General features: G+C 27.8%; 5 protein-coding genes, 2 non-coding genes and 1 pseudogene across 7 annotated transcripts; 7 read left to right on the top strand and 1 right to left on the bottom strand.

The window, feature by feature from the left end:
- Nucleotides 1-4,253: 4,253 nt before the first annotated feature.
- On the top strand, nt 4,254-21,063 carry LOC135931366 (N-fatty-acyl-amino acid synthase/hydrolase PM20D1-like; the record flags this gene model as incomplete). The annotated part of the gene is made up of 11 exons (XM_065468430.1): nt 4,254-4,307; nt 4,349-4,463; nt 7,808-7,930; nt 12,307-12,423; nt 13,285-13,440; nt 13,677-13,880; nt 14,606-14,741; nt 14,935-15,321; nt 18,752-18,902; nt 19,105-19,288; nt 20,711-21,063. Coding segments are annotated over 11 exons (1,833 nt in total), but the record flags the coding sequence as incomplete, so codon positions are not given.
- A 6,417-nt stretch (nt 21,064-27,480) lies between these two features.
- LOC135931372 (uncharacterized) lies at nt 27,481-63,987 on the top strand. The gene is made up of 39 exons (XM_065468435.1): nt 27,481-27,552; nt 27,596-27,623; nt 27,667-27,715; nt 27,758-27,829; nt 29,144-29,191; nt 30,219-30,262; nt 30,826-31,040; nt 31,100-31,227; nt 31,273-31,329; nt 31,388-31,488; nt 35,092-35,438; nt 39,401-39,652; nt 41,311-41,495; nt 41,705-41,771; nt 42,160-42,285; nt 43,090-43,205; nt 43,353-43,455; nt 44,038-44,306; nt 44,454-44,618; nt 45,333-45,462; nt 45,749-46,315; nt 46,841-47,289; nt 47,441-47,637; nt 48,663-49,068; nt 49,252-49,430; nt 50,391-50,625; nt 50,832-51,091; nt 52,203-52,243; nt 52,563-53,054; nt 53,180-53,525; nt 55,953-56,130; nt 56,471-57,490; nt 57,691-57,865; nt 58,034-58,212; nt 58,580-58,781; nt 58,969-59,468; nt 60,507-60,907; nt 62,724-62,975; nt 63,433-63,987. The coding sequence occupies exons 1-39, from the start codon at nt 27,481-27,483 to the stop codon at nt 63,693-63,695; spliced, it is 8,916 nt and encodes a 2,971-aa protein (XP_065324507.1). The 3' UTR covers nt 63,696-63,987.
- A 6,419-nt stretch (nt 63,988-70,406) lies between these two features.
- On the top strand, nt 70,407-71,378 carry LOC135931605 (DNA-directed RNA polymerases I, II, and III subunit RPABC3-like). The gene is made up of 2 exons (XM_065468840.1): nt 70,407-70,652; nt 71,058-71,378. The coding sequence occupies exons 1-2, from the start codon at nt 70,412-70,414 to the stop codon at nt 71,291-71,293; spliced, it is 477 nt and encodes a 158-aa protein (XP_065324912.1). The 5' UTR covers nt 70,407-70,411; the 3' UTR covers nt 71,294-71,378.
- Nucleotides 71,379-80,200: 8,822 nt separating this feature from the next.
- Nucleotides 80,201-80,396, top strand: LOC135923060 (U2 spliceosomal RNA). Its single transcript, XR_010571119.1, has one exon. It is a non-coding gene; the product is annotated as a U2 spliceosomal RNA (small nuclear RNA).
- Nucleotides 80,397-86,370: 5,974 nt separating this feature from the next.
- Nucleotides 86,371-86,576, top strand: LOC135923054 (U2 spliceosomal RNA; annotated as a pseudogene).
- A 24,827-nt stretch (nt 86,577-111,403) lies between these two features.
- On the top strand, nt 111,404-115,458 carry LOC135931806 (methionine-R-sulfoxide reductase B1-A-like). The gene is made up of 3 exons (XM_065469104.1): nt 111,404-111,568; nt 114,286-114,428; nt 115,151-115,458. Exons 1-3 carry the CDS (start codon nt 111,514-111,516, stop codon nt 115,283-115,285), a joined length of 333 nt encoding a protein of 110 aa, XP_065325176.1. The 5' UTR covers nt 111,404-111,513; the 3' UTR covers nt 115,286-115,458.
- On the top strand, nt 111,700-111,771 carry Trnat-cgu (transfer RNA threonine (anticodon CGU)). The gene has a single exon. It is a non-coding gene; the product is annotated as a tRNA-Thr (tRNA).
- Nucleotides 115,459-133,977: 18,519 nt separating the features above from the next.
- Nucleotides 133,978-143,276, bottom strand: LOC135922329 (histone-binding protein RBBP4). The gene is made up of 12 exons (XM_065456713.1): nt 143,222-143,276; nt 143,022-143,166; nt 142,931-142,981; nt 142,790-142,884; nt 142,548-142,721; nt 142,325-142,440; nt 140,354-140,532; nt 139,617-139,743; nt 138,485-138,562; nt 138,110-138,244; nt 134,626-134,736; nt 133,978-134,358 (listed from the first exon to the last, which is right to left on the bottom strand). Exons 1-12 carry the CDS (start codon nt 143,235-143,237, stop codon nt 134,167-134,169), a joined length of 1,419 nt encoding a protein of 472 aa, XP_065312785.1. The 5' UTR covers nt 143,238-143,276; the 3' UTR covers nt 133,978-134,166.
- Between the last annotated feature and the right edge of the window lie 903 nt (nt 143,277-144,179).

Raw genomic sequence — 144,179 nt, forward strand, 5'->3', positions numbered from 1 at the left:
GAAATTTTTTTAAAAAAGTTTTGCCGGCCCGGCCCGAACCCCAAATTTTTTTAAAAAATTTACCGGCCGGGCTCGGCCCGAATTTATTTAAATATAGAAATTAATTTTTATAATTACTCAAAATAAAGGACATATGTTATATGTCGTTTAGTTTTAATAAATAAAATCAAATATTTTTATTTTATATCAAAAATTCAATATAAAATTGAGAAATTTATATATATTTAAAAAAAAATTCCAAAGTCCGACCCGGCCCAAATTTTTTTAAAAAATACTAGGCCCGGCCCGAAGCGGGCCGGGTACGGGTCGGACCTAACTTTGCAGTTCTCTAATCTAATACACCATACTTCTCACCAATTCTTCAGTTTTTAATATTTTATATATAATATTTAATGTATAGTTTCTATTATTTAATACATGATTTTTAATATTTAATGTTTGATTTTCAATATTTAATGTGCACATTATTAATTGAACCCAATTAATAAAATATTGTCAAATACGAAATAAAAGCGAATTTAATTTTAAAATATCGATGGGTTAGGGTTTGTTAGGGAATTCATCAAATTCTGTCTCTTTGAATATGTGAATTTCACTCACCCTAGAAACTTTTTATAATAATAGATATTATTAAAGATAAATTAAATAAAATTTTTTTATTTGATATAATTTTCTTATATCCATCAATGTTTAAGGTTTAAAAAATATGTACTTTAAATTTTCGGGAATAAAATAAGAATAAATATTTAAATTTTGTGTTAAACTATAAAAAATAATATAATCAATAAGAAATTGAATGCTTTTCATTTCAATTATGAAAACCTTTATTATTTTAAAAATATTTGTAGCTTTTCAGAATAAAATCACTTTTGTTATAATTTAACTTACCAATTTATTTAAAAAAAACTTATGATGCAATAGATAACAAGGTGAGTACCAATGATATATATATAACTATATCAATGGTGAGTATATAATTAAATGTTTAGATGTGAACATAAAAAACCCAATAATTATTTGAAATACAAACAAAAATTTAATTATGATAACTCTAATTTATTCTAAAATATCCACAAACTTCTTCTACCTAAAAATTTTACCAGTTATAATATTATATATTGACCATGTAATTATAAAAAAATGAAAGCTAATAATTTATAGGTCAGTCACTAAAAATACAAAGTTTAAAGGTATGAATAATTTGACATTACTTTAAAGTTATTTTATCTATGATGTTTGATACGAATTGAAACAACTCAGAACTCGAGTTCCAATTGTAAAAAACGGCTCAGACTCAACCCGCTCATTAAACCGTATGATACAAGTAGTCGACTCATTTAGTCGGCCTGAATAGCCGGCTCATTTAATTTCGTCCTGATACGTTTTTCAAATAAATTTTTAAGTTGTCTGTTTTATAAATTTTATTTAATATACATTTTAAATTTTAATGTTATTATTTTTAATAAATTTCATTTGAGTTATTTTTTCTTAACCTTTTGTTTTGCATGATTTTTAAAGGTGGTTTTTTCTGAATCTCTGATTTTTTTTTGTTAAATTTTCCTAGGTAATATTTCTTGTAGATTAATTTTTCTTGTAGAAGAAATAATCAGAATATATAAAGTATTTAATGTTGTAAATGAACATTGAATTATATTTTAATTTAGGCTTGCTATTAACAAACGAAGAACTGAAAATAGCTATCGGTTTTCGTTTAGGATGTGAAATCATATCGCCGACATCATATGTCCTCTGTGATACTCATATCGATAGCCTGGGCCACCACCCTTTACACTTTCATTTTTCAAAAGGCAGATTCCCTAGGCCGCCAAGAATTTGATTATCAATAGAATCTTGAAATCCACAAATATTACCTCTAAGTTGGAAATATCTAACCTCAGCCCGCAAAAAACATATGATAGAATGACGTTACACCCCTGGAATTAAGATATATCCCTCGCTTGAAATTATACATGTGTAGATAGTTTTTTGTCAAATCTACTTTTATTAACTCCGTTAGCAGAAAACATAAAGACAAATAAATATAGACCCCCTTAACAATCTTCCGGTAATTTTAGACACTTGTGGATCATTTGAGCCCTAAGCCATATTATTAATAGGGCAAAGGTTACATTTAATCACAGGTGATCAAAAAGAACGAAATTAGCCGATACATATTTAACCCCCTAGGACTTAACCTAAACATATTTATTTTTTCCCTTTATCAAACATATTTTTTCCCTTTATCAAACATTTTATCTTTATTTTAAATATTTATATATTATATTTTAATACTATTTATAATAAAAACTTATCTTATTGTAATCTTTTTTTAATTTTTAATTCTAAAATTTTATATTTGCATTAAAACTTTTAGATATAATTTCAAATTTTATCGTTAATGATTTATTCTAGTAATCGGCCAAGCAAACCAACAGAAATTTTTTTTTAGTTTAAATATTATTTATTTAAAAAACACATTATAAAAGAAATTACCCCCCCCCCCCCCCGGACAAATATTTGATTTTGTACCTTATCATGGTTATGGTCAAAGGAAAAGTTATTTTACAATATTTTACAATATTATTCAATATATTATATTTCAATTTCTTTTTATTCATAAAAATTCAATTTTTCCTTGATTTAGTTTCATGCAATTATCTAGTTTTGCTAAAAAGCGATTCGGGTCGATTTTTAAAAACGGCCCGATTAAGATTATATTTAAAATAATATTGTGTGAGCCTGGTAATTTTGTTCATTGATGGCAGAAAGGCTTGGTCTTCTACTTAATAAATCTTAAGGCTAACACAATATTATTTGACTAAAATCTTAATCGGGTCGTTTTTAAAAATCTATCAAATCGTGCTTTTGCAAAACTACTTTTATGTAGAATCTACAAATAATTCCATATATCTATACAGCATTTTTATATTATAGTTATGTGATACTTGATTTCAGCCCTAAGTCTCAAGTGTTAACGAGCAATAGAGCGTTTTCCTCAAATTGATCAAATTTTATATAGAAGGAAAAAATGAGTTCTTTCCCTGTTTGTGTGCAAACAGCACGTTTATGTAGGTGTAATAGTCTCAGAACTATTATATAAAGGTCTGGGTGAATAAAAAGGGGTTGGGAAAAGAACATAGCTAACAGGCATAAATTACACATATCTTTAATTACTTTATAAGGCAAGAGAAGGGACGATTTTAATTTTAAATTACAATATATCTATGTAAAATGAATAAATTCTGCAGCATAAAAATATTGAACAAATAACTTTATATCTTGTTAATATTAGTAGTATAAATGAATCGAATGTAATGTATGTACAAGGTATCTAAAAAATACATATAACTATAAAATTAAAAAACCTTGTTATCGGTTAATGGTCTATATTTGTTTTACCGGAAGAACCTTACCTCTTAACTGTGCCGAATACAGACCTATATTATAACTAAAAGCAGTGACGAAGATCAAGTATACTATTAGGGAAGCAATTGGAAAACATTTTTTACTTTAATTAGTTAAACCATACAAAAAGTAAGATTTATAAATAGATACCAAATGATTTTAATTAAATCATTGACTGCAAACTAACGGTTGATTCTTCATGCCGTTAAACTGCTTTCAAAAAATTATTCATACCCAAAAATTTTTTATGACATTCCAAAATATTTTTCCTTCGAGAATAATAGGCATGGCCAACAATATAGAGAATTAAAAAATTCCAATCCGATACGTCCGATACTCATATTTTTCATATTTATCAAGAGAAAAATTACGAATTCAAGTTTTGATTTCTTTTTCCAAGTTTTGTAAAATTGGTTTTGGTCTTCATTTTCAATAATAACTTTCTTTATATTAATTTTTTGAGTTAAATGATATTTTAATAATACAATTGCAATTATTAGACATTTAAATTAATAAATAATTTTATATAAGAAGTAATTATATTTTCTTAAAAAAAAGTATTTCCGATTCCCCAACGCTGTATTTTTAAATGTAAAATTTCACAATGCATTCGCTTTATTATCTCTTTATTTATTAAAAATATAAGCAATTTTATATTTGCTTTTTCTATATTAATATTTTTTAACGTAATAAAAAAATTACGCCATAAATATATTGTATTAGCTGATTTGTTTTTAAAAATAAGAAATATTAGTTTGCTTCTCTCCATCAGTTTTATAACATAGTATAAAGATTATATTCATTTTATTTAAAAATTTACATTAAAAGTTAACACTTTTTGATAAACATATGATTTAGGATATTTGCCTCTTATCCTTTTTTTTATAAAAAAATATTTTTCAGTAAATTTTATTTTAAATATTATAAAATAACTATGTTAAAGATAATTTGGACTTTTTTAATCGGTTTTATAACCGCCGCAATATATATTATATTTAGAACTATATACCGTTTGAATTTAATTATAAAAGAAGATAATCAACCAGTGCCATTACTAAGTAAAACTTTGAATTTTAAACATTATATAATTTCGATTTTTTATATAATTTATAATATGGGAGTTTAAATGTTTTAGTATCTATTATATTTAAATAATATTTTGTATTTAGTATTGTTTCAATATGAAAGATATCACAATAAAATAATTATTTTTTATAAAATTCATTGCATATTAATTAAATTATAGAATATTTTATGCATATTATATGCCATTTCAATTAAATTATAAAATAATTGAATTATAACAAATTTAGAAAGTATCAAGGATTAAAATAATATAATATGGAGTATTATATATTTAATATATGATTTATTTAATCTCTAAGGACAACCTAAATTTAATGTTTAATATATTGGGTATTCATTTGATAATATTTATTAATTTAAAACAAAATTTTATATTAAATTGTATCACAAACAGGCGCGTACGCAGGAATTTGGTCTGGGGGGGGGGATAATAAATTTTTTTAAGAAATAATATTTTTAATTAAAAATACTAAGCATAAATTTATTAGGTTTAATAACTTTTCTAATACACAATTTTAAACTAGTGTGAATTAAAAAAATTATATATATAAACCGGCATTTAAATGTGAATCATAAAATATAAAGTGAATATAACCCACGATATGAATCACTTAAATGACCCAAAATTGAAATTTGAATTTTTTGAGCTTTTAAAATATATAAAGTATAAAAAATTTAAAAGTTGTAAATATAAATTAATACAAAGTTTCTTAGGAATAATTGTATTTTGTATGTTTTGAGCTAATTTTCCAATTATCAATCCTTGCTTGGCGTTAAATGTCTATGAATATTCAAAAGATCCAAATCATTCAATCTACTTTCAGATGTTGTATTTCATAGGTATGTTTTTCACAGACTTGCAGGCCCGGCCCCCGAGCCGGACCGTATTTTAATTTTTTTAAATATACCCGGGTAATTTTTTTTTTTTAAAACACCCGGGCTGGACCTGAAAATTTTTTAAGAAAAAATATCCGAGCCGAGTTGTATATTTTAAAACCAAATATTTGAAATCGCCATTATTAGCTATAAATATCAAAAATAAATATAATTTATTTTAAAAAATTCGGGCTGGGCTAGCCAGGCCGGGCCTGAAAAATTTTTTTAAAAAAAACCTGGGCCGGAAAAAATTTTTAAAAAAAAATCTGGGCCTGGTCCTGCAAATGGTACCTCTGCAAGGCTCTGTTATTCTTCTTAAAAAAGTGAATGTTCTCTCATTAGTTTACTAAAGAGCTGCTAATATATATATAACCATTTTAATAATTGGGAGTATAATCTAAAATGTGTTTGAAATAAAAAGCATCCATAGCATTTTTTGGGACTGTATCAACCATAGTTAATCTTTTAATCATAGTTATTCAGCTAATAAGGCATCATAAGATATTTTAACATCTTCATGATAAAAATATAACAAATATTTATATTTTTTTTCTATCACCATATGAAAAAGGTTGGGAGAGGGGACATTTGTTTTATAATACTCTTCTACTGATCCTATATTAATGTTTTGATGATGAGCTTGCTTGGCAAGTCGAGGGGGACAAATATTTAACATGTATAGCTCTGCTTTTGACTCAACAATAACATATAAAATATGAAATTCTTCAACAACACTAGCTCTATTTCCTTGAGTTCTAATAAAATGCTCTCCGCTATTCTCATCTTCTTAATCAAGTCAATGTTATGTTTTTGAAAAGTATTACATAAAATAGTTGTATAATTAAATAATACATTCTAATGAGAAAAAAAATTTGGAATAAGTATTGAATCCAATAATTTTCTTGCTTCTGAGGAAATATTTCTTTCAAGCCATTGTGATATTTCAGTAATAGCATTAATAATCAGCTCTTCTAACTCCAAAATAGCTGTTACTGTGGCGGAGACTCGATCTCGTTGGACAAGCTTGCAATTTTTTTCTCCCTGTTGGACAAGGAGTTTCAGAGATAATTATTATTTTATTAGAAATTTAGATAAATATTACGCCACTAAAATTTGAAAATAATAGGTAAATTACGCCAAGGAAAACTTGAAATCGAAATTGATTGATAAAATAACTTAGTAGATGAATGTGATAAATAAATGTAATTAAATATATATATATATATATATATATGTATATATGAGATAAGAATAAATATTAACAAATATAAATTAATATTAACAATAATATTTTTGAAAAATATAATCCGGCATCTGCATTTTTTGGCTTTGGGGGGGATTTGTCCCCCTCTCCCCCCCCCCCCGCTGCGTACGCGCCTGATCACAAATTAGATGATTTAACTAATAATCATTTTGATACATATATTTTTGGCAAAATTATTGAAAAAATATTGAGTTAATTGTAATAAAACCTTATGAGACATACATGGTTAACAAAATTTAGTTAACAATAGTGACGAGTTAAAAAAAGTTAACTACAAGCAAATAATTTACTTTTAGGTTAGATTATTTCTGGTCAGAGCATTTGTAGAGTAGTGATGTTAAATTGCTCAATTTGAGTCGATTTTTAAAAACAACTAACTCAATATTTTAGCCAGAAAAATATTTTCTAAGTCTCGAGATTTTGCTAATAGATGTCCATATCTATGTACCACATACAAGTAAAATCTTCAGGTCATAATATTTTCTTAGAAAGAATATTGAGTTAGTTGTTTTTAAAAATCGACAATTATACCTACTCAATAAATTTCAGACAATTTTTGCAATAAACTTTTTTGCATTTTATTATTTTTTTAATTTAGAAAAATCTATTAAAACTTTAATATAAAATTAAGAGTAATTCAGAAGTTAACTATTATTGTTTGAAAAGTATTCTATACATGCTTATATTTCCTATAAAATTAAAATTTTCAAAATTTAGAAATGAATTTCAGAAAATGATTAAAAATTATGAAATTTTGAATCTCCTTGATTCAATATTCCTGACTAAATATATAATCTTTTTTAGAAAATTTCTCTATTTTTGTGACAATTTTTTTTCAAATGCAAATATCTGAATCAATCTACAGACTTGTGCCAATTAATTGCCTTTGAGTTTGAATGATCAAACAGAGGCTGCTTTTACTTTTTATTATTAATATGAACACACTGTAAATATTTTCATAAATTTATAGATTAATCACAATTTAAATTTAAATTTTTTTTGTACATAACTAAATTTGCATAATGTCATTAACAAAATAGCTATTAATTATAATGATATATTATCAAAATAATTTGTTTTTGAAAATATTAACATAAAATAAATATGTGTTTCTATCAAATAATATATTTACAATTTTATGATAAATGTTATATATTTTTTTCTCACATAAATTAGACTTTAATTTAGAATCTGCCCTTGGCAGGCTGAGTAAAGCCATCCAATTCAAAACAATGTCTTATGATCCTGGAAAATACGAACGTAAAGAATTGGAGGATTTTGTCAAATATTTAATAAAAGGTATTTTTTTTAAAAACTAAATGAAATGAAAAGATCAAGATAGTGTCCTCTATATACTTAAAACTTCTTAAGCAAAAACTTAATTTATTTTTATTTTGTATCCTTTTAACATTATTCCAATCATCTTTCTAAATAGTATTGATAAATGTCTCGGTTTGAGCCGGTTTTCAAAAACGGCTATCTCAATATTTTAGCCAGAAAAATATTGCCGCCTTGAGATTTCTGTAATAGATGTTCAAATCTTTGTGCCATCTAAAAATCTCTAGACTTGCGTTATATTTTTCTGGATAAATTATTGAATTGGCCGTTTTTAAAAATCGGCTTAAATCAAGCTGTTTTACTTAACTACTTCTAAAAATTATAAGTTCGCAGATGAATGGTGAATAGGATCTGGTTTCCGTTTTCCTAAATTTTTGCCAGATTCCGGTTCAGAGCATCTTAATATAATCTTAAAGGTTTAATTTTTTTAAAAAATCAAAAGTTTTTTTCAAGTGATGAGAGATATGAAGGGATTGAGGGCAATTCGTTGTTTTAGTCAACGTATTTTTGCCAAATGCATAGTTAAAAAATATATGTTTTTTATACTTGAATAGCAGCCATTTTATTATCTAAGCCCTTAAGCTAGGTAAGGATTTGGTTGCCGTCATGCCACGGGGTAGTGGAATACTATAATTTTTTTGGTTTTATTAATGACCACTAAAGAATTACAGATACATAATAGGTATAGATATATTATACTGTCTCATAATATCGAGCCAAAATTAAATGGTATTCATAATAACCAAATTTGCCCAAAAGGAACCATAATTGTATGAAACTCGAGGTTCATTCGAGTACTCTTATATTTTGGAATCCAATATTTAAAAAATAATTAATTAATTTTCATTAATATGCTAAGATTAGTAGGTTGATGTCAATATCGCAGGGAACGAGTAGTAGATTTTTTCAGGGTATATAAAATAGTTATTAGCCCATCGAGTATTGGACTAGCTTATAAAAATAAATTCGTTGGTGCTAAGTGGTTAGGAATATGGCATGGACGGCAATTTGACCGGTGGATTAAGCGATTAATTACTGCGTAACTCATGTGACTGGTAAGTTGTATTTTACACAGATATCAGGTTATGCCATTCACATCCGAGGTAATGGCACCGTGGATTGATATACTATGTGACATACATATTTCGATTGATCATTGACGTAGGCAAAAACCCTCCTAAATATCTCCTGAAAATAATCGTATTTTTTGGCAGAGTGCTTTGAAGAAATCCTGGGTTCTGATTCAAAAGCACCGATTGTGTCAGGAACAATGGGGATTAAAGTGATATTAGGCTTGTTAATATATTTAGCTTAGTTATGCATTGTCGGCGGACTGCACAAGAATGGGCAACCAGATAATTTTTTCTCTAATAAACACTTAGTTTATCTTGGCTTATTTATACCTATCCCCTCCATGTCAATATCCTATTTAAAATATTATATCATTGATATGCGACCACTAATATATTTTTTTTAAAGCTTATTTAAATTTCTAATTTAAAAAAAAATGATCATGAACTGAACACTCAAAAATTTTTTTTATACTTTTATTATAAAATGGCAATAATATGTAATGGATAAAAAATTAATATATTTACATTATTAATTATTAGAATATATGAGTTAAAATATGTAACAATTCAAAATTATCGTCCTTCGCACGGCTATATTAAAATTGTTTTAAATCTTCCTTTGTTTTAATAACTGCAGCTATTGTGGCATTGATTAATAATGGTTCCGGCACATATTCTGGGAGATCGATTTTCATATATAAACTAATTTATTTATAAAAGAAACCTTTGTTCTAAGTCGCGCTCTCCTTTGAGTAAACCCCATATGTTTTTAATAGGAAGTGTAACAGATGGATATTATCATCCTTACAATTTTTTTTTTAGATTGGCAAGGAGCAAGATGTAATTTGCTTCAAGTCCATAATTCAACGTGTTCTGTGTTTAGTATTTATTGATATTTAACATTATTTATATCCTATTATTTATAAGTAAATAATAGGACTTTTGCATTTATGTAATCCCATACCTTTATTTATATTATCTGAAAGCTTAATGATTCTTAAGCAATTCAAAGTTTTCTGATTGGAGTCTTATAACCCTATTTAGTACAGATCAAAACTTATATCAAATTTTGATTCATCGCTGAATATTGTGTTCTCCCATTGCTCTTTTGTCCAATATAATTATTTAAAATATTGATGAAGCGGCTTGATTTTTAAAAAAGTACCTCTACCAAGGTTGTCAACCCCTCCTATCCCATCAGTGGGAGACTCCCGCAATTTTATGTCGACATGCAGGAATCTTTCTCCCGCAAAACTTCATTTTAAGATTTCCTACGCATTCAATTTTTTTAAAATTTATAAATAATAATTTTTTGAGAAACAGTTTATAAAATAAAGATGTTATTTTATAAATTGTCTCGTTTATCAGATCAAAATATTTACTTTTATATAATAAAGCATAAAAAACTCCAATTAAAGTAACTCCAATACAAAGAAGTAGAATATAAAAACTTAAAAACAAAATTATTAATTTGAATAAAATATTATATAATCAAACTAACTTTAAGTAAGATAAAGTAAAAATTATAGGAATAAATATGTGAGGCCAAATGGAATGCCCGGCCCGCAAATTTTCTCTCATAACTTTTAAATTTCTCCCGCAACTTTGACCTCTGCCCATTTGAATAGAATGAAACTTAAAAAGGTAATAAACTGATTAAATTATGATATAATTTTAAAAAATAAGCAGACGATAGTTAATTCTTAAAAGATAAATTAACATAGTAGTTAGTGGGCAGATATTTTTTGCATAGGGTGACAATTTTTTAATAATATTTAACTCATAATTTAAAAAAATTAAATAAATGATATTTATATTTAATAAAATTTTAATTCTTTTTATAAAGAGATCAATAATTATTTATGAATTTAAAAATTATTGTTAAATTAAAAATTAAGGGGTGGTCGTATATCAATGAGATGATGTAATATATCATTGTTCATTATTCTATTATGATCAAAAAAAATTTTTTTTAAAAAAGATTATCAAAAATATTTCGCTTTAAAAAATATTAACATATCAGCTATTGTATGATAATTTGGACAAGCTATTAATTATTCATAAATTTTGTCCTTGTCAATATTAGAAAATATTTGTCAAATATTATTATAATATAATAATTAATTATTTATTTGATTCAATTTATTATTTTTTATCTCTAACTCACTCTTCAATTGAGGATTTTTATAACTAACGTAGTAATGGTAAAAAACTACCTTTTAAAGCATCGACAAGAATTAATTTTTTAAAATGTCAGCTGATTAAAAAAATGCGATCAAATTTCGAAACATTTCTACATCTAAAGGAGTAAAAAGCTGCAAAAAGGGATGGCCTTTAAATTCGTCAAATCCGATACTAATTTAAATGTCTCGTTATAAAAAGAAATATTAAGTATGGTTTATATAATATTTTTTTTATAATAGGTGGCCATTTTAACTTGTACTTTTTGGGAGGCATAAAAATAAAAAATTACTAATCTTAATTTAATTTTTAAAATAAAAGAAAGGAAGCTTGAGAAATTAGATTGACAGATCTCTAGAGAGATAAGCTGAGGTTAATAACCGTGTTGCTTTTTTATTGTTCAAAATTTTTCACAAATTTGGGATACAAAATTCCACGAAAACATTTACTAGTAAAATTTTTTTGTTAGCAGCTGTCTCATTCTCTTTCACATCTATCTCTGTTGGCGGCATTATATATTACTTGACAAATTAGATTTAAGAAATTTAAATTTCAAAATTAGATATAAAGAATATAATTTTTTAAAATTAATTTTTAATTTTTTTTATAGTATATTTACAATAAAAAATTGTAAAGTAGTGAAGTTGCTAAAAAAATTGGGTTATTGCTATGACTATATTTAAAAAAAATTAACGTTTTATTAGCTGTCGTTACAAATAAAATAGCGCGATTTTAACAAATCTGTTCTTCATTGGCTTAATGATTCGTTTTTACCTTCGCCAAATGCTCTCTCTAGAAATATAACGCCTTTTGCTTGAGCATTCTTTTCCTAAGTTGAAAAAAAATATCTAATGATTTAGATTATTCGCTTCTTATATTTTTAATTTCTCCTTAAAACCATTCACTAAATATTATACAAACAAATTTATTATTTAGAATGATCAAATTTTTTTTAAAACACCGAATTAAACCGGAAATTGGGTATCTCTAGGACTGTTTTATTCTATAACGAACCTGATTTTAAAAATATAATCAATCTTAAAAAAATTTTCTGCTCTTAAATTTGTTCAATATTAATTCAAGCTTACCCATTGGTCCATTCGACTCATTGGATCAAGAGAGAGGTGATCAACGATTACAGCTTATTGTATCATTGCGTCAGCATAGCAGAATCTAAAGGACTCTTGAATTCAGATGAAAGTTAATTGATAATATTTTGAGTATTAAGAAACTTAGTTAAAATTAAAGGACACGGTACCAAATTGAAATTTTTTAATAATAATAGTGTCACGTGTCTTTTCATCAGTTTTTTTCCACATTAAAAGAGAAACCTATATTTTTTAATTTGAAGTTTGAAATATTTTCAATTTTTTAAAGAAGAAGTAAGCATTTTTTTGATTAAATAGGAGGTTAAGTTGACTATTTTATTTTGATTAATTAATGACTTGTTTTACACATATTCAATTGATAAAAAAAAGAAATTTGTCAATTAATAAGGATGTGTCAGCCGATAAGAGAAGTACTGTATATTTATGAAAGATCTCTCATTCTAAACATTTGATTAACATTAAAATCAAAAATATTTCTGAAATTTTTAGGTCTTGGCTAATATTTACAATGAATATCAAATATCTATAATTAATTAGCTACTAAAAAGTTTATACATGGACTTTTTTTTAGATATTTATGGTCAAGTTATATTAATCAGAAGATTAGAATTTTATAATATCTTCTCTCTTGTTAAAATGTATAATCGCATTAGGTTTTTTTTCCTTTCCCGCAGTGAAGAATTTCTAATGATTTCTGAAATACTCTTATTCCATAATTGACATTTTAATTTACTTATATATTATTTTTTATTAGAATACATAACCCAACTATCGCCATATTATCCAGTTTTTTAGGTCCAATAATTATTCAATTTATTCGCCCTAAATATTTTTTTATTTTCCTTGAAAAATAGAAAGAAAGAAGAAGAAAAAAAATTACTAAATAAATAACACATGAAAAAATGACATAATAAATATTTATAAATTTTACATAAAAAAATACATGATTTAGATCAAGACACATCCCCTTGGATGCTTATAGCTCACTCGGACGTTGTTCCTGTGTCGGATAATGATTCTTTATTATGGAAATCCCCGGCTTTCGAGGGCCAAATTGTTAACGAAGCCAAACCCCCCAATTTTAAAGGGACTAGTGACGATAAAGGAGGTAAAGCATATATTTAGAATTAGATAGTTTTATATGTCAATAAATATTCTGTGTCTAGCTATTTAATATAATGATTTTTTGGAACATAAAAAAATATTTTTTTTTTATCCACGTCTTTCATGATTAATTTCTTCTGTTCCGCTTATAACTATTCAAATTACACGATTAATTTTAAAAATTTTAATAAAAATTTTAACCTTATTTCTAAATTTTAAATTAACTTAAATTCTACGAAGAAATACCCTATTTGTATGGCCGCGGATCGCTAGATGCCAAGCACATTTTATGCGCCAACCTAGAGTGTTTGGAATTGATGATCAAATCGGGATTGAGACCGAAAAATCGTTCCCTTTACCTCGGATTCGGCCACGACGAAGAGGTGGGAGGCAGCGATGGAGCCTCTCATGTGGCCAAACATTTGGCCAAAAAGCTCGAAAAAAGTTTTCACTTATCAAAAATTAATTTAAAAAAAATATATATGTACATTAAAATATTTTTTTAAAAAAAAGCTGAACATAACTTGGACAAACATATCTGTTAAGCAAAGTTACAAAAATAAATTTATCAAAAAACAACTAAAATTGGCATATGCTCTAAGAGAATGCTCAGAAAACTAACTGGGGAGGGGGGCTATAATTTGTGATGTAACATAATGTTTTGAGGTTGTATTTAAGAAAAATACATCCTGTAGGAATTCAGAAATATCACGTGTATATGATGACGGCTTTTCTAAAAATATTTCTTTTTTATTGAGAAATAAATATCACAGTGATACCTTCACAGGGTTACCACTCTTTCGTTACCTTTCTAGAACAATTTTGATAACAAAATAGCTTGGCTGGAGACTGAGCTAAAGTGATCAAAATATGTAATTGATCACTTTTTGAGGTTTCGCCGTCCGTATTCTTACTATAATTACATATTTTTTAAGTTCAACTGTTAAAAATTTACTTTCCTGTTACTAACAACTGTTACATAAACTCTTTAAATGGTTATACGAGTTAAAAACCTGTTATTTCAATATTATATATGGAAAAGAAAGAAAGAAATTTTTTAATAAAATATATATTAAAACCAAATTTATTGAGAATATGTATATATGTATATTTATATCTAAATATCTACATTTTATATTTTGAATTAATATACTATATATTATCTCTAGATTCACCATCTAATGCCTTACCAAGTACCCCTACTAGTAAACATTTTTCGAATGATTACCAACCACCCTTGGCTTTTATCCTCGACGAAGGAACTAACATTTTCTACGACATTTTGGACCATAAAAATTTGGCCCTGTAAAAATGATATTTTATAATATTTTAAAATAAGATACATGGCAATGCCTCTAAAAGATGACCCAATTTAATATTTTTATAAGCATTTGAAAAGAAATAAGATGCAGGAAAGATCCGTGGGGTCGGGATAAAAAGGCGGTCACCTTTTGAGGCTTCATAAATTTATATCTTTTCATTCAAATCTTTAAATTAGGATAGGAATCTCTGAAAAGGTGACTTGCATCCTCAAACTGACTGTTAAAACCTCCAGCGGTCATTCTAGCGTTCCCATAGCCGGCTCTAATGCAATAGCTATCTTGAGCAGCGCAGTTTCCAAGCTCAACGATTATCGATTCACTTTTGCCAGCTCCCACAGCATCCTCGCTAAGCGGGTCGAAAGCGAATTATTCACTAAAGTTTCCCCGTATTTATTGACCAAATCTAAGCTCAATTCCAAATGCGACGAAACATCTGAAAGTTTACCTTGCAAAGGAGGGTGCGTCGTAATGGCAAAAGGATGCGAATTGATGGAGGAAGCGAAGCGGTTAATTGGCAGAGTCTTTTTAATTAACCACGATCTGTGGGCTCCCTTGGTTGTTAGGTAAACCAAAATAAAAAAATTTAAACTTTTTTTAAGATGATCTAAATTTTGAAACCATAAATTTTATAAGCAATTCATGATTTGGTTTAACCCTTTTATTTATAAAAAAGAAAGTCGAATCATATTTTACCCGAACTGGCTACATTGTTGGTATCATCCGTCCTTCTAAGAACGTCTTTTCAAAGATAGCTGGAATTGCAAGATGATCTCTGGCCCATTTCGATAATATTGAATATCTTTTTTGATTTAATTTTCACTAGTCTAGTAGATTTGTACCATTAGAAATTGTGACTTCATCCATATTACTTGCTTATTTCTATGCTATTAGTATTATGACTATGTTTAAGTTGATACTTCCGCTAAATATTCAAGGAGGGTGTCTATACTATTGTCTTAGCTTGATATTTTAAAGCCGGGATCAATCAACATTGTCGATATTATATATATGTGTTTGAAATTATAATATTTATCAAGTTAACTATGGCAGCTAAAGAAACCAGTTGTAAAATGGTATTAAGACTATTATTTAATTCAAATAATGGGTTCAAATTATTTTGTCATGTTATACATTTGGCTATTATGGCTCTTGAAGCCCTTTAAATAAGACTTTTAAAAAATAAAAATTTTTAAATCTCTATATCCAAGTTTAATAAATTTGAAAAAATTATTTCTTGGAAGAAAAAAAATTCAACCTTAAAATTTAAAACCAATGAATAAAATTATATTAATGCTATAGCCTCGAATAATATATAAATTTATCGATAATTTTTGGAACCATTTAATTTCGCTACAGAGATGGGCATGTACAAATATTTTATCAGTTTCAGCCATTATTCCTTAATATTCAAGCATTTTTGAACATGTCATGAGTTACAATAATAGTACTATTTTGAAGGTAGCTTCTTAGCTGATTTAGCTAAACTTGATAAATACTAAAATATCAATAAACACCTGTATAATATCGACAATGATTGACCCAAGTTTTAAAATATCAAGTCATTTATTAAAGGATAATAGTATAGACATCCTTGAAAAATATATTATATAAAATAAATAATAATTTCAATTCAGCTGAATAGGTAAATGAAACATAAAATAAATCCAAGAGATTGTCTTTAAATGATAAAATATATCAAGTTAAACAATAATAATAGCGTAGAAATGAGCAAATAAATAGATGAAGCCACAATTTCTAATGATATAAATCCACTAGACTGATGGAAATTAAATCAAAAAAAAATATCCAATATTATAAAAAATTGCCAGAGATTATCTTGCAATTTCAGCTATCTCTGAAAGGGCGTTTTCAAAAGGACTGTATGTTATAACGGACCAACGTTGTTCACTAGCTGAACATACTATCCAAGCTTACCTGTGCTTAAGGCTGGATTATCATGCAGGATCCTTCTTAAATGCTTATAATTATTTTCCTTGTATTTTATATAAATAGACAATTATATTATGTTTAAGCTTAGTCATTTTTTGTGTCAAAGGAAGAGTTTCAAACTCAATGCGTTTATTTTTTACATTTGATTTACAAAATTTATGATTAAATCATAATTTTTTATAAAAATTTCTAGTTTAAAAAAAATTTGAATTCAGATTCTAGATCCAATGCATACAATAATTTCGTTAATCTTGGGTTTTTAATATTGGTTCCCAACCCTACTCCTAACTCTAGGTGCGAATTTAAAAAGTTTAGATCCCTTAAATTTATGAATATATCAGTTGGGCTTGTTTGAAGTAAGTTTCATTATAATATATTGGGTGGGGGGGGGTGATTATTTTGGACGCTATTATATATTGATTGAATCCTGAAGAAATTTATTTTAGTTATTATGAGGGAAATGTGTGGGGGGGGGGGGGTCATAAGTCTAAATAGGGTTCTCTTCGACTTTAATTTAGATATTCTATATCCTAAAATAATTTATTTGTAGCTTTCATATTATATTAAATAAACTCTAACAGAGTCACATTGAATGTCATTTTAAAATTTTATGACAGCTTTTGCCAAGAGAGTCAAAAAAGTGACAAATTATTTTTAAATGTCACAATATGATATAAAAAAATATATAAATAAAATTGATAATGTAGAATGTTTATCTAAGGATTATATATTAATATAATATAATTTTTAATTAATAAAAAAGTGTTTATTTATACTTATTTATCAGTGTTAAAACAGATGAAAAAAGTTTCACGGATGGGCTCTATGCAGACTCCAAGCTCCAAAAAACCATTAAAATTAATTTACTAAAAGATCGACAAAAATATATAAAAAGACTCCAAGCTCCAGAAAACCATTAAAATTCAATTTACTAAAAGATCCAGACAGAATATATATAAAAAATTTGAGAACGTTTTTTAAATGACTAGGGTCACCTATGCTAGGGTTAAAAATCATTCTATTAATTATTTCACTCACTAATCCATAATGGGTATGAAATTATATAAATATTGGTAAAGCACGAAAAGGCCTAGATTAACCTCTTTATCATCGGAATAAAAATTTCAATTATCATAAAAAGTACCTAAAAATCTCAATATTACCAGCGATATCCTAAAAACATGTATTTGTCAATTTTGCCCTAATAATTTAGTTTACATATCTATATTTTATCTAAATAAAATGCACAAAAGAGATCTTATATTAAAATTTTTATTGAGCAATCGCATAAAAAATTACTTCACAAATATGCATAATTACAAAATACACATATGAATGGTTTACACTATCAACTAAACTGTATAATTTAGAAAATTTTAATTGTATTTTATATTACATGCTAAAATTTTATTTATCTGCCCAATTTAAAGAAGTAGCAATATTGTTTGCAATGGAAATTGAGGAAAGGCAAAAAGCCAATCCTGAATTCTGCAGGATCATATGTAAGGATTTTGATTAATTTAAGCTTTGAATCGTTATGATCACTCAAGCGACGGTAATCAAAATTATTGGCAAAATTCTTAGGACTATTTATGTATTTGGAAGGGTTTCAGCTAGCCTATTAGCACGGATAACACTTAAAATTAATATAAGAATATGTCTGGAAAATAAATTTATCATAGTTTTTTCTTCAGTTCGATCATTATTCAAGTTATATTTTCTATCTAGACTTATTTATTAATATTAATACTAATTAGTGTAATATAATATTGAAGTTATTTGAAAGGAAAAATTTTTTTTAAATCTTTTTTGCGATCTTAGTTGAATCAAAATTTGTCGGGCCCTAAAATTTCAAAAAACTGGCTAAACACTGCCCTGATAGTAATAATATTAAAATTAAATTTCTTACCCTTTAGATGATTATAATTGTTGTTGTTTTCTTTAATCAAAATATTTATCATTTTATTCACTCTCATCATCTCTCTAAATAAATTATATATTCACATTGTATTCATTCATTGAATAATTTTTTCATCATGACAGAATGATGTCCCAAAATAGTTTGATGACTCCTCTCTTTAAGTCGGTATCGTGTGTGACCAAGTTTCATGGCGGAATTAAGGATAATGTCGTGCCTAGCGAGGCGCAAGCCATAGTATGTCAAAGAGTTCATCCTGTTCAAACCATTTCGCAGGTATTATAAATGAACTTTTTCCCTGACTTTATTATTAATTAAATTAGAAAAATTTTTCTATTTAAAAATATTTGAATAGAAAAAAAAATTATAATTGGTCCATGAAATTTTTTTTTTAAAAAATATTATTTATATATATAAATTAGATCTTGTGGAATTTTTTTAAACGCAATATAGTAATCATTTTTTTTAAAAAAATTAGATCATGGAAATAAATCGCCGAGTTATAAATGATCCCAGGATTCACATGGAGGCTCACTCCGAAGTGCCTAACATTCCTATATCGAGTTTCGAGGAAAAATCACCCATCACAAATTATTTCACGGGCTATCATTTCATCAAAAAGACCATATCTCAACTTTTTACCGATACCGTAGTGGCTCCAAGTTTTAAAACTAAACATTTTATTGATATTCGATTGATGATTTACAATACTTATTAATTATGTAAGCTTTTCTTTTGAACGTTCATTATTATTAAAATATAGTTAAGCCTCAAAATATGTATCTACTCTTCTTGGTGACCAATTTTTTTTATCTTAATTCCGGTCAAACTATATTATGAATATTAAAATTGTATGTTAAATTCCTCTCTATATGTTGACTTAAATGGAAAAATCGCCCTTTAGTTGTTTCTTCCTAAAAGTTTAATTGTAGTCCAAAAGATTTGGGAAAAAATTACACTAAAGAAAGAAAGATCCAAATTAGAATTATCATGAAATATTTTTTTGAAAAACTTAATTTACATTTCTTAATTTTTAAATGATTCTGTCGTTTAATTACAATGAAATTCTCCAAAGGCGTATCCTTATCTTATTCTCTCTCTCTTATTATTTTTAAAAATGCTTATTAAAATTAGCTTTTGGAGCTCGATCGCCAATTTTAAATTATAATTTTAGCCAAAATAATATCAGAAAATCATCGAGATTTCGTTAATACATGTCCATACCTTTCTGCCATATATGAGCACAATCTCCAGCTTGCGTAATTTTTTTTTGGCTAAAATATTTGGTTAGTCGTTTTTAAAAATCGAACCTTAAAGCTAATTAAAATATTCGGATAATTGATACATCTTGACGACCTCAAACTTATTGACCATTTTCGGTTTCATAAAATACGTTTTCTATAAAAAAAAAGTATGATAATCTCAGTATTGCCTTACCCTACTATTTGTAAGATTTATATTTTCATAAGATTGTTTAAGATGCAAATATCCAAAGTTTTTTTTTATTGGACAATTGTATCTATGACTCTTATTTAATTGCTCATAAAAAAAACTGAAACTTTCAGGAAGAATATCCCTAAAAGCTCAAAATAATTACTTAACGTTTAGAAAAAATACTGAATTCTTAGAATTATTTCTTAATGCTCAGATAAAAATCTTAATTGCCTAGAAAAAAATACTAATTGCTTAAATAACATTATTTATAATAAATAAAATTAATGGACAAATTATAAAAAACGAGAATATTAATATCTCAACTATTGATAATTATGACTTAAAATTTTCTAAAGAGTGTATTATAGCTGATCTTATTTAGAATAGATCACAATATTTTTTAAATACTACACTTTCCATAGCTAAGGTCGATTTACTTCTTAATAATATCTCAGATGATGTTTACTCAAATCTTAAATCTTTATGTTCAGAAGTAGAATAATATATTTAACCTTATATTTGATATTTATAATTAAAAATTGATTTATGTATAAAAGTTATGGAAAATCTAATTCTCGACGATATGCTTAATTGCATGTTTTTTATAAATTTTACAAAACTTCAAATTCTTTTAAAAAAAATTAAATAAGTAATCATGCCGGGTGGTACGGATTCGAAACATTTTGTGGGCCTAGCTAAGAATATTTACAGATTTTCGCCCGTTTACATGTCCACCACAGATTTAAGGGGAGTTCACGGGGTTAACGAAAAGATTGCGGTTGAAAGTTACGAAAAATTTCTCAATTTCTATTATCGACTCATAGAAAATGTGAGCGGCTTGGAGGCTTCCGTGTAAATATCTTCATTTTTTTTCTCGCGAAATTTCGATGTATTTAATTTAACTGTTTAAAAAAATAATCTTTGCAAAAATTTTATAAAATATAATAAAATTACACGGTACAAAAATATAATATTTATTTCAATGTTATTTAAAAAAAAAATATCTATATCTAGATCATCATTTGCATTATTGCCGGTATTTCAGGGATTCCTTTCGATCCTTGGATGGCAAATGAATTTGATATGGGTACTTTATAAAATTGTAAATTCATGTATTATCTTTAAAAAATTATTTCTAGTCTTTTTTTAAAAAAATCATATGTGAAAATCTTAAGTTATTTAATATTCCGAACTGAAGATTATTAAATTTAAATTATCATATTCAATATGCCCATTCAATGCTTACAAACTTTATGTAATTTTTTTAAAAATAGATAACATACTTGATGAATTTTTTAATTTTTTATAAGTAATAATATCGAATTTTTTGGTCTATTTCTATTATAAAATTATTTTATAGTTTTACTAAACCAAAATATTTCCCATTTTTTATTTGAAAACTTAATAAGTATTCATTTTTTTAAAAAATTTAGTTTATAATGTTATATTGTGCAATTTTATTTTCATTATTTATTCAAAAAATTGTGATCGTGTTCGTGTTTACAAAAAATTAAACCAAATTTTATAAATTCATATTTAGTTTTATTAATATTAATATTTGATGTTATTTAAAGATTATATATATTAGCAGCATTATTTTTTCAACTTTAAAAAGAATTTTTGAACGCGTTTTTTTAAATGTGATAATTTGATTTTACCAGAAATGTGTACCATCATGTTTGAAATACCTACCCTATGAATTTCAGCGAATTTTGCTATGAACTTTTGAAATGAAAATAATTTATATTCGTTTTTCACTACACTTTTTAATAAATTATAAATGACTAGAAGGTTTACGGCAAAATTGTCTACATTTCATAAGATAGGTAGTCTAAACATGCTGGAATACATTTCCTGTAAAATCAGATTTTTAAATTTAAAAAATCGCACTCGAAAAATGATTCAAAGTTGAAAAATAACACATTGCCGCTAACATTTATAAAAATTTGATCAGATCCTTTTTCATAATTAAGATGCTAGAATTTTCATTAAAAAAAATTATGGATCTTAGGTTAATGTTTAAATATAATATATGACTAAGGTTTAGATCAATTTAAATCATATGATAACAAATACTTAGTTATCTTAGTATATTGTCAAAATAAACTAAATAATAACTTTACCTCTTAAAGAATAAATTAAACCTTCTAGTCTCTTTTATAATACAAAATAACAAACATTTTGTCATTTTTCTAATATAATTTTATATTTTAAAATTTACAATCACATTTTTTAAAATACAAATTTCACACAATCAAAGTCATAAATTAAAATAGAAACCTAGGTACTTGAAGCCATTATATTATAATATAGCAGTAACGTAGCTAGGAATTTTCCTTAGAGGGGGTCCATACATATAAAATCCTGGGTTGGCCCTTTTGCCCGGCCTTCGGCCGGGTTTATCTTAAAAATCATAACCACATCTTCGACAATATATATAAATATTTTTAAATGCATGAATAATGTTATTATAATTTAGTAAATTATTCTCAATGACTTTATAATAATACTACTCAGAATAAATTCAATAGTAATATAATATCCTTTCACAAACATCAAAACCAGAAAAATATAAATATTAATGGTATTTATTTGATACAAAGTCACTTTTAAGTCTTTTGAACGTATAACCTAAAAAAATTTGCTCTGGGAGGGGTCCAAACCCGAAAACCACCCCCGTAGCTACGCCACTGTAATATAGTTACATATATCTTAACATTAATTTGATTAGATAATATATAATGTCAACAACATTAAAGATTCCGATTCAATATTTTCACTCTGACTTGAACATCATAGGTCTTTAATTAAAAAACTCGGTCAGCGAGACCACTGGTTATTGGTTATTTATTTTGATATATATTTGAAAATAACTTACAAAATGATGACGATATTTTGAAATACTAGGCATAATAAAAAATAATATTTACTCTATCTATTCACCGTAGTATGTTTTAAGAGCGGGTCCGTCCATTGTTATATTTAACAGTACCCGACTATTTTAATAAATGTCTAGCCTATTACTTTGTTTTATCAATAAGGTGTGCGACATTAAATTGTTAAGAAATATTCCTAGACCTGTACTAGAATTAATATTATAAAATAATTATTTTTAATCCTCTGGCCAAATGTAGCTGTTAAAGATACACTTTTATTTGTATATTTTATCCAATCCTGTTTTTTTAAATATCTATTTTTTGTTAGTTTTAATCTATTTTTGATGCAACAAATTTTTTTAACCATATGAATATATCATTTTATTTACAAATTTTATATCACCGATATAATATATATAATGTTTTATAGGTAGATATAAATTAATTTTTCCTTCATAAATCATCTTTTTTTTAGGCCAGATATTTTCCTTTTCAATATCTTTCCTATGTTTTTGTGTGTGAATCAAGAAAACAGTTTGCTACCGAAGTTCTGCTAATATTTACGGACATTTTATGTTGTTTATTTTTTAACTCGCTCGACTATCACATTTATAAAGTTGGAAACTCCTAATTAGCAGTACTGCAAAATAAATTATTCACACATCTGAGGAATTTTATTTATAATTGTCGGTAGTGATGCAAAGTCGCTCCAGAGCCCATTTTTAAAAACAGCTAACTAAATTTATTAACCAGAAAAATATTACGCAAGCTTGAATATTTTGCTCATAGTTGGCATAAAGGTTTGTTCATCTATTAGCGAAATCTCGAGGCTAAGGCAATATTTTTCTGGTTAAAATATAGAATTGGTTATTTTTAAAAATCTGCTCTGCAATATTTGCTGGGAGGAATATCCTCGTCAATATATCTCCTATCCAGCAATTATTTTGTATTAGTTTAATTATGAATATATGACAAATTCTTTAAAATTTGATTTTCACCAAATCGCATATTTATGTTTATCATTCAATTTTCTTTCTGGATAAACTAAATATTTTAAAAAAAATTTCCAAAACAAAAATGATTTTGTTAAATTTTATTCTAGTTATAGAGCCATGTACAAAGTAATTTATTCGCGGCCCGAACGCGACCGAAAATTTTGCTGTATGACATTTAAATTTTGGCATACCACTCTGTCGTTTATTCGAGCACAATTTTTTTTAGCCCCACCAGATACCGAAGATCTACTCTTAGAAGAACTAAGAGTATCACTAACCCTAAAGGGTGGGAGATATATCCTAATATTAGGGTTTATTTTAGAATTTGAGTTTAAATATAATATATAAGAAAAAGGTAAAAAGATTATGTTTATTTATTCACATATTGCTACCTTAAATTACCACAATAAATTGCCTATTTTCAATTGTCAAATAAAGTTGCGACCGAGTATAACATTTTATTTTATTTATATATGTTCATGTCAAATGTGTTTTTTCCGGTAATGTGTTATTTTTTCAACTTTAAATAATATTGTGAACCCGTTTTTTACTATTTTAATATCTGATTTAACTGGAAATATATTCAATTTATTTTGAATATCTACCCTTTAAATTTAGACTATTTTCGACATAAAAAATTGAGCTTTAACTAATTTATATTGGTATTTTCATTGATTTTCTGTGTAAATAATTTTTAGGTTAACTGCTAAATTATATACAATCAATAAGATAGGTATTCTAAACATGCCGGGATACATATCCGGTAAAATCAGGTTTTTAAATTTAAAAAGGCGCTCAAAAATTGATTTTGAAAAAATAACACATTACCGCTAACACATAGATATATATATTTAATAATAATAAAAATAATGAAGATGTTCAATAGATATAATATCAATATAATCATAATATAAATAATTATGATTTATTTTAAACTTGTCAAAAAATGAAAATTACATAAATGAATGAATGACATGTTTAAAATTAAAGATAACATGTGATTCTGATTGACATTTTGCTGAAACATTGATTAATGAGTATGTTTCTAATATTTAATCTTTGGGTTGGGCTACCTTGCACCCCAGTCCAAGGAAAAAAGTCTCCAATGTCCTAGGTTGTGCAGGCCTTTAGCCATAGCACCCTCGTTCTCAGTAGTATTCCCTAGTCGGGTATGCATTATATTTTCCAGAGAAGTTATAAATATATCCAATCTTACTTTTTTTAGATTTTTTAAAGGTTATATTTTTGAATGTAAATTATTTTCTAAATAAAGTAACATATGTAAATATTATAAAAAATCAAAACATTGCATAACCTTAAAGAACTGAGAAGCGAATAGTTGCAATATCTTTTGATAACCCTATTGGCCTGTAGATGATATTATATTTGTATGAAAAATATGCATAAAAACTATTCGTTCGATAGGGAAGGTCACTACTCGGTTTTATATCGGGTAAAAAGTTGTGAATTGAAACAATAAAGAAACCAAGGTAGCTTAAAATGAATTGTACCAATTTTTATTACTCCGTGAGGGAAAAAATTGAAACTTTTAGATAAACTCTTTGTTGATTAAAAATTTTACTTTTTCCCTTATGGGGTAATAAAAGTTGGCACGATTCATTTTAAACGAATCCCAAAGATTTTGTAATACTCATCTAGTGAATAAAACTTTTTATCTGGTTCAAACGCGTCATTTAAAAAATTTTATTTTCTCTCTTGTAGTAAAGTAATTATAACTATAAATTTTAAGCTGCTCCCAACGTTTTTGCAACATTGTATTACTACCCAAAATTTTTTGCATAGTCAAAAGCAAAGTTTTTATAATATTTTACTTTTTTTCCATGTGGAGTAAAGAAGATTATCATTATAAATTTTAAAGAATTTAAAATATGTTTATAATATTGTTCTACTATCAAAAAATTTTTATCATAAATTGAGTTTTTTTAAATTATTTTAAATCTTTTCTACCGCCATCTTACGTTAAAATTTTATTGCAAAATAATATATATAAATTATTTGACATTTTATTTTTTGATTTTTATCTAAAGGTATGTTAATTAAATTTATATACATAATTTTTAGATAAAGTTGATATAAATTACTATATAATATTATCACTTTCTAAAAATTACTTTTAAAATACTTATTTAAAAACCATTCCTTTAATAAAATATTTTTTCTACAAATATCGAATAGATTTCAATATTAATTTCCTGACATTCATAATAAGCCCATTTAGAATTGGGTAAATTTGTATTTATATTTACATACATGACTGCGCCAATATAATATTTGGTATAATTCATACAATTTTTATTCATAAAACCATAACAATATATATCAGAGATCTGCATTTAAATTTTCATATATACCCGGGTCGGGCGAGGTCTGAAATTTTTTTTAAAAAAAAATACACAGGTCGGGCCGCGTATTAAAGTCATGTAATTGAAATCGCCATTAATCGCTATAAAAATCAAAAATAAATATACCATATTTTAAAAAATACGGGCCTGGCCTGAAAATATTATTTTTTTAAAAAAGTCGGGCCAGAAAATATAAAACCTGGACCGGGCCAAAAAAAATCCGGGCCAGACCCTGCAAATTGTATCTCTGTGGGTCTTCTACATATATAGATCCGGATATCACATTATAATAGATGTTCTGGGTGTTAGGTAATTAACTTTCTTATATTATAATAATCGTATTATATATATTTAATCATTATAAAATATATCTAATTAACGAATATACTAATTCATAATATACAAATAATATAATATTATATTTTCATACATGTATTTCCATAATATCAACAATAACTTTATATGTATACATTCCACATTCCTACATTCCCCCTTCATTAATAGAAAGGACATCTCCCTAGGGATATCCGCAAATTATTCTTCTAAAAAAGTCTTTTTTATTGTTCTCCATTTGCCTTTACCGTGGAGTTTTACCTTTTTTAACGCCCACACTCTTTCTCCCAATTAAAATCTTGATCTCTCAAAGAGCATCAATATTAGTTGCCTTGATACGGATCTCTCCTAGAGTATCAATATCGTTTCATTTGTTGATTGATCTCCTACTAAAATCCCCATCGATTTTATTGTATGCTTAATCTCTCACCGGAGTACCGTTATCGAGCCATTGTTCACTTCATCTCACACTGGAGTAATATTATTGAGGCTTTGTAGATTGGTCTACATTGTACTTGAATGGCCCACGAAGTCACCGTTATCCTAAAGTCAGAGAGATTGCTATTATTTTTAGATGGCCCATGAGGTAATTCTCATCCCTACATGGCATAAAAAGTCATCATTAGTCTTTTAACCCAAATATGGCTACATCAGGCTCACGGAACCCCCATTAGTTTTTGTATAGATTTCATGATTTGAGCCCAAAGTACTTATATCTTTATGTCTAAATTAATCAGGTTTCTTTATCAGTATCTACTTTCCCAATGTCCTTATTATATATAATTATAAAACAGCTGATGACTATTTTAGAAAATACACCACCTAAATGAATCATTCATTCACTTGAAAACATATGATGGAATTATCCCACGAATTAGATTTATACCAAGTTAACGCAATTAAAGAGTGGAAAACGATTGAAATAGTGAATTAATTATTTAGATATGTAAATTTTAATGTTATTTTAGGTTTCAACATATAAGAGTTACGAAGATAGTAATTTTTAAAATAACTAATTCTATAATTTAATGAATCTTAGGTATAATAATTAAATTATGGCAGTTATTTACTACTTGGAGATTGTTAAAGTTTGTTATTATGATTTTCACATTATAATTTTATAACCTTAGAAGAAATATTATAAAGTATCATTTGTATGATTGCTTAAATAATACGTGTAACTGGAAGATACTCCATGATGTGTAAAATTATTACTCAAATATATGATATAATCAAATACCATATGTATTACATATAAATTATGATGTAGCTATTACCACAATATCTCTATCTTGATTAATATTATTTATTATGAATAATTAACACCTATATAAATTATTGGGTTATATTTGTGAATTTCATATTGAACTAATTAAAATTTTTGCAATTCATAAGATAAGAGTTAGATAAGATTTTATAACTACTTTTTCTTGTAAATTATTATATAAATATATAAGAAACATACACTCAAAAAGCGTCAGCACCTTGTTGCAAAGTATGATTGATATAAAAATCATATTAAAGATAAAAATGTTTGACTACAAAAATATAAAATCTTATAATTACCTTTAAAAAGGAGAAATTAGAGGAAAACCAATTCAACATTCTGATTAAACTAATTTTCTAATTCTAACCTTACCAAACTATTAGGGGCAACTCCAAATACCCATCATATAAGTGAGTTCTCATATGTCTGTCTAATTTTAATATTTTGATGCTCCTCATCTTTCACTTCATTTCATAGATTATTAGTTGATAACTTTGATACTTTTTTTTGATATCTTCCCATTGATTCCTTGGATTTTTGCCAAATAATTTTTACTAATAAGAATAAATTTTGAAATAAATAATAAAAATAAATTGTTGATATTTTTTTAGCTTAGGTCTAACCATAATATAATCCCACCCATATGTGATTTCTGATATATAAAATCATTATCATTTTAGGTTATATGACCATCAGAGATTTGCAAAGCCAAGCCTATTCTGGCTGTTATTGTTTTTTGCATAAGTTGCTTGGCCTATCTCATTTAACTGTTTGCCCAGCCTACTTAGGCCAACCCTAGGGTTGTTAAAAGGCCCAGTTCGGGTCTATTTTTAAAAATTACCCGATTAAGAATATAGCCAATATATTGTTCTGTAAACCTGGAGATTTTACTGATGGCACAGAATGGTTTGGATATTTATATGCTAAATCCCGAGGTTTACATAATATTTTTGTGGCCAAAATCTTATTCGGTTTTTAAAAATCGACACAAATCGGGCTTTTACCTTAGCCCCTCCCTATTATTTTTTTTAATTGGAATGAATTATGAGACTTCGTTAAAAATTTATTTTATCGATTTTACAGAACGAGTTTATGTACCAATTTATAATGTTATATTTATTATATTATTTATCCTCAATATTTTTACCTTTTTAAACTAAACTCCCCTCTACCCAAATTAAATGGTGGCCATAGGATTTAATCTATTATTATAAATTAATTTTATAATATATATTTAATGTTTATATAGAAATTCCCGAGTCCTGCTCATATTGCAAGATTCTAAAATTGAAATAAGGTAATTTTGATTTTTTTATAATATTTTATCAAATAAAATATAAACTCAAATAAAAATAATATAAAAAAAATTAATAAAATATTTAATATAATTTTTAACGCACAAATTGAGCGTTTGCGTTTTGCCGTATTTTTTTTATTAATAAAAACGTAACGCATCTCTTGTTAAAATCGAGGTTGCCTTTTTTTAAATATCGTCGATATTCAAAATTTTAACTAAGATTTTATATTCAAACAGCGCGGTAATTAACAATCATAATTTTTGCAATATACGTCGCACGATATGTTTTCAAATGTTATTATAGCCTTTCCATTGTTTCGCTCCATATTTATAAATTATAGCAATTTGTCTGATTTTTTAAAATAACGCAGCGTTAAATATCGCACTGAATTTTTGGTTAAAGCCTTATGCTAAAGCGACGCTATCGAAATCACAGCTTATATTGAGTTAATAATTTTTAAAATATATGTCGCAACATATGTTTTTAAAATTTATATCAACCCTGCATTCTCAGTTAGCGTGAATTCGCAGCGAAATATACAAAATATGATATAAATGTAATAATTTTACACTAATTTTTGTTTACTCTGTCGCGAATTCGCGTTAACTGTGAAGTAACGCCTAATATTTATAAATTATACCTATTTATTGGCTTGATTTTGTAAATAACGCACCGTTTGAACTTAACGCGTTTATCATAAATTCGGCATAAGTTATAAAAAATAATTTATTTTTGTGAATTAAATTATCGTCTGCCTTTTTATTTCATTAATTTCGAAATATTTCATTTAAAAAAATAAGTAAGTTATTGTTATTTTTTTTTACATTTTATATAATATTGCAAAATGAATAACAATAAATATCAACCTGTTTCTATTTTTTTTTAAAATGATTTCTAACGCCATGCGATAATTTGATCATTTTTAAACATTAATATTTGAAATGCATTATTTACGTTTGCAACACAGCGTTTGAAACGCTCAAATGACGCTTAACTTTACTCAAATTTATACTTATATTCTAAAAGATCGGGAAAAGATTCATTTGCCAATGTGGACATCAACATCGATAGTAAAAATTATTCATATCTTTCAATAAATAGATATTTTATGTGTGATTGATTAAAGGGGTTACATTTTTTTTAGTGTATTTACTTTGGTGACTTTAATAAAATAAGAGGCGGGACAGAATATCATCGTCCTCACTACAAGATCTCGTAAGTCAAAAAAAAAAATTATTTCTGCAGAAAGGAATATATATTTTTATAGGTCATCTATCATCAGCTAAAAACTCATATCTTACTAATTATTAGACATGATTTTTATCTCATTGGGGGTTCATTGGCCCGTCTTCGAAAAACTCAAAAGATGATCATACGAAACTTTATAATAATCATTAGAAACATGTATATCATATTATTATCAAATTTTTTAAAAATTAAAATTGGATTAACATTTAAAAAAACTACTATCTAGGTCTTGCAGTAGGGACTATGCATTCCCCGGCGCGATTTAAAAAAATATATTTAAGGCCAAGGTTTTTTTATAGGTCTCTATATTGAAATTTTTTGGAATGGAGGATTTTATAAAGAGTTTTTTATATTTATTAATGTGCATATAATAAACAACCTAAAGTTAGCCATACCCTGTCAGAGGTATCGAAAGCTGGATGGAATATTAAAAGATACTTTAGAGCTTTAGCAATATCCGATAGTCATTCATCAGATCAATCCCTCGAAGAAGAGAACGTTGGCAAACATCAAATTTTTTCTTTTGCCACGTCTCTCGTGGAATACGTGCATCTGTTTTCTCTGGCCGATGGCAAATATTTGATTTCATTCAATCCTAATGTTAGTATTAAATATTATTATTTTTTAAAAAAATTTTAATAAAACATAATTATGAACAGAGTGAACGAACTCAATTAGATGATAGCGAAAAATTGGACCAACATTCAAATTTAATATCTTATATGGTTTTTGTGGAGCCATTGGTCGTGGGCAACAATAGTTTCTCAAAAATAAATCAAAATGACGAGTTATTTAAAATAAAATAAATGCATTTTATGTTAAAATTTTGTAGGCTCTTTGAATTATGGATAATTTCGTTTCAAGGAACCTTATTAAGCTTCATTATAAAGTGAGTTTATTTAATTTTTTTAAAGATAAAAATAATTTGTATTGAAAAAAAAATAAAGTTTGACGAATCAATCCTATTTTATGAATTTTGAGTTCGATTTTGTAAGACCGGTTTATTCCGCGCAATACGATTCCATCCATCAATTATTAATCACAGCGGGTAATTTTTTTTTACGAAATCTCATATTTTTTTTATATATGATGTTCTAAAGTTGTTGGTTGGTATATACTATCCAAGTTTTTTAAAAAAAATTTCACTCATAGGCAAATGACTTTACTATTGTTCTCAAATAATAGATATGAGATAATAAGCGTATTCGTTTTTTTCTCTACTAACCCATTTACTCACTTTGGACGTATTTCTTGATTATTTGTATATCACCTGCTGTTATTAGGTTTGAACTATCTGTTATTATAGAACTTATATTGAGTGGTTTTTTTAACGTATGTTGTCGGCCAGTAGAGGGGCACCTTATCTGCGTTTCCATGGCTATTTTTATACCCAGCACTTGTTATTCGTAGTAAAAATTTACGGATAATAGGTAACCATCTAAATAAGCTGGACATGCCATTTAATTTTTTTATGAGGGTCATATAAGTATATTAAAACTTAATTGTAAAGTAGCTCCCCTAAATATTGTCAAAATTGAATTAGGCGTGAAAGTTATGGGTAGGTTTTTTTAATATCTGAATTACTGAAAGATCAATCATTATTATAAAATCAATATTATTGGAATATTATATAGACCAATTTTTTATTTTTAAATATATGTTATTTGAATATTATTTTAATGAATTTAATTTATATTATGTTTCAATTGTAAACTCGCGTTATCATTTGAATAAACTTTTTTATCAATTTTTGTTTTTTAAATTGTGTAGAGATAAAAGGATCTAAAAATTACAATAAAAAAAATTAATTTAATTACAATGACTTTTGAATTCTATTTTAAGTTCAAATTCTTTTAAATTTGAAGAGAGCTTCAGTTAAGGTCTGGTAGGGGGTTCGACTTGTTGGGATCTCGTAAGTGTCATTTAAGTTATTATAAATAAATAATTCGTAAACTTTACTTTAAATTTTTTTAATCTTAATCAAATATAAAAAGTTTTATATAAACATTTAAATTTATTCTTCAAAATTTTTTACCAAAAGAAAGTTTATCATAATTTATTTACCAAAAAAAGAAGTATATCTTTATTCAAAAATTATATTTTAAACTAAAATAAAAAGCGTATCTCTAAGTATAAAAATTATTCCCTTTTTAGGGAAAATAAAACGCGCAATTATAAATTAAAATAAAATTGGCGCAAAGTGAATAAAAAGAACATTTTTAAAAAGGAGTTGGGTTAGTTTTATCTTGCATAATTAGAAATAAAACCTACCCCCTTATACTTTCCGGAACTCTGATTATACCTCTGATGCAAGGCGATCTCCCGGACCTAAATATCTAACTTATATTTAACACCCTAATAAGGACTCCAAAGGGAAAAAAACTCCTAAGTAAAAGAAAATACAAAAACCATATGTTTCACTTTAAATGTACTTAACTCAAAACAAAAGAAAAACTTTATATAATTTTTATGTATTGAAGGCAAAACAAAAGAAGGGTAAAAAAGAAAACTATTTTTAATTGAAGTTTATTTAAAGCTAAAGGATAGCAAACTAGATTAAATTAAAATAACATATTTAACAAAATTTAATTTCAGTTTAAATTAATTACTAATTCAGTTAAAGTCGTATTATAACATGCTTCTCGTGACAGTGAGGCAGTCCTAGAAAAATCTTATGATTTTTTTTAGTCTGAACTTTTTTTTATACGCTATAAAATAGCTCAAATTAAATCGGTGAATACGGGGGCTTCTAAAATTATTTATTAATTATGAAATATTTGATAATGATTTATAAATACCGATAAAGGCTTGTAATTCCTTAATAAAAAATTTAAATCTTATCTATAAAAAATTAAAATTATTGTAACGTTTATCAATTTTTATCCGTAATCATCAAGGCATACTGCCACTCCAGGCTAGTAATGCCTTTAATAATAAAACCATAGCCTTTAGAAAATTGATGAATCCGCTACCCTGAAGTGTAATCTGTAGTAACGATAAATTTCACAAGGGATATTTATTACTTGATAATTTTTTGGCCTCCTCATCAAGATTTTATTGCGGGGAAGATCCATTATAAGAATTTAAAAGTTAATTTACCTTTCCACCAATCCTTATATAGGTGTTTGCAGAGTTGTTAAAGTAGCGCGCATACTTTTTTTAGTGTGTCAGGTTTAGCATGCCACTTACTAACAAAAATAGCGATAGCTTACTAATTTGGAAAATAGCGAAGTAACGCAATATAATAAATAAACATAAAAGTTGTTAAAATATATTTATAATTAATACTAATAATTTTTTTATTTAATTTAATTTTTAAATTGAAATTTATATTTTAAAATCTGCATTATAAATCAAGTTTTCTAAATAATTTAATGTCCGATATCAGGCGATAATTTTGGTACAGATCATCGAAAAAATTTCCCTGAAAAATAATGATAATATGGAATTGTGTTTCCTGAATTTGCAAAATATTTTAATTTCGATAAAAAAAAATTTACCTCAGAGTATAAATTTTATTGTAAGATGTGCCGGGAGATCTTATCATCAAACAAGACTAGTGACTTTAACGAGACATTTAAAAGTAATAAATCCAACAAATTTAATATCAATGTGTAGCCCAAACCTTAATCATATAAAACTTGAATCAAAGCTGTGCCTTTAATAGTTTTTGAGCTAGATGAGTTTATGTGAATGATTTTCTGGCCCAGATCTAATATGGTATGTAGCAACTGGCCATAAGATATTATTCAAGAATTATTATATAAATAAAAAACTTACAATATTTAATTAATATTTTATTTTATTATCAGAATCATCTATTTATTGATAATATTTTATAATTTGTTATCCGGATGTAAAACATGCGCAAAATTAACCACTCATCTATTTATATATATGTAAATTTTATCAAAACATGCTAAAAAACTTAGCTTATTCTCTACATAATTTTTATTTTAGCAATTTATTTTTTTGAAATAAATAATACTATTGAAAATCCTTTTGACACATTTTTTAAATCTAAAAATACTCAAATGAATATTTTTGATTTTTCTTATATAATTAATTAAATTTAATATTGCATAGCCTGCTAGTGTTGAACAATTATTTAGTAATAACTTATATTTTCTTATTATCGCTCTTGACTTGGGGAAGTATGGAAATATTATATAAAAAAAAATTATATATATTTGAAATTTTAGTCATATTTTTATTTGTGGAAAAAGAAATATATAAAAAAGTATTTTAAAAAAGATTCTAAAGCAGCCAATAAGAGTGCTACTTTTTTTGTAAAATAGCTGTAGCGATATAACGTTATTTTTAAAAGTAGTTTTTAACAACACTAGATGTTTGAATAATATATGTTATTGGAAGATATGAAAGAATTATAATTTTCAAGAACGTAGGTTAGTTAATAAGTGAGAAAATAACTAAGTAATGAAGGAAGGAAAGGAAGAAAGAAATTTAGATTCAAAGCAATTTATATATTTTTATTTGCAATATTAACATTGATAGTTACAAATTCTATATATATATTTTCTATTTATTTTACTTTATACCATTCGTTAACATTATTATTTTTTGGCATAATACGAGTTATAGCATTTGTTTTATGATTTAAAATAAAACGTATATATATATACAATTTTAGGACCGATTAAAACGAAGGAGAGTTGTTCCTCACAATCCCTTAATCCCAAATCTTCTGGCTTCCTACAAGGTTGGAGACGGATAGATTCTATAACCGGACTTAAAGCGCTAGATTTTAGCCTTTTTTCAACTTTTCTTCCTTATACCTTCGACGAGGAAACTCTGGGAAATGTCTTATTACGCATTTCGCCCAATCAAGATAAGCTTGCAATTTTAGTTGTCACTAAGTGTGATTCAAAAACGCAGAATAATTCTCGAAGTTTGTTGATCGTATCTGGTTTGCCGGGGTTTGGCATTTTGTCAAAAGTCGTTTTAAGCGATGGTAAGATTGTGCCCGAAAAACAAGAAGTAAATACTAAAAGATTGTTTTGTATAATAAATATAAAAGTAAATTTGGTTCTGTTGTGTTTAATAGTACTATTAAAGAAATATGTGTCTTTTTTGTTTTGTCCCCACTCAAAACAGTATTATATTTTATTTTGTCTTATCCTAATCTTAATTTAGACAAAGCCTGTTTTTATATTTTATTCACTTAAAACTGGTCCTAGCCAGTTTCGAGATTGGCCATTACATGGAAAAAAATATTATAACAATAAGTCGATAGATTTTTTTTTATTGTTGTTTTGTTGGAAAATATATAGTATATAAGGGCCATCTAAAAAGAATTATAGATCATTAAATAATTACGACTTTTTTTTCACTATTTTTGTTTTATTATTTTAGTTAACTTAAAGATATTGTAATAGTTTTCTTTTGGAATACGGTTACCATTTTAGTTTAAATAAATACACGGATTTTCGGCTTAAAATCCTTTTAAATACGATGACAAAAATGCCCGCTAAGTCCGATCCCCCAGTCCCAATTTCCGACAATCCCGGACCCTCAAATTCCGTCGATCCCTCGCCCTCCCCTATGTTTGGACTCGACTGTCAAACTATCTCACTAGCTCCCAACGTTCGAACGTTTTATGCTCCTCCACCGAAATCAGACGGACGAAAATCTATATGGCCTTCCAAAATCCATGGCTGAACTATCAAAGCAGGATATAAAGTTGAATTTCAATATAGTTGGACAGTCGAGTCCAGGTATTTGGGTATAGGCTTCTTTTAGATCTATCACGGAAAAAATGCCCCCCCCCCTCTTTTAGTGTTCCAAAATTATCTTCAATTCGGGGGATCGGGTAAAATTCGGGAGTGACCCTAGGATTTAGGGTAATTTTATAGTCTATGCATAGGTCAAAGGTATTGTCAGCTTTTTGAATAGGCACACTTGGCGATCCCCATTTACTAATAATCCCTTCGTTTTCCCAGTCTTTTAGTAATAGTTCGATTTGTGACTTTAGTGCATAGGGTACAGTTCGGGGTTTGATGAATTGGGGTTGGGCGTTGGGAAGAAGTCTTATATCTATTTTGTTTAGAAAATTACCAAGGGTATCAATATTCGTGGAAAATTCTGTTGCTGCTTTATTTCATGATTTTTGGATGTGATTGGTATTTTATTAGTATATCTTTTCCCATTATGGATGTGTGGTTGTCATTTGTCACAAGTATTTTACCTGAGTCTGTGTTGTCATGGTATTTTATTATCGCGGGGAAGTGTCCTATTGGTTGTATGGCGTGTCCCGAAAATGATCCAGTGTCTATTTACATTTCCAGTGGTATATTATTTATCTTTATGATTACAAGAAATGGGTGGTTCTTGATGTTGTCTGATTCATCTTTCATCATTTATGCGTTTGTACTCTTTATTTCCTTCCATTTTTTGCTCGGGTGGTACTAGGTTAGATGATTGGTAGGATTTTGCCGGGAAACTGTTGTATGTTTGTCTAAATGGATAATCGATTTGGTAAAGTCCGCGGTTACCACACTTGTAACAGGTGGGACTATCACTATGCTGCACGCCTCGTATTTCGGATGATTGGATTCCGGCTCCGAATTGAGATGAAAGGAACAGATCCCAGCTGGGGCCTAGATTGCATTGTGTAGCTAATGCAATTAAAGCATTTGCATATTCGGTATTTCACCATCCTGTTGTATACGATGGCGAAGTATATCAATTGACAGCCCTTGGTTACTATTAATATTGCCTAGAATCCTTTATATCCTGCATTGATAGTTCAGCCATAGATTTTGGAGCAAAGGCCATTTTTATCTTTGTATATAACATGTGACCACAAGATTTAAGAATAATGATAATAGTTTTTCGTCCGTCTGATTTCGGTAGAGGAGCATAAAACGTTCGAGATATCGATTGCCTCATCTTGATCATAGATTATCGAATGCACGTTGGGCGTTAGTGAAATAGTTGGACAGTGGAGTCCAACCACCTGGGAGGGAAAGAAATCGACGGAGTTCGAGGGTCCGGGATTGTCGGAGAATGGGACTGGGGAATTGGACTTACCAGGTATTTTTTTCTCATCGTATTAAACTGGATTTTAAACCGAAAATTCGTGCATTCATTTAAACTAACATGGTAACCGTATTCCAAAAAAAAAACTATTACAATATCTTTAAGTTAACTAAAATAATAAAACAAAAATACTGCAAAAAAAGTCATAATTATTTAATGATCTATAATTCTTTTTAGGGGGTCCTTATATACTATTCATTTTTCAACAAAACAACAATAAAAAAAATCTAACCACTTATCGAATGGATTTTATTGCGATACTTTCGCGAATCCAAATTAGCGAATACTATTCTGCGAATACAATATAGCGAAAACTATTTCGTGAAGATAAACGAGGTCAATATCGCGATATTTGCTAATAGTGACTATTTTATTTTGAGACATTTATTTTTATCATTATTAATGGAATAATATTTAAAAAAAATATGTACAAGTTTGATTCGATGGAGTTTTTAATTTTCTTTTAACCTAATGATCTTAGATTTGGTTTATGAAATTTATTATTGATAATAAATTTTTGCTATCCTGTAATATACTTTTCCTCGAAGTCTTATTAAGAATTACGACAAGGAAGCGCCAATATTTATTATCTAATATAAATTTATCAATCTGTTTTACTAGTCACTAACCAAAAACAGTTATAAGCTAAATAAAAACTATAACATTACTCATTAGACTATCTTTATCGGATTTTGAATGGCGATTCCAAACAATTACATCTAAATTATAAGGGATTTTCATAATTTCAGAATATTTTTGAAGCTTATGATTTTACGATCCTTATAGATATTTTTTTTAATCTTTTCTGTCTATTTAGATATAAAATATTAGTTACATTTTCAAAAAATTTTATAGGAATCTGAATCTAATATTTAGAAGTAGCCTTAAGCGCGAAGTTTGCCACATTGACGAGCACTAATTATGAAGCCTAAGCCAATATATAATGCTTAATTACAATACAGGTAGGATAGTACTTTGACATATATTTGTTTGTTTAATTACTCAGAATTAAAGCTACTTAAATAATTTTTACTGAATTCCTAAAAGTTGCCAAGTAAAAATTTTAATTTTCTCAAAATTGAATTTCTTAAATAATATAATATATTTCTCAGTAATTTTTATTTATAAGTTCATAAGAATGATTTTTTGAGTTTTCAAATTAATCATTACTCTATACCTTCTGGTGGTTTATGTCGTGACGTATGGGTAAACATTTCCAAAAAAAATATCTAGACAAATGTAACAAATATCTTCATCACTACAAATCATAAGGATGTTGAAATTTTTGAAATCTTTTTTTAAAAAAGGGAAGCTTTTATGACATGTGTTTGTGAGTTAAGGACTTTTGTGGGTAAATTAATATTAAATATTTTTTTATCTTTTAAATAAATGCATTCGCAATATATTATTTTTTCGTAGTAATGCGCTCCCGATAATGACTTCGCGCTATACATTCGTGGTAGAAAATTTGCTATAAAAATTTCGCTATAAAATTTCGCTATAACGGGTTCGTGATAAAAGTTTCTCTAAAATATATTCTCTCTAAAGTATTCGCGGTTAAGGTTTCTCTGAAATAAATTCGCGGTAATCGGTTCGTGATATTGTCGCTAAAAATGTTTCGCGGAAAAAATTAGCGGAATTGGTTTCGCGATGTTGCCTTCGCTATAAACGACATTCACTATAAAAGTTTGGCATAAAAGTGTTTCGCGATAAAAGTTTCGCTAAATTGACCGGATACGGTAAATTATGTTATGCATGTTTTCTCAATAAATAATTATTTATAAACATGAACAATTAACAAAAGAAAGAAAGAAGAAATTTTTTTTAACGCTAAAAAGTTTTTAAACGCTTCGTTCAGACCTTTAAGATTTAAAAATACTAAACATTTATTTTTAAAACAGATAACTTTTGTTTGCGGCATGGAATGGTATTCCGGACCCAAAGGACAAATAGCCTTCTTGTGGAACGATGGCATAATGTGTATTGAAAACGTGATACCCGAAAAGGAGAACAAAGAATTTACGATTGTTAATCAAAAGCGTGGCGATATTCGCTTCGTTGCAAGGGGACTGAATAATGCCATAAAATTTTCGAAACACGATAATAAAAGCTGCTTGGTTCGCGTGAACGACGGAAAACTAATGTTACTCGAGGTATAAAATGAAAGCTGGACATAACTAGAAATAAAAATTAATTAAGATAGTTTTGATAAATAAAAAAGTAGAAAGTAGATATATATAAATAAGTATGTTCTATACTGATATTTTACAATTGATTAATATGCACATATATTATTATGCGTAAAATGTGATAATCTCTACTAACTGATTTTAATATTAAATTGTTATTCACACACGACTAATTATGTTAAATCAATGGGTTTTATCCATAAATAATATTATGCAAATTAGAAATTAGCTATCCCCATGCAGGCCGATACGATTTTATTTTGCTATCCATACGGCCCTTAAAACTCCCATCAATTTTTTATTGCCTATAAATATCCCACTGATTTGTTTAGTGTAAAAGATTATGGGTATCCTAGGCTTTTCTCATCTGTTTATATGGATTTCTAAGAGTGTTTTAGCCTATGAAAAACCACTTCAATATTAATAATAATCATACTTATTAAAGTATTGATTGTCCCATGTTGACTGTTTTTTGCTTTTCCGAATATACAATGAAATGGATGACAACTGTTGGAATAAATGGGATTATTTGGGATCATAGCCATAATTCAAAAAGTTATAACCAATTCCTCGGTATTAACCTGTTGTTGCATATTCCTTCCCTGAAAGACCTCATGCCATTCTACTAATTTTTAAGATATCAAAGTGATCATCACTCTTCAGTCTCGTCTGTAAATTCTTTATAGGGAAAGCAACGAAACGAAATATTTGTACATTTATACATTTTGAGTCTCACTGAACTGAACCACTTGAGACTTTCAACTTCATCTGAAGATACTGAAGATATGCTAATTGGAATGATGGTAATAAGTTGATTGATCTGATCATGTGAAGAGAAAATGATGAATGCAATCTTTTTCGAAAAACTAATTGTTACCCAAACTGCTTGGAGTATTTTTTTTTAAAAAAAAAATAAGGTTTCAAGTTTGTAAATTACTTATGGTGACGAACTGTTTATTTCCATTGGATTTAGAGGGTAGCGATATCCAAATCTCAAGATGATTCCATCAATTATTCTTCTTCTCCATTATAAATTAAGCAAAGGCATAAACAACTTTTGATCTGTATATTTAAATAGTAAGATTCTCAATAAAACTGATTCTTTAGAACCTTTAGGGTTCTCAACATGGCAGATTATATGGCATCACGCCTTATGATATTCATCCGGCCGAGGAATAGGGATTACACAATTACCGTTATTCTTGCTGCTAGTAACTCGCTAACGCACAGAAATCCTTTAAAAAATAGTTATTTTCTCTTTTTTTGTAATAAACTACTTAAGCTAAAACTAGGCATATGAACCCTAATAAATGTTTTTAAAAAAAAAAAAATCTCCAACAAATCTTCCTCGCATTTAATTCAGATTTCTTCTCAATTCTATTGGCTCATAACTAACTAATCATTAATAAATATTTTTTTAAAAAATTCGACTTATTCAAAAATTCCCTATTTCTATTAAATCCCTCTGATCCCTGTTATTCCTATTGTTTCCGTGAATACCTATTAGGCATAATCTATATTTTTGAAAATATGAATCAATTAGAAATTAACCGTTTGTTTTTTAAAGGGTAAGATGTATATGATTCTCATAAGTATCCTAATAAAAAAAATAAAATAAAAAGTATAAGTACGAAACGAATAAAAGCCGTTCTAACGCTAATCACAACGGAGCTCACGTCGTACCTATGTATGGAGGCGAAAATGTAATCGTTAAATATATCACGGATTATTTGAACCAAAATATTTATCTAAATAAATATTTGGACTTGTGCGCTATAAAACTGGGCTTAAAACCAACCACTGAAAGGTAGAAGTGAATAAATAAGACTAATTATTTTTGATGTTTTTAAATATATTATATATTATAAAGTAAGTTTTTGAGCTAGATATGAGGGATTCATGAAGAAATAACGGCATAATTAAATCAATATTTTTTTTAATATTAAGAATTAAGATTGACAATTATTGTGAGTATTTTAATTTCTATTTAATTTTTTTTTTTGAAAATATAAAAAGCTTATTGAGCAGACACAAACTTTACCTTGTAGAATCCACGACTCCACAGGATTTATTTGAGCGCAAAGTTATTAATAATTTTTGAGATGCTTTCCTTTCCCTCTAATTATATTTTAAAATAAACAAGCCAAAATGCCTAAATTAAGTGTCCGATATGAGCAACATGTTTACCCAAAATCATTTATTATGAATCAGATTTTATTTACATGGTGAAGAATATAATTGTCATATTTGAACATTAAATGTGCCCACTAGTTAGTTTAAACTATCTTAGGGCATATTTTGACAACTTCAGTCATTGTGGTAAGGTGAATTAGGACTGATAAAAAAAAAGAGCGAAGAGCTCAGTGAAGAGAGGTTGAAAGATCTGGTTGCCAGTACCAGATATTTTTAGTTATAAATTTTTTTTTTTAAATGAACACTTAAATGTCAATACCCTTGATTATTATAAATAGATAGACAAAAAGGAGTTTGCGGAAGCGTTAGCACTAGCCAACGAATACGGGTTGGATAAAGATAGGGTTTATCAGAGTCAGTGGCTTTCATCACGAAAGGCTAAACAAGATGTTGACAAATATTTGGTAAATTTATATAATTGCAAATAAGTAAGCGGTGCATTACTTTTTAAGATAATTTTTTATTCATTCAATTACCACGCCAGTAATTACATAAAATGCATTTTCATCATCCCCGAAGAAGTTGAAACGTTCTATACCATTTTGACAAATATATAGTTCCCATATATTTTAAATATAATACTTAAAAATATATATTTTTTATAGGAAATGAATATTTAACCGCTTAAGAAATAGGGTATAATTTTGCATAAATTATTAAATGTAGCAAAATTACGATATTTGATTTATGAATCATTACACTAAAAATGTTAAGACCATGTCTTGATATTTATTTTGCTAAACAACTTTTGAACTAAAGACACCCTATTTGGTTTGTTTTAAGTGTTTAGTGGCATTTTTATTTTTCGTATTTTATTTCACGTTATTTTTTGTTTTGTTTGCCCTCTTATTTTCCTCTAACAGTTTAGTGATAAGTCCTTTTTTTTAAAAAAAAAAAATTATTTCAAAATCTATGTAATGAAGCGGGATATGGAATCTATAGGAACTTAGAATTTTAAATTATTTACTGATGGTGTTGTCTAAATTTTTTAAAATCTGATTTGACCTGCAAATGTATTCTAGCATGTACAGAAAACATGTACTCTTTTATTTCAAAGAATTTTGCCGAGAACTTTAAATTTACTCTTAATTTATATTAATTATTTTATAAATTTTATTGCAATATGATATTTTTTTTTAGAAAAAAATAAACAAAAATTTATTATATAATATAGAAGACCTAATCAAAATATGTTCTATATAATTTAGGACAAAATATCCGATAAGTCATGGGTTATAGACCAAACCTTAATTTGCCTGCCTTTCACGTTACAAGATACGGAAGATTTATTGTTGTACGGGCTAGGGAAATTGAAGATACTAAAGTTAATTATTTTAATTTATATATTAAAAAAAAATATGCAAACAGGAAGGGAAAATTAGGGTTTTTTTTAAAATATGTATTTTTTTTATTCTTCTATGAACTTCTTGAAATATCAATCTTTTATTTTTTTTCAAAAAACTTATGTTAGGTTGGATCGTGATGAAGGCAAAAGGACAAAACTAATAAATATACAAATTGACCATTTGAATGCTAGATTTTTCCGATATTTGTTTCGTTTGCAAATATACAAAGTTTTTATTTTCCTTCATGAATAATCTTTATTAGTTTATATTTAAATTTGTTTGTTTTTATTTTTCAAAAAAGAAACTATTTTAAAATTTTACCCCTTAAATAATCTATTGTTTCTTTTTGTTTGATTAATATATTAATTTACCTAATTTGTTTAATAAGTGTATATAATAATTTAAATTTACCTAACCTCTCATTCATAGTTTGCGCAAGTTCGCGGTGAATTCTGCAAAATAGTACTTTTGTGTATTTTTATATCATGCAAATTCGCGTTAACTGTGAATACAGGGTAATTTGTATTAGAATTTACCTAGAGCATTCATTTACAAAATTAAATATCTTCTTTTTCAAAAAAATATAATTTAGGAGCTTTTTTTCTTAAATCTTATATTTCTTTATTTTTATTAGAACCTTTTAAACTGAGTATAACATATTTTAACTACGTATTGAAACGTTCATTGTTAAACAACTTAAAATCTCCGAAATAGCTTTTTACAATATATAATATTTCGTAAAACATTTAATTAATTTAATAATCCCCTTCTAATTTATTATGCCTTTTTAAAAAATTAAATAAAACCTAGAAAATATTGGAAACTACCCAAAAACTGACTAACTATAACTCGGCATACTGGGGATATTTTAGGACGGCTAACATATTCGAAGCTATGGTCAATATATGCCAAACTAGCGATTCAATCCTAGCCGCTCAGACCTTAACTGTCATTTTGTCTTCCCTGAGCACTTACAAATGCGGGCACATTATAGAGCCCCATTGGTTGCTCATCATTTCCAATTTGTCGGAGAGTTTGCCCGTAGAGACGTTCGTTAAGTTATTGCCTTCTGGACATGTGTACGCGTTTTTTTTTGTTCTTGAATATTCAAATCTTTTTTTTAACCTTTTTATTTAGAAAATAAAAATGCGAGATAGGAAGGCAAGGAGAAGGGAAATAATCTTGGAAAAGTTTAATGTTTGGTTTTTGAAAAAAATAAAATATAGAGACACCGAGGGGCAGATAATATTAACAATGAACATTGACAATCATAACTATTTCGGATCCCCCTTCACTCCCGATTTTTTCCTACCTTGCATCGAATTGGAAATTGAGGACGATGCATCCATCCTTTATTCCAACTTAAATGATCAAGATTTAAATTTATTCAAGTATGAATTTATAATTTTATTTTTTAAAAAAATAACAGGGTACTTTGGATATAGTTACAGGAACATATTACCACTCTACAGGATACATATGACCACCTTCAAAAATGATTATTTGTCAATAGAAAAATATTTTTAATGAATAAGGACTAAGAGACATATACGCATAAGAACGATTGTTAAAAAAGATGTTGACATATTTTATAAGCAAGCTAAAATAGAAACTACATAAATATACTTTTAAAAATAATTATATTATTTATTTTAATTCTACGCTTTTTTTCACACTGTCTTATCTTTGCCTAATTTATAAGGTGATAATCTATAAATATTGCTTTTTTTTTTGGTAGATTTTTAGGTATATATATATATATATATATAATTAATATGTATAAATCCCTAAAAATTGATACACTTGTTCACAAATAAAGGCATAATTATTAATTTTTCTTTTTTGACATTTAAAATAAAGTTTATTAGTCACACACAACAGGAAAGTAGATAAGAAGATTACACTTAAGTCAGTGTAAAAGAAGAAAAAAAATTATATTAATTTGGGCCAAAAAATTAAAGAATCACTAATCAGCCAACCCATATATATTATTTTATTTTTATAAGTTACTTAATGTATATGCTTATACTTTTCTAAGTTACTTGATATATATATATATACTTATACCTTTATCCGCTAATTAGAAAAATATAAAATAAATAAAGAAGCTATCCCATAACACCAGCTACATTGTCAAAATTTGTCAAACACCGCGCCATTGGCATCGAAAAAATTTCTAGGCTTCCAGACATCGCCCTCAAACTCGTAGATTTTGGCATTAAAAATAATTTGGCAGTTTGTTATTTTTTATATATATCTAATTTTAATGCCTTTCTCTCAGCGGCTGGATTAGTAGCACCGAGGAAGTGAAATAAGGGTGTATAATTCGAAAGAACATAAATTAAAAATAACAATTTGTTCGCATATTTGCATACCGTAGAATTTAATTAATCAATTGATATTTTTGGGATATCCTTTACATATTATTAATCATAATTCTAGGTTTTTAGAATTAAAGAAAGAAAGATTTAATTATTAATTTATTTTTAAATTTGAGTTAATTTTATATCTTATTATTAAGGGTCTACAATCGATTAGACATCGGCTCAGAATATTGAATATTTTAGTTTACGATTGTCAATTAAACTCTAACTCAACCATCTCCAATCATAACTATAGTTCCGATTTAACACTCGAAGATTTAAATCGTATGGAACCTAGTCAAATAATTCAGATAGCCATGAGCGAAGGGGCGACATCCAAATTAGACCTTTTCCCTGATACCAACAAAAAATTAATCCCTGCCGGTTATGACAAGGGAGGCCGCCAAGATATTCAAAAAAATTACGCGCCACTTTCTGCGGAGAGCGAAAAATCTGTTAATTTTAGGCTTAAAATCAGAAAATATCTTCTACCTTTGTTGGACGAATACTACGAATTCAGCCTATACTTAGTTATTTCCACCTCTGACACGAGCAACAGAGGCGAAATTATTAATAATGACACGGCGAATAAGGATGGTGACGACTATGGATACGCGAAGAAAAATGAAGGAATGTTTAAAGACCCTTACGTCCTGAAATTGAATCTGCTGAATGATTACGTTAAGCATTTGGTTTCGAGCAAAGATTTCGATGCCATACATTTGGTTTAAATCTATCTTCATATTTTTTATTTTATTATCTCTTAAATAATACACCTAGTGTCAATGCCACTTTGAAATATATTATTTTTAAATAATTAAATTTCAAATTTTAAACGTCTTTTTCAATTATTTATTGAATCTTTGTAACCTAACCTGAACCCTTGTAAGAAATTTTAATACAGAACCCAACATGAACCATCATAAAGATGCTTGTAAGTTGTAACGTTAAGTATATCAAATGGTTTAATACTTTAATGCATATTATTTAGCATTGTAAATCTTAAATTAATTTTAAATAATGTTGTTAAAAGAGAGGCTAGAAATCTTATAATAAAACTGTGATATGATATCGTTATAAATATCCTGGGATAAATAAACGAATCTTGGAAAGAAGGAGGGAGAGAGAAGGAAGAAAAAAAAGAAGATATTTGCCTGTTAGCACGCACATTTATTCAAATTTATATTCTTTAACTCTTTCTCAAACCTAATGTTGCAATTAACAAAAAAATATATACTAACGCTAATTAGCTGGTGAATGATTTATTAAAACCATCCGACAATTTAACGAGAGACGCCAAAATTCGATTATCGTCTAATGACGGTTCTTCTCTTTTAGATGTCAAAATATTTTCTTCTCCCGATATCTCCACCATCGAGCCGCTAAAACCATCGGGGCAAGTAGCACGACACGTTTCTTATTTTTTTGAAGACTTTTGCCGGAACCTGTTACTAAATTGCATGATTCCTTACGCAGATTACAAGTACGCGATCATCTGCGGGGATATACTGGATATCTTAGAGAGGTACCTTCTTAAATTCGATATTTATCATCGACCCAAACTTTCGGCCTCGGATCCTAAAGCTATCAAAAACATTATCGGTGTTGGTTTGGAATCAACTAAACCCAAGTATTATCCTGACAAGACCACCAGGCATAAACTTTTAGACATCATTAAATGGATTCGGAATCAATTCAGGTAGATAACAAAATTACCATTAATATCTAATATGGCAAAAAAGAAAGAAAGATATTAGATGAATTTCATGTTTTTTATAAACAATTAAAATTTTTGCGTATCATTTCAATTATTTTGATAAAGAGAAAAGAGTTATTATTTTTTAATTCAGAGCCATGAAGATAATGAACAAATACGACATCAGCCTGGATGTTTCTCAATTGCAAAATATTAATCAAAAGTGTATCTCGATGGATGTCACGAGTCGGTGCATTCCATTTATAGATGAACTGGTTCACAAAATGGCCCAAAAATCATTACGCTTTCCTTTGTCCCGTACGTTTGAACATTGGGAACTGATGTATCATGGTTTAAAAAAAAATCATTATTTTATCTTAGCAATATATAAATATATACTAACTCACATAAAATGACTCTCGATTGTGGGATAATGATGTATAGAGTCGAACGTTATTATTTATATATAAATATTAGATAACGTCGTAAATTATCCTTGTATGCAAAAAATAATTGTTGTTTGAGTGGCGTGTATAGAACTTTAGAGATTTTAATTAAGGAAACACTATATTCGACCTGGGTTCGATCTCAGGTAAACCGATTTTTTTCAGAAGCTAACTTAAGATCTTGTACCAATGGCATGTATATATATAATGGCAGGTATTAAAATGGGTCTTATTACTTTTTAATAAAATTTGGGCGTGTTTAATAAATTGCTACATATTGACGTACGTCGTATATCATTACCCTCTATTGTGACCGACTAGGCCTTTAAATTTTGCAGTAAAGTATAACATCTTCAGATGTAAATTGGAAAATACTTACAAAATATTAAAATTAGATATATTTTTAATTTATTCTAATGTTACTATACAAGTTATCATATTATTTATTTTTTAAAATGTTAAATAATCCAATGTGACTTTTTTTAAAAATATATCTATGTTAAAATTTTTTTAAATCTATAAAGTTATTAATTTAGATGATTTTAAATAAGAGGGAGGTACAATCATTGCAATTTTACCATAATATAATTTTTTGTAAATTGATAAATTTCTTGATGTGGTTGGGGAGTGGCGTCACTAGGTGGCTCAAAATCTATTATTTTTAAATTCACTTAATTTTTTTTTAATATCAAGATGACCTTTAAAGGTATTTTTTTAAAAAATTCAAGTTTTTCAGAGGGCTCTGTTCCCTGTGCTCCACTCCCCTAATGCTACCGTATGACTCCACGTATTTATTTTTGAAAAATTTTAATCATATTTTATTTAAATAGATAATAATAAACTTTTTTGTTATAACAAAAAAAACATATTATTAGCAGTTATTTTTCGCACCAGAAAGTGATTTATTTTTATCCCTATTTTTTTATATAGATTTGATGCAAATAAACTCTCTAACACTGACTCCTTCAAAAAATGGAAATGGAATCCCTTTACCCGTCAGATCTCTCCTCAAATTTATGCTGAGCTCGGACGATACATTTAGCGATGAGTTTTCCAATCTTGATAATCCTAATTCTCCCACCGATTTAGATATCCAAGTCTCGACATATCACGAATCAGCTGTCACATTAGAAAATCAGCACTTTTTGGTGCCCTTAGCTAGAGATATTTACTGTCTTAATTTAGAGGAAGAGAAAGAAAATTACTCTAATCTTCAAGAAATGCAAAATTTGAGAATTTCTAAACTCAATGATATAAGAACGATATTGAGCGAAGTTGTATCAGAATATATTAATTCAGCTGTCGATTGTACCGATCGGCAGATAGAATTGGCCAAGTAAAAATTATACATAAACATTTTTTTAAAAATTCATTTTATTTTTTGAAATATTATTTATTAACCGATATAAACACGTAAGGATGCCCCGGTTAAGAAAGTGATTGCGCTTTATAAGACCGTTTTATACGAGAAATGTTATTCTAATTCTTCGTTTTATATATTTGTTTTTTTTTTCTTTAGATTTTGTCTCCGAAAATTTAAGGATATCTTAGCCAATCCCGATGGTGCTTTACTGGCTCGGTTAGAGATCGAAAAGGAATTGAAATTTTTGCGTGCCCTTGACATAATCAAACACGACATCAAGGCCGATTATTGTGTGCCTTTGCAACTCAGACTAGCGGCGCAAAAAGATATCAATGGTTTATTTATTTATTTTTTTAAAATATATTTTTTTCTATTATATTTCCAAGAAGGAAGGAAGAAAAGAAAAATAAATTAAATCATTTTACCATGAATAAACTTAAAATTTTTGAATTATGAAATAGATTTTCTTGCTTAATAAAATAGTGAAATTTTTACGAAAAAAAGTAAGCAATAATAAATTAAAATTTTTCAAATTATAATTAGAAATGGGATGTATTTATTTAAATTAAATGGGAAATATATAAATAATTTGGTAAGAATTGAAAATTTACAAAATTTTTAAAAAAAAAATTTAATGTAAGATTTTATACATGTTTTATTATAGAGTTGCGAAAGTTTTAAAATTTTGAGATTTTTTAAAATTATATTAAGGTCATTGCCTAAAAAAGATCTTTAATAAATGGCTAACGAAAACAATAAATTTTATTTTTATTGTTACATAATTAACTTTTTATGATGAAGTGTAAAAATCATCTGACTATTTTTTTATTTCAATTCTATAGTTTCAAAAAAAAAATTAAAACTTTATTTTAATGGATATCAAAATCTAGGTCTAAAACTCTAAATGTATAAAGTTCGTTACTCATTAGATCTATCCTTTCCATTTAATATATTGTTTATGGTCTAACTAAAGGATTGACAGGTTATTAATGAGAAGGATTAAATTTTATTATAACCCAATCTAAAACACGAATCCATATCTCTTAAACCTTTAAATAACCCTAACCAATATCTCTAACGTTTAATCCTACTCCTTAAAAATTTCTTTCAGTTGAACTTTGCTTGAGTTGAGTGATTATCATTATATTTTATTTACCATTGTTTACTTAGTTGTTAGATATTTTTTTTTAAAAAAAATGTATACTTTTTGGGGTTTTAATTTTTATATATTATTTTCTTTCACATTAGTTATTTTTCAATAACTTAATTTTACGCACCTCACCACCTCCTCTCAGATATGATGGGAAAATATATAATCCCAGCATATTTTTCGCGCAACTATCCATCCGTCAACGCTGATAAATTTTTCAGAACCTTAGAAAAACTGGTCGATTTGTTAGAACCTCTCGGGCCCCAGCATCCTCGCGGAAAAACATCCCTAAAATTTAAATTGTATCAAACTTTGGCCGAATATTCTTTAGTCAAATTAGAAGATATTAACCTGGCTTCTACCTATTGCCTCAAAATTAGGTACAATCCCTTATATTTAACAATAAGGAAGGAAGGAAGGAATGAAGCAAGGAAGGAAAGGTTTTATAATGCGGACAAATACGTTCATAATATTAAATTGAGTTGTTTAAATTATAGGACATTGTCAAAATTTCCAGAAGCCTAAAAACCTGGCCAATATTTCTTGTTTGTATGAAATTAATTTTATATATCGCAATATTATATAGGTCGCTTTATTACCGTTCTCTCGATAATGATACGGTTATTAAACCGGAAACGGATACCTTCAATAAAAAGAAAATTGAAGCGAGGGAAGAATATAGCGACGTCGATTTTTGGCTAGTTTGTTATCAGACCGGGTTTAAATTGAAAGAGTCTGGAGAAGAAGATTTGGATTTGATAGCGTTCGCGTTGAGCATATGTCCAGCCATTGAAATAAGCACTATTTTGGGAGCGCGTAAAACGTTGGATATTTATAAAGATTCGGGTTTGATTTATTATTTTATAAATCAAATCTAAAAAAAATAATATGTATAAAATGAGTATGATTTATTATTTAAGCAATGATTTCATCATTGATATTATTTACTGTTAAAGGCAGAGCACTTTAAGGAAATCGTGCTTTCAAACCTGAACGAACTTTATGATGCTAAGTTTACGAAATCATAATATATTTAATCTAGTTTTGGTTTTACATATCTAATTAAAGCTCTTTATTTGGAAATTGCTACTCTTAATACTTTTCCACGAGTTAAATAAAATATCATTTCTTAAACTTATGCGGAAAAAATATAGGCAGATCAGATAATAAAAAGTAATATGTTTCTTTTAAAAAACTATACGTGATATTGTTAAATATCAATAGGGGATCTAAAATTACCACTTTATACCAAAATATTAAGTTTCTGCTTAAATTATCTACTTTAACAACATAGAAAATGGCCACGCCATCTTCGTTATCATTGTTAAAAATGACAAAGATGTTCTTTAAGTTAAAACTTGCTTAAAATGAATACTTTAAATAATGTAATAATTCTTGTTTTTTCTTCGAACCTTGGTGAAAATTTATTGCATACTTTTAGTAATTTAAATTTACATTTAAAAAATTTTAATGATTACGAATTTTTGGAATCATCGCAACTTTTTAAATTTTTAAATTTCAAAGTATATTTTTTTTAGAAAATATTTGAGAAGATAAGACCATCCCCGGTCTCTCCCCTACTTACAAAACACGAATATGTTAATATTTCCTTATAAACATTCAAGTTAAAGTCGGCACTTTTGGAACTTAGTAAGTCACTCCTAAGGTTATAAAACAGTTTTCCAATGTCCATCGTCAAATCAAAGACAAAGAATTCGAATTACCTTGTTAAAGTGATAACTTTAAGCAAGTCTCTATTTCCACAAATTATCAACAGTTAAAATTTTTTTATTATTTTATCTGCCTAAGATATTTGCGCGAGTGTTCGAAATAATTACGCTTTAAAAGTTATTAAAAATGATATAATTTTTACAAATTTTGAAATGAAATTTTACAAAGTTTAAAATGTTTTATTAAACAATGCAAATAGATATTAATTTTATTTTTTTATGTATAGGCCTTGACGATTTAGATGACCAAAAAAGCAATTCGAAGATAGTAAATAATTTAAATAAATGAAATGATTTTTTAAGGGGGGATGCATAATGGGGGAACTATTAATTGCTGAAATCTAAATTATACAATTTTCTTTAAATATTTAAAACCTACGTTTTTTTAAACTGTACTTTTCGTTGATACAATTATCCAAAAGTCAAAATATTGTTCTCCAGCTCCTAATTTTACTATTTAGCACTCTTAAATTTTTTTTGAATAAAACCCCTATAAATAGTAAGAGGCACTAGTAGCAAGTCCACTGTATTATTCAATTTATAGATATAACTCGTATAATACTTTTATACAAAAAAAAATTTTGCAGGTAGAACGCGTGAGTCAGAAAGTATCCCACGTTTTCGCCTACATCTCCGAATTATCTCCCCGTCAGTCTGTTAAGCCCTCGATTGCTGATTTTAGCGACGCAAATAATAAGTGCTCCACTGATTTCGATTTGTATCGGAATGCTTATTTCCTTTTCATCGACGATTCCGCCGATGAAAATAATTTTAACGATTTGGTGGGTGTGTTGCGCCAGATAAGCGGCCTAATTAGTTTGACGTTCTCGACCTTGCAAGATAAACACGATGATAGTTTGTTTTCAGGGGACCATTCAAAGACGAAAGATGATCTAACAAATGTGACTCGAGAAGAGCGGCTAAAATTTAGGAGAGATTATGAAATATGCTTAGGAAAGTTCTTGGAAGTTTTGTTCTTGATCATTTGGAACTTGAGCACGAGTTACCTCAATTCTGACGGAGAAACTGTATCATTGATCCTCCCATTGTGTCACGTCGCCTTGTGCTTGTCATTGCAAGTAAATAGCTAAATTTTTTCAATTTTTTTAGGAATCACTTATTCAATCATATGTAAAATAATCATATTCATTCTTATTTAACAACATAATTATTTAAATAATTTGAATTTTTCTTAATCCTACAGAATAACAAATCTATAGATATCGAAAGTATACTCGCCAAATTTACCACTCTGGATGATCTATCTCCCCTAAGAAAACTGTGTTTACTCATCGCGATTCACTCCTATGCAGTCAATAATAGCACAAGTCAAAATAACCTAATATTTTCTTCTAGCAGCCATCATATCTTAGCATACGTGTCCAAAGCCATTGCTTTAAGTTTGGAGCGTGATAAGGCATCGGCGGCTTATGCATCTTCAAAAGATAAAACTTTGAATTACTCTTCTCCTCCTGGAGAAAAACTACTCGACTGCTTGAACCGTTTATCGCAATATCACGACCTCTCCCTATTGACCTCGTTCAATAAAGGTAAAATATAGTATATTTCTTATAAATTTATTCTTCTAAAATTAATGTTTAATCATTTTAATTCACAGTCTAATTATTCTTTTTCCCCATAAATAAGAAACGAACAAAGTTAATCTCATGTTAATTATATCACTAAAAAAATTATATTTACTGTAGTGCTCTTAAACAACGTCCAGGTTTATTAAGCTTTTAAAACGTATAGAAATGATATCGACACAAATTCTAAAAATGTCTATTGGTAGCGATATAAAAACTCATTTTAAAGTGTATTTTATACAGATACATTTAAAAATCGATATGTTTTTTTAGTATTAGATTTTATTCATCCTTAACATATACATATATAGTAATATTTTCAAAATAACATCAATATATAATATTATTATTTTATTTTATAAAACGACAACACTGTTTCTTCTGTGATAAATATATATCCAGAATATGCAACATAAATTTATCATACCCAACTTTATTAAAATACAATAATATAATAAATCTCAAGAGGGCATATAACAGGGAGACCCCTTAGGACTCGCTCTCTTTTGTATTGGTATCCAAAATATTTCAGGAAATTCAATCTCGCCTTAAATTCCTTGTATCGACAGCATCGTTGCTGGCAACCATTCCACAATCATGTTTATCCCACCCATAATCAAGAAATTCTCACATATTACACATCTTTCTCTCAATCACCTTAAGAATGAAATATGTTTCCTATCCATTCTATCAAACACTACGTACCACGTCATCAATAGGGAGGAGATGACATATCTCGAAGCCCCCGTCGGCGGAGAAAAAGCTATCGAAACATTTTTAAACAAATGCATCAGCTATTTGTCTAAATTAAGTCCATTTTTTTATCTACATTCCCATGCATCAATTTTTTTTTAAATTAAAAACCATTTTAATATATCCAACATCCTTTACGCCATGAGATCTTATCCAATCTTCAAATGTAACGATTTGGTAGCGTCTCATGAGACTCAAATCAAGAATCTCCTCGAAAATATATTGAATAAAAATAATATTCATCTTGGCTATAGTTCACTCCCTAGCAATTCAGGTGGCATCGGTATTCGATCTCCATTATAATTTAACCCTCCGTTCCGTTGAATGCTGCATTTCGAACAGACCTTAGAAGAAAACCCAAATAAATAATACTAAATGCAAACTTTGGTTATGAATGATTGGAAACCATCCTCAGTTCCAATCTCTACCTCCTCATGCCTAGTGAACAAATATGATTATCCATAACTCTTCGCCTTGGTTGCAATGCAGTTGTACCCTCCATAGGCATCGATTGTGGCCAGCCCATCTAAATGAATGCCTAACACCTTGCACTGCAAATTCTCCCACGGTTATCAACCCCGCCATAAATCCATTAACAAAATTCTCCTGCTGCTCTCAAAAAGTTAATATCCCACGTATGCCTTTCAAATAATAACGCCTTACGCCTAGAGGGCACATCCCTTATTCTCTGTACGGATGATCTCCCACTTACTTGTACATGCATTGATTTTGCAGCCAAGTTTAACCTATCATTTTTTGCCATGGAAAAGGCAAAAATCGTTATAACAAATAAATACGCTGATCTAACAAGCACAGTTTTTATACTGATCATCATCACTAACACTCTAGGGATGTTCGGAAAGACAATTTTATCAAAATCAAAAAAAGGAAACTCGTTATAGGTTTTCCCAACATAGGATTCTATCTTCGTCTGCTGATTTCTCTCGAAATCTGACGATCCGATTTCTTAAGCATTCATCCCTCTCTAGGATGGCTTCAGTACATATTTTTTTTAAATATGCGATTATGTGAAAATAAAATTAATAAATAAACAAAAAAATAGTATGAATTTGCATTTTTGGTATGAAAGCTTGTTATAAAAAAATATTTATATTGTCCATTTCTCTGAATTAAATCCGATATCAAATTCTATAAATCAAACATTGAATTTCATCCAATAATATTGAGAGTTATAAGTAATTTATACTTATTTTAGACAAAATTGGGTGATCTATTTTATTTTATTCCTAAAGTAAGTGTAAAAACTATTGATTTTGTTATTGATGGAATGAAAACCCTATTTTAAGGTGTAGAAAATCACTCTTTAAAAAAAATTTACTATAATATTTTACCCAATAAAAAACAGTGTTATGCCGCTAAAACTTTTGCTCAAATATTATCACAAATATGGAGGATTTTTTTTTAAAAAAAGGAGTTAAATCCATGAGAAATTGATGTGAACAAGTTTAATATGCACCGACTGCCGATTATTGGACAGCATATCAGAAATATAAACTTAATTAATAGCACTTTAGTCTTATATTATTTTTATCCAATCAGATAGATTATTGTATAATTTATAATTTTTTCTATTAAATTGTTAATAAATTTCTTAAAATAAAATTATCACCTTACAAGGCATTAACCTGGATTATTTTGTAAACGATAGAGCCTACATGTTGGACACTCTCAACGGATTAGCACTCAGCAGCGACGAGTTACTCTTCGACAGAACACTTGATTTGGCGCGTAAACTTAAAGCTCCCCTAGTTGATATTTACATCAACCATTTGGAACACCTATTATCTTGCGATGAGTTTTTAAAAAAAATATTTACTTTGTTTTTTAATTCATAATACCTACCCCCCCCCCTCCACCTCTCAAGCTGAACGAAATTTTCGAAATGATATTTCATAACAAATGATTTAGATATAATTTTTTAGCCTATCATAAAGTTTTAAGGTAGTCGATAAACGAAATTCGCTATTTCGCATTTAACTGAAACACGCCTTTACCGTTTTCTCATAAATTTAAAATTCCCACGATCATAAAATCATATAAAGTTGCGGATGTGTAGTGGAAGTATAGATAATTTATCCTTTACAAATACTTACATTACTAAAATAATTTGTTTAAAAAATTTAAACATTATTCAGCGTAGACGTTAACCATAAAACTCACGTTGTCTACGAAAAATTACTTCCCGTAATCTTACAAAATCTTGAATACAACAAAAATCTTGTCCCAGAAAAGGACGATTTATTGTTGAATTCCGAAATTGGCGCAAATCATAACAACCCTTTGTCCTTAGCGAATAATTTATGGAAAAACGTTTTACCCCTTATGGACCGGTCTGATCTTGGGGGACTCGCTTTATTTTTCGATTCAGTCAAGAAGATTTTGATCTTCGCTGACGGGAACGATCAATCATTAGTTCCAAAACGTCTGTTGGACAGGTTGGATCGCCATATTCGTGCGCTAAAGAATTGCCAAGAATTAGAACAACTCGTTAATAATGGTAACAAAGGAGTTTACAAATTAGACTATTCGGCCGTTTGCGATCTCGAGAAAGAAGAACCTTCCACGTTGGAAACTCTTCTTTATAACGAGCCATCCCAGGAGCCTAGCATTAACACAATATGCAACGAATCAATCCATAGTCCTCCTCGAATCTCGGAATCTCCTGTTCGTGACGCAAAATTATTTACCACTTTGAAAGGCTTAACCAGGTTTTATATTCTCAACAGAACGGCAACCGAATTGTCTAGCAAAGTTAAAGAAGATCCACGGACTTTCCTTTCTAAATGCGTTTCTTTTGCTTCTTCCGATTTTGAAAACCTTCAAGGAAGTCGTCAAAATGTGCCTGGTCTCGTGTATTCGACTTGGTGCATCGAATCTTTTTGGGCGGCGGTACAAAAAAAGTATATGTCGCCAAATAACAATCGCTCCCTATTGAACGAAAAGGATTCTTTAAAATGTCTAAAACCGTGTTTTTCTTATTTGCCCTTGCTGATGCCGCGTAGAAATTTGATGTTGACTTTCGTAGATGACTGCTTTTTCGGCTCTGATCGGAAATTGGCAGGGAGGGAGGATATGATTTGCAGAGATTTCCTATCGCTTAGTGGTCGCCTCGCATGTTGCAAAACCATCTTAGACTTTGTTACCAGTTTAGGAAGGTTTTATAGGAATATTAAATTGCATTCTTTAACACATTTAAGGATAAAATATAGAAAAAATTGTTATTTTTTACTCTCTATCTCTGATATAATTTAACTACTTTCAAAATAAACTTACAATTATCGATTATCAATGGAGAAAAAAATGCTCAAATTCAGTTCTGATAGATTTTTTTTGAAAATAAATATATTTATATAAGCGACAGTGATGCCATTGAACCCGACCAAAACCTATTGATCGAGGAAATTAGCAAGAGAATTCAACATTTGGAAAGCTTGGATGACAATGTCTTGATATACCTTAAATCCAATACCGATCCTAGGATCAGGGATTATGAATTATCTTACGATTTGACTGCTGGTGATGAAAAAAGAGTAAAATTTTTATCTAATCTAGATTCATTGATATTTTTCTTCTTCGTAAAATTAGATAAAAAAAACTCTCGGATAGAACTTCACTGCTATTATTATTTTTTTTAATAATAAAAAGGTGAAAATATGCACCAATTTACTTTCTATTTTTTTAAACACAATTCTTGACAGATGAAACAAATCTTGATTAAAATGTTGATGAACAAAATGAATGACAGTTTTATATTCGCGGCCCTGGCAAATTTCATTAAAAACCGCATCGAATCTTCGACAAGTAGCAAATTCGATTCTTCCGCCTTTATTAGCCAAATCGTGTTATCAGCTCTCTCAGAAATATCTTCCTCCATAGAGTAATATTGTCGTTTTTGTTATCCATACATATTTTAGTGAGATTTTTTTAAATGTTTGATTCTGGGTTGGGTAAATAAATTTTGGCCCGCTATTCATTGAAACCTTCAAAGATTACCTCCTCCCCTCCTTCTCTTGCCTGTTACCTCTATCTGTTGACCAAATTGTAATTCAGTAATATATATATTTTTAATTGATTATCCAAACTACGACCATTTATTTCTGAAATTAAAGTTTAATTTTTTAAATGTTTAAAAAATCAAAACAATTATTAAAATGTGGAGATAATAAAATTGAGAAAGAAAGTAAGAACGATAAAGAAATAAAAATTTCAATGATTTAATAAATATATTACATAAAATTTCGAAGGGATGACATCTTTAATCTTTCCCCCCTCTACAATGGCATACCATGGAACTTGGCCTTTTTTAATGTATTGGCTTACCTAAAGGATAATGAAAACGATTCATTACCCGATATATATTTCCCTTGTTTGGAGGTCAAATTTTTCGGAAATATCAAACTTGATATAAACGAATACCGGATAAAATCGTTGGAAATTTTTAATCAAGTTAATAATAACGAAACAAAAACAGCAATTTTAATTTATATAACGTTTTTATATGTTTCATCCATTTGAAATTCTATTTTTTTAATTGTTAAATCCTGAGAAGGTAACATTGTTTTTTCAATTTCTTATATATAATTTGGAAGGCCATTGATCTTTTAGATTAAAAATTATACTTATCTCTTCTCAGGTATTTAATCGTAATCATACAGACACTCTTTTGGAACCTGACCCCAGAAAGGCTTCGAAAGTTTTCTCACTCGACCCAGATAACACTTACTCATTATATGCGTATTACAGGACTCTTTCGACCTTGATCAAAATTTCGCAAGCGTTTCCTAAATCCTCTACCAAAAACACCTTTGAATTAGTAGTAACGAAAGATGATCCATATCGCTTCGATGTCAATTATCCTACTGAATCCGTTGTTAAAAATGAGAGTTATAACGATAGCGTAGATTCTGAAAAGGAAAAATTAAACGATACCCCCGGTGAAAAGCATAATTCTACTAAGCATATATTAAAAATTGTTGTAACGCCTTTTATATTGCTAAATTTTGACTTCGCCTTGACCTTAGCCAAAAAATTGATTTCCATTTTCGATAAAAAATTTACCTCTGCGCAACAATATTTTGAATCCATATATTCTATCGGCCAATTATTTGAAGCGTGGCCCGTTATGAGACAAAAGTAATCGCTTCTTTTTCATTAATTATTGTTTTTAAAAAGTTTGGTTTTTTTTTAAAAAAAGTTGCCACTTAAATTGGGTAGATGGAGGGTTTTTGGGTTTAAATGCCTTAGTCACGCCTGATAGTTGGTTAGATCATCTACTTTAACATAATTTAAAATTAAATATAAAATTATATATTTTTTTTGATAAACTCACTATTGATTGTTAGGATAATTTCATAAATACATTCACTGCGCAGGCAAAATTATTTTATATTGATATTAAATTAAGAGAAGAGCTCTGTCATTGATGGGTACCCATCGATCCCTGTTTTAAATTTTTTAATCACTACCCATCCTTTCACGAGGCATGGAGAGTTAAACTAACCAGATGCATAGTTCTAAATAATTGAACTCAATTTTAATCGTTACCGTTTTATAACGCTTGATTTTAATGTATTTATTTTAAATCCAAGGCAGACATCATATGATTGACAATGTTTTAAAAATATGTCAGCCTTTTATTTAAATTTCTAGCTCTCGAAATACCTTATGAGGAGTCAATTATTATTCATACTAATTTTTTAAAAATTCCACTTGGATCAAACGTACACTCCGGTGTGATTGACGGCATCATAAATTAAGATTCTAAAATAAAACCAGTGAAAATATTTCGAGATTTTGAAGATTTTACCCTCCCCCCCCCCTTACTTTTTATTATTTTAAAAGAAAAACTCATGTTAAATAGGCTCAATGATTGAATATCAGATATAATTAAATCGATTACATACTAACAACTACTTCTTTTTTCTTTACAAGGGAAACAACTTTTATTCATTAAAAAAATTAATTTAAGTTTCAGTTCAGTTAAAAATCATATGTATTTATTTTTGCTATTTAAATTTCCTATTCAACGACTTTCATTTTTTTTTCCAAAACTCTTATTATTTATATTATATACCACGTTGGGGTTTAATCAGGTTGGAAATAAACCCTGGTGTGGGGGGGGGGGTATATTTATTTAAAATTTTAATTTTTATAATTCGATTCATCATAAAGGGAGGACCAAGCCGTTTTAGATTTGTGGATCAAAATTTGCAAAATCTGTTGTGATAACATATTTTGCCCACCTCCATCCCCTTCCAGCTTGAGGGAACGAAAGCTCAAACTGATTACCTTGGTACAAGGTCTCGAAAATGTGTTAGGAGATGATTATCCGCTAACTTCTCTATTAATTGCGTATTGTGTTACTTTGTCAGAATCGAAAAATGACTACCAGATGACTAGTAAAATAATCGAAGAATTTAACGATGGTGAAAACGAGGATGACTCCCGATTTTATTATCGTGATTTAAGAGACAAAAAATTTGAATACCTGAGATTGGCCATGTGGCTGGGGCTAACATCTGATTCGCCGGAATGCCAATCATTGGCTCTCGAATTAATGGAAAAATATTACGGTTATTATTTTCAAAAAAAAAAATTTTTTTTCTTTTCATTTACATAATTTTATATAATGCAATTACGATGTCAAATATAAGTAAGATACCAAATTTGTTATTTTAAATAAGACAACAATAAAACAAAATTAATGCTTCTCAAGGTGTCTGTGATATGGTAGTTTGATAAATACCACGAATAGAATTATAATGATTTGTTATATTTATTAAATATTATATGCTAAATTTAAAAGAAAAATTTTAGGTCCAAGCCTGGCCCATTAAAAAAAATTATCCCCAGAAAATTCCCGGCTATGCGCCTGTAATTTTTTTTATTTATTCATTACTTTTCTTAAATTCTCAGATTTAGGACTGGCGAAAGTGATTAAGAATTAATAAATACTACCGACATTAAAAATTAGCGCAACCAGTCATAGTGCTTCTATATTTTTACCGTTCATACACGATTTAAAAAAAAATGTATTTGATGTATGAACAATCTCACGTTTAAGACATAACTTCATTGTTTTTATTTTGCCTATATAGTTCGGGTATCGTAGGGTTAAGTCGGGTCGATATCCGATTAAGATTTTAGCAGGAATAATATTATGTATGCCTGAGATTTGGCAAATAGAAGTTCAAACCTTTCTGCCATCTATGAGCGAAATCCCCAGGCTTGCATAATATAATTTAGGCTAAAAATCTTAGTCGTTTTTAAAAATCGACCCGAATCGGGTTTTTTAACAACCCTACGTAGGGTGGATACCATCTATTCTCTGCTATATAATCAATTCATTTTATTCGTTGCAGTGCCGGTTTCGGGTGTTAGAATTGTAGGTTGTCTAAGAAGAGATAGATTCTTTTTTTCAAGGTGCGCCTCAGAATAGAATTGTAATTTTTAAAAAATTTGCATTGCCCAAATCCCCGTTTTTTTTCTTTGACCTTAGGTCGATGTCAAAAAACTTCCTTGGAAAGAATTATAATTCATGGTAAAAGGAATATTGAGATTAGCTCATATTTATTAGTATTTTCTATTATAAATGAAAGAAAATAAGCATTTTTACAGACTGGTATCCGATTCAGCAAAATGGTATAATACAATTACACTAAGAATAAAATATAATCACATCTGGGCATTATCGCGAATACTACTATCTAAGATTCTTTTCTATCTTTATACTCTTTATTTTTTTAGACATTTCTATTTAAATATTTATATGCATATCAGATACTTTATATTCAAAAGAATCGAATCTTTTAAAAATTCATATATTTTGTATATTTAAATAATCTCCATTATCGTTTTATATATTTAAATTAATCTGCATTATCGTTTTATATTTTTGTTTTACCAACTTTACTGTTAAATACAAAAAATCAATTGGAATTTTATTTATATAGTCAATTCAACAAAAATTATAAATTAAAACAACAAATCTACAAAATATTTTAAATTCTAAACCAACCACATTGAATGTTACCAAAAAAAACATACTACCAAATTTGATAAGTAGTTTATAGTTTAATTGTAGAGTCTGTTGGACTTATTTTGAGAAAACGCATATTAATATAGATAATTAGAGATGCTTTAAATCGAAATATTTTTTTAACAAAAAGAGCTGAAAATGTCTAAGTGAGTTAAACTAAACCTATTAATTTAAATAAATTGTACTTGTTCGATTAATGACCCGCCTGTTTCCAGTTCTTATCCAGAAGGATAATTATTAAGTATACCGCTCGATTTATAGATATGATAGGATTGTTAAAATATTTATGTTTTATAAGAAAGTGCAAATATTTAATTAACAAAATTTACGTAATATTTCTTTTTTAAAAGAAAAACAAATGTCAGATAATGGAGATACCTCCGCAGTTGACCTCTCCAGCCACAAAATTATTGATAGGAAACCATTGAAAGAAAAATCAGGAGGAAGTCATTGTTTATTGGACGAATTTTTGATTCAGATTTTACTGGAAAAAAATTTACTGATAGCCGCTATCAGATTATGTTCACAGGCCGATTTCCAGGTTATTCGGAAACACTTTATCGATACGTTAGATAATTGCGATGATAAGGAAGCCATATTAGGTTTAGTATTAAATATATTATGTGCAACTAAATGGGGATGGGAGAGATTAAATAAGTGTGAAGAAGAGGGTAGAATCATTTCTCAATTCCATGTCACTTGATATATAATATTTCCCTCTTTTGTAGAAATTGAGTTAAGATCTCATTTAAGCCAATTAAAAAGCTGTTTTATAAATACAATCATAACATCTTTAGAGGAGTAAAGTAATATAATTTATAGTATATTAGTGATTAGACTTCTTTTAAATTAATTATTTATAAAAAAAATGTATTTATATTTAAAATAATTATATATTTATATTATTAAAATTCCTTTAAGTAACTATTACATCACTTTATATTCAAAAGTTCCTGGGGAAAAAATTAACCAATCCTATCTCTTAGAAATAGATCATAAAATGAATTTTATTCTAAATAATACTTATGCAACCATTAATGACTACGTTTTCCTAAACAGCTAGCTCTAACATCAAATCAACGATACATCAACTCAAGGTCATAGGTCTCGAGGAACGTGCTATGTCTCTCAAAAATTTGATAACCGCTCCTTACGAAAAGGCTTATACCATTTCTGAGAGATCGAATAAAGAAAACGCCTTTCATATTGGTCATCTAGCCAAATCTACGGCCACTTCCGCCTCTCAATCCTTGCTTTCTTTAGTGGGTAAAAGGTCATCCCTCTTTTTCGGTAAGGAGGATAATAAAACGACCCAGAAATAGATTATTTTGGTTTAGAATGTTTAATTTTTTTTCCGTTCTGTTTTATATAAATTTTACCTTACGGTATTTTAGTTTTGTTTATAAAAAAAGAAAATTTAACCCAACTTTATGATTGATATGATTAGTACCGATTAACAAATATATATAGATAACAATTTTGTAATAGGACATTCATTTTTTATTATTTTTTGACTCTTCAATGATGTGAATTATTATAATGTATTATATGATGTACATTCATTGACTTCTTATATGCTGTTGTCTAAGTTATGAATAAATATATAGAAAACCACCACGTCTACCAAATTACTATCATCAATCTCACAGATTATTATCAAGATTCCCAGTTTATTATCATGGTGGCAGCGTTGGGATTGGTTATATTCATAGATGGTATATCTGATTGATCTATACATTTTCAAATTCCGCGTTCCCTTTGCGATGTACCAATTGGAAACACAAAGCACACTCATTCAGAGAATGTATTGTTTGTAGGGCTGTGCCGATATTTCGCTTTTTATCGGATCGGGCCGATACCTGTAAAAACCTGCGATCATTTTACTTTTCTTTTCTTTTGTTATTTTATGTATATTTATTTTACATTAATAATTTTTTATAAATAAATTATTTTTAAACAAATGCACAGCCCCCATTAAATTTTATTTATTTTTTTAAATAGATTTATAGTATTTGAAAAGTTTTTTTATAAAAATAGAAAGGAACACCCAAAGTTATATTTATTTTAAAACTTTTTATATCCAATTTTATTATTTATAAATAAAAGAATTTTTTTAAATATGGTATCTGAATTAAGGAAATATTTTACAAAAAAATAATTTTGCAAATCTATGGAATTCTAATTTCACGGGGAGAAATAATGAAAAATTTATTTAATACTACCAATATCCGTAAACTTTTTTTAAATATTATAGAAATAAAAAAATTAAATTATAAATGCATAATTCGATTTTTTACATAAAGAATATTGATGCATTTGGTTCAAAGAGGAGTGGTGAAAAATCAATATAAATATCGGTATCAAATCGGTTTTGAACCAATATCGGATCGGTGAAAAATATTTGGATCGGCACGGCCCTAATTGTTTGAGCATCCTTTAAATCGAAAGACATTTTATTAATACTCAGAAAAACATGCGGGAAGAATAATTTGCTCCACGATAAGATCAAAAGAGTTCCAAAAGTATTGAGTAATTTGCCTTTTTGAATGAAATATTACTAATTTTCGGGTTTAAAATTTTCGTCAATCGTTATTTTTCAAAAGGGAATCCGAGATCTGATAAACTATTCTATCGTTATTCAGGAATTGCACCTTAAGTGTGGGTTCCATTTTCTTATTGAGCACGTCTCATAGCCCTTACAAGGTTGCTATTTTAACGCGCGAATCGTAGATTTTCTCGTTACTTCCGATGGATGGGGATGAGAATGCTATGGTTTTGGAAATTAGCTTCAGCGTTTTGTCGTTGATAATTAAGTTTATGTCCAGCTAGGAGGAATAAAGGCCTATCACTTAGAAATCCGCGGCGCAAAGTTCGTCATATCCATTCGATATAAAGCAATAATTTGGTACAATACAATTTTTGAAGCATCAAGCAATCTCATTTTATCTTAAATAGCATTGTTCCTCAACATTTCCTTTTGGATAATATACAAATTTCGATCAGCAATTTTAACATTTAAAGTTTTCAAAATTCGTATATATAAATTCAGGATAAATTTAGCTGGGTAACTATTATTATAGCTTGATATATAAAGACTAAATTATATAAAAATTATCTAAAATATTTGATTGCTCTAATATATAATCATTTAGGAAGAAAGTTGTAAATAATTGAGCAAATTTGTTTAAAATGTAGAATTTTTCTGCAACATTTTTGTCCAGATTTTTATTAAACTGCATCCAATCATAAATAAACTTTTTAATAGATTCTTTTTTGCAAAAGCCAAATCAAAAAATATTTTTGATATAATGGTCTCTATTTTTAGATAGAGAAACAATGACTGATTATAATTAAAAATGGATTGAAAGCGTATATTAAGTGCATTAGAATCATTTTTTAGGCTCTCAAAATATTCCAACTCCAACATATTCATGTTATAAAAAATATGAATTACAATGTGATTTTGTGAATGTATATTTTCCAGAGTTGTTAATCGCTACTTTTAAAAGTAGCGCGCTACCGCTAGCGCTATTTGTCAAAAAATTAGCGTGACCTCTATCGCTATTTGTCAAAAAAAAAATAGCGGGCTATTAGCTATTATTTTTTAAAAGTAGCTTTAGCTACTTTTTAATCTACTTTTTATAAAAAAAATTTAGAAACAAATTTGTTTTATTCTTTGCTTATAATGTTATTGTATAGTAAATATATTATCAACATTTATAAATATTAAAATATAGTTAGTTTTGATTATAAAAAACTTTATGTAATAAAAATAAATATTTATAGTAATTTGTTGCATTTTATAAGTTTTTACCTAGTGTTATGTGCCCAACTATCTGTCGTGGTAAATGTACTATATGATATATCTGATAACTCTACTACTAAAGCATCTTTCATCACTATAAAGTTATCTGCTATTTTATTCATCAGTGTCTGGCGACATAAAATTGTTGTACCAGGAGATAGAGTTTTAATCATCATAATAAATGATGGATTATCAACCAAGGACATTGTCTGAACTGTATCAATTATAAAATCAACAATAACTTTATCAGCCAATTTCTGAGAAATATTGGCATTTGTATTATTAATTAATTTGGTTTGAATTGAATTAGTCTTTTTGGATGTAGAGTCGCCTATACCAAAATTATTTAGATGTTTCTCCATTTCCTTAAAACTATCATAAACAGTCTTATAAATTAAATACTATTATAATGTAAAAATGACAATTTACCTTTTGGTGTTTCTTGATGTTATAACTAGATTGATATGAGGAAATATTTTTGTTACATTTTAAACAAATAAATTTGAAGCGTTTTGGATTTATATTTATTTTAAAAATAATTTCAAATCTAGGGAATGGGAAATTTGTGTTATAGCTATTAAGAACATTTTCTTCCCTTGTATCTTCCATTTCATTAATATCATTGTCTGACTGAATCACTTTCAACGATTTGGATATCCATAGGCGATGATATTTTAAATTATTAACAAGTGATTTAGGTTTATAATACAAATGAAAATATAAATTATAAATTGAAAATATATTTCAATTTCAAAATTAAATAACAAATTATAATTAATTATGATATTATATTTAAATTTTTATGTTTATACTTACCTAAAAAGATAGCGCGCTATTTAATTTCTTTTGTATATATAATTTTTGAAGTTAATTGTAATCATTTGTAAATTTAATAATTATTTAAAGTTCATAAAAATTGTAATTTAAATTATCGGATGATGCGAATTTCAGATAAATAAACAATTGTATTCGTCATCACTTGTCACTTTTTTAATTTTTCTTTTAATTATTTTTTATTTTAAACTTTAATTTTATAATGTTTTACTGTATAAATTATTATGGTAAGTTATGAATAAAGGAAACTATAAATTATGTTATTGTTTTAAATTTAATATTAATTATTTTATTATCTTTTATTTAGATTACAATAATTCAATTTTGCTTTTAAACAATCACGTTTAATAATAAACGATATTATGATTAAAATGTATACTATATAACAGTGACGAAGCGTCAAGTTTACTACTAGGAAAGCAATCAAAAAAATTTTTTTAATTTTACTTCAGTCAAACTTAAACCATAAAAACATAAGATTTATAAATAAGTGGTATTCGTCTTTGTTTTTGAGTAAAATTATCAAGTACTGCATTATAAAAGTTATCGCTAGATTTTAAATTTTTTTCATAATTTTTTTTCAATCGAAATCAAAGAAAGATTCGATAATCGATTTTGGCTCATCCTGTTTCTGTAATAAGATTTGATTTTTTTTAAAGATGAAAAACTCCGTTCTGCGCTTGCTATTGTTAAAGCCAAAGTTATGATAAATTTGCATAATTTAAAAAACTCTTAAACTTTTCATCAAATCGGTGCATATTAAAAATTCAAGTATTTCATTAATATTCTTTTTCTTTCTAAATTCAACATCCCGAAACACTACCTTTAATTCGGTTTCCAGCTGTGTAAGTCAAAAAATTGAGAATAAGTGTCGTTTAAATTATCTAATAAATATTTTGGGAAATTGATTATTTGGAATTTACTAATATCTAACAATTCGACGAATTTAATATTTTTTGGTGTAAGACATATGAATTAGAATTAATCAAATCATTTTGAATGATAGTACAATAAAAACTACACTATTTCTAAATGATGTTTCAATAGTAAATTTTTTTCCGCAAGTAAATAAATTAATGCAATATAATTTCCTATATTTACTGAATTAGAAGATTCATCATCACCACGCAATACGAGCTCCTGAATTCCAAGAAAACATATAGAGTTGATCAATATTTTCAATATTTCTCTATTTGATTTGACTTTAGAATTATGCTGTTCGATTGATATTTTGCTCATCGAATCTATCATATTTTCAATACAATTTTGGCCAAATGTTTTAAATTGAATCATCGACTGCAAATGAGCGGTTGATTCTTTGCCGTTTAACTGCCTTTGAAAAATTATTCAAATCTGAAAATCCTTTATCATTCTAAGCATATTTTTCCTTTGGAAATAATAGGTATGACCAACAATATAGAGAATTAGAAAATTCCAGCGAGCCATTCATAATTTTCATATTTATCGATAGAAAAATTACGGATGCAATAAGTTTTGTAAAATTGGTTTTTCTTTTTCAATAATGAATTTTTTCGCATCAAAATTTCTTGAGCTAAGTAATAATGTTAATAAATTTTCAATAATACAATTAAAATTATTAAACATTAATTAAGGATTTTAAAAACGAAAAATTTTTTATTTTAAAAAAATAAGGAAAAAAATATTATATAAAAAAATTTATTAAAAAAATAAGCATTTTTTTATTTGCTTCCCTAATGCTTATTTTTTAATGGTAAAATTACACAATACCATGGCATGATTTTCTCTTTATTTATTAAAAAAAATTAGCAATATTAAATTTGCTTCCCTCATGTATATTTTTTTAAACGTAGTAAAAATAATTAGTAAAATTTTTAACGTAGTAAAAATAATAGTACTTTTTAACGTATAAAAATAATAATATTTCTTAATATAGTAAAAATAATATTAATTTTTTAACGTTATAAAAATTATATTAATCTTTTTAACGTTATAAAAATTATATTAATCTTTTTAACGTTATAAAAATTATATTGATTTTTTTAACGAAGCCAGTTTAGTTTATTTAGCATAGTATAAAGATTATATTAAGTTTATTTAAAAATTTTGTAAATTTCAAGGGAAGCAATGCTTCCCTTGCTTCTATAGACGCTTCTTCGCTGTTATATAATCTTAAGAGCAATATATTATCTATCGTCTATATGTATTATTAAAATTGTATTCTCTTCTATAAGTGTGATTTAGATCGGTTGGGAGGCGTCTATTTTTATATAGGGATTATTTTGAATAAAAAAATCCAATTATATTTATTAGAACATTATAAGCCACGACTTTACTCATTATCACTATTGACAATATGGAGATGATTGACTTATTTTTTGTAAATTGTAAGACAGTTTTGAGTGACAACAGGTTCTTAATTTAACATAGACAATTTATTTATTTAGGATTAACATTGTTATATAAAAAAAAGCGCCATGATATCCAACAAGTGTTGTTAGACGGCTCGATTTAAACCGATTTTTAAAAACGGCTGACTCAATATTTTAGTCAAAAAAAAATTGCCTAAACCTCGAGATTTCTTTAATAAATAACAGTTATGCCACTTATGAACAAACTCAATTTATTTATTTAGGATTAACATTGTTATATAAAAAAACGCGCCATGATATCCAACGCTAAAGGGCGATAGGTATCCGAGAGTTTTTCATAATTCTTATTTTCATTTTTTTTAAAATTTTATATTAATTTAAAAAAACAAAATGATTTTTTCTTGAACATAATTTAGTTTTTAGCCCATAAGTCCGTCCACCCAATGTTTAAAAATTTTTTAACCCTCCCGCGCAGTCCGCCTAAAAAATATGCCGATCAGCCCGCCTAATAGTTTAGAATTACTTGCTCGCTCTTTAGTCGAATTTTTTTTACCGCCTGCCAATTTTATATAGAAAAATTTTATCACAAGCCCGCCCATATAAAATTTAATTATGGCCATTTTTTCAACTTTTGCATCTAGTAAAAAAAATAATTTAAGCATTACAACACCTCTACAAAAAGTTTTATAATTTATGATTTTACCATTTTAAGAATCTTTTATATTCACAGCGGCCTCGTAATTAGAAATGAAATTGTTAATGTTAATGATACATGTTCATTTATAAATTAAATTTAGTTAAATTTTATTTCTTATTTTTAAATTTTCCATCATGGTTAATAAAATTTCTTAATGAAAAAAGCGATTAAAATACAAAGATATCAAATTTTATATATACCCCAATGGTAATCTCCATAAATGACCACTGTTCGATTAAAATTAAAAATTTATCTAATTCTTTAAGATACACAAATCCTGATTTTTTAAATGAATGATAGGTGTCAAATGTTCTGTCATACTTTTTTATATTAGTCGCATAATTTATATCTATGGCTGGAGTGTTATTTGAAGATATTTTTGATGTGAAAGACATTGATCCTGATGGTAAAAAATTTGATAGAGTATCTAGAATATTTTGTGAAAGCGAATCATTCAAAATGGATTTGATTCTAGATGTATATTCTCAAATTTATCCCGTAGAACTTGCTGATAAATTTAGATTAGTAATTGCAACTACATTAAGAGAAGATGGTCTTCTAGATGACGGTGAATATGATCCTCTTACGATAGGTATAAGCAATTCGATTTAGTTATGTAACATGCATTAGATGATATATAAATATTGCTCATCAAGCATTATGTATTAATTAAACCTTGAATCACTTTTGGTTTTATTATTCAATAAAATAAATCTCAATTTTTTAAATTGTATACATAATTATACCAATTTAAACAAAAATTTATTTAATTCATTAGGATCTTAATATAAACCATCAAATTCTTCCATACATAATTATAGTATCATCTAATTGATAAAGGACAATATCTGATTTTTAAAAAAATGACATAAGACTGATATTATTTATAATAAAATATTAATTTTGCTTCCTATTGCATATAAATTGAAATGTATAAATTCAATTGTCTATTTTGTGAAATGATGTAGATAAATTATATATATTTCCTAATTATTAGGTGAAGGCCCTGATTCAACTCATATACCAAGCAAGGCAGATGCCTTTGAATATGTTATGTATGGCATAATTTATAGGATAGATGGTGACGAGACCTCAAATGAACCTGCTAGTCATCTGTCAGCCTATGTGTCTTTTGGTGGCTTATTAATGAGACTTCAGGGAGATGCAAATAATTTACATGGGTTTGAATTGGATGATCATGTATATTTACTTATGAAAAAATTAGCCTTTTGATAGATCACACATGTTTAAATGTAAATTAATATGTTAAATATTTATTAAATATAATGTAAATAAAATTTTTTTGATTGATTGAAAATTTTGTATAATTTGTGTCCTAGAGCAATTTTATTTTTTCTAAAAAATTAATTATTTTCATTGTTTATCATTGTGGGTAATTATTCATAATTTTGTTTGTTAACTTATATTGTTTATTTATTCTATATAGACTTGCATTTTTGCATCTCATAATTTTCAAACTAGAATTCTACAAGCTCTGAATTAACTTGTTGAGATTATAAATTAAGTTTCATTGTTCTATGGGAGAAAAGAATTGTGAATAAAAAAAAAATCATTTACGCATTCTTCTATAATATTTTGCAGAGCTGCCTGGCTTAGATTTTGCAGATTGGAAAAAAAATTGTATGTGAATGGTGGAGAATTAAATTATTTTAAATTTGAAAGATTATATAATTGTTTAGGAATAATTCTGATATTTTTTAATCTCTCAAGAGGGTGGTAAATAAAATTTAATACCCAAAAAATTAATTTTTAGAGAATAATATATTTTAATTGAAATAACCCTTTAAAATCCTGCGAGCTAATTTGATATCTTCAACTTATAACTACTAAGAATGCTTAATGATTTAATTTGAATAGTAAGTTTGCATGAAAAATATTTATGCCCAGCTAAAGACAAAAATGTCAAAGAACAGGGCACTTAGCAGTGTGCTGCCATAGTAAGCCTGTATATCGGAATTTAAACCCAGTGAATTTCTCTCAAGTGATTCAATAAATAGCCTTTGGACAGATGGATTAAATAAGGGGGCAACAATTATAGCCAAAATAAATGGACTTAGTGTCACGTTCAACTATGATATAAGTGCACAAGTTTCTATTATAAGATTGAATATTTGGAGAAAAACCGTCAACTTCTCCCACAACTCCTTTATCAGCCTATTGAGATATGCCAGTGGATTTAATAGGTGAAGCCATGGCCCATCTACAAATGAGAAGGAAATTTGTAAACTATAAGTTATTGTAATAAGGTCGAATAATCTAACTGTTTGGATTGCCATAGCATTTGGGTCTGATTTACCGAGACAGGTAAACATATAACACGTTTGACGCAGAGGATGGAGGAGTTGTATTATATTTAATAAATAAAAAATTTTAATTTCGGGGAATTTATTAAAAATATTTAAATAATCTATATTTTGAAAAAAGCTTAATAGATCATCTTCACAAGGATATTCCTTCATTTCCTTATCAAATTTGTCTTTATCAGAAAATATTCTGGTATGTGTGTTGGATAAAGGAATTAAGTCTGTTCTTTCTTTATCAAGAACTTTTCTCAAACTGGAAATAAGTTCTATTTGTTGACCTCTAATTTTATCTAGGGCCAATTCAATTTAAATAGCTTATATTCATCTTTATAGATGTGTTTGAATCTATTGAAAATAAAAGATAATCAAATTTAAATGGTAATCAATATTTGAACTGTATAGTATACCTTTTATCTATGCCTTGCTGGATTGAATTAATAAGCGGCTTACATTTGAAATTATTTAAAGCCATTTTTTTAAGTTTTAATATAATAATAGTAATCGTGTGAGTATCCCAAATGCATTTTTTCTTCGCTCTCTAAAATAAAAGACCCATAGAAATCGATTCCATAACCTACAAAATCATATATATAAATATCATATTTCTTAATTAATATTCATTAAGGAGTTATAAAGAGAGTTTCATCTTATTATAATCGATTTAATATGATATCTTCCCATGTTTTCCTTAAAAGTGGCTGCACAGTTTGAAGTTTGCCCATGTTTATTCCACAATAGCCTACACTTAGAAAATATAATTTTTGAAATGGTTTTAAAATGGACATCATTACCTACCTTTTCAATGTTAACACTTGAATGTTATCTGAGAAAGATTGGTATAAAATATAATAAATCATCAAAATTGAATAAAATATTTATTAATAAATTAGAGTCTGTTGACCAGTTATTTTTGTCAATTCAAGGTGTTTATTTTTACCTTACCACTTAGCCTACACACCACCCCCATAGCTCCAAACCTTTCTCCTTCTCATGTAGACTTTTTACATTCACTCTAAAAAATTGGCATGCCTTGTCACCTCTAGAGGTTGTGCTATCAATGAAATTATAACATGTTCAGTATTTATATTCACATTTTGACCAAAATAATTTATAAAGTTCAGAGACAAAGAATATGTTGTGAATTTTTTTTAGCTTACATTAATTATTGACATATTGAAATTATGCCTAAACAACTTTAAAATAATCATTTTTATTATTCATGTTGATATGACCGATTAATAATAACCTTTAAATTGTTTTTTTTTATGTTTATATAAATTGATTTTTTTTTATATAAATTGTGTAGATTGATTATTTCATATATTAATATGAAAATTGTTATATAAGCCTGATTTTTTAGTTTGATGTAAAATTTTAAAATAAATTAAATAAAATAAAATTAACTTTGATTTATTCTAAATTAAATAAAATAAACTCGTAACATTCATATATTTTTAGAAAACTTCATGGTGGCAGTTCCGCTACATATTCGAAGAAATCGTAAATAAATATTAAACAGATTCCCAATAATAATGTTAATATAAATTTTGAATTTCCAATATACTCAGGCAATGGCGATATTTTTTCGAGTAGATTCGAAGACATCTTCAAGGACACTCAGATCTCGGACATCGAAAAAATAGGTTCCTTTACAAGAAGACTACCAGATGAGGTATATATCAAATTAGACGAACTATAAAATTGGGCTATAATGACTTACAAAATATTCTAAATCCACAGACAATATGATTTTAGCTACTGGAACATAGACAACTAGATAAAAAGTTCTGGAATGTTATATTTATATCATTCTAAAAACACGTAAAAAATGATTAATTTGAAAAAGTGAAGAATAATTAAAAAATTTTAATGATAAATCTCTAAATTATGAATAAACCTATATGGGACAATAATCATAAAGCAAAGTCCATTGACAAATTAGAAGATTATTTAAAATTTCATGATAGTAAGAATACTCTAAGCTTAAAAGGTAATTTACCAGATGTTATATTTAGTCATGAAAGCTGTGCTTCCAAGAGAGTTAAATTCAAGTTATGATGAAGCATTGTGTACATTAAAATCCTACAGAAATAAAAGAAAATCGTTTTAATAAAAATAAATCTCTTAGTAACAAAAAATTGAAAAATATTGAATTAAAACCAAATATTCAAAATGAAAGAGATTCTTATAAACTAAAAGAGATAAATTATATAATAAAATTTGAAATATTCGTGATTATAGAAAAAAAGGAAATAAACATTAAAGAGAACAATAAAACAAAGATTAAAAAAAAATAATAAAATTAAAAAAACTCTTACTAAATGCGATAAAAAAATTGAGTCTTATAAATTTGAAGACAATTATAAGTAACACTAAGAGAAGTCATATAAAACTAAACGTCTTCATTCTAGAATAATACTCAAGGATGTGATGAAGAGATCTTTTTCTAAAAATTTAAGGCTCAAAAAATCATTTTTTACTAAAAACAATCTTATGAATAATTATTATTTCAAAATACTTTTTAAATTAAAAAATAAGGGCATAAAGTTTAAATTTCTGAAGAGAGAGATGGATGTACAGACGTACATATCATCTCATCATCTTTTCAAAATAAAAAAAACGCAAGTTTGATAATAGATGTAAAATTTTAAAATAAATTAAATTAAATTTGTAACTTTGATTTATTCTAAATTAAATAAAATAAACTCGTAACATTCATATATTTTTAGAAAAATTTAATTCATATTTATTTTAAATAATTTTTTGACCTTTTTTTATAATAAAAATTTAAGTTTTCATAAAAATTATTTTAAAGATCAAAAAATATATTTTTTTATAAAAAAATGACTAATAAAAACTCAAAAAATCTTTTTAGCTTGCACAAATTTTTCTTAAAAAAATCTTATTGAATTTTAAGCAGTTTATGAAAATCAAATTTAAGTTGAAACTCATCAAATGGTGAGTTCTAAAATTAATCTAAATTTTCCCAACCAACATGGGATTAGTATTTGTATCTTATTATCAAATATTGTCCTAGTTCTAAAATTAATCTAAATTTTCTCAACCAATATGGGATTAGTATTTGTATTTCTTATTATTATTGACCTTAGATTAACCTTAACTCATATCAGACCTTTGCATGCACCATTTGAACAAAAAATATATTGATTTATATTTTTTAAAACACCAGATACTATACACTAAATTTTAAGGCTTATCATGTAGTTTTAATTAAATTACGATAAATAACTTAAATCCTTATTTATTATTGTTATAGTTATTACATTAAAATCATTATACTTTTATGTGCATATGATATAATTTTACAATATTTCATTTTTCAATTATGTATAAATATATAATAGGAAATACTAATCAAGATAAAATATTTTTCGTAAAGTCAAATTACAATTATATAATAGTGGAATTTTAATAAATATATGGTAATTAGTTTTTTCTATTTATCATGCCTCTTTTCTATAGTTTCAATGTAAAAAATTCTTACAGGCCACATACTTCCAACAATCCATGAGACATTTGATTCTAATAATTTTATAACAATATTCTTGCATTTAGGAATGTTTTCTTTAATTAATTCATAATTTAATATAAAAAATAATTTTAATATTTCTAAGCAGAAAATTTTGGTATGGCCCATTCCATTAGGTTTGGAATTTCATTTAAAAATCATGACTATTTTATGTTGTAAACGAACGCGTTCAGAACGCGTTCGTGAACGAAGTTCGTTTTTTTGAAAAAAGGTGATGAACGGCGTTCCTTTTTTTTGACGAACTTTGAACGTGAACGCGTTCCTTTTCTTTGATGAACGCGTTCAATTTTACGTTCGTTCAATTTTAAAAACATTTTTTATTTATATTTATTTGAAAAATTAATATTAATCCGCATTTTTTAACAAAAAAGTCTTATATTTTTATTTATTTGAAAAATTAATATTTAATCCAATTTTTAAACAAAAAAGTCTTATATTTTTTAATCAGCTGTTTTTACTTTTTCCTCTTTCATATTGCAATTAACGTACCATAACGTGCTACTGCTAGAGAAGATAAGATTAAAGTTTATTAATTTGAATATTTTATATTTTAATTTAATAGATTAGCATTTGCATGGATATAAATATTTCATCATCAGATTCTGAAAATCAAAATTCTATATTAGATGAATTAGAATTACCATGGCCCAAATATCAAAAATATTTCACTGTTTTAAAATCAAAAGGTAATTCAATAGTTACCAAATGTAAAATGTGTCCAAAAAGTATTATATCATTGTTAACATCTTCAAGCTCCAATTTAAAAAGACATCTGATTGTAACATTAATTATTTTGTATTATATAATATGTATAACTATATAGCCAGTTAATAATTTATTTTAATTGTTCTAAGTAAAAATAATTACATAATATATATAGAGTTAATTATAATAAGGCATTTTAATATTAGTATTAGTCCATTCTTAACATAGATATGAAAGGGAAACTAGTATTTTTATGGGAGCTAATTTTGTTTGTCAATGTATTTAAAATAGGGAAAATAAAATGTATACTGTGATATGTAAAATTTAAAAAACATAAATATTAAAAAGAATATATCTTTTGTCAAGAAAATGAAAAAGATTCTCTTCAGACTAGTTAAAAATGTCAAAAAGTACTGAGTACAAGATACAAAAGGATCTTGTATCTTAGATACAAGTATTTGTGGTACTGCCAAACACTGATTTTAGAATTATTTTATAAGTCATAACTTTGCTATTACCAATTTAATTTAATAAAATAATATTATCTGTAGCATAATTTATCAAAAATTCCTTAATTTTTACAGAGTTCTCATGATAGTATGATGCAAGAAATTAATGATCATTTAACAAATTATAGTGATACAATTTAAAAAAATAGTAAAGGCTGAGAAATTTAAACAACAGACACTCTTAAATTATAAAAAAAATGCATCAAATGTGATTCAATCACAAATTGATGATGCTATAATTAACTTCATTATAGAAGAACTAGAGCCTTTTAATATTGTTGAAAAACCTGCTTTTGTAAAAATGATAACCACATTACAACCAAATAAAAAGGTTATGTCACGCCCGACCCTTGTGTCAAAAATATCAAAAGATTATAATATCATGATAGATAAAATGTTAACTTGTTTAGGCAATCAAACAATTCTTTGCATCACAGCAGATTCATGGTCATCATACCATCGGTATTTTGTACATTAAACTTTGAATATATCAATTTGTTTATATTATTAGTTCGTTTTTAGGCATGACTGTACACTGGTTAGATGCTGTCACTTTAGAAAGAAAATCAGCATGCTTAGCTTGCCTAAGGCTAACTAGCAAACACACATGATTATTTAGCTGAAACAATTTCAAACCTTCTAAAGAAATTTAAAATACATAATAAGGTAACATTATGTGTCACTGATAATGCAAGAAACTTTTTAAAGGCCTTTAGGTATAAATAAATAGTCTATATTTTAATTTTTATATTTAAAAAAAATTATAGATTATTTGAGAAAATATCTGAAGATGAGGAAGATGAAATTGAATCATTATCATTAAATGAGGTGTTTGAAAATCAAAATAGGGAGGAAAACTTTATCTATCTCCCCAAACATCACTCTTGTGCTTGCCACAATCTTAATTTAGTGGCAAGTGTTGATCCTGAAAAAGCATTAGAAGATGTATCTTTTAAAAGAATATTAAATAGTGCATTTGATAAATGCAAAAGTTTATGGAACAAACAAAATCAGTCAACATCATTTGCTGCAGACTTAACGAGTAATTTGTCAAGATTACTTATTAGGCCTGTTATTACCCGATGGAATTCTTATTATAATTCTTTGAAATTAATAGATTCCTTAGTAAAAGAAAATTCTAGTTTGTTTGACAAAGTCTGTGATATGGGAGGATTAGCTAGACTCTCAAACAATGATAAAATTTTTTTGGAAGAGTACTGTATTGTAAGTCCTAATAAATTTTTTTAGAATAAATATTATAATGAATTTTTTTAAATATTAAAATAGATCATGGAGCCTATTGCAACAGCTCTCACTATTTTAGAAAGTGAGGAAGAGATGCATTTGGGATATTTGACCCCGACAATAACAATAGTTATTATAAAATTAAACAAACTCAGTGGTCTAAAATATGGTCAACCATTGATAGATGCTGTATTAAATGGGATTAATAAAAGGTATTAAACCTATCACTATCAAATTAATTACATATATTTTATTTTTTTTAAAGATTTCAACATATATATGAAGATCAATATCTTCTTTCAGCAATTATACATCCGATATTCAAGCTTCAATGGCCTTGGATAAAGCTTCCACAAAATGAACCTTTAAAGAATAAACTTATAGCTCTTTTGAAAAAAGGCATTGAAACCCCAAGAATTGATAATGAAAGAACTGTCAATTCCGAGATATCTTCTTTTTTTTGACGAGGAAGAAGTGGGCAGATTGGAGGATGATAACATAGCTCAATTTTTTGAAACAAATGGATAAAACATTAAATGTTTTTAATAAATTCCCCCTTTTAAAAGAATTATTTATCAAGTATAACACCGCAATCCCTTCATCTGCCCCTGTTGAGCGAGTTTTTAGTATCGCTAACGCTGTATTAACTGCCAAGCGTTCATGCCTATCAGATGAAAATTTTGAAAAGCAATTATTATTAAAAATTAATAAGAAAATTTTTTTATAAATTTATTTTTTTATCGCTCTATTATATTGTATTTATAATTATATTATCAAAATAAAACTATTATTTTTTATCATGGCTAATATATTGTGTTGAAAAATATAAGGCTATTTATTTATATTAAATTAAATTTAAAAAAAAAATTTATCATAAAATTTTGAACTAATGAACGCGTTCATGAACTTGAACGCGTTCCTTTTTTTGAATTTGAACGTGAACGCGTTCGATTTTTTTAAAAATGTTTACAGCACTACTATTTTATTTATGGTCCAGTTCAAGGAAATTATTTTTAAACACATGACCTGTCAGATACAATTTATAAAAATGACTAAAATTTATTAAAACCCTCTAAAATATATCTTCTCCCCATCCTATTCCTTTTAACCCCATAATTGACCCTAACCCATATCTTTCTAAACTTTAATCCTACCTACTTGTTTATCTTTATATAGATCTTCCAATTAAAAAATTTATTTGAGTTGCAGATTCATTGAGTTTGGTCATTATCATTTTGTTTTATCATTTAGCAGTATATATTATTATATTTCAAAATAAAAAATAATATACCAAAGACCTTTTATAAAAAGATCCAAAATCATATATAGTTGTATTATTTTTATTAACACTCAAATAACTTATATATTGTCGGAAAAATATTAAAAAATCTTTTTAAATTACCAACATGACAAATATAATTATTTTTAAATGCAAATTATAATTATAAAAAGCAATAGCTCAAAAATGATATTATCTAAAGAAATTTAATTTATTAAAAATATCTAATATTATTATATTTACAAATGTTCCTAGTTAATCAATAATATTTATCGATAAATAAATGTAAAATAGATAGTATTCGTTTTTAAAATGGTTATATTAGATTATAAAAAATAATTGTTAATAGAATAGTAACCTTTTCAGATGATATTTATAATTATAAAATATTAATTTTTAAGATTAATTTTGAATCATAAATTAGACTATCCATTGAAGTTTTCCTCTCTCATAAAAACTTCAATGCAACTAGATTCAAGGATTAATAAAAAGCGCATATATTTGAAATGGGTTTCCCGTGAATAGTTTATCGCTTCTCGGCCTCTTGGCTAAGATCAAAGTGTAGTATCTGTTCTTATCAGCTCAATGAGGCCGAGAATCCGTCGATCCCCCCAGCAATTCCTATTGACAATCTACCATCCCCTATCATTCTCTAAAAGTGCGATGCGCATCGCACCCTATCGAGTGGCAACTATTATTCTTATGCCGCAGTTGGAGTATTCTATTCCGTAGGATCTTGTTCCACAGCCCAGTTATTCTATGCCGCTGCCGACGCCGCGAGGAATGAATTCTATCTGGAGACAGGAATATTGCCACGAGGGACGAATCTCAACGCGAAGGATGAATAAAGCCATGGACACGGAGGACCTATCCCATCGCGACGAATTGGAGGCACATTATCCCAATGATGCGATTCGACGAATTGGAGGAACATTATCCCAACGATTCAAATTGGATGAACATATTTCGCGCACTTTTTTATATATTAATATCGCGTTTTTTATATGACATACCATATCTGTACAATATTTTTATATATTATTGTAAACATAGAGCGTTGTCTCAAATAAAATAATCTGTTCTCGAATCATCCGTCCAATCGACCCAACTCGGAAGGTATCGTTCCAGGAGCCAGATCTCGTCCACAAATCCATGGTCCCCCTTCGCTTGCCCAGAATCGCAGCACTAGGCTTCCCACTGGTCGTGTCGTCTTCCCGAACTATCCGTCCAATCGACCCAACTCGGATGGTATCATTCCAGGAGCCAGAACTCGTCCACAAATCCATGGTCCCTCTTCGCCTGCTCCGAATCGCAGCACTAGGCCTCCCATTGGTCGTGTCTTCTTCCCGACCCGTTCGTCCAATCGTCTCAACTCGGTCATTGGGATACCATTAGCTACGAACCAATATGAGGCGTTGAGTACCGATGATGACGTTGACGTGGTTGTATCCCAGGAGTCTACATCAACAAGGAGGGCAGCTCCATCAACAAGGAGGGGAGCTCCATCAACAAGGAGTTCCATGCTAACACCGCGGGACACCACTCCGATGCTGCCATTTGTTGAGAGAATAGAGAGGTTCCTGAATACACCTGCAGTAGAGGAAGACTGGACCTCGTTTACTGCGGTCATGGACGACTTGATCTCGACGGCCCACGAAATACTACGGATACGGCCTCGAGGTTGCAGAGTCCGGACACCTGGAAATGATAATGATAACACGGAGAATTCAGGTAATCCGGTGGACCGCAACAATATCGCTTGTGACGCGAAAGCAGTCCAAAAGCTTTACAACATTAACCGGAAAAGGGCAGTCCGCCATATTGTTGAAGGTTCCTCCCCTCGCTGTAATATAATCCGCGAGACCGTGCAAGCCCACTTCGAATCAACAATCGGGATAGCAGCGAGCTGTGATACGTCAATCTACGGCATCCCGGAGATGGCATCACTGGAGATAACCAGCTTTACAGCGGAGGAAGTATCCCTCCAGTTACAGCGTGGCAACAACTCTGCTCCGGGTCCTGATCAACTGACTTTCAACAATTGGAGGAGACTTGACCCGCAGGCTACATTGTTAACCCACATCTTCAATGTATGCCTCAAGCATGGTAGGGTTCCTGACTCTTGGAAGCAGTCTGTGTCCGTGCTCATCCACAAGAAAGGTGATCAAGCAGATATCCTCAATTGGAGACCGATATCGTTAAACAACTGTATATACAAAACGTATACTGGTCTTCTAGCCAAGCGGATATCTACTCACGTGGATGATAACGGCCTTATCTCCAGAGGGCAGAAAGGGTTCATGCCCTATGATGGGGTCTTCGAGCATAACTTCGTGCTCCAAAACAATATATTGGAGGCGAGAAGATCGAAGAAGGAGTTGTGCGTGGCTTGGCTCGATTTAGCAAGCGCATTCAATTCCATACCCCATCTGGCGATGCTATCTGGTCTCAGGAGTGTTGGGGCTAATGAGCGTGTGGTTGACATGGTGAAGGATCTATACAATGGGTCAAGAACTCGCTTCATCCTCAACAACGGGCTTACGGAGGAGATAACCTTCCACTCGGGCGTTAAGCAAGGATGTCCGCTCTCCGGCATCTTATTCAACATCGCCATAGATCCGCTACTGCGAAGGCAAGAGACTGATCCGATTGACTCTACCACTCTTGCATACGCAGACGATATTGTGTTATTGACGGGCTGCGCCGGAGATCTGCAGCGGAGACTCGATATCGTGGCTTCTGACTGCGAAAGAATTGGACTATCGCTAAATCCTGGAAAGTGCGCCGTTATGCATTTTAGTGGGCAAGCTCCAGTCGGGGTCCGCGAAAGCACCTTTAAAATCAATAGCGGTCGGCTCAGGTGCCTGAAAGAAGGTGAGTCGGAAGCCTTTCTGGGTAAACCAACAGGGTTCCTTTGTGATAAATATGATAATAATAACAGAACCTTGGAGATTACCCAGAAAATCAGCGGATCTAAGTTAGCCCCGTGGCAGAAGATAGACGCCATCAAAACGTTTGTCTTTCCCACGCTAAGCTTTCCAATGCGATGTGACCTCCTCGCGAAGACGGCCTGCGACAAGGTGGACAAGGAGATTCGTATAATACTAAAGTCCTTATTAGCTCTTCCCCTATCTGCGGCTAACAACTACCTGTACGGGTCGCGGAAGTTAGGTGCTATCGGAATCCCGCTGATGGCTGAGGATAGTGATATTTATCGGATCGACAACGCCTTCAAGCTTTTGACCTCAAAGGATCCCCTCGTCAAAGAGTTGGCCCTTGCAGAGCTTGGAGACACCGTCGCCAGTCGGACTGGAAAGCACCTGATGGATGTATCATCGGCTGACATCGCAGACTACCTATCTGGGGTAAATGATGAGCGCTTCAAAAACTCAGCAAACCCCTATAGGAATGCATGGACAAGGGCCCGTCAGGCTTCGTTGAGGCTCATAGTGAGGTGGAGGTTGGTTGATGGAGTTTTTACGTTGACAAAGGACGATTTTGTGCTGGATCCACATTGTCGTAGGTTGGTGGTAAAGCGATTGAGAGAGGCGATGAGGTCACAGAGGGACCGGGAACTTCGGGAGCTGAGGAACCAGGGCAAAGTCATGGAGTGTGTTGGTCAACACCCGGCGAGTCATTTCTTCCTCACGAGTGGACAATACACCTCATTTCGTGAATGGAGATTTATACACCGGGCTAGACTCAACGAACTACCATTAAACGCGAGACCAGGCTGTTCAAGAGACCCGCGTTGTAGGAGGTGTGGACAATCAAACGAAACCCTCCCGCACGTCTTGAATCATTGCATGAGGTACTCGCGTTGGATGGTAGAACGCCACGACGCCGTCGTCGAACGACTTAAAACGACCGTAGCTGCAGAATTCTCAATTCTTGCGGAGAATCAAGTCGTCGACGATACACTCCTGAGACCGGACCTGGTGATAGCGAAAGGCAATCAAGCCTTTATAATCGACGTCACTATTCCCTTTGATAATCGCTTAGCTTCTTTGGACGCAGCTTACAACGAGAAGATAGCTAAGTATCAAGGGATAGTGCAGTTTCTGAAGCAAACTTACTCATCGGTAGATGTCGTGCCGATAGTGGTTGGGTCCCTGGGTTCCTGGTACGCAAAAAATGATTTCTTAATAAGGCGTATCTGTGCCAAGACCTACGGGAAGATGCTTCGGAAACTAATCGTCGCTGACGTCATTAAAGGATCTTGCAATCTCTATCATCAGTTTATTTCGGGGAGGATGAATGGTAGGAGGCAGTGATTCAGACGACATCGCGTTTTTATTTATATTTATTTTTAATATCGCGCGTCTTATTGACTTCTCTACTTTTATATCGCGTTTAATTATATTCGTCTTTATAATATCGCTTACTTTGCTATTCCATTTTCGCTGGTATTCTTTTTTTATATAGAACATATATATATATATATATCGCTTATCATATTACATCGCATGTATTACATATGTTTATTATCATATATCATATCATTGAAAATGCTATTTGGAATATTTTTTTTTAACATATCTTTTTTTTAAAATAAATAATCTGTTCTTATCAGCTCAATGAGGCCGAGAATCCATCGATCCCCCCAGCAATTCCTATTGACAATCTACCATCCCCTATCATTCTCTAAAAGTGCGATGCGCATCGCACCCTATCGAGTGGCAACTATTATTCTCTTATGCCGCAGTTGGAGTATTCTATTCCGTAGGATCTTGTTCCACAGCCCAGTTATTCTATGCCGCTGCCGACGCCGCGAGGAATGAATTCTATCTGGAGACAGGAATATTGCCACGAGGGACGAATCTCAACGCGAAGGATGAATAAAGCCATGGACACGGAGGACCTATCCCAACGCGACGAATTGGAGGCACATTATCCCAACGATGCGATTTGGAGGCACATTATCCCAACGATGCGATTTGGAGGCACATTATCCCAACGATGCGATTTGGAGGCACATTATCCCAACGATGCGATTTGGAGGCACATTATCCCAACACCCGACGAATTGGAGGAACATTATCCCAACGATTCAAATTGGATGAACATATTTCGCGCACTTTTTTTATATATTAATATCGCGTTTTTTATATGACATACCATATCTGTTCTTATCAGCTCAATGAGGCCGAGAATCCATCGATCCCCCCAGCAATTCCTATTGACAATCTACCATCCCCTATCATTCTCTAAAAGTGCGATGCGCATCGCACCCTATCGAGTGGCAACTATTATTCTTATGCCGCAGTTGGAGTATTCCATTCCGTAGGATCTTGTTCCACAGCCCAGTTATTCTATGCCGCTGCCGACGCCGCGAGGAATGAATTCTATCTGGAGACAGGAATATTGCCACGAGGGACGAATCTCAACGCGAAGGATGAATAAAGCCATGGACACGGAGGACCTATACCATCGCGACGAATTGGAGGCACATTATCCCAACGATGCGATTCGACGAATTGGAGGAACATTATCCCAACGATTCAAATTGGATGAACATTATCCCAACGATTCAAATTGGATGAACATTATCCCAACGATTCAAATTGGATGAACATTATCCCAACGATTCAAATCCCAACGATTCAAATTGGATGAACATATTTCGCGCACTTTTTTATATATTTATATCGCGTTTTTTATATGACATACCATATCTGTACAATATTTTTATATATTATTGTAAACATAGAGCGTTGTCTCAAATAAAATAATCTGTTCTTATCAGCTTAATGAGGCCGAGAATCCGTCGATCCCTCCAGCAATTCCTATTGACAATCTACCATCCCCTATCATTCTCTAAAAGTGCGATGCGTATCGCACCCTATCGAGTGGCAACTATTATTCTTATGCCGCAGTTGGAGTATTCTATTCCGTAGGATCTTGTTCCACAGCCCAGTTATTCTATGCCGCTGCCGACGCCGCGAGGAATGAATTCTATCTGGAGACAGGAATATTGCCACGAGGGACGAATCTCAACGCGAAGGATGAATAAAGCCATGGACACGGAGGACCTATCCCATCGCGACGAATTGGAGGCACATTATCCCAACGATGCGATTCGACGAATTGGAGGAACATTATCCCAACGATTCAAATTGGATGAACATATTTCGCGCACTTTTTTATATATTAATATCGCGTTTTTTATATGACATACCATATCTGTACAATATTTTTATATATTATTGTAAACATAGAGCGTTGTCTCAAATAAAATAATCTGTTCTTATCAGCTCAATGAGGCCGAGAATCCATCGATCCCCCCAGCAATTCCTATTGACAATCTACCATCCCCTATCATTCTCTAAAAGTGCGATGCGCATCGCACCCTATCGAGTGGCAACTATTATTCTTATGCCGCAGTTGGAGTATTCCATTCCGTAGGATCTTGTTCCACAGCCCAGTTATTCTATGCCGCTGCCGACGCCGCGAGGAATGAATTCTATCTGGAGACAGGAATATTGCCATGAGGGACGAATCTCAACGCGAAGGATGAATAAAGCCATGGACACGGAGGACCTATACCATCGCGACGAATTGGAGGCACATTATCCCAACGATGCGATTCGACGAATTGGAGGAACATTATCCCAACGATTCAAATTGGATGAACATATTTCGCGCACTTTTTTATATATTTATATCGCGTTTTTTATATGACATACCATATCTGTACAATATTTTTATATATTATTGTAAACATAGAGCGTTGTCTCAAATAAAATAATCTGTTCTTATCAGCTTAATATCTGGTACGTCCCCTAATGGGGACCAGTATATTAAACTCATTTTTGTAGATTTTGGGGAGGTGCTCTGGGCTTGCTCATCCCTCTCCTAAGGGTCAACTTGGTATTGCAGTACCTCCAGGAGTGGCCCAAACAATAAATTAAGTAATTTAGAATAAATAAAAAAATTTAAACCCGACAAACTGACAACACAAAACCAGAGTAAATCGTCGTAGTTATATCCAGGAGTGGCCCTAACAATAAATTAATTAATTTAGAATAAAAAAAAAATTTAAACCCGACGAGCTGAAAACACAAAACCAGAGTAAATCGTCGTATTTATAAACTTTTTATATTTTAATTCCAAATTTTTTTTTTTTTAAAAAAAAGAAAACTCATCAAAAATCAATTGTGATTTTATAATAATTTTTTCTTTTTAGCTTTCACCTTTTCTGGTGGTAAGCTCCTTCAATATCTCCTCGATTTATTATTCATGCTATCTCTTTTTAAAAACATGAAAATTTTTACAGTTCCTTACCAGGATTGAACCTGGGACCTTCGGTATCCAAGCATACACCATAAGGCACTAGGCCACCCTGGCTCATTTTATAATTATCATGTATAAAAATAATTTTATTTAAATTTTTGGGGCATAATGAAGATCTTCTTGGAAAAAACTCTTTCACTTAGTGATAGTTGCAGGATTATAGTATTGTTAAATAGACTTGATAAAATGAGTAAAAATATTACGCAAGCCTGGATATTTTGCTCATAGATATAGAAAGGTGGACATCTATTAACAAAACGAGGCTTGCATAATATTTTTTTGGCTACAATATTGGGTTAATGTTTTTAAATATTGAGCAGATTTACGACACCACCGGAATATATTTTGGCGAGCATAGAAAGATTAGGAAATTCACTCTTCTTTTCTCTCCAGAAATTTAGAACATTTATATCTTGAGAATGACGTTTTTTAAGAAGAATGTGGCATTCTTATTCTAAGTCAAACGTGAATCATAATTTGTATTTGTTGAGTGTTTATTTGCCAATTTTATCAAATATTTAATAATTCCTCTTGATCCTTAATCGCTATATTTACTACCCAAATGAATATCATTATTCTCTATAAGTTTAATATGTTTTATTATAAATTCCAAAGTTGAGCAATGTACAGTCAATTTTTGAAATCTTGGATCTAGAAGGGAAGCCAATATCTAGATAATAAAAAATAAACTAAATAAGCAGATCACAAACCGGAAATTGTAAGGTAAGTTTTTTGCATATTTTCCTAAAGTGAAATGATTTTTGAACTATCACTATCATTACTATCTGTTTTAATTTCATTTCTAAAAAGTAATATCAAGTTTAATATAGGCCCTTTTTGTGCTGAAAGAAATTCGACAGTTACTTTAAATTTTGAAGGAAATACTAATAGTTCTTCTATCAGATTAGATTCATAGTTTGAAATTTGAAAAAGTGTTTCCCTCTTAACTATGCCACCTTGTTGGGACATTTAATTTTATGATTTTCATATGCGTGGAATTATTATTATAATAATTGGAATTGCCAATTTGAAAACGGGAATCAAGGTATGGATGTGTGCTATCATAATCTAAATGTTTAATGTTAGATCTGTTGTACCTAGGATGGTCTTTTATATGCCTAAAATTCAAATTAAATCTCTGAAGATACCTGAAAGCCATTATAATTTCTCTAGATGAGATTTTCAACAAAGGACACCTTTTTAATGCCATGTTTTATTATCTCTTTCTAAGTATAAAAATTAAAAAATTTCTACACTATTGATTTTTTATTTTTATTATTTACTATTATGATGCTAAATATTTATATATTTATTAAATATAGATGCATACTTTTTAAAAATATGTAAAATTATATGGTAACATTTGGAATTTTAGATTTTTGATTGATTAAATTCTAAAATGACGCCAAAATAGTTATGATTTTAAAATACCTAGAAAATAAGAATTTATCAAAATCCTGACAATTCAAAAATTACAACAACAGTGATATTGAACAATTATTAGATTAAGAATGAATAAAATATTTTTAAAAAAAATATGCGCTGGAGTGATTTTCATAAGCGGCGCCCGGCGTAACCATAAAAGTTGGCGGCCGGACAAATATAATTAATAATATATTAATGAATGATAATAAAAATTTAATATATTAATAACTTATTTGAATCTCGGGGAGATTTTATTTTGTTAAATTTAAATTATATGATTCCAAAATAAAAAGAATTAAGCACTGCAATATTTTTTCATAAAAACTTTTTTTAATTAAAATAATCTAAAGAATATCGCTGAGCTATTGGTATAATAATTTTGGTGCTATAATTTTTATATGATATTTTTTTATATAATTTATTACTTTGCTCAGAAACTGGAGGTTTATCAACAATTTTATTACATTTTCGTGATTTTGGCCAGGGACGAGAACCCGAACCTAAACCCTGAACCCTATCGAACCCTCAATATTTTGCTGAACCCTTACCATTTTTAAAATTTAGGGTTCAGAGGGTTATTGCTTTTTTTTTAATTTTAAAAATTTATATATTATTTTTTAAAAAAAACATTTTTCGATCATTTTTTCGTGTAATTATTTTTGTTAAATTTAGTAATTTTTTAAATTTTTTTTTTTTTTTTTATTTGATATTCGACTTTTTTATTATTTTAAAAAAAAACATTATAAAATAAATTATATAATTTACAGAGGATTAAAAAATATATATTAAAATGGATATAAAAAAAATATATATATTTAAAAAAAAGGTGGGTATATATCATCCAAGAGAAGAGTGAATGCTTAAAAAATTAGACCGGCAAATTTCCAGGGAAATCTGCTGGCGAAGGTAAAATCCTTCATTGGGGTCCCCTGAGATCTGTCTCATTTTTTTCCCTATGATTTGGATGAAATTGAGGGCCTCGTTTCCAAACATGCCTAGGGTATTGGTAACGATAGGAATGAACAAAGTGTTGGCGAGGCCAGCGTATTTATTTTTTTTAAGGATTTCTGCCTTTTCGAAAGCAGAAAATGAGAGGTTAGACTTGGCTGCAAAATCAACGCAAGTGTAATCCCATGTTAGCGGAAGACCATTAGACCAGGGTATGAGAGAAATACCATCCGGGCGTATGGCATATTCGTTTGAAAGACCCACTGGTGAACTTGCAGTGCAAGGGATGGTAAGCCTTCGATTCAATGGGTTGACCACAGTCGATGCAGATGGAGGGAACTACGACATTACAGCCGAGGCGGAGGGCTATAGATATACGTAGCTGTTCGCCAGTCATGAGGAGACCAAGATTGGCGCTGGGGATGGCTTCCAACTATTCGTAGCCAGAGTTTGCATTTAGTACCAAATTATTGGGATTTTCCTCAAAGGGCCTGTTCAAAATAAGATATTCAACGGAACGGGCGATCAGAGGAGCATCCCAGTCTTTTTGGGTACTGGAAACGGGACGGCTAAGGGTGGGAGAGCAGTTGTTGTCCCAAAAGGTGAGGGCCTGTGAGAGGTCAGTATCTGAAGGAGTAGATCCATGATGTTGTAGGGTTTAAGAAGCAAATCTCACATTTGGGGAGGTTGAGAGATAGTCCTGTTTTATAAGAGAGATTTTCGATGATGGGGGGAATGGACATGACTGTGGAGAGGTTGCCTGAGACTATACCGTCATCGAGGTACCAGGAATTTAAAGTGAGGTTAGATATAGATTGAATATCCAGGATTATCTTGTGTATCCCGATGCAAAAAAGGGCTGGGCCTAAGGGGTCTCCTTGTTGGATTCCCTCCTGAGATTTTATTATGTTGTTATTGTATTTTAAAAAAGTAGGGCTAGAGTAACTGTTGAGAATGTATGTAGAATATTGAGGATATTTGTGGCAAAACAAGGGAACGAAATATTGACGTTTGATTGTATTGAAAGCATTTTTGAAATCAAGTTTTAGAACGACATTGTCTGGAATATTATTTGAGAGGGTAATGCGAGCAAGATGGGCCGAAATTTCAGAGCCTCCAGGTACACCAAACCCTAGCTGAAGTGGCGACAGGAATGAAGAAAGAGATTCCTTTATTCGTGAGGAAATGATCTTAGAGATAGTCCTTCTGAAGAACGACCCAACAGCAATTGGGCGGATACCTCCATCCTTTTTTTTGAGGGCTATAAGGCCGGCACCAAAAAGAATAGGAATGATAGGTGGTGGGAGGGGTCCATTGAGAATTAAATTTAATAACCTGGTAAGGCTCTGCAAGAGGGCTTTGCATGATATGTTAGGTTTTAAAATGTCTTGGATAAAAATAGCACGAATGCCATCTAGACCTCCAGAAGAGTCTCTTTTGAAAGATCTGACAGCTTTGATCGTCTCATCAGAGTTGATTTCGGGGGCTATATGATTGTTTGGAGCTAAGGAATCTTCAGAGGTCATGACCCGAAGGGCTGAATTGATATTAAGGCTGTTTATTTTGTTTGAAACTATTTTAGCTTTAAGGGCAATAGGGAATGGATTGGATTGGTGGGTCTGAGGTGTAGATGTTGGAATAGAGTCAGGGTTGAACAGAGATATTGAAGTTTTAATGTGTTTAGATAATTGGATATTTTTATTGTCGGGAATTTTGAGGGTGAAATTGGTAAAACTTAGTAAGTTTTTCCAATTTGATAGGTTTGCAGGATTGTTTACTGTTAATAAGATTAACTTGTTAAAGGATTCTGCAAAAGAATTGCGAGCACCACGCGGAATACGGGATATGGTGGAAACATTGGGTACTGATAAAAAATCATTGGCCCATGATTGTAAGTTGGGAGTTTGCTGACTAGGGGGCAAGTTGGTAGCAACAATAGACGGGGGATGGCTTGATAAATTTAATAGGCAGAATGGAGGAGGATCTGTAGGTGTTATGCATGGTAACCCTGAACCTAGGCATCTAGAGGATGGTGGGCCATGAACTTGAAACTTTCTGGCTTTGGTAATTTTAGTGTATTTATGGCAAGAGGGGCATAAATTATGCATTTGGGTTATAGTTGCCAAACTTATAATTGTTGTATTCTAGCTTCACATAGATAATTTTTGAGATTCTATTATAAGGGTTGTATTGCAATGGAATGAGTTGTTACTTTGATGACTGAACTTATGTAATTATATAACATTTGTTTTTACACTAATAAATTTTAAATGAAGGATTGGATAAAGTCATCAGCTAAGTTTAGGATTCATTTGATTAATTCCTTAGTTATTATTAATTTATAGAATGGATATGTGGTAAATTGATCATCTTCTTGGCACCACAATACTTAAATTAATGATTTAAAATATGAATAATTTAGTTATATTTCAGGGATTAATTTATGCATGAATATATTTGATGAAACATGTGGAAGTAACTTTTCTGAGCAAGGAAGGGCTGGAGGGCCATGTTTGTATTGATGGTCATTTTTTTAATATTAACAACTTTGTGACAGGCAGGACAGATTCCTTTCATTGTGATGATGATAAGAAAGTTTGATATGGATTGTTAGATTATATGGGTTTTGTTGTAGATGAGTGCAGAATAATCAATTATTTATTGTACCAGTGAGTGTTTATTTTTATTTCATTGAAAATGTTTTGTGAGAAGTTTCAATTGAGAGAAATCATGTTTTAAGCTCTTGATGTGTTGAAAATAGTTTCAATAAGAGTAAGCTTGTTATAAATTATTTGCATAGCTTTTTCCGTGAACAGCTGTAAGTACAAGATTTTTTTTTATTGTGAAATTATCATAAAACATTGAATGTATTTTATTATTATAATTATAATATATTTTTATGGTGAAACTAATTAAAATAAATTTTACAAAAAGATTTGATGTTTCTGTAATTTTAATGTCATTATTTTTCTGGATTTTCACTGAACCCAAACCCGAACCCATTTTTTGAAGGAGGGTTCTCGTCCCTGATTTTGGCCAAATATTTATATAAACAAAATTATTATTTTACATTTCCCTGATTTTGGCTGAATATTTTCTATATGTTTTTTTATAGAAAACGTTTTCTAGATTGAATTAGGACATAAATTATTTCTTTTGATTTATTTAATAATTGAGCATCATTAATAAATCTATAATTATATTTAGAACTATCGATATATAATATTTACTTTAAAAAAATTTATACATATTCGGAATCACCACACCACCATCAAATTTGCAGTTTAAAGATATATTTGAATTTTTTTAAAATTAATTAAAAATATTTTTGTAAAATTTAAAAAATATTTTTGTAAAATTTTTTTTTAAAAATATAGAAATTTATAAATTTCTTATATATCGCTTATACATCATTAAATTGCAATTTTTTCGTAGATCCTAAATATATATTAATTTCTAAATTTTCTTAAAAATTTTACAAAAATATTTATAATTAATCAAAAATTTTAACTAATAATATATCGATGGTAGAAATTTGAAGGTGATTCCGAATAAATATAAATTTATATATTTTTTTTAAAAAAATTTCAAAAATATTTTAATTGATTATAAGATAATTTTTTTTAAAGGTCAATATTTAAGAAAGTGCAAGTTTTTATCAACAATTTTATTTTTTTTACATTATCTAAATTTTGGCCAATATTTTTTTTTACATTTGCGTGATTTTGGCCAAAACGTTCAATCTAGATTTTGGTGCAACACGAATTTAAAAATCGACCCAAAGTCTAACAACACTATTATTCAGAGATAATTTATTGATCAGAAATAATTATTCTTAAATAAAAAATATCATAAAAAAATAACAAAAAAATTTTCATAAATAATTTCTTTATTTTAATTTCGAATTCCATTTTAAAAAATAAAATTTAAAAAAAAAGGAGATTTTCCTTCATTACTATTATTAATCATTATTTATTTTATTTATAGACATTATTATTTCTAATTATATACAATACCATAGCTTGAGATTTAGTCGAGTGTTATGTAGGGTATAAATAAAGAACCCCAACTTCTGTCGGGTTAAAAAAATAACCCCAATTAAATCGACAAAAAAAGAACTATATTTTGGAAGAATTTTAAAAAACGACCTAGATTTCTGGTCAGTCATGTTTTCTGCAACGCATCGAATTTGTAAAAACGATGCAAATTTTGAGTCAACAAAAAAATCGACCCCTGTTTGAACTGAGGTCGTTTTTCGAGTCGAAATCCCAAAAACGACCCAAATATTGTATCGAGGTCGAAAACCGTGTTTTGTGTCGAAGACCCAAATTTTGGATTATTATCACACAAATTATGATAATGCCAGGGTATTTATTTGCCCCTTATGTCATTTTTTTTCACCAACAATTTTAATTTAATTTAAAAAAATATTTTAAGTTAGTAAAAATTATCACTTTACACTCCCCTTGCCCCCTCTCCTTATCCCTAGAAAATGAGATTTAAAAAAAATATATCTATGGTGAAAACAAAAATCTCTCTTCGTCCTCCATTACTAGAATGGTCTATATTAACATAATAAGCCTTTCAAACAATTTAAAAAATTTAATGAAAATTTAATATGACATACTTAAAAAGAGAGGATATTTTTCCTGAATGGAGGATTTATTATCTTGTAAACCTCAAAGAAATTGTTATTTTACGATTTAATTTTTTTTACTGAATTTGATGATTATAAAAAATATATTTATTATAAAATATTAAAAAATTTAAAGACAAAATGATAAAATTAAAATAAAATTAAAAAACATGTAAAATATGGTAAAAATAAAATAAATAATTCTTTCTTTTTTGTAAAATTTACTTAATTACTACTTTTATTTTATTTATACATATGATAATAATATTTTAAACTGTGGACTTATAAAATAATTATACAAAATCAACATTTTATTCATTAAGTAAATATAACGATATGTCATAACTAATAAATTGCATTGATTTGAAATATCTAATAATTTTTTTTAATATTAAGTTTTAAAATTTTTTTAGCAGGAATTTAAAATATTTTCAAGCATAGCCTGTAACGGCTGTAGCTTTATTAAACTGTTGGGTCGGCTTGGCTGAAAACCCAGCAAGGTTTACGCAGAAAAAAATGACATTAAACTTGAGCAAACCCATTTAGCCATTAAAGAAACCCGACCCAATCATGAGACCATCAATCGGGTTGACCCGATGAGTCAGCTCGCTGGGCCAACAAAATATATAGAAAATTAAACTAGTTTGTTTTAATCCGGGTTTAAAGTTTTTGATATTAGAAAGATGTTCTAAAACATTGGGTCTATTAATAAATTGGCACTGCCATTATATTTTATTCCACGAGGAAAAATAAAAATGAAATTTTTTTAAAAATTTGTTTTAAGCCTAATTAAAGTTTTTAATCCTAAGAAGATGTTCTAAAATTCTGGGTTTAGTAATAAATTGGCACTGCCATTATATTATATTCCACGGGAAAAAATGAAAATTTTTTAAAATTTTGTTCTAAGCCTAGTTAAAAGTTTCTGACAAGAGAAAGATGTTCTAAAACATTTGGCTACATAAAGAAATTTCTAGTGCTATTATTTTTTTAACCCACGCATAAAATGTAAAAATATAAAAATTGTTATATATTTATGTTTTGAGCCCAGTAAAAGGTTCATGATATTGGAAAGGAGCTCTAAAGCCATTCGGGTTGGTATTAAATTCATACTGCTATTCTATTTCATTCCTTGAGGAAAATTAAAATAATAAAATTTGTAAAAGTTTATTATGAGTTTAGTTGAGAGTTTTTGATACTTGATTAATTTTCTAAAACCTTTGTTTTCAGAGAGATTTCTATTGTGTTTCATGTATTGTTATATATCAATAACGGTGGTGTTGTATGGACAAGAAAAAATGTTTTATTATTATAAATATATCTAAAACTTAAAATGATACTAAAAATAAATACAAAATAAGGTGTATTATAAAAAAACAATTTAAACGAAATACATAGTTAAAGGCTAACATGTTTAAAATAAAAACAATTTAAGTTAAACAAATTTAAAAAGTCAATCTCGATTAACATTCCCCTTCTTCTGAGAAGCCTTCCCATAATCCATCTGAGCTTTCATAGAAAATTTGTCGTTTAAATGGTTGTTCATTTTGATTGTTCAAGTCATTCATAGTCGTTGTAATCGTTGGCTTGATAATATCGTTCCGAGTACGTAGGCTTGTCGTTATCATTGTCAATTTTACAAAATTGTTAATATCACCAGTTGTAAAATTATCATTATTAAATAGGATATCGGAATATATGAATAATTAGAGAATTGATTAAATTTGGATGTTAGAATAATAAAAGGATGATAAATCAACAAGATTGTTAGATAATATTTTTAGCGTTTTTATTTTTTATATGATATTTTTAGCGTTTTTATTTTTATTTTTATTTTGCGTTTTAGTATTTAATTTAATTTTTCGCGTTTTAGTATTTAATTTATTTTTACATATTTTAATATTTTAAGTTATATAATCTTTTAGATAAACAAGTTTTTGCCTAATCGGTCTAAGAGTCGGTGTTACAATATTTTTATCATTAGTTTTAATATTTTTGTCCACACTTCAGTCCTTCCTAGGAGAGTCGTGGTATGCAAATGTGTTATAGCATTCTCTCTTTCTTAATTGGTCCAGGTGTTTCCTTGTAATACCTTTTTCTGTATAAACCTGGAACATAGTACTTTCCTTCAAATTGATTTTCACTTTGTCCCATGTGTTTCCCTTGTACTTTATACCAAACAAAATCTCCTACGTTAAGGGTTCTATTTCGTGGTAAAGTAACGTTTATTTTGTTCTCTTTCCCCTCCAACGGTTTCAATAAGTCCCATTTAACTCTAATATCTTGATTGAACATTCTCTTAGAAGGTGTTGCTTCAATTTTATCATGATTAGCATGAATTCCCTTGGCATCAATATCATGACCCAGGAACCTCACTTTGTTTTTAAAAAATAAACTTTTGGCGAAGTTAGGTACTAACTTGTACGATAATATTCTCTCAAACACCTTTTTGATGTTGTTTAAATGTGCTTCATCGTTATTTCCAGTTATTAATAAGTCATCAATATATTGTCGTTGTAAAGTCATATAAAATGATTTCTTTTTACTTTGTGTATGTCCTTTATATCGAATAATTTTTATAATTTATTACATAATATTCCAAAATTTTTTTTAAAATTTTTTATATTTATCGGCATATGCACAATATATATGAGATTTTTTTATATATCATTGTGCGTGAGTTACCATACAGAGCGGGGCACCATGTTATATATCAATAACGGTGGTGTTGTATGGACAAGAAAAAATGTTTTATTTACTATAAATATATCTAAAACTAAAAATGATAGTTAAAATAAATACAAAATAAGGTATATATATGTATTATAAAAAAACAATTCAAACGAAATACATAGTTAAAGGCTAACATGTTTAAAATAAAAACATTTTATGTTATACAAATTTAAAAAGTCAATCTCAATTAACATGTATAAATATTAAAAAAATATATATTTATGTATTGAGCCCAATAGAAAGTTTGGGTGTAGTAATAAGTTGTCACTTTCATTCTATCTTAATCTACAAAAAATTTTACAAACTTTGTTTTAAGCCTATTAAAAAGTTTTTGATATTAGAAAAAAGTTCTAAAACCCTAGTATTTAGTATAAATTAATACTAATATTATTTTTTATTATTATTTTTTAACTTGAGTTCAGTTGAATTATTTTGTTATTAGAAATTAGTGGAATATAATTTGAAACTTTTTAGGGGATTGGTAGTTGAAAGATTAAGGAGGTTGATCAGTTGATCCCATTTTAAAATTTAGACACTAGGATATATAAATTTATCCCTAAAATACATTTTAGATTTTCCATCTATGTGCTAAAATTATTTTGAAATATTTAACTATTATAAATTTTTTATAGCAAATTAGAAAAATGTTTGTAAGACAAATAATTTTTAGCAAATTTTGAACTATCTTAATTTGTCATTTTTACAAACATTTATGATGAGTTTTACAAACATTTATGATATCTGATATTATTTAAATTTAAAGCTGTTAGTTGGTTGAGCTTGCTAAACCTCAAGATACTAACTACTACTAATTAAATTATAATTTAAATTTATATTTTATCCTTGGTAATTGTGTAGATAACATATCCGAAATATTTGAGATATAATAAAAAAATTACAAAGAACCTATAGTATTTTGTCCTAAATGTTTGTAAAATCTTCGAATATTTTAAAATTTTATTGTATATTCAGTAATAAATTTAAATATTTTGCTTCATTATAAGGTTGATATGGTTTATGAAACCTCACTAGATTGTTTGACTAAGTTTATACAGGGCAATCAAGCTTGAACCTTTGGCAACATTATATAAATATAAATTGACTAATATTTATTTAAAATATTGTTTAATTTTTTATTTTATCTAAAATGCATCCCACAACTGTAGCAGTAATATTCGTGCTTGAGAATATTATTATAGATCAATGCCAAATGAGATGAAAAAATTTATACGGATGACTAGATGGTGTTTATGCAAACCCCAGATCCAAAAAACCCTTATAACTTATTAACTACTCTACAAAATTAAAACTAATTTTGAACATATATACTTTAATTAAAAATGTTAAGCTATTAAAAGATTCAGGCATAAATATCGAAAGAATTTTAAGTAATAACGTTTTTAAAATGACTGGGGTTTGGGTGCAATATGATTTGTATTATTTAGATTTTATAGTGCTCTATGTAACTAAAAGAAAGTGTTTTAAATTTAAGAAACTATTTAAATTAATTCTTTTTAAAATCAAAATTATTTATTATCTATATTATTTCTTTTTAGTATCTATATATATAAAGTTTTTAACATATTAAACAATCAACGTTAATATATTTTAAAAATAAACAATATTCAAATAAAACTAAAATTAACTATTCAAATTTAAATTTATTTAAATATATAATCAATCAACATTCCCCCTCTTCTACAAAGAACGAAGCTTCTTCTCAGCAGTCATCGAGAGCTTATTGTCCCAGAAGTTTTTCCCCGTTTCGATTGTACTCGGTTTTATCTTGGTTAACGCATAAGTCTCAAATGTTTTCGTAGGCTTGATTCTATCACGTAGGTTTGATAAAATCGTTGAACGTTATCGTTGGTTTGATATCCTTATCGTATGTTGTTCACATTTCTCAAAATTGTTATTATCATGTTTCATAATTAATCCAGTCGAATATTGGAATTTGGAATAAGTCGGAATATGTAATTTGGAATAGTTGATCAAATCAAATATATGAATAATATGCACGAATAAAATTTTGAATTTTGGAACAATAAAATATGTAATAAGGAATGATAATTTATGGAATAAGGAATAAAATTTAATCCAGAATAAGGAATGATAAATTATTATATTATTTTTTAGGTGTTAAGTTAATCATAGCGTTTTATACTTTTAGCGTTTTATGCTATTTTTTGCGTTTTACATTTTTTTTATTAGTAGAGTTTTAATATTTAATTAGTAGCGTTTTAATATTTAATTTATTTTTATTTATTTTCAATCTCCGAGGTTAAAATATGCAAATATTATGCACATTTCCCTCTCTTAAAAAAAATTTAAATTTCACACAATATTTTTTTAAAATAATGATATTAATTTTTACATTGTCTTCAAAAGCTTTATTTCAAAAACATTTTTATCATATTAAGTATTACTTATAAGGGTTATTTAAATCAATCCCTTTTAATTCATATGTTTTAATTACACTTTAATATATTTAAAATTAAAGTTTTATCTTCTTGTTTAGGATTTATAATGGTTTATATTTAATTATATCTAAGAATTCATTTTTAGGATTAGTTGTTAATTTACAACAATTGGTCATCATTCAAGAAATCAAAAAATAATATTTCACTAAGAATTTAAGTAAAAAAATTTTTAAAGGATTTTTGTGTGTTCAAATATATCCATTGTGATTTTACATTTTAGTGATTTTAAAAATTTATAGCATGCCTTTATCCTGGCATAAAATTTTAATTTTTAATAACTTTTCTTCTTACGTGGATTAGAATAATAAGTAATCATCATTGGTCTCACAAAATAGAATTCATAACCTATCGTTCAACTTCCATATCAGTTCTTCCTAGGTTGTCACATTAGGTTAGGTGCTGGTTATCATATTCCAGTCCAACATCCAGAGCCGGGACACCATGAAGAAAGAAGCTTTTTGCATGAAAGAACGTGCTAACATCTCCATAGATTAGGCATTGGTCATATCAATAGATTAGGCAGTCACAATAAATAAGGTAGTCACAATAGATAGTCATCTCCATAGGTTACGCAGTCTCCATAGGTTAGATAGTCATCTCAGTAGATTAGGTAGTCACAATAGATAAGGTAGTCATAATAGGTAATCATCTCCATAGGTTAAGCAGTCTCCATAGGTTAGATAGTCATCTCAGTAGATTAGGTAGTCACAATAGATAAGGTAGTCATAATAGGTAGTCATCTCCATAGGTTAAGCAATCTCCATAGGTTAGATAGTCATCACAATAGGTAGTCATATAAATAGAGTCATCTCAATGGATTAAGCAATCGTCACAATAGGTAGACATATAAATAGAGTCATCTCAATGGATTAAGCAATCGTCACAATAGGTAGTCAAATCAATAAATAAGGTAGTCATCAATTTCAAATTTAATTTAATTTATACTTTTTTATTTTAATTTTAGGCAAATTTTCTATATTTTATTCTTTTTTTTTTTTACAAAAACGTAACAGGGCGCCATAAAAGAAACAAGATGTTAACAAGTTATATTTATTCTAAATAAAAAATTTTTTTTTTAACTTTTATAATTTTATAATTTTGTAAATTTGGATAAAATTTTGACTATCGAAAAGAAAAGTCAAAAAATTTTATTTGTCCTTTATCATCTCCCATATCGAACGACTAATTTGATAATTAATTCGTTTACTTTTTATTTTTTACAAAAGAATTCAAGGTAAGGATATTTTTTTTAAAACTTTTATTATTTAACTTTATTTTATTTTTTTTTAAAGAAAGAAAAACGAAAAACGTACCACCGTAACCGGGGCACCATAAAAGAAAGTATTTAGATTTAAGAAACTATTTAAATTAATTCTTTTTTAAAATCAAAATTATTTATTATCTATATTATTTCTTTTTAGTATCTATATATATAAAGTTTTTAACATATTAAACAATCAACGTTAAATATTTTAAAAATAAACAATATTCAAATAAAACTAAAATTAACTATTCAAATTAAATTTATTTAAATATATAATCAATCAACAGTAACAATTTCATATCTGAAATCAATAAGAATAACCATGCTATTCTTAAAAGAAAAATAAGTTGTATTAAAATCTATAAAAAATAAAAATGTTATTTGAACATTATATTTGAACTTGTTGATTGATTATATATTTAAATAAATTAAATTTGAATAGTTAATTTTAGTTTTATTTGAATATTGTTTATTTTATATATTAACTATATTAACGTTGATTATTTAATATGTTCAATTAACTTTTTATATTTATATATATAATGTTTTTAGATAAAATATAATAGTAATAAATTTGATTTAAATTTAAATAGAGTTGATATAAGTCCTTTCTTTTAGTTTCTTTTATGGTGCCCCGGTTACGGTGGTACGTTTTTCGTTTTTCTTTCTCTTTAAAAAAATAAAAATAAAGTTAAATAATAAAAGTTTAAAAAAATATCCTTACCTTGAATTCTTTTGTAAAAAATAAAAGGTAAAGGAATTACTTATTAAATTCGTCGTTCGATATTGGAGATGATAAAAGGACAAATAAAATTTTTTGACTTTTCTTTTCGATAGTCAAAATTTTATCCAAATTTACAAAATTATAAAAAGGTAAAAAAAAAAATAAAAAAAATAAAATAGAGTATATATATATATAAATAAAGGAGTTATATGATAAAAAATATTTTTTCATCTAAATCTTTCAATTTTTACGTTGTGATGTTTTGTTTTAAAACTTATGATATACCTCAATACGTTATTATTGATAAAATGTTGAAAGAAATGGGAATATGTAAAGAATTTTCTTATGTGCGTGATAATAGGACGAACGAAATTGTTTTTTATTTTAAATCTTTACGAAAAATGATTGATGCATATATGTCTCTAAATGGGAAACCCTATATTCTTGATGACAATAATTTTATTTTTATATTTTGTAAAATTATTGAATATTAAAATTTAAATATCTTTATGCTTTACATATTTGACATTATATTTATAGGGTAAAGAAAATTTTCCCTATATTTCATTATTAAATATAAATTTACGCAATGTTTAACTTATAGAATATCAATAAAATTTTTTTTTTCCTAAAAACTTAGTCACGAATTAGTATTAAATTTTTCACAGACAAATTATATTGAAACTTAGTGGATTAAATCCTCTTTACGAATTCGAATTAGAATTTTTATAGATAAACTATTAAAACTTAGTGGACCATATTCTCTTGATTAAAATTAAAATTTTTAGACAACTTAAATTTGATTTTAATGAACTACAATGTTTTGCTTTTACGATTTTAAATATTGAAAGTTTACTTTACTCAAATAAAATTATATCATGGACGAAAAATTAACTCTTACACACACTCAATATGTTCCTAAATTTCCCAAGTTATCAGGAAAATTATCTGAGACTTATCTTAACTTAATAGAAACATACTTTGAAGGACATATTGAGTCAGACTCATCTAAAGTTAGGACACTACTATGCAGCTTACCAATTGAGATTGTAGACCAAGTTACGTCGATATGTTCTAAAGCACAGTTAAAAGACTTTAATATTGTTTTTGGTAAATTGAAACTGTTAATTCCAAGTGAGGACATTAATGTAAATATAAAGAACTTTAACTTAGCGGTACAAGGTGCCGAGGAGTCCTTCCATACTTTTTATTTTAGAATTTCAAAACTTCATAAAAAATGCGATTTTGATAACGATACAAGAATGATTGAGAAATTAATAACTTGTTCTTTAAATGATAATATTAGAAGGAAGTTAAATAAACATAAGCACGAAGGTTTAGATAAGATGATGAAATTAGGAGTGGAGTTAGATGGCAGCAATATTAAACCAGACGTTAGCGATACAAATTATGTAGATAATGATAAAAAATTGGATAAAAATAAAAAATTTTACAATTTAAACATGGATAAAATACCATGCAAAAGTACTTTTAGTAATAATGAGAATAATTCTAATGATTATGAACATAATAATTTTAAAGAAAATAATTTTAATTATAATGGACGTAACACTCATAAGGAAAATTTTGATTTTAAGAAGAGGAATTATAATGATTTTAGGCCTAATTATAGTGCTAGCCGAAACTATCAAAACAATATTTTTCGAGACAGTGAGGGTAACTCTAGAAATTTTCGTAATAACCAATCTTCGAATAACAATTCAAACTATTACGGAAGAAACTCCATGTGGCACAACAACAATAATGCAAACAATTATAATAGAAACAATGCCTGGCAATACAATAACAATTCAAACAATTATGGTAGAGGTACTTGGCAAAACAATAATTATAATGGGAGAAACAATTCCTGGTCTTACAACAATCAAAGAAATCAGAGTCAATATAATAATCGATATGGTTATCAATATCAATCCTATAATAACAACAATAATGGAGAAAATAATACGTGGAAAAATTATAATCAAAATATTAATCAAAGAAAACCATTACAATATAATGACGTGAATCAAAGTAACATCAATTGTAACATGAACATTGAAGAGATTGTTGAAGAAAAATATAACCCTACACAAAATAATAATGGTAGTGATTTTAATATCAACAATTTAACTGAGTTTAAACTTAATGATAATGCGTTCATGACCACTTTAAAAGTAAATGATGCTGTTGTTACTATGCAGGTTGATACGGGATCCAAGTTTACAATTATACCTCATGATATGGCTAAACAAATAGGTATTAAAGATCTTAAAAAGTCCACTCTACAACTCACAGCTTATGATGGAAACTTAATCAAGATTATTGGCGTCACTCAAGTTAAAGTAACCTACGAAGGTATCACCAAACACCTGCAAGCCGTGATCGTTAAATCTAATAAAAATGCGTTATTGGGACGTATGTGGATTAATGCCTTTAGTAATATTTTGAACAAATTTATAGCAAACATTGATACCAACTATGAAGATGAAATAAAGAAATTAATAAAAGATTGCGAATCTAAACTGACTAAAAAACCGATCAACAAAGGGAATGTCAAGATATATCTACGTAACGATGCCAAACCGAAAATCATACCACCTAGACGGTTACCTTATTCAAAGATAGACGCTGTTACTAGAGAACTTATGAGATGGATAGGAGATGGAGTAATTGAGCCTGTAACAGATGTCCGATGGGCAAGTCCGATAACCGCTGTCTACAAGGATAATGGGAGCGTTAGGGTTTGCGCCGACTTCAAAGACACTGTCAACCCAGCCCTTGAGGACTTCAGATACCCACTTCCAAGAATAAATGATCTTATCGCTAAGCTCAAGGAAGGGAAGAAGTTCACCAAGATAGATTTCAAGGATGCGTTCCTACAAATTCCCATCGATGAAACCTGCAGAGACATATTAACTATATCTACACACAGGGGGTACTACCGGTTTACCAGACTTCCTTTTGGGTTAAAGACTTCATCTGCGATTTTTCAACAAATTATGGATCAAATTTTCAGTGACATGAAAGATGTCATATTTTATATTGATGATCTACTAATTACGGGAAGTAGTGACGAAGTTCATTTCAACAACATAAAGAAGGTTTTTGAAAGAATACTATCTCATGGTTTAGTGCCTAATTTTGCAAAAAGCTTATTTTTCAAAAAAAGTCTAAGGTTCTTAGGACACGACATCGACGCCAAGGGGATCCACGCCAACCATGACAAGATCGAGGCGATCGTTAAAATGCCGGAACCAAAATCAGCCGCGGAATTGTCAACGTTTCTAGGTATGGCCGGGTACTACAGAAAATTTTTGAACAACTTCGCTGAAATAGCTGATCCTTTATACAAGATTGTTAACAAAGAAAAATGGGAGTGGAATTTAGAACACTCCAAAAGTTTTGATGATCTAAAGACATTGATTAGTCTTCCTCCAGCTTTGACGTACTTTAATCCTGAACTACCTATCGGAATTGCGACTGATGCATCTAAAAGAGGTTTAGGAGCTGTTTTGTTTCACACTGAAAAAGATGGCAAAGAAAAACCGATAGCTTTTGCATCAAGAACTTTAGCAAAATCTGAAACAAACTATACCAATATTGAGCGTGAAGCTTTGGCCATTATGTTTGCTATCAAGAGATTTCAAGAATACTTGATAGGGACTAAGTTCACTATTATAACGGATCACAAGCCGCTAATCCATATTTTCACCAAAGGGCTCAAAGATAATAGCACCATGTCATTAAGGTTACAGAAGTGGAGTATAATTTTGGGGGGTTACGACTTTAACATCAGATATAAAGCTGGTAAATACAATGTTGTTCCCGATTGCCTCTCAAGACTACCACAAGTAATTGATGATGACGTTATTGATGATATCGCGATTATAAATGACTTTGGCGATATACCTCTTAGTTTTGACCGAATACGTGATGAAACATCCAAAGATTTTGAATTATCTCAAGTTATGAATGATATAAGAAATAATGTGCCTATCCAAAATAAAATTTATGAAAATATTGAACAAGAACTAAGTATCATTAAAGATTGTCTGTACAAAAGCGACAAAATAATAATTCCGTCAAGTCTGAGAAAGAACATACTGAAGGCGTTACACGAAGGTCATTTGGGAGCAGGTAAAATTAAATCCTTAGCCAAAGATCGTATGTGGTGGTCTGGTATGGTCAACGACATTGATTTGGAAGTCAAAAGTTGCGATGATTGTAATATTTATCATGACAATCCAAAGAAAATACAAAATCCATGGGTAGCAGCAACTAAACCATTTGAAAGGATACACATAGATTATGCGGGTCCGTTTTTTACAAAGAATTGGTTGATAATCGTTGATGCTTATAGTAAATTTCCGGTTATAGTTCCGGTAAAGAGTATTACGACTGAATTCACGTTAAAGGAAATTTATAAAACTATTTCACTATTTGGTATACCTGAAACCATTGTTACAGATAATGGTACCAATTTCACGAGCAAAGATTTTGAAAAATTTTGTAGCAATTATGGTATAAAACATGTACTAACGTCGGCCTACCATCAGCAATCTAATGGACAAGCTGAACGTATGGTGAGAACATTTAAAGCTCATATGAAAAGAAACATAAAGATTGACTTAGAAACTGCGCTGGACAGATTTTTGTTCAACTATAGAAACACGCCGAATGACACTACGGGAGTTACACCGTCCAAAAGAATGTTTAACCGCGACATTAGAATAAAGTGGGATTTATTAAAACCTTTGGAGGATAAAGTTGGTGAAGTCTTCATGTCGTTACCACGAAATCGAACTTTTAATAGAGGAGACTATGTTTGGTATAAGAAACAGGGTGATGATACGTGGTGCAAAGGCAGCATCAAGCTTAAAGAGAGTAACACCATGTTTCAAGTTTATACTGATAAAGGGATAGTAAGTAGGCATCTTGATCAGTTAAGGAGAAGAGAATGTTACAACAGTTTAAAATATTATGAAATTGACCCTAAAAATTCCTCTAAGGGGGGAAGTGTGGACACAAAGAATGAGATTAAGATACCAATTACTAGACCAATAAGAATTAAAAATAAACCTGATTACTTAAAAGATTACGTGCTTAAAATTTAAATATAAAACGCAAAAAATATAAAACGCAAAAAATATAAAACGCTAAAAATATAAAACGCATAAAACGCTAAAAGTATAAAACGCTATGATTAACTTAACACCTAAAAAATAATATAATAATCATTATGATTTATCATTCCTTATTTTGGATTTTATTCCTTATTACATATTTTATTGTTCCGAAATTCAAAATTTTATTCGTGCATATTATTCATACATTTGATTTGATCAACTATTCCAAATTATATATTCCGATTTATTCCAAATTCCAATATTCAACTGGATTAATGATAATAACAATTTTGAGAAATGTGAACAACATACGATAAGGATATCAAACCAACGATAACGTTCAACGATTTTATCAAACCTACGCGATTGATTCAAGCCTACAAAAAACGTACAAACTCACGCAACTCTAATAAACGATTTTATCAAACCTACGTGATAGAATCAAGCCTACGAAAACATTTGAGACTTATGCGCTAACCAAGATGAAACCGAGTACAATCGAAACAGGAAAAACTTCTAGGACAACAAGCTCTCGATGACTGCTGAGAAGAAGCTTCGTTATTTGTAGAAGAGGGGGAATGTTGATTGATTATATATTTAAATAAATTATTTGAATAGTTAATTTTAGTTTTATTTGAATATTGTTTATTTTATATATTAACTATTTAAGTTGATTATTTAATATGTTCAATTAACTTTTTTATATTTATATATATAATGTTTTTAGATAAAATATAATAGTAATAAATTTAATTTAAATTTAAATAGTAATAGTTGATATAAGTCCTTTCTTTTGTTTCTTTTAGAACTTTAAACCTAGTTTTATATATTTGCTCACAGCAAAATATTTATTACAAAACTTTATGAAAAAACCTGAAACAAGCCTATTTTTATAAAATATAATTAAAAAATAAAATAATATCTAATTTTTTTTTGGAAAATAATAATTATTAGTAAAAATATAATTTTTAAAAGATGTTAATTTTTCAACTTTAATAGTATTTTAATTTACTATTTATTAATTTCTTCACACTCCCCTCCCAAGTCCCAACCCACTCTTATTTTCTCCTTTCACTTTTTTTATAATATAAAATATCATAAAAATACGATGCATTTTTTATTTCCAATGTAATTTCTTAAAATGTTTGGCCTTAAAATCGTACTTTCTTTCAATTAACAATCCCCTAATTACTCTTTGAAATCATTTTAAAAAACGCATATCTTTTATTTGCCCATTCCCTGATGTATATGTTTCATAAAAACATTAAATCAATTATTGAGGTAATATTTGATAAAAATATAATAAAAATGTACAAAAAATCCAGTAGATGCATTGAAAGATAGTACTGACATTGCATTTAATGGGTTGATCTTAGGTCAGAATATCTAGAAGAAATGGATGGAAATAAAAACTCCTAGTAGTCACATTTAGAAAAGTCTATAGATTTTTTGAATAATAAAAATGTTTCTTTAAATGGGAAAGATTTTGACCAATTTTGCAACCTTAAATTGTTTATTTTAAGTAAAATGAGGTGCGGTGAATATACAAAACTTTCTCTTCACCAAAAATTGGTCAAATATTCCTATGATATTTCAGTACTCAAGAAAGAATTCTTTTCTTTAATCAATTAGTTAATGGACAAATATGGAGATTAGTGTAATTTAAATCTATAAAAGCAATTATATGCTGCTGGCAATATTATTTAAAATGATTTTGTCCTGATTGGAATAAAAATGTTATCATTTTCAAGATTTAATGTAATTTATATATAAATGCAATTTATTAAATAACTGCTTTATAATCAATTTAATTTTAAATTCATTTTATAATATTTATAAAAAAAAATGTCCTCTTTTCCACTATTCAGGCTCTGGTAACCCTAGATATTAGGCCTTTTTTAAAGAAAAGTCAAGATTAAAATTTTAAAAATAAATTCACTGGTTAAACTTTATTTAAAATTTTTATAAAAATTATTTATTAAAATATAAAATACATAAGTTGAAATAATAAAATAAAGTTATAATGCTAAAACGTGACTGAGCTGATGAGTGCATTAGTGATTTGCATCGGGCCTAATTTTCAAGCCCAGTCCGAATCTTTTTTTAAAAAAATTGTCATGCCAGGGCCGATCCGGATAGAATTTTTTTTATTTGTAATAGAAAAATTGAATATTTTTTGTTATGGTAGAAAGAATTTTCTACAAATAAAAAAATATTAGAGCCTTGTTTCTTGCAAGAATATATATATGCATTTATTTGACAAATTGTAATATCATATTAAAAAAATTAAGCCCAACATGGCTCGGCCCAAAATTTTATAAAAAATAGACCAGCCAGAACCGAAACTATTTTTCAAAAATAGACCCGGGGTCATGCCTGGTAGGCGCCCTGATGGGATTTTTAGGATTCAATAGTGCATAAAATATAAAATGTAAATCGTTATCCGACCGAAGACAAGGAAAAATCTTGCGTGGGCTAGTTGGCCCTATTTTTGTCAAAATCATGATACGTCCAAAAATAATGGTATTTAAATTTATAAAACATTATGAAATAGCCCAAACACTTACTTAAAGTTATACCTTTATAATCTTGTTTAAATATTTTATCATTTTGGGGTAGATTAATTGGTTTACGTTTCCTATATTATAATTAATATTATTATGCCATTATTTTCATAGTTAATGTTTAATGATATGATAGATCACTTGTATAAATAATTCATATAAAAATGACAAAATATGACATTATAAAAAATGTGAAAAATTTTTAGTAAATATTTTTTATTATTTCCTAAATAGAATTAATTTAAATCGGTAATAGTTGACGATGAATACTTCTTATATTATTATATAAATATATTTTTCTTCGTGGAATAAAATATAATGGCAGTGCCAATTTATTACTAGACTTAAAGGTTTTAGAACATCTTTTTAGTATCAAAAATTTTTAACTAGACTTACAAAGTTTAAGAAAATTTTTATAATTTATTTTTCCTGGTGGTGTAAAATACAAGGGTACTGCCAATTTATTGCTCTACCTAAAGGTTTTAGAACATCATTCAAGTATTAAAAACTTTTAACTAAAATTGAAACAAAGTTTTAAAAATAGGTAATTTTTTCCCCTGTGAATTAAAATTTATGTCAGTGCCAATTTATTACTAGACTCAGTAGTTTTTGAACATCTTTTTACTATCAGAAACTTCCAACTAGACTTAAAACAAAATTAATATAAGTGTTACTAAACCCAAAGATTTTAGAACATCTTTCTAGTATCAAAAACTTTTTACAAGATTTAATCTCGTGGCATAAAAATATAATGGCAGTGCTAATTAATTACTGCGCTTAAAAGTTAGAATATCCGTCTAGTATCAAAAACTTTTAACTAGGCTTAAAACATAGATATAAAAAAGTTTTATTATTATTTTCCTCCTAGAGTAAAATGGCACTGCCAATTTATTATTAGACCTAAAGTTTTTAGAACATCTTTCTAATATCAAAAACTCTAAATTAGTTTAATTTTCTATATATTTTGTTGATCCATCGAGCCGGCCCATCGGGCCGGCCCAATGAGTTAACTTGATAAATCGGCTCAACAGGTCCAAGTCGGGTTAGATCGCGGTCGATTTTTTGAACCTGGCTTAGGGTTGGGTCTATTTCTACTACTTCGACTCGGGTTTTGGATCGAAAAAAACCAACTATTTAAAATCCTAGTATACATATACAACTGATGCAAGTTTTCTTTTTATAAATATCTGAAACCCATTGAATTGCTCACTTATTACAGGAGAGCAGCCTTTTTGAAGTTTTAACTTTTTATTAGCACTAATAGTTTGTGGATATTGATAAGTAAGGGGTGTATTATAATAATCATTGATAAGTCTTTTTAATATTTTCAGTATCCTATTGTAATTATTACTCACATTTTGAATATAAAAAGAACTTTTCGAATTTAGAAAAATCACAGTTATAAAAACTAAAAAGTAATAAATTGATTAATATCAAGTCCAATCAAAACTTTAGAACCTTTGATTGAATAAATGTGCATGCGAAAATATAAATATTCAAAATCTACGACAGATATATTAATCATTATTGTTATATGAAATACTTAGCAGTACATAAATTTCTTCAAGGCTAGTATTATCTATATCCAAAAAAATGGCTTTGTATGCTCATCATTATGCTCCAATTATGTATAAATTTTGAAAAAAGCTAAAATATCATGTATATGACACATAAATAAATTTTACCATGAAATATAATATAAATTATCACAATTTATTAATTAGTATAGCTAACTTATCGTCCTATATCCTAACTTTCATCTGCATTATGAATTATTCTTCCTTTTGCAGTTCCATTACTTGTATTTATTACGGAAGGAATTTTAATTGGTAAATAAAAAAATAAAATATTTTTAAAATTATTTTCTAAACATTTTTTTTTTTTTTGTAAAACGACACTAGGATCTTGAATGTTGTCATTACCAATATGTGTAAAAAATTTCGCCATGTCCATAATTTAAAAGTGACAAAAATTAAAATTATATGACGGAAAATTTGAAAATTTTAAATAAATCAGAGACATGCAGGCTGAAATTTTTTTTAAAAAAGATATCCGGGGATGACCTTATATATTTAAAAGTAAAACTAAATATTTGAAATCGCCATTATTATCTGTAAAAATCAAAAATAAATAAAATATAATTTAAAAAAATCCGGACCTTGCCTGAAAATTTTTTTAAAAAAAAAACCTGGGCCAGAAATTTTTTTTACCTCTGTATAAATATTATATCATGAAAAATTTGAAATCGTAATTCATAGAATTAGTAGCTAAATGTGTTAAAAAATATAATTAAAAAAAATATATAATGAAGGATAGGAATGATTATTATAAAATGTAAATCAATATAAAATATAAGTTAAAATAAAATAAAATAAAATGCAAGTTAATATAAAATATAATAAATTAATATAAAACAATGATTTAATAAATATCTTAGCCCAGTTTCAAGTAACGCCACTGATGTATATATAAATATTTTGGGCGTTGGTTAGAAAATATTCAAAACGTTATATGCTTAATTAACTATTTGTACATTAAATTTTATTACTCACCGATCATATGAATACGAATTATTAACATTATTATAGCAAATATTAACCTTCTATAAATAATTTACGAATTATTATATAATTTCTAAGAATTATTGAATGTCATTCTGTGAATTTGTTGGCAAAGAAAAATACAAAGACTGCTTTAAAACTGGTAGGTTTTAATTACTATATTTTATTTTTAAACCAATCAAAAATGAATGCTAAATTTGAGTAATTATAAACAAGTTATGATTCAATTCACTATAAATTATATTATTAAAATTTTTTACACAATTTTATGATGGCTCGGTGGCCAAGTGGTAAGGCGTTGGTCTCGTAAACCAAAGATCGGGAGTTCGAACCCCCCTCGAGCCTTTTTTTCCCTTTAACGATATATTTTTTTATTTATTAGTTAAATTATGATATACAATTGTATAGTTACTTCACTTTAAGTTTAAGCTTAAAGATCTGCCTATTTAGCGACTCTAGGATGGAAGGGGCAGGTATGAGTCAAAATTGTAATTGGAGGAGGTATACATAGTCATGAAGACTATTATCATGAATACGGTAGTTTGATTTGGATTTACATTTTTTTTTACTATTTTCAATTTTATAGGAGGGAAAGTTGATAAAATATTTGAAGGGGATAATATAAATATTAGGAGTTTGTAGAAGTTCCTGCTTATTAGAATATGTTAGGATTAGGCCAGACAACTTATGCAAAATATTTCATGTGGGCCTGAATCTTAAAAGTTTTTTTTTTTTACAATAGATAAATTTATCCCTTTCCTTCATAAAAAATTATACCAGCTGGACCACCACTTTTGCAAAATTATTTACATACCAGGCTAATAAACTTTTTCAAAAATTTTAAAGAGCAGATTACGCCAACTTCTAGTCTGATAATTTTTAGAGTTTGATTAATAAATAAAGTAGTCCCATAGCGAAAGTTGTTAAGTTAGAGCATTACACTATGGTAATGGTTGATAATATTAAATCTACATTTTTATTTATTAATATATTTCTTATATTTTGATACAAATACTAAACCCCATTTTTTTTAAATTTCTGAACCTGAATTTTGTCAGAACTCGTTTTTATGAACACTGGGTAGATGCCTACATCATAGGGTACCCTTGCCCTCTAGAGTTATCAGCGTCAGGAGCTCACTGAGAGTAGAGGGCTTGGATAATTTCAATTTATCAATTCATACAAAATTTGGTTTGTTTTATGGAGATAGTGTTTAACTGGCTCAATTTTACCAATTTTAAATTAAGATTCAAATTAATATCATGCAAGCCTCGAGATGTTAATAGATGTCTAAACCTTTCCTTGGCACCTATGAAGATAACCTCCAGGCTTGCTTTATTGGCTTTTTTTTTAAAACGAGCCGTTTAACAACATTATATGTGGGGTATTTTATACTTAATAATTCAGTGATTTATAATGCTACACCTTGTATGCCCTATCATATTTCCCTAAGATTGAACTCTACCTTAATAGCATTTGTTAATTCAATAAAATGTTATTATTTTAAGAATTTATATTAATTACTACTATACTACTACATTACTTCTATTTTTACTATCCTAAAAATTATCTGACAATATTTTGTTGAAAATATTTCATCATCCCATTCATTTAATTATCCTCATTTTGTCTAATTGTGTTATATAAGTATGATAAGCTAACTTTTCTTATTTAAAAAATTTTTTAATAAAAAATCTAATTATGTTTTTAAAATTTTATTAAAATGATATTATTTTATTTATTTTTTTTTGGTTTATTTCTGTTTTTTATGTTTGAAAATATTTAATTTTACCTCCTTAAGAAATATTTGATTTAAAGTAAACTTAAAGTTTTTAATGCCTCAGGAATAATTATGAATACTTTATGTATCATATTTTAATTAAATTTTTTAACCTGTAATTGATATAATATGACAAAAAAAATAATAAGAGTGTTCAGATATTTTTTTTAAAACCTTTGTGATTATTCAAAATAAATTTGAATTCATATTTTATTATTGAATTGAGTTGTTGTAAATAAAAAAATAGAAAATTTAAGTAATGGTATGAAACGAATTTACAGGTCTGTGATCTATCATATGGATTTTGACAAAATCCAAGTTTAACCGGAATTAAACTATGATATTTTCATTAATTATCATTAATATTAATTACTTACCAGACCTGCATAAGTATCCAATTATAGGTCTACCGATAACCTAACATTGATATGCATTAAAAAGGATACATATAATGAAATCTTACTTTGAAAGGCATTTAGATAAAATGTGAAAGTCATTTAAATGGCGTTGACTAACTACAAATTAGCATTGATTGGTCGTTTATAAACGGCCCGATTAAAATTTTAACCAAAATACTATTATATAAGCCTGGAGATTTTTCTCTTAGATAGCAGAAAAGTTTGGGCCTCTATTTGCCAAATCTCGAGGCTAATACTATTTTGGCTAAGATTTTAATCGGGTCATTTAACAATACAGAAATAATTACATTGATTATAGTTGACTTCAAAATACAGTAAATCCTTCCAATTTGAGCACCTTTGGGACCAAAATTTTGGCCCAATTTAAATTGGGAAATTTTTCAAGACTTTTGACTTTCTTTCTAAGTAGTTAATAGGAATATGATTCGGGACTCAAATAGCAAAATTAGGGAGTTAAGCAAATTATTGTATGTTCACATTTATCAATGGATCTTATTCTAGGCTAGTATTAATCTATTGGCCCAGCCCGTAATTGTTAATAAAAAAAAATCTATTTTTTATGCCCCGCCCTGTTTCGATCTACCAGAATGTATAGGTTATCTATAATTTAATCTGAATTAATAAACTATTTAAACTTTTGTGATATTTGTTTTTTTAAAGGGGTTTATTTGTGTTCCAAATGTGGATACGAACTTTTTTCAAGCGTTTCAAAATTCGAACATTCGAGTCCTTGGCCCGCATTCAGCGAAACAATTCATAGCGATAGCCTATCAAAATTTGAAGAGAGACCCGGTGCTCTAAAGGTTAAAATTAGGAAGGAACATAACGTTTCGGATACGTTCCAGAAATTGAACTTTGGGATATTATGGAACGCTAAATAAATTAGTACGTTGATTCTGGGAACGTTGCCGGAACAGCTATGGAACGTTCCAAAAAAATAATAAATATTTTAATTTAATATTCATAATTTGAAATATAATTTTTAATTCTTAAATATCCAGTTTGCTTCACATAATAATATTATTAGTATTATTAATTACCCATTATTTAGTATTAACATGTTTTTGGATAATTAATAGAAATTAACATTATATAGTAAAAGTTTTTAAATTCCAATTAAAAATTTTGTCAACAAGTTAATTTTTTTAAAAGGTATTCGACATTCAAATTTAATATTAAGTAATGATAAATAACGTTAGTCAGCATATAATTATTTGCTAAACAATGACCAAAATTTATTAAAATGCAAACACCAAATTTATTTTTTAATATATATTAACGGAATCACGTGATTGAATCCGATATTATTTCCTCAAGGACAGTACCACCCAGTGGCGTAGCTACGGGGGTGGTTTTCGGGTTTGGACCCCTCCCAGAGCAAAATTTTTTTGATCTTTCTTGTATACTAACCTGTCTTCACATGTTTCCCATTTTTATACGAGAAATGATTGAGATATTTTTATTTAACAAGTAGCATCTATTGTTTCAAAATTTCTCATACTCTATATATATTATATTATTTAAGGTGTCATGTGGCAAATGCCAAAATCCATTAGGTCATGAATTTTTGAAAGATGGTCCTCACGGAAAATCGAGATTCTGAATTTTTAGTCATGCGCTCCGGTTTCAAGCGTCCTCAGATGTCGATAACAATGTTTAGAAAAATGAAGAATTTTTCTAAAGCTTATTTTTAAAGGAATCATTTTTTTAATTAAATTAGTATTTTCTTAATAATAGTTTTTTTATAACCGATATAATTTATTTTTGGAAATTTATTTTAAAAAAATCATTACCGATGACTTCTTAAATATATCGCAAAATATTTAATATCGATATTTAATAATGAAAATAAACGATGATTTTTGATTGAATTACTTTTTTTTTTATTTTTAAAGTCAACATGGGGAGGGGGGGGGTGATACCGAATTATTTTAAATATCTTATTTTTATGACGGTTAGATCTGGAGGTCTACATTGGGCCTGATTTCCAGGCCTGACCCATAATTATTTTTAAAATTTTCAAGTCCGAATAATCTCCAACAAAAAATAATACTCGTTCAGTCATGCCTGACTCGAAATAGAAAATATATAGATTATTTATCCATCATCGAATTTATTTGAGTAATGTTATAACTAATTGTTGGGTTTTAAAATATTTTAGATCAATTTATTTGTTTTTTAAATATAAAATAAATATTAATTTTAGTTAATAAGTAATATTGTATCGAATAAAACATTAAAATTATTAATTGTAATCAAAATATAGAGACATTATAAATGTATGAATATATTAAATAATGATATAAATTATCAATTATTAATATACAGGAAAAATCAATTTAATTCATACAGAAATTTGTATTTGAGAGAAAAAAAAATGCTTATATATCAGAATCGCGAATATAAATGAGAAAAAAAAGGTATATATATTTCTTAATTTGCGAATGGAAAAACAAAATATTAAATAATGAGAAGGGCAAAAAAATCTAGATCATTTCGGCTGCTCGGGATATGAACCAATGAAGCATATGAAATTAGATTTTATAATCTGAATTGCTATGCGTTGACGTAAGTAAATAATTTCTTTTGGGTCTCCTGATTTAATCCTTATGGCTCTGTCAAGCTTTTTAATTAGATTAACAACCTGGCTTCCAAAGGATGTTAAGGTTTGTAGTTATTCATCAATGATATTCGATATTTGTTCGTTTTAAATGTGTATTTTAAGATGTCCTTATTGATGTTGAAGGGTGAGAGGGGGCCACCGCTGGAGAAGCTAGAAATGATGAAATAAATTGTTAATATTAGTTCTTTAAGGTAACGTCAAAAAATTAACGTTTTTACTAATGGCTTTACTTTTTTTGAAGAAAAGATGCGTTACCTTCTTCTAGGGGTAACGTTAAACACGTTTCTTTTTATTAAGTGAGTGTAACGCAAAACATAACTCGTTGCTTTAGATTTTTTCTTATTATAAAATAACTTTTACTTTTTTTTAAATTTTATAAATCGACTATTTTTTTAAAATAAAAACCAAAATGACAATACTTAAAACAAACCAAGATAGGGTGTCCTAGCTTTAAAGTTTTTTTTGGCCTATCCTAAAAAGCAATTAAGTATCCAAATTAAGTCTAACCTGGACACAGCCTATGACTTATTTATTGCAGACTTTAAAAAGAATATATTTTAAGTTATTTTAAGGATCGTTTAAATTCTGGTAAATAAAAAACCTATTATCTAGCTATTAAAATTATTTTTTTCTGCTATCTCAATGGATTATCAAAATTTTAATAATATTGACAAAAAATGGCGCGCTTTTTAATTAACCATAATTTATTTATAATAAGTAGTATATTATTTTTTACAGGATTGATATTTATTATATTTTTATATATTAAAAAAGAGGACATATAAAAAACAAATTTAAAAACGGGTCGTATTTTAATTTTTTAAATATACCCGGGCGGGCCTAAAAAAATTTTTAAGATACCCAGGCTGGGCCTATTTTAAAGCATGGCCGCATATTTTAAAACTAAATATTTTAAAAATTATAAAATCATAATATATTTAAAATAATCCGGGTCAGGCTGAGAAATTTATTCATTAAAAAAATTTGCCGGGCTTTGAATATATAAAACCTGGGCCGAGCCGAAAAATTTTTTAGAAAAAAAATCCACCCCGGGCTGAAATTTTTTAAAATTCTAACCGGGCCGAGTAAATGATGGCCTCTGCAAGTCTTTATACGACATTATATAATTATATAATATTTTTTATTTTAGGCTGTGTCCAAAATATTTTGAAAAAAACCTCAAAATTTATTAATTTTGAGCAGATTAATATAATTATGAAACATGTAAATCTTCCATTATTTATTTAAAGTTTCGTAAAATTAAAATAAAGAAAAATAGAAACAAAAAAAAACTAGCATAAATCGGAAAAATAACAATGCCACCAAATAGTTTAATATTACTTTACTAGTTTTTGTAAAAATTGCCCAAATAAATAAATTTTTGAATAAATTTTTATTCAAATTTATTAATTTCTATTATATATTTAAAATTTTTTGTAAATGACGAAAAATGATTTAAAACACTATTTTATTTTTACATTAAAAAATAGTTTATATTATTTTTTTTCTTCAATATTTATTTATTTATATTTTTTTAGATTTTGGACACAGCCTTAAAAGAAATTTATAAATATTTAACTGATTCTTGTTAAACGACTCGATTTTTATAAACCGCCCGATTAAGATTTTAGCCAAAATAACATTATCTAAGCCTCGAGATTTTGTAAATAGAGATCCAAATCTTTCTGCAATCTAAAAACAAAATTTCTAAGCTTACATAATATTATTTTGGCTAATATCTTAATCAGGGTGTTTTAAAAAATCGACCCAAATGGTATTGTTTAACTAATTTAACGGATCACAATCAACCATAAACATTTCCCAAATTTAATACGAGTTGATTAGCTTCTATAGTAATAAAAAAAATAAAATAAACCCAATTATTCATTATAATACATCAAATATTGCTTTGCCTTGAGAAACGAATAATTTTTTCATTAATTTACACCTCGCAGTTATAATTATTTTGTATAAAAGAAAATTACGGATTACAAGTATCGGTTTATCAGATATGGTTTGATTTAAAATTGGATCGGAAAAGGAATTTGGTTGGATCAGCATAGCTCTAGTTAATAGGAAAAGTTAGATGGATTCTATAATGGTTTCCAGAGAGGAATCAGGAAATGTTTGTAAAACAATATACCAGTGACAAGCGAATGCATTTCGCATTTAGATTCGGAGTTAAAATAAGAATGGGAAGGGGGATTAAATAGTGTGCGGGAGACATGGCGTTGAGGAATAAGAATCTTTCATTTAAGCCTGACATATGAAGAGATAAATGTTAGTTTAGTGTAACTCGGGAAAGGACGGGAAACGAAACAAATAATTGGCGAAGTTAAGAAATAGAAAATAAAGTGAATTATGAGAATATTATGAAATGTGATATAACGCGTATAAAGGGAAGAGTGAGAAAGTAAAGAGGTATAGGAAGGAGACTGGAACAGAATTGGAAATGTGATAAGAATAAGATTTTAGAATACACAATGTAAATATAATTTAAAATATATTTGAAAATATATTACATCCTTTGGATATTTTATTATACCCAATTAAAATTGATCTAAACATTTAATTTTCTCTTTGATGAACAAAATAAAAGGAGGTTAGAATGGAGTGGAGTAAGATGATGAAAGAGCCGAATACTAAATTTGGTGATATACATGCAGCTATAATGATTTTAAAAAAATCCTATATAAGCAGCCATTTTGATAATTTTTTTGAAAATCTAAATTACATATAACGACAAAATTATCATTTGTCTTTGAGTTTAATAAAAATTATTGGATGACGAATGAATAACAGTAAAATATTGATGATGCGTTTTTAAGATCATTATATTTCTTATGATTTAAAAAAAAGCTTTATATTAATATTTTTTATTTTATAAAGTATGTCCAATTTTAACAAAGTTCTTAAAAAAAAGGATACATAACGTTAGATTGCTGCCTAAAGTTTTAATTTCTGGATGAATGACACAAAGACCAAAATCAACCCTCTTAGCGTTATTATTGGAGTGGTTATCTTTTTGACAATTGCCATCACATCTTATTTATTATTTTATTACTATTTCAAAAGCATAAATAAAACGTAATGTCTTATATAATGATTGCTTTGTTAAAAAATAGTTTATATGAATAAATTGAATATGACAAATCGCACATCTCTATAAATTGTAATTTGATATCTAAATAAATAAATAAAAATTTAGATAGTATAGATTATTTGTTACAAAAGTTGCCAATATATAAATCTTTCTAACATAAGATGTAATAAATCTAAATTTTATGCAGATATTGGTTAGGATCGGATTTAAATTTTCACCCATATAGGGTTATGAAAATTTTATTAACTAACTTTATGTTGGTATTTTTATTTATATGCAAATATAAAAATAATTAATAAATGCTCATCATAGGCGTAGCCAGGATTTTCCTAAGGGGGGTGGGATTTAAAAATTACTGGGGGCTTCGCCCCCAAACCCCATTTGGGGCGAGCCTGCGGGCCGCTTTTACCGGCCTTCGGCCGGGTTACCTTAGTCTATATATAGTCATAAAATATTTTTACAAGATAGGAGGTTAATTTTAATAAAAAAAATAAGCTCCTGGAACAAATATGAAATATATTTTTATTAGTTTATATAAAATATAATAAATCACTTGTATATACATTTATATAAAAGCATGGTAATAATTTATTCCAAACAAGTATAAGAAATTTATTTATAAAAGTTTGTAGACATATAATTGATATTCCTCTATTATAAAGAATTAGTTACAAAATACTAGAAAAAATTCCACTTTTACAAATTTGACAGTTAGAGAATATATTACACTTAATATTTTAACAAATTTTACTAATCAATGCTCTTGGTAATAAGTATAGCAACACATTCAATTATTTAACTCCAACTATTTATTTTAAATAAAAAATGATATTAAAAATTAATCTTCATATTATTCATCCCAAAATGTCTTTAAGTGATATTTTCTGATGTCCTTATCAATAATTTTAGTTTTCTGTAAAATATATAATTCGTTATATTGGTAAAAATTACTTGATTGTCATGTGAAAATTGATAAAATTAGATCCACTATTTGTATTGTGCTTTAATTTTTTTATTTAATTTATGATTTAATTTTATCAATAGTTTTATAATTATATTTCACTTTTATTAAGATAAATAAATTAAAATTACTCACTTTATAAATATATTATATTATTTATTAATTTTATGGATCTATTATAAATAATTATAATACATTTCACTTTTGTCTTAAGACTTATCTTTGGCTTATATTCCATTTCTTAAAAAGCATTTTTGTTAACTTTTTTTATAATGCTTTTTTCCAAAAATGTATAAATTATGATGATATAAAAAAAATATTAACTTTTACATTCTTTATTTCAAATAATTGTTTAAGATATATGCATGCCAGGGAGTGGGGGAGGATTAAGAGGGATATTTTTTATTAGCTTATAAAATGATATTCACAAAAAGTGATAAATTTCTGAAGGGGGAGGGAATTTTCCCTTGCCCCCCCCCCTGGCTACGCCTATGTTGCTCACAAAGTATTAAAACTTGACTAACATAGTTATTCATCCACAATAATCGTATATTGATAATATAAATAATGATCATAAAAATATGAATTAGATTATATATTATAAATGAAATTCAAAATATTTAAAGGGTTAATAAGTTCCAAATCTTTTATTTGTGAAAACGGAAATGGCACTTCTAATTTCATTGACAAAAGTCACCTTTTATGATTTTTGTTCTATACCAACTTTTTGAGATTTAACATTTTTCGAAGGCGCGTATTTAGTAAGACGCTAAAATATTAATGAGCATTATTGTAATAAAATAATAGTAATCGTATATCACATACTCTAAAACAAAAAGAACCAGCGATTCCTCCTATATATTGAAAAACGTCAATATCTGTCAATTAAAAACTGACAGATACAATGGTTTAGGAAAATTTAAATCTTTCTTAAGAACTGGTCATTTTTTTAGAATAAATTCTTTCAGATAATTCAGTCAAAATGTTTACAAGAAAATATTATTAGTATATTTGCGGAAGACAAAATTTTTTTAAGGTTTAGAATCAAAAATACCAAGCCCAAATTTATTCTATTTTTATAAAAAATGTTATATTTTGAAGAAACAAAAATTAACGGTCAAAAACAATGATATTTGCTTTTGCAATTCGAAGTTAACTTACCCCGCTCGTTTTTCTTGTAAGGGGAAGATTTTAATATATTTCTGGTCTCAAAATATATTATAAAAAGATTTTTTTTACTCGTAATTATTAGAGCTGTAAATTAAGCCTTTAAGGTTTTTTCTATTACTGAGATGAGGCTAACATATGTTAATATTGTTAATTTTGAGCAAAAAAAAATTTATATTATAGACTACGGTTAGTACTTATCATCCAACCCGTTTTTAGGTCCATCTCATCTAACTTAAAAGAATCTTCGATATAAATGCCGGTTAAAAATGTCAATTTTAGAGAAAATTGTTATTTTGTCCAATATCTTTTGTCCAAGATTCGATTAAAAACAAGGTTAGTCAGATCCTAAAAATGTGAAAAAATAGGATTTTTTTGTCAAGAATAGCATGAGCTAGAATATTTTTTAAAAAAAATCTAGGTATCGAAAAGATAAATAACCTAGATAAAAATAGCGGATACAGTTAATATACTATGCTCAAGAAATGATAAATTAATCTGAAATAGGGTTAAGATTTATGAAAATAGATTTTAAACAAAATAAATGGGAAAATTAATAAATATTTATTGAGAATTTCGTAAGATAAAAAAAAATTTATTTGTTGGTGAGTTGTAGTAAACAATATTTAACTTCGTAGCAATTTAAATGCTAAAAATAATTTATTTTACATTGATTGAAATTATAATTATTCCCTTTAATAAATCCCATCATAAAAAAGCAACCAATTTATAACATAATATTATTGTTTATAAATCATTTTAAACTAAGGTTTAATATTTAAAGATCTATGAAAACATAATGGTGGACATAATCTTTAAAATAATTCTCTCCATCTACAAATTCATCGTATAAAGCACGTATCGATATTCTGTATTCTTGTCTTGATTTCACATTACTAAATATAACAGAAGTCTCTAATTGCTAATATATTTAAAATATAAATAAATTATTATTTTTCTCAGAATATATAATATGCTATGGAAATTTTAGGATTAAAAACAAAATATCATGGGTTAAGAAGTAAAAATAAGAATGAGAATGATTGATGATTTTGAGGGGTATAAATATTATAGCGCTTATTACATCTCAACCTAATTATCTTCTTACTTCCAAATCCTAATATTTTATAAATACAAATATTGCTATTTACATCATTGATGGTGTGTTCTTGCCCCGGATAACTCCAGTTGGAAGGTATCAATTCAATAAAGAATCCGGTAAAATTCTTTGCAACGATGTGATTAGATTCCCAAAATACAGTTATATTCAAATTTTCATTGTCCAAACCAAGACTATATACTTTATTAATCTTTGGAGCAAGCTTGGTATCAACTTTGGAAATATAAGTATGTATCAATATTACATATACATAATATAAAGTAATCGACCAATTTTTTTTTTAATAATATAAAGCCCCTTTGAATAATTTTATAAGTTAATATCAATGATTCGAGGAATTAATTAAATTGAAATCTACATTATGATAAAATATATTTATACCAGGTTCAATTCCTACTAGGTTTTCTCTATCTGTAATTTCAATAAAAAAAATTGTAACTATATTATTTATAAATTTATTTCGAAAATGATGATTTGAATAGTCTAGTTCCTAGTCCTACAATATGCAGTAAAATATATACTAAATTATTTTGATAACACGAGAAAAACATATTTCCATAATAGGTAACCTTGATAAAACGTCATTTTGCATACATATTTGTCAGAGCCCTAAAGGGAGGAGATGCCAAAAAAATAATTCAATGATATACCCTCTTTTGAATTTTTCCTGTAGTAGCATATTATAAATCGTTTATTATAATATTAATCTTTTATTTTAGTATCTTTTTTTTTAAATATATTTTTTTACTTTTCTTTTGATTTAACACGTATTTAATGTACAGTACATGTTTATCTAAATATTTACTATAATAAAAACAATGACATATATGTCATTGAATAAAAATGGAATAATTTTCTTTTCTATATTTTTTTTTGAACATAATTTGATTTGATTACGTTGTTAACTTAGATCGATTTTTATGAACGGCAAAATTAAGATTTTTGGCCAAAATAATATCATGTAATCCTGGAGATCTTGCTCAAATGGGCACAAATGTTTATATTTCTATTTTCCAAATCTCCAGGATTATCTAATATTAGTTTGACTTAAAATCTTTATATCGGGCTCTTTAAACAATACTTATTGATTAATAAATATTATTTATTATTAAATAATATATATAATTATTGATATTATATAAATATATATATATATATATATATCTTGTTACTTAATTTTATTGATTTGTTAATATCTTAAGAAAATTGATTATCCATAATTATATGCGCGGCATAGAACAGTTAAATAGATATTCAGTCAAAACCGTTCTAATATTTTAAATTTAAAAAAATTTACAACTTCAAGAAAACGAAAATCCTTCCAATTAATTAACTTCCCATTTATTTTTAAAAAAATACAGCCCATAAATTAATAAAATTTTATAAATTAATAACTTGGCAAATATTTAAAATACATATACCAATATAATTTTTACACTGTATACCTACTATATTAAATACAGTCCTGAATAATCAATATTACCTGTTATTATTTTTTAAATAAAAACCGCCAAAAAATTTTTTCCCAGATAAAGGCCGTGTCCGGTCGGCTTAATACTTAATAGCCAGCTATTTAAACATCTTTTAAGTGTCGGTTAAATAACCAAAAAAGCAAAAAAAAAGAAATAAATAAATTACATAACTTAAAAAAATAAAAAAAATGAGAATAAAATGCGAAAAATAGCAATGCCACCAAAATAATTAAAATAAATTTCCTTGACCAAATACATTTTAGCCTATACTAAACAGCAAATTAAGTATCCAAATTAAGCCACCTGGCCTTATTATAAATAGAATGAATAAATATTACATGTGAATACTTTCCCGGCTGTGCAATTTCTGCTTCTATTTATATTTACTCCAATAGGATGATAGAGATCAATCTGGAGGCTATATGTCGTGTTTTTATCTAAGGCTAAAAAAAATGATTGACTGCAAAAATGATTGGTTTTTCTAAAGAAATGGAGTGTAAAATATTAATATTTTGTAATTTTTAAGATTTTTTGAAAAAATAAAAATTTAATATATATGTTAACCTTAACGAAAATGTGTTTTTTTCAACTTTAAATTCTTTTTTTTGAACTCGTTTTTTTTAAATTTAAAACTCTGATTTTACCGGAAATGAATTTCAGAATCTTTGGATTACCTACCTTATGAATTTTGGACCATGAACTTTCGAACTTATTTTCCCTAGACAATAGATAATGGTAAAATTATCTACAATTTCCCTAACATGCTGTAATACATTTACCACGGTAAAATAAAGTTTATAAATTAAAAAAAAAACATGTGCTTCAAGTGAATGTATGTAAAAATATGAAGTAAAAGATCCCCCCACTTGTCTAATTAATAGCCTTTTTTTTACAATTTTGTTATGAAAGTAAAATAATTTTTTATAACCTTTCATGATATAGAAGTTTTTTAGAAAATATTATTTAAAATTATTTATGGTTTTCATAAGGTTAATAAATTCCTTCGGTGTTAGGGTATAGGTTAATTTTCGCACTATTCAATAAGATTTCAGGGGCCCACAGATAATCCTTTTCAAAATATCTCAGAAGAGGAGCGTAAAGAGTGCGTTTCTTAGATATCAGCCATTTGGGAGGCGAATATGTTACTTTTATTTCATAACTGCTACCAATAGTATCATAAGTGCTACCAATAGTATCATCATTTATTATTTCGATGCTAAATTTTCTTATATCATTGTCTGACATTTCTTTAATTTCAATATTCTTGCAATTTGGTTTTAAACATCATCTATTTGAGTAAATAACAGTAAAAATAAATTCATTATAATATAAAATTTATAACATTTTTTTTGTTTTATATAATAAATTAATTAAAAAAATATAATAAATTATATAAAGACATTAACCAATTGCCGTCATGTTTAAATCCATTGATAAGCATATCAGGCATAAGAATATAATTAGATGATTTAATCGTAAATTAATTGTAAAATTTATAAGGCATAATAAAAAATAGTATTATATATAATCCTCAAATACATTAAATAAAATTTATTTGAATATATTTTCTAGTTATACTGGTATTTGTCTGATTTCTTAGAAATAAGTGGAAAATTATTTCCTTGTATTAAAAAAAACCAACATATTTTAATAAAATATTAACTTTTGATTTGTATACATAACAAACTTACTTAATAAATATTACCAGAGAGTAGTTGATCCGGAAACCAAATCCAGATTCGAGTTAGCGGTTGGTCCGAAGTTTTTTAAAAAAAAAAAATAAAGCCGGGCCAAATTATTATTTTTTTTACATACCCTTTAATCGATTTTTCTTTAAAAAAATTCATTTTAAAAGAGAATAGAAAAATATAACACCTTTTAATCTTTGGCACGCTCTCACTCTATTTTGCAGAGAGGATACGACTAGTTGGCATATCGCACTAAACTCAACAGTAAGATTTTAGTTTTACTGTCGAGGAAAACGATATATTTAATCAATAAATATTACTACCTTAAGCCTCTAGAATTTTAAATTTAGATAGGGATAAAATTGTTCACTTTGGTAGGTTAATATATTTTAAAGTCTAGGGTTTAAAGTTCACGACACTTTAGAAATTATGAACCCGATTATTTAAACGTCTATAGGCTGGCTACAAGGAAAAGGGGGCAAAAATTAAAAGCCTTCATCATCCTAGAAGTAATTGTAAAAACATTGGTTTTCCAGATAGAGGATTGTAGTTTATATTAAATTTATACCTATATGCGGTTGATAATTTATTATTAAACCCTAATTAATATGTGTAATTTAATAAATAAATTTATATAAATAAATTTTCAATATTAGAGTGTTCCACCTGATTGAAATAAATTTTTAAGATGCAAAAGTAAAAAATTTTTTTAGAAAAAGGTTCGATGCACGTGTTAATTTTATGAATGGAACCAACCTCGAGTCGGCCTAAGCTCCATCACAGATCGGTTCAAGGTTAAAGCTCTAAGGGTAGAATCAGAACTCAGACAATATAGATTTCTTAGACTTTATTCTTTTACATTCCATTGTAATCTGGAATCCTGTGACAGAATCTTGAATAAGAGTTTTTTTTGCTACTATTAACAAGAGGTGGACTAGGTTTACCGTTTACAACAAGTTATGTTATATTCTAATATAAGGAAGTTTAAAAATAAAGGTATTATATATAATTAGGTAATAAGAAACCAATTGTGACTCTAACGATAAAACAAGAGTGATATTAATTATTGTTCATTTTATACTTGGAATATTAGAAATGAATTAAGAAAACTAAGATAAAATTGAAAGAGAAAAGTGGTTAGATAGCAAATGATATGAACATTAACTCTTATAATAAACGAATACAAAATTATAAGAAAATGCGTAAATTTTTAAAATAATTTATAAGCTTCATTTTGTTTTAATTCTTCACTTGAACCATAACAACTTTCCTTATACTAAATATAAATATAATACTTTAATATATTTTTTGTAGATTAATTTCCTTGCTTTCTTTTATTTTTTGTATTCAGATGCCAAGGAAAATATATTATACTTATTTAATAAATTATTGATTGTCATATTCTAATCAATAAAATGATTCAATTATAGCCAATTTTGTTATTGAATTATATCTCCTCCGCTAACTTCTAATTTAGTGTATTTATATTTTAGTATAAAAATATGCGAACCTTTAAAATTTAAATATTTTATTTTGGAGTTTTGTTATTTTAGAATTTAAAATTTTTCCTATATCAATATCATTATATTTTAAGTATAATTTAGTTATTAAAAAAACGTTGTCAATATTTCTAGATTTATCAATTTATTAAGAAAAATTTGATATATGATTGGTGGGGAGGAGAGGTATAATTAGAAGGTTGGGGGGGGGGGGGTGGGGTTGTAGAAAATCCTCATAAGAGTTATCCGTCCAAATTATTCATCGAAATATTTAACTACAATTTTAAATATTAATAACTAGTGTGGTGACATTCTTAAGTACATCCTTGGCATTAAAATTAGTCAACCTATAACCGTAGCTTAGAATTAAATTACATCAATATTTTGGGTGTAGTAAATATTATTATTAAATTATAGGATTTATTCTTATTTTTATGTTTTATTTTGACTTATGGAAAATCTAAAAATTTTATGTCCCATAAATTTACTGATTTTGCGTTGAAATGTTCATGCATGGAATCGAGTTCTTCACCTAACAATATTAGCCATTAATAATTACTGTATTACTTTTCATTTTTTTTTAAAATATATATAAAAAATCTATATATATAGATATAAAGACATTTACCAATTAGAGATGTAGCAAAACACAAGGCTAAAAATCTGTGGCAAAACAAATCTTTCAACATTCTGGAATTGGAGATTTAATTCGTAAATAAATTGGGAAAAAATTGTAAGGTAATAAATATATAATTTTTTATTTTAAAATAAAATAAGAAGATAGAACTGAAAAATATTTTCTAGTTATATGTAATGCAAGATTATTTTTAGAAAATAATTCTATAAATTTGTACTTTATACTTAATTTTTAGTAAGAGAAGGTTGAGTTATATTTCTAATGCCAGCTTATTTTTAGAAAATAATTTGATATTTTTGCACTTATTTTTACTAAGGTTGAGTTATATTTCTAGTTATATGTAATGCCAGATTATTTTTAGAAATAATTCTATAAATTTGTACTTTGTACTTATTTTAGTAAGTGAAGGTTGAGTTATATTTTCTAGTTATATGTAATGCAAAATTATTTTTAGAAAATAATTTTATAAATTTGCACTTTGTACTTATTTTCATGTAGTTATAAATAATTTTTTTTACTTAGAATCTTAATTTAAAAAAATATAATGCAACATCTGCAATACGCTAATTTTTATTTTATAGATTTTATTAGACGAAAAATCTTAGATATAGATAATAGAGTCTAATATACTACTCCATCCTAATCCGATCCTGAAAGAGATTATTTTTTCATAGGAATTGGTGTTGTAAAGGAAATGGAATTGAACTCGGATCCCGGCAAGTTTAATTTTAAATTATTTTTTCTCTTATTTTCCTATAAAATTATCTTTCCAAGAATAACAACAGTTTTATTTTTTTTACTGTTAGAGATTCGATAATTTATTCGTTTTTATACTCTTTCAACATTCCCAGTTTTTTAAAGCAACATCAAATCGAATCCTTGTTGCTAAAATTTATTTATTATCAGATCAATCCATATTAATATTCTTCTAGAAGATACTCGGTCTACGGAGGTTCTCAGCTCACTTTAATTAAATAGTAATTTTAAAAATGAGTTAACTGAAAGAAGTTGTTCCTAATATAAGCTGGTGTTAATCTAATTACTATAAAAAAATAGCTTAATATACATTCAGTATAGGTTTCACATTAGGTAAAGATTAATTAGATTATTTTATACACTATTTGAAATATTATTATTTTATTATATTTATGCTTCATCGAATTCTTATACTGAAACTTTACATACATTTAACTAGACTGGTACTTCTACTATAAGAAGGGTGTATGGTTACAACACGAGATCATCATTGAGGTAAAGTATTTAAGCAAGGCTTTCAAAGAAATAATTTCTAAAATTATATTTCTGTCGATGGCTCAAATTTATTTTCCAATTTACACTTTATAACTCAAGATTTATTTTTTGTTATTATATATATTCTTATCACTTTTTTTCTCTCCTTCTGTCTTTCCTTTCATCGATTATAGAAAAAAAGCATATTTGATTTCCATGAAATTCCAGGATAAAATTCATTCTAAACCACTAATTCTTGAATTGTTTTTAGGATTTATAGGAATAAAAAATCAAGCCTAAAATATTATAGAATATTAATTAATAAAAATTATCGATAAATCAATATTTTATAAAAAAAAACAAAATTACCAATTTAATACCCTTAAATGCGTAAATGGTGGTTAAGGGAAAGTAGGAAGGGGGCATGAAAAATATTAATTTCCTCCATAGATGGAGTTATTCTTAAGAGGTGGTAAATATATATATCAATCTTTTGAAATAAAAAAATAATTAGTTTCGGTAATATGCCAACGAGTTCAATAAATGTAAAAAATATTTAATTATATTAACGTTTAAGTAAAACTTTTTTATAAAATATTTCCAAGCATCGGGTAATAAAACTAATAATTTTCTCCTTCTTCGTTTTCCGATCACTATTTCAATCGATTATCCAATATAAATTTTTGTTATTGGAAAAACTTCTATATTAACCAATTCAATATTGGAATTGATCCCACGATCCATATTATTATTATTATATAGAAAATGAAATATTATCAAAAAATAATTTAAAATTTTGTCGAGGCGCAGGGTTCGGTCCATTTAATTCCTATCGTATTGAATTTGGATGGCATTCTAGCTTAGATCTATTCTGAAAGGCTATTAGAAAAAAATGCATTTTTATACTACTAAAAAAAGTGGCGCGAAAAGCTAAAACATTTTTTAAAAAAAAATTGTAATATAAGCAAATTAAGGTGTACAATTACAATAAACGATTCCTAAAGATATCGAATAAGATTTATGGGGGGAAAGAACCATCTAATAGTGCTTACTCTACCCCTTAGCCAAAATCCTAATACATCTAAGTAAATATGGTTATAAATTTTAGTTATTGTTCAAACTACTTAAACCATATTGTATTTCAAGCCCATTATTAAAGGAAGGTTATATCAATCAAAAATCGTCATTTATTAATAATTTCAATAAACAAATGCTAAAAATCATTTATTTTTTTATTGATTGAAATATTATTTTATTACCCCTTATAATAAATCCCATCATCAAATTATAAAATATTTTTTAAAAAAATAATCATTATAAATCGTAATAAACTTTTTATTAACCAATAAATAAATGGTTTAATATTTTGCCAAAAAATTTTTTCCAAAAGGCCGTGTCCGGTCGGTTTAATACCAGCTATTTAGCCGTCTTAAATATGGGTCAAATAGCCAAAAAAGCAAAGGAAAAAATTAAAATAAAAATAAACAATGTCACCAAGATAACTAAAATAAAATGACTTCGATAAAATACCTTTTTAGCCCATAGTAAATAGAAATTAATTATCAAAATTAAGCCAACCTGTGTTAAGGACGAAAGTTATTTTAAAGAAAATAAAATAAGTATATATTTCAGAGACCTGCAGGCCCGGCCCTATACCCGGCCCGGGCCGTATTTTAAATTTTTTAAATATACCCGGGCTGGGCCTAAAAAAATATTTTTTTAATATATCCGAGCCGGGCCGGGCCTAAAAAATTTATTTAAAAATATATCCGGGCCGGGCCTAAGATTGTTAAACCCGGGCCGGGCCTTAATATTTTTTATAAAAATTTTTACATTATGAGTTAATGGTTATAAGATTATATTATATTATAGTTGTGATTAATATAATATTGGGTAATGGTTAACACACCTAACACCCACAGATCGATCTAATTATTAATTTCCTGCAAATTTATTCAAAGTATTAATATATTTTTTTATAATTCATATCTAAATTTTTACAACATATTTTACCAAAACAATCAAATAAAGGAATATCTTAAATAAGCCCCAATATTCAAGTATTAAATATTTTTTATAATTCATATCTAAATTTTTAGAATATTTACCAAAACAATCAAATAAAGGAATATCATGGCACAAAATACTAATTATAATTAATAAAATTAAAAATAATATTTATTCTTTTAGAAATACAAATAATAATTTAAAATCTGAAATATGGGCTAAATTTAACATCATCATAGATGAAAATAAAAAAAACATTGGCTACGTACAATGTAAGAATTGTTCAAGTATATTATCTTATAATTATAAACATGGTACATCACATCTAAAAAGACATAAATGTGATGGTAAATCCATGAAAATTAATAATTTTTTTTACACCTGAAAAACCAACCTATAAATGTAATATAAAATATTTAAAAATTATAAAATAAATTATATTAATATTGTGCAATTAGATTATATTTTCAAAATACTATTTATTATACATGCAATTTTTAAATAGCGATTTATTTTTATTTTATAAATTAAATATTAGTTTTATTTTTTTTAAATGCAATATAAAATATAGTATATGCTCAAAATATTATTACCATTTTTATGAATATTAATTTGTTTTATTTTTATAAATGCAAAAAATATAGTATATGCTCAAAATGGTAATATGAAAAAAAACCCCTGGAAAAAATCCCCGAAAATAAACCCCAGGAAAAAAAACCCCCGGAAAAAAAAACCCCGGAAAAAAACCCCTAGGAAATAAAACCCCCGGAAAAAAACCCCAGGAAATAAAACCAGCGGAAAAAAAACCCCAGGAAATAAAACCCCCGGAAAAAAGTTTTAAAATGTATTTTTAATCAAAAGAATAAAAATTGTTTATCAATTAAAAACGCTATAATTGGTATTTATTTATAAAATTAAACAATAATAATTTGGATCTTTATGCCGTATATAAAGACAAAAAAAAATTTTTAATTTACAAAAATATTTTATTCATATTCTCTTTTAAATGAAGGTAATAGGAAAAAAACCCCTGGAAAAAAAATCCCCGGAAAATAAACCCCCAGGAAAAAAAACCCCCGGAAAAAAACTTCTAGGAAATAAAACCCCCGGAAAAAAAACCCCCAGGAAATAAAACCAGCGGAAAAAAACCCCCGGAAAAAAGTTTTAAAATGTATTTTTAATCAAAAGAATAAAAATTGTTTATCAATTAAAAACGCTATAATTGGTATTTATTTATAAAATTAAACAATAATAATTTGGATCTTCATGCCGTATATAAAGACAAAAAAAAATTTTTAATTTACAAAAATATTTTATTCATTATTCTCTTTTTTGGGGAATTTTTTTCCGGGGGTTTTTTTTCCTGGGGATTTATTTTCCGGGGGTTTTTTTTCCTAAGGGTTTATTTTCCAGGGGTTTTTTTTCCTGGGGGTTTATTTTCCGGGGGGTATATTTTCCGGGGATTTATTTTCCGGGGTTTTTTTTTCCAGGGGTTTTTTTCCGGGATTCGCTCAAAATATCCATTTTTATAAATAACAGTTTTATAATTTTTATAAATTCAATATAATATTCTCAAAATATTAGCTTTTTTCATGTATTTTTTAAATAATAAGCGATAATACTCGCTGAAAAATATGGTAAAATACCTCATAGGTGAATTTTTGTAGATACCAGGTCGAATATAATTTTAAAAAATTCCGAGCCGGGCCTGAAATTTTTTTTTTAAAAAATTCCGAGCCAGGCCTAAAAATTTTTTTTTAAAAAATATCCAGGCCGGGCCTTAAATTTTTAAATCCGGGCCAGGCCATAAAAATTTTTTTTTAAATTTATCCGGGCCGGGCCGTAAAAATTTTTTATTAAAAATATCCGGGCCGGGCCTAAAAAATTTAAAACCGGGTCGGGCCGTGCAAATGGTGCCTCTGCAGGTCTCTGATATATTTAATTAAATCCATACCATTTTTAAACAATAAATTTTATCAAAATATTTCTATTCCAAATTCACCATAGATAGGACCCAATAAATCATTGGTTTAAAATCAAATATTTTTTCTTTCAAATAAATTATTTTTTAGTGAAAAATAACTAACTATATATCAGAAAGCTCAGGAAAAAACAAAATTCCGGTATAGTCAAAAAAAATTATTCAGGCCAAAAATTGAATTCAAAATTAAAGTTTAATTACCTATATGATATTTAATCGTTTTATAAATTTTCATTGATATAGTTTAAACAGTCATCATAACTTTATATTTAATGACCAAAATTCTTTTGATAAATCGAGTAATTTTATCATTTAACTCAGCTAAAGTCTTCAATTTCAAACATAAAAGGTTGTAAACCAATGTTTCCTTAACAATGACCATTAAAAAAATATGATAGCTTTTGTGTCATATAGTGACATTAAAAAAACATGTCCTTTCAGTACTAATTAGAAAAGGAGATTCTATGTTTTTTATGTATAAAATAGGATATTAAGCGATCTAAAAAGGTATATATTAATAGAGGTTTGCAATGATCGGCCAGTGGGTTGGGTACTGAAAAATTATGGGACTAGACTATAGACGAGTTCTGGTATATGATAATCTATAGTGTAGTATTTTTAATTTAGCCACTCCTCATCAACTTATATATATTTCAGGTTAGGCCTTGTATTATAAGAACCGAGCCAGGCTAAAATTTGGCCAAGCAAGACAAAAGCTAAATTCCAACCAAGCCTTGCCTGAAAATTTGGCCATTTGTGAACTTCTAATATCGAATAAATAAAGAGAATTGATAAAATATAATAATACATTTTTTTGAACTTTATTAAATTTTTAAAAATATTTATTTATCCTCTTTTTATAGCTAATTAATAATTATCAGGAATGGCAAAATTATTTTTTTATAGCGTTAAAAAAACTACTAAATTAATTATAAAGGAGCGTATAATATTATGATAAATTTGAATCATGGCAATATATTTACAAAAGAATGAAAAACACGTTTTCTCAATATAATGGCGACTTCAAATGATTATAAATTTTTTTTACAAGATTTAATTAGAAATACTAGTAATATTAGTTGGATTAAGGAGACCATTATTAGCAGATATTTCTGGATCCTTCAAGTTATTAGCAGCCGAAATATTGTTATTTACATTAACAGACGCAGGGACATTAACACTTGTGTTGGATGTAGGGTTAGGAGTTGTTTCCATTATATCTTCGTCACTATAAATGTTTTCAGCCTTTAAAAAAAATTCATTTTAAATTAGTTATTTTGGAATAAAACGCTAAAAATTGGAAATCTCGCTTGCATCTCCTAAAAATGTTTTAAATCAATATTGAAATAAATATTAATAGATGCCAGGAGATATAAATGAGAATCCCAATTTTTAGCGATTTAGAATGGAAAACATTATTTTTAAACTAAAAAAAAAATTAAGGTAGACAGGATATTCATAATTTCAAAAATCTAAAAGCAAAATTAGGGTAAATATAAATATATAACAAACCATTTGCCAGACTTGCATGATATTATCTTCAGACACAGAGCAAATAACCCAAGGCTCGTTAGGATTCCAAGAGAAATCGGATATTTTCGATGTGTGGCCACCGTGTATAAACTATAATTAAAATGAATTTTAAAAGGGCTAGTCAAGATTTCCCGATATATAGGTATTTTGTAGCTAAAACCCAATTCCAGCCCTCTTAAGTAAATAGCTAAACAATCTTGTTCGATTTTAATATCTTTTGCTAAAAAATTTGATATTATATTATTAGTAACATTTATATATATTTGTTTACAAACTGACAGACAGAAATTAGATGGGTTTCATCGCAAATAAAATAAAACCTATAATCAAAATATTCTCTATCGTTTATAATAGGGCTGTGCCGATATTAAATATCGGATCGGATCGGTCCCGATATTTGGCGTTTTTCAAAAATATCGGATCGGCCCGATACCTGTAAAAAACCCGATCCGATAATTTTACTAAAAATGCAATTCTTATAAAACTTTTGAGTAATGAAACTTTGAATTATTATTTTTTAATAAAAAAAAATAAATTATTTCAATTATTTCGAGTTTCTATTTTACATTAATAATATTTTATAAATAATTTTTTTTTAAACAATGCAAATGTTATTTATTTTTTTAAATAGATTTTACAAGTTTTTTTATAAAAATAGAAAGGAACACCCAAAGTTTTATTTATTTTTAATTTTTTAAAAAAATAACACCAATCTTATTATTTATACTTTAAATAAAAATTATTTTAAATATGGTTTCTGAATTATGGAAATATTTTGATAAAGATGAAGGTAATTTTGCAAAATGCGTCATCTGCGGAATTCTAATTTCACGGGGAGGAATACTGAAAAATTCGTTCAATACAACTAACATTAGGAAACAACTGAAGCGTTGCCATCAAAAGGAATTCGAAGAGCTATCACAAAAAGAACGAGAAATATTAGAAAAAACAAATCAAATTTTTAAAAAAAAGAGCCCTGAAAGTCAGCCAACAATATCAGCCATTCTTAATAAAACTAATATTTGGAAACATTATGATCCTAAATCAATAATAATTTCTAAATTTATAGGGGAAATGATAGCGTGACCACCAGCCGATTTCTATCTTGGAGGATATAGGCTTTAAAAGGCTTTTACATCATTTATGTCCAAATTACAAAATTCCCAATAGAAAGTATTTTTCGCAAGGAGTTATTCCGGATATATATGAAAAACTCTCCGAAAAAATTCGTAAAGAAATTTTGGTTGACGATTCTTTTTTATCCTTTACGGTAGATATATGGACTAGAAATTCAGGTGGCGATTCTCACATCTCATTAACATGCCACTATATAAACCAAAATTTTCAACAAATTAATAGAGTTCTAAATGTTAAAACATTTAATGAGTCGCATACAGCAATAAATATTGCTCAAATTTTAGATGAAATTATTAATTATTGGGGTATAAAGAAAAATAAAATACACCTAATCATTAGAGATAATGCACCCAATATAACTTTGGCCATGAAAAATGGGAAATTTCAAAGCGTTTCTTGTTTTGCACATAGTTTGCAATTGGTTGCACAGGCAGCAATTTTATCACAGAGATCTATTATTGACATGCTTGCCCGGGTTAGAAAAATAGTAGGACACTTTAAACATTCTTCTATTGCACAAAATTGTCTAAAAGAAATCCAAATTCGATTAAGTCTAGCCCAGCACAAATTAATCCAGGATGTGCCCACCCATTGGGATTCTACCTATTATATGCTCGAAAGATTGATAGAACAAAAAAGGGCGGTACAGCTGTTCATTATCGATAATCCTAATTTGGGAAATCTCTCATTATATGAGTGGGAATTAGCAGAAAGGGTAATTGATGTTCTTGAACCAATTCAGAGAGTAACAAAAGAAATAAGTACGGAATCATGTTCAATTAGCAATGTTATACCCTTTGTTGAAATTCTGAAAAGTGAATTAACAATTAATGGGGACACAGATAGAGGTGTGCAGACTATGAAGAATACCACTAATAATCAATTAACAACTCGGTTTTTTGATATTTATGATGATGACAATTATGTTGTCGCAACATTACTTGATCCTCGATATAAGGATTTCTTTTTGCCAAAAAACATATCATACATAGAAAAGCTCAGGACTGCATGTGAGTCTTTTTTTAAAGGTGATGATAATGTTCAACTTCCAATTTCTAATAAAGATTCGCCAGGTTTTATATTTTTTAAAATAAATTTAGATTTTATTGTTAACTTAGGTAATGACAATGAGAAAAATGTTCCACATAACATTAAAAAATGCAAATTTAATTTAAGGGATGCTTATAAATTGAAAATCAAAGAAAAACTAGTAATAAATGAAATCGATAGTAATGTAAATGATGACCTGCCATACCTAATAGAAATCAAAGAATATTTAAAAGAATCTTTATATATAGAAAGTATGACAATATATTTTTCATATTAATTTAAATATTGCTTGGTTGGGCTATGATTGACCCATTTGTTTGGGTGATTTTTCAAAATCAACAAAAGATTGGGTTTGTATGAAACCCACTATTTTATAAATGCTAATTTTATATTTGTGTTATTTATTTAGAAAACTCGAATAACATTGATGATATTAATATTATATCCCCAGTGAATCCACTTGAATATTGGAGAGTTAATGCTGTAAAATTTCCAACTTTATCAACACTTGCACGTAAATTTTTGGCTCCTCCAGCAACAAGTGTCCCATCTGAGTCTGCCTTCAGTACGGCAGGGGATATTGATAGTCCTCATCGTAGAAGCCTATTGCCTGAAAATCTAGAGGCTCTTATATTTATTAAAAAAAATCTAATATATTATAATTTTATATATTAAATATTACAATTTTATAAACCAACATAAAATGGATATATTATTATATATTTTTTTTAAAATTATTGTTGAAATAAAAAAATTAAATTATGCATAATTCTTTTATGCATAAAAAATATTGATTTATTAATTACATTTGGTTCAAAGAGGGGTGGTAAAAAATTAATATAAATATCGGATCGGTATCGGATCGGTTTTGAACCAATATCGGATCGGATCGGTAAAAAATATGTGGATCGGCACAGCCCTAGTTTATAATATATTATTTTAATATATATTCTATTATTATCAAAGAGCAGTAAAGGTCATATTATCTGGCCCGAATTTGGAAAATAATTCCATTTCAAAGCCCGGGCCCATTAGTTATTAATTTAATAAAGTTTGATTTGACTAGTTTAAGTATAAATTTATTTAAAAGGTATGATTATGGGCCTATTTTGCAAAAAAACTTTTTATATTCCAAGTTATCAATTTTAATATAAACCTATTTTGTTATAAAAATTTAAAATAATAACGCTATTATATAATTCGAAACGCCTTTAATTTATAATTAACAAAACCATTTTATACGAGAGTATTATGAAACAATAAAATATAATTAAACCAATAATTCTGGGGGTCCATCTTCAGCATCCTCGGGACTTTGCTCCTCTCCAATCTTACTGAGATCCCATATGTGGAGACGCCTATCAGTGCCACTCGAGGCCAATATAGTTTCGTTATGTGGGGACCATTGTACCTTTTAATTATTTTTAAAAATAATGCTTAAAAAATGGCATTTTAATTATTTCGACAATAATATTCAAATACTTTTTTATATAAAATTACATGTTAATGGGAATACAAGCCTATTTTTTTAAAATAGTTTTGCTTCCAACATTGAGTAATCATTATAAAGAAATTAATCTCATCCTTAAATGAATGTTAGTTTAGTTATGTGCAAAATTGATTCAATATAGAATTATGTATTATTTTATACCTGGAATATTTCATCCTTGTGTGATTCAAACGAGTGGAGTTTTAACTTTAGATTTCGCATGTCCCACAAAGCTACAGTCTTTTAAAAACAAATAATTCATAAATTTAAGTTTTATAAATTTGATCTTAAAATTTACAATGATATTGGTTTTAAAATTTTAAATGTCTGTGCTCCCTATGGCAAAAAAATCTAATAATCCTAGAGGTGCGAGTTAGAAAACAAATCAGATAAGCTTTGAGAGGCAAGTTGATTTTTATTAAATTTTGGATTAGACCCTCGAGGATAAACCGATATTTCTGGTAAAAATTGAGCAAAAGTCGAGGATTCCATATACTTACTGGTCGCTTAAGATGCATTTAAAAAGCAAGAAGCATATTGTTTTAATACATTTCTGGTTACATTATTTAAAATGAATGTATAGTTAAAAGAAATCAATTATAATATGCAAACTAATAAAATTATTGTTATATAGAGCTTTGGATTGCAACACAGCTGTTTTGGTGGGTGGCCACAGTAATGGCTTGTTTTAATTATAGATCTTCATTGAGATTTTAACTAAATTTTATGCCAAATGTTATGAATCTTATGACTTCCTCACCATAAATATCAAGTACAATCGCAATGTCTGTAGTTCTGCAGAACTAATAATAGAGACATTTAGATGATTGAATCATGCTGAAAATCAATGCATGTGTAATTCCAAGGTATTAGTCTGATGGGAAGTATCAAAAGGAAGCCATTGTTATGTTGTAAATCAGGAACACAAATATGTAATCGGGATACTTTTTAATCGAGATAAAGAAAATTTTAATGTTAAGTTTGAAAAAAAATAGAAGAGAATATAAATACAACGTTCTTTATAATATTATAATACTTATATAAAGTCAAAACTTTATAAATGATGCTAAATATAAATAATTCCACTGATACAATCTATCCAAAAAATCCGCCATACCTTGAAATCCAATTTTTTCTTCTCTAGGTTGAGTTAAACCCTTGAGACTGGGGTGATAGTTTTCGGTTAAAAACTCGGATAATTTTTTTTTGAATATCCAAAAAAATAAATAAAATAAACTGTATAAACCAAAAATTATTTTAATACCAAAAACAATGTTGTGTTATGTTAACTAACTTTGTCAGCTGAACCAGTGGCCAATATAAATTCGCTGTAAGGATTAAAAGAAAGACAATTGACCTCTGCAACGTGAGCGTCTATACTGTGGCTAGGTTTATTTATAATGTTAGAGCGAGTATCCCAGCTAATATTATTTTTTAAAAAGAAATGTAATAAAGTAATATTTAATCATTATAAAATATTGAATGGTATTTTTGAAAATGGAAAATATAGATTTATCAATAGCGAAATCTGGAACCTTAGACAATATTTCTTTGGCTAAAATATTGAGTTAGCTGTATTTAAAAATTGGCTAAAATGAGTCGTTTAACAAATGATCAATTATAGTTTATATTCATGAATCTAAAATCATATAAAATATTTTTATCGATAAATCACTTATTTATATAATAACATTAATCTATTTACACAATACAAATATATTATCAAATTTAAATTTTTAAAATTAGGACGCTATCTTATCGGATCAAATCGGAAAATTTTATATTATTGGCCAATAACTGATATTTTAAAAGTATGAAATATCGGTAAATCCCTAAATTAATTCCTTAAATAATCATACCCTGGGTTGAGGATGATCCAGGAGTTATAAAATATATTATAGAATAAAATACGCGTAAAAGATAAGAAAATTAAAGAGAAAAAAAACAAAAAACCGATATGAATAAAAAGACAAGCATGACAGTTAAATATCGCTATATAGTTAAGTATAATATTATAGTTTTATGTAAAACATCATAAGTTTCTGGTCATCGGCCACAGAGCCAAATATAGTTTGATGAAGCAAGTGCCAAGCCACGTCTTCGACCACGGATGTGTGTCCAGTGTATATCGTTTGAGCGTCAATCGTTTCTGAGGAGGAACTATTGGGTTTCGTGGAATGGGGAGAGTTTATGTCCCATAAACAAACAGTCTTTAAATATTGTTAAAAAAAAGTATCAACCTGATAGTGTCATTATAATGAGGGAAGGGTTAGGTATAAATCCAAAGATTAATTTAATATGTATCGATTATATATAAGGGGCTAGGAGGCCCAGATCAAATCCTAGTCTGAAAAAACCCGAGATGGGTCATAAATTTTTAATTAAAAATAAATATAAACAAGGTTGATTTAAATTATAAAATTAATAGTTATAGAAAATGATGATGTAGTAAGAGTGTTTTAATATTCATTCACTACTCATATTTTCCATTTCCCCTTTGAAACAATTAATATAGCCAAAATGATTCAAAGCTTAAATTATTAAAATCCAAGCAGGGGGATCAGGCCTAAAAATTTTTACTTCTGAAGCTCTGATATATATCTTGGCCGAAAATATAGTGTATATCTACCTTTTTTAAAAAAAAAAATGCTATCCTGAAAAATTATAAAAAATGGATATAGAACACCATAAAGCTCTGCTGACTAGTGTTGTTAAACGGCTCGATTTAAGCCGATTTTTAAAAACGGCTAACTCAATATTTTAGCCATAAAAATATTGTCTAAGCCTAAAGATTTCGTTAATAGATGTTTAAACCTTTGTGCCACCTATGAGCAAAATCTTAAGGCTTGCATAATATTTTTCCTAATAAAATATTGTAGCCATTTCAAAAATCGACTCAAAATGAGCCATTTAACAACACTACTGCTGACGATATATTAAAGATATACCAAATCCGGCAATGGTCCGGATCTTCCCTCTTTGTAAATCCAGCCAGATTAGTGTTTGTCAAAAAAGCTACCACTATCTTTTAGCCAAATTTTTTTTACCCAAGCCTGAAGATTTTAAGTGGCAGAAATATTTGGACATCTATTAACAAAATCTTGAGGCTTGCATAATATTATTTTGGCTAAAATCTTAATTTGAAATAGGCTAAATCGAACAGTCCAACCCTGTTCACAGTTAGCGCAAATTCGCTACAAAGTATATAAAAATAATACATTATATTTTGTATACTTTGCCATGAATTTGCACTAACAGTAAATGCAGGATTTTAGATGAATAAAGCTTTCAAATACTGCAGAGCTTGAAAAAAAATCTTCAAAATACATATTTTTTTGAATATGATCCAATTTAAGGAAATTATTATTAATCACATGACCTGTCAGATTTGACAAGTTCTTAATATAAAATGATTAAATTTTATCAAAAATCATTTTTTATATGTCTCAACTAATGTTTACATTGAGCCCGTTTTTAAAAACTGTAAACTCAGTATTTTATGTTAAAAAAATATTCGAGAGCCTAAAGATTTTACTCATAGATGACATCATTATTTTTTTTAACATATTCTCATATTTACATTTCTCTTATTTTTTAAAATAAAATATCCCGTAATTAATATATTTGATTTATTAAAATGCTATTTAAATGGAATAATGTCAGATAACTGATATTTCAAAAAGATGAATAATTGGTCTGATCCAATAAAAAAATATTGGTACTCCCTATTTTTAACACTACATTTAATATTTGCAAGTGTAATTTTTAATCAATTATTAATTAAAAGAAAATCAACATCCATAATTTTTTTTATACTTCTAACCTTGAAATGAACAATTAATTAGCTAAATTTTACATGCACAAATTAAACCTTTGTCTATATATAAAATCTCATAAAATTAGAGGTCAGCTAAATCATGATCAATTTAACTTAAAATACTTTAACAAAAATTAAAAATAAAATTAATCCACTTTAAAAAAAAGAAGATGATAATGAATTACATGATCATCTGAGGCACTGAGTAAATAACCATTGACATTAGGATTCCAGGAAAGACCATAGCCTTCTTTCAAATGACCTTTCAGTCTTAATTCTGGATGACATACACCATTAGGATCTATTGATAATATTTGTAGATTTTTTTTAAACATAAATTATTTTATTGTATATTGGATTGTCAAATACTAAAACAAAATGCCAATTATATATGTATATCTAATTTACCCGGTTTTGAAGGGTGTTTAGTATAGTCAAATATAAGCACATCGGAGGTTGGAGTTTTGGTAGCTATAATGCATGGATTTTGAGGCATATATCTTGCTCTATTTACTTCTCCTTCATGATTTATTTTAATATCTATTTCAATCTTGCCAGCTACAGAACCAAATCCACCAAACTCTAATATGTCAATAATAAAAGGATATTTTTAAAATGAATTAATCTTCAAATAAAATATATTATCCTACCTCCTCTTTCTGCATCATAATGAGATGCGTCAAATGGTGCTTCATCGTTAGGAATTTGAACACTTGCTATTACTAAATGGTTTTGCTCATCAGAACTATTTAATATTTTAATATCTATTTAATTAATTTTTTAAAAATTACGTATGTGTTCCAAGTATTAATCTATGTAAGGTATAATCTTTTCCTTCAGGCCTAAAATTTATAATAATAAGATTGTTAAAATTTTAGAAACTTTGTTATATCAGGCAACCACTGAACAGTTAAACTAGGCCACTCTAACGCATGTGTCATTACTAAATCATATAAAAATGGAGTATTTTTTTTCCAAATTTTATATTCCTCATTTATCACTCTCTCTTCTAAGGCTTCATCGTAGGCTATTTATATAAATTTAGAAAAAAATTAAACAAAACATATGATTTAAAAAGTTACTTTCTTTTTCAGCCATAATCGTTTGGAGGGAATTATAATTTAAATTAATTTTAAATCCTCTGGGGTGTATCTTTATTTATAATGCATACATACATATGCAATAAAAGAAATGTTCTTAGAAGTATTAAGATTAATCATTTATCATTTAATATTTTAGTCAGCGTCAGGCTAAGGAGTAAGGAAATTTGTCAACTTGCCCTTAATGGAGTACAATAGCTTAACAATAGGGGCCAGGATGTTTATTACCCGGTCCCCAAGCAAAAAATATTTCAGCTTTCTGCCACTATTATCATCCAAAATCAACTATTATACTTTAAATTATATTTTTTAATATTAATTTATTGTTTTGACAACCTTTGGTAATTTAGCTAGATTCTCATTCTTAGGGCTTATTAAAATTACAGAAATACATATCAAAAACTATATAACACAAATAAAAAAACTCTTGACAAACGATCTTTAAATTTATTTATTAAATGAATAAAAAATATCCATTATGACCATATTTTGTAACCCCTATACTACATTACATAGTATATATAAAAATCGAATACACAGAGATAAGGGATATCTACATAGGGGGGGGGGGGTATGACGTAAGATCTTGAAATTGGAGGGGAATGGCTAGTTTAAAATTCTATTGTCAATAAAATTAAAGGATGATGGGGAGTATTGATTTGAATTTATGTTTTTTGCTAATTTTAGATAGGAGTATAGTAGTGTACGGGGCAGTGGCGTATCCATGATTTTCTTATGGGGGGGGGGGGATTTTTGGGGACTTCGCCCCCAAACCCCCTTTATCTGGCCTTCGGCCAGCTTTCCCCCGGCTTTCGGCCGGGTCTTATGTTTTAGCTATTCCATTTAATTATTCATAATTTAATAATCATTATATTTCTATTTGTAACTATTATTTACTAATTCGTGCTAATGGATATTTCAAGCCTATTTTTTATTATTT

Source organism: Gordionus sp. m RMFG-2023, chromosome 1 (assembly GCF_954871325.1).
Source record: "Gordionus sp. m RMFG-2023 chromosome 1, tfGorSpeb1-WG-v2, whole genome shotgun sequence".
In the NCBI taxonomy this organism is placed as follows: Eukaryota; Metazoa; Nematomorpha; class Gordioida; order Chordodea; family Parachordodidae; genus Gordionus; species Gordionus sp. m RMFG-2023.

Bases quoted from the DNA above. Each gene is read 5' to 3' on its own strand.
- LOC135922329 (XM_065456713.1), bottom strand. The intron at 142,441-142,547 runs GTAAATTAGATA...TATTATCAATAG, and splicing joins TAAACACCCTTCAAAACCGG to ATCCTAATGGTGTATGTCAT. The intron at 140,533-142,324 runs GTAATTCATTAT...CAATATTTAAAG, and splicing joins TCAGTGCCTCAGATGATCAT to ACTGTTTGTTTATGGGACAT.
- LOC135931372 (XM_065468435.1), top strand. From the start codon at position 27,481: ATGATGGAATTATCCCACGAATTAGATTTATACCAAGTTAACGCAATT. The intron at 46,316-46,840 runs GTTTAAATCTAT...AACGCTAATTAG, and splicing joins ATTTCGATGCCATACATTTG to CTGGTGAATGATTTATTAAA. The intron at 59,469-60,506 runs GTAATCGCTTCT...TTCATCATAAAG, and splicing joins TGGCCCGTTATGAGACAAAA to GGAGGACCAAGCCGTTTTAG.
- LOC135931605 (XM_065468840.1), top strand. From the start codon at position 70,412: ATGGCTGGAGTGTTATTTGAAGATATTTTTGATGTGAAAGACATTGAT. The intron at 70,653-71,057 runs GTATAAGCAATT...CCTAATTATTAG, and splicing joins ATATGATCCTCTTACGATAG to GTGAAGGCCCTGATTCAACT.